Source organism: Pseudochaenichthys georgianus, chromosome 24 (assembly GCF_902827115.2).
Source record: "Pseudochaenichthys georgianus chromosome 24, fPseGeo1.2, whole genome shotgun sequence".
Taxonomy (NCBI): domain Eukaryota; kingdom Metazoa; phylum Chordata; class Actinopteri; order Perciformes; family Channichthyidae; genus Pseudochaenichthys; species Pseudochaenichthys georgianus.
This window is the reverse complement of record NC_047526.1, coordinates 21,238,356-21,382,534: the sequence shown is the minus strand read 5'-3', so window position 1 is coordinate 21,382,534 and position 144,179 is coordinate 21,238,356. Positions and strand designations below refer to the sequence as shown.

The 144,179-nt window shown below is 40.8% G+C and overlaps 2 protein-coding genes across 4 annotated transcripts in view; both read right to left on the bottom strand.

Moving 5' to 3' along the window:
• Positions 1 to 24,305: 24,305 nt before the first annotated feature.
• stxbp5a (syntaxin binding protein 5a (tomosyn)) lies at positions 24,306 to 122,138 on the bottom strand. Of its 3 annotated transcripts, XM_071201855.1 has the most exons (27): positions 121,563 to 122,138; positions 119,417 to 119,514; positions 82,953 to 83,034; positions 81,588 to 81,688; positions 71,207 to 71,341; positions 63,196 to 63,259; positions 62,562 to 62,645; positions 53,500 to 53,623; positions 51,627 to 51,705; positions 51,078 to 51,232; positions 48,570 to 48,642; positions 48,189 to 48,336; positions 46,579 to 46,646; positions 44,072 to 44,112; positions 43,538 to 43,758; positions 41,439 to 41,602; positions 40,976 to 41,101; positions 40,430 to 40,581; positions 37,647 to 37,709; positions 35,644 to 35,697; positions 33,603 to 33,652; positions 32,239 to 32,521; positions 31,113 to 31,482; positions 30,182 to 30,347; positions 29,231 to 29,342; positions 28,909 to 29,129; positions 24,306 to 27,159 (listed from the first exon to the last, which is right to left on the bottom strand). In XM_071201855.1, the coding sequence occupies exons 1-27, from the start codon at positions 121,698 to 121,700 to the stop codon at positions 27,118 to 27,120; spliced, it is 3,414 nt and encodes a 1,137-aa protein (XP_071057956.1). In that variant the 5' UTR covers positions 121,701 to 122,138; the 3' UTR covers positions 24,306 to 27,117. The 3 variants fall into 3 exon arrangements, with proteins under 3 accessions (XP_071057956.1, XP_071057957.1, XP_033931579.1); XM_071201856.1 differs by lacking the exon at positions 35,644 to 35,697; XM_034075688.1 differs by lacking the exons at positions 33,603 to 33,652; positions 35,644 to 35,697 and having other exon boundaries at positions 32,239 to 32,478.
• A 13,425-nt stretch (positions 122,139 to 135,563) lies between these two features.
• Positions 135,564 to 144,179, bottom strand: part of adgb (androglobin) — a 41,971-nt gene continuing 33,355 nt past the window's right edge. The window contains exons 28-34 of the mRNA XM_034076660.1: positions 143,216 to 143,324; positions 141,007 to 141,164; positions 139,676 to 139,831; positions 139,421 to 139,511; positions 139,202 to 139,304; positions 136,272 to 136,455; positions 135,564 to 136,112 (exon numbers count right to left, since the gene is read on the bottom strand). Of these exons, the coding sequence (XP_033932551.1) occupies positions 135,924 to 136,112; positions 136,272 to 136,455; positions 139,202 to 139,304; positions 139,421 to 139,511; positions 139,676 to 139,831; positions 141,007 to 141,164; positions 143,216 to 143,324 (990 nt within the window). The 3' untranslated portion in view covers positions 135,564 to 135,923. The remainder of the gene's footprint in view (positions 136,113 to 136,271; positions 136,456 to 139,201; positions 139,305 to 139,420; positions 139,512 to 139,675; positions 139,832 to 141,006; positions 141,165 to 143,215; positions 143,325 to 144,179) is intronic.

Sequence of the window (144,179 nt, the reverse complement as noted above, 5' to 3'; positions counted from 1 at the left end):
GATGACCTGTGTGTAGCTGATCTGTTTTAGCATTAGAACATGTTGTAGCTGCCCTACTTTCTTTTATTGCTTTATCAGCTCCTCATTAGCTAAAAATGGCTACTATGCAAACTAATTAACTTACTCATAATTAACTGGTATACTGAGGCAAAGCTGAGTATTACAATTGCGAAATCACACGCCTTTTACAAAATGGCATTACCTAAATAGCATTTTCTCCTTATTACCCTTAATTATTTAAATCCTTGCTGGTTCACACTGAGAATCCATCTGCACAAATTATAGCAGGTATAAACAAACTGCAAGAAGAAAGATCCACCACTAACTATCCATCCCACTTGCCTCCTCATAACTGACAACAGCCATTTCCCATGCCCATAAATGCTTCCTAAATGGATCATGCAAATCAGGCAATACATTAGCGTGAGGGATCGTGATGTGTTATCCATCTGTGGCATTGCAAGTCCCTGATTCCACGTCTCTAATTGACGATCACTGTCATTGTACTGCATTTAAAAAGGAGGTTCAGTGTTGGCTCCAGCCGCATAAATTAAGAAGCGTGCTGTTACCTAATTGCTCTGATTAGCATGAGCTCTGTGGCAAAAGCAAGGATTCTAATCAGAGTACCGACTACAGTCACCAAGAAGATGGTTTACTATAAGACAGTAGGGTATGGATGGACTGACATTTTTTTTTTTTTAAACAACTGCATTTGAATTAAAAGTTGACATGGTCTTCCACTAACCATGACTGGCACTTAAATGTAATGTAGTCAGGGGATTTGCCTCCTTACCGATATTAATATTGTTGTCTGACAATAGGGTTGGAAAAATCCATAAAGGAAAAACAGTGTATGTTCCTCTACGCCAGAGTGACATCTTTGAAGAAAATAAATGATTCAATTACTGTGTTGAAACCGAAAGAAAATATATCTTGTTGATAATTAATAATTATCAACACTGCTGCAGTAGATGAGCTAATCAGTTGTCCAAACACTCATTGATAAACATATTATTTGGATCATTATAGCATGTTTAAATAATGTGTTGGCCTTTGAAGGGAACGTATATTGCTTTGGCGGTTTATTAGTGGCAATTAAGACCATTCAGTACCATTTGTTGAGGGCAATATTCTTACTACTCAAACCACAGCTCACCATAATGGGTTTAGCCACTGAGCCGGTCTATTAACTTCAAAAGACAAATGTTTGCAGAACAATCCCCTTTTGCCCCAACATGGACCAGATTGATAGGAAAAAAGTATGTTAGCTGGCACATTGCTGATAGCATTGCTTGTAAGTGCACAGGTTTTAAATCCCCACAATGACCAATAGATGATTGAATACAATCTTTAACCATCATCTTAAGAGTCTTGCTGCTGCATAGTGGTCTCAAAGCTGCGTATACTGATAGCCATGAAGATGTTGAAATGAGTGATGTGTCAGGTTAAGTGAAAGCAGGCAGGAAAAGGTTGGCAATGATGTATGGTACAGTAGCAGGGCTATCGTTGAGAAGGAAAATAAGACCCAATGATGTGTTATACTAACTAAATCCTGGATTTCCCAAATGTGACTGGATACCCTCAAAGAATTATATAAATTGTCACCTCATACATATATATGATAAGGGTCTATTCAAATGTATATAAAAAAAGGAACCTGACAAAACAAGATAAATGGCATCTACTTTCCTCTAAGTTAGCACTGTAAGAAAAACCATCCCATAGTCCTCCAACCAGTGCAGACTGGAAGTTGACTTGTAGTGAATAATTGGAAAAGCAGATGCAGCAGAATTATGAGTGGCCTACATGTGTCTCGATCTGAACTATTGTTAATACATGACTTCCTTAAGGATGGTGTGAATCCATGCGTACGTTCAGTAATTTATGCAATGTCTATCCTTTGGTTCAGAATGCAGACATCAAGAAGTGCTGAAGAGACACTAAAACAAGCAACCATGTGAATCCGGGTGAGAGTTGCACACTAGGGAAGATAAATGCTTCTCCATACTTGAAGCCTCAGATTGACGGATTGCCAGTTTAACGACTTATATAGGCGGGTTGGGGGTAGAGCAGTCAGCTACTAGGCTAGTGGAGAAAGGGGATCCAATAATTGGGAAAGTGCTGATTGTGGAAACTTGAGATGCTCGATTGACAGAACCTCACTGCCAGGAAAGTAAAAATCCACAAACCAGTTCAGGCGTTAATACAGATATTAAGTAAGATGTTATTTATCATTTGTTTATTGCCTTGCAGGGAAAGCATGTGATTATTACAAAATACTGCAGCAGCAAGTAAACCAGGGGGATTTCTCATACCTAGACCCGATAGAATTACTAAATACACATTTGAATTACATGACTGATGAATGCTTATTTGGAACAGGCGAACAATTGAAGGAAAATATTAAAGTTATGGATCCAATTTTTCTGATTTGATTATAATGTGATCATTATGATACATTGCAAAATGACAATAATAAAAGCTGGTGAAACATTTTGTGCATTAACTTCACCGTAAATGATGCCATCATGCCATACAGTGTTATCAATGAGAAACATGCTCCAGCTTCCTGTATCACAGCAAAACACAACAGTGGCTTGTGTGCTTGGTTGAAGACAGACACTGATCAACACCCTAACCCATTGTGTGAGGCCGTTCCCGAGATGTGTGTTGGTGCATGTGTTCGTATCTTATTCACTCTCCATTACATTCACTCAGAGGCTGCAAACATCAGCAGCTGCCAAACAGCACATTCTGCTGACAGCAAGAAATAGTCGACAAAGGCCAACCTTCTGTTTACACACACACACGACACACCCTAAGATCCAACGTGATAAGACAACTGAAAGATAGGGAGGGAAATGGCAAAAGGCAGTGCTCTTTTGTAACACTTTACCAATAGGGAACTTGTATTTCCCCAAGTGTGTCATATTGCTCTTTTTGTCTTTATACGGTAGCAGGGTGACTTTGCGAGGCCTGGCAAAGTAGTCCAGTTATCTCCAGATGAATTTGAAAGAGCAGCAAGAATTTAATCATAACACATAATAGTCAAAACAAGGAATGAACAATGACTGAAATAAGGCGGATATGAAATGTGTAAATAATGGACAAAAGACAAGTTATTAATGTAAAAGCATTTGTATGATCTGCATACCACAGAGATGGATAAAATCCATTTAGCTGAAAATGATCGCGCTATAGGGCCAATTTGTTAATTAAAAAAAGGGGATGAAAACCTAAATTAAAATGTTAATCCTTTAATCATATTTTACACTTCCAATAGTATTTTTCAGTGCCGGATAACGGTAGAAGAAATGTTGGTTTTAATGTGCTTTGCATTTTCTAGGAATGTTTACAGATGACATTTGTCAGAGTGGAGTGCTCATTCAGACAAACAGTGTCCTTTTCCTCGGGAGAGGGATTTACTGCAGCCTGTGATGCTCCACTGCTCTCTCCCCAGAGTAGACTGACATGCAGGCTGTCAAGCATTCAGTACAAACATGACGTACATGTTTCAGGGTTTGTTCTATATTTGTATTTTCATAGAAGAATGTTCTTTTATTAGACAAAGATTATCACCAGAGACTGAGTTTTTCGGCATCAAAGGCTGATCGTTTTTGCCAGCTCCACCAAAGCACTTTATAGGGTTGGACTAACTTTCATTTTTGAAAGGTGACTTCGCTTAGCAAATTCTTGAAAGGTTGAAAAAAAACAACCTCACAAAAATAGATAGATCTGCCACAACACATTGACATTGCTTTGTTTGTACATGTATGTGTATCATCACTAGGTGCTGTCTGTACCAGACATGTCAGATGTTTTTCTTCTAAATGTGCCCTTTGTTTTCTCCAAAAAGTCATAATGAAATGTAAGACATCAGTATTGAGTCACAAATCACACATGTTTAGATTTGGAACATACACAACATTAGCTACCCATAGGTGAGTATTTTAATTTAGCATTTTTTAGTGATCAGGCATGTTTGGGATTCACAAAGTGTATAAGACTAATAACTACTCCAAGTGAGGACCTTTTTCGATTGTTAAATACTTACTGGTAAATAAAGTGATTTAATAAACATCATTCTGTCTGAAATGTTTACTGATATTTGCTATATCGGTAACACTTTATATTAAGGTACACAAATTCACCATCCACTAGTTGTTAATTAACATGCATATTAGCAGTATATTGGCTCTTCAGTCATTATACTGTAAAACACTTATTAATGCCTTATTCTACATTATTTAGACACAATTAACACAGTTTCATGTCTTGTTACATAAGAATAGATCATATTTGTTAAGTGTTATTATAGGAGAATTACTATTCTTGTGTTACTACTGCCTTATTAGGCCCATATTGAGCAGAGCATATTAAGACCAAAACTCATGTACAACAACTTCCTTACTTGCAACAAATAAGCACTAATTAGAGGGTTATTGAGGAAAAACTCAACTAATGGCTTATTACTTGTAGAATATGGTCATGTAGAATAAGGCATTAATAAGTGTTTTATAATGACTAATAAAGAGCCAATATACTGCTAATATGTATGTTAATTAATAACTAGTTGATGGTTAATTTGTGTACCTTAATATAAAGTGTTACTGCTATTTCTAATCAGCATGCATGGGATAACTGAACAAACAAAACAAACAAACAGATTTTTATTTGAAAAGCGTTGCATGCAAATGAATAGTGTTTGCTTATACAAACACAAAAAGCAGTTATTCATAGAAAAGGGAAGATGATGATTTACAATGTTTTTCATTTCTTGATTTTATGGACTAGATTCTTTGAATAAAGGCCAGAATAGGCACTTGAACACTTTTAGAGATCAATCAAAAGTGAAATCAAGGAACAACATGTCCCTGCTAAGACGGACTTTAATCAAGAATCCAATAGAAGAAGCAGAGTGTGTGAAATCACATGAACATCCTTTGCTAGACAAGGGTCTAGCAAAGGATGAGCAGGTGTAGCTCTCAAAGAAATGATATGGTCTAATGCAGACAGTTCAACTTACACAACTGAGCCAAGTATAACTTTAGTCATGAGACACTTTTCATAAAACATTTATTTATTTTTTTAAAGACACAGACCAAGCGATTACATATCGGGTCTTATTAGCATGATTGATGTCAGCTCATATTAGTGAGACACTTTGTCACCATTAAAAGACCAGATGAGAAGCTTTTAACAAATAATTGTTGCCACATCAGCCAGCCCACTGGATTCCCAGCATCCCACAGTGCTTCAACGGTCAAACAGATTAACAGTGCGGGTCTCATGTGCCAGAACACAATGCCATTTTGAGCAGAATGCAAATGTTTTCATCCCCATCTCTAAATAGAACTCACATGTTAGAAAACTCGTATTAATTTATTTTTCAATCTTTGTAAGACTGTTCCGGTATCCACACCATTCTCTGGAACAGAGAGCCATTTCTCTCAAATGGGACAAAAGTGTGGAGGAGACAATATCCTATTTGAGGCCCAAATTGAACATAGCTGCAATCACAAAGTGAGGCGTGCTCTTCCCGGTCTGAGTCTCCCTCCCTGCAGGGACCGTGTCATGTTGGTGTGCATTGAACAAGGATTTGATGGTCCTGCTCATGTTCCACAGGGGCCTATGCATCTGCATGTACAGTAGAAACTGCAACTGCGCATATACAATGAGGCGTTACAGTAGAAATGTCCACTGCACACATTCAGTCACTTGAGCAGCTGAATGCATTTAGTATTCCTAAAGGGGTCCTTAAAAAGGTGCCATTTTGGCTGCGCAGATGAAAACCCTGTGTGTTCTTTTAAACACTAAAATCCATGTTTATCTTGGAGACTCTTCCCCCCATGCTTTATTCAAAAACAGCCATTTCACATGCATAAGAAAAATGCATTTTTTTTTTAACCAGTATACCAGTGCTGTCAGAACCTTTTTCATCCAACAAGCTTTTTCAATTTTTGAAATTAAATGCATTCCCATGGTCACGAATACAGTTACCCTAAATTAATTTATGGGAATCTTCAGTAGCTGATACCAAACAATGAATGAATGTCAATCTTTTACATCATGTGATAGTTCTTAATTCAAGCCTTAGAGGGCAAGTGACATTTTGATTGCTCTCATTTGACCAACTGGTGAATAGCATTCTGACGAGGAAGAATCAATAAAACAAAAGACTACTATAATACATGTTAGAAATCTATTCCAAATGACAAGGACATGTCCTTATCGAGTTCCAAAAGTGCAAGCCTTGACAGCAACTTTCCAAATAATTGTCCTTCATATGATTTCAACCAATTACCATTTACCACACACTAACGGCAGTTCGTATAATTACAGAGTTCCCATTTTTGCATCGAGATTATTTTTAAATCATAAACCATCTCTCAAATCCTGCACAGGGAAATGTTTCATGCAAGCGGCTGTTGATTTGAAAAGCTGTTACTTGTGTGAATGCTCTGAAGTTTATAATAAGCCATGACTGCTGTTTTTAAAATTCTGTTAGTGTTTTCATTCTTTCAAGAAATTATTTAAAGCTTGTGTTTAAAAAATACCTCATACACAAAAGATTTTATATCATGAATAATAAAGTATATTTGTATTATAACCTCCTAACAGACCATGACAAGCTACTGCAGCTTTGTTCAGGTGAGTTTCAAAAGGAAATTACATTAAAGTTGTGCAGACAATTAACTAACGACAAAAAACAGCTAAATTAAAATAATCAACGTCTATCAAACACCATGTCGCAGGTTGTACCTGGTAGTATGGCTGCCTTTTGTTGGTATTTCTGCTTTTACTAGACACACAATTAGTGACTTACTTCCATCCCTAGTTGAAAGTGCTTCATGCACGATAGAGACATCATTGAGTCGCAAAAACCATATAAATAAGAAAGAGTAAAAGTTATTTGTATAGGAAACATTTAACCTTACTGAGGCCTTTTACCACTGATTTTCTTGGCGCATGTTGACACCTCTTCTTTCGATTTCACTAATGGATTCAGCTCGACTGAGCATTTGATGCCTGGGGTGAGAGATGTGTTTTGTAGTGTTTAAAAATCTGACAGTAATTTAGCGGTGTGATAGAGGTTGTGAAAACACGTGAAAGGAATTCTTGATAGGCACATTAATCTTTAAGAATCCAAACATTGATTGAAATTTGAAAAGCACCCGTGTTGACATGCATTATTGCACCTGCATTTTCTGGTTGAACAAACATCTCTGCAGTCACCAAGTCACACCGTTGAACCACTTTGGAATGGTAAATGAACAGGCTTTTGATGGTAATAGGGAGCTGAAACTCTAGTGTAGAAAAGAGTATCTTTATTACTAGAAATCTGATCCCAGCCTTTCTATGAATAGCAGCAGTGGATCCATAGCTCAGTATGTCCTTTCTGCTTTCTGTCTGGATTAGTGCTGAGGTAAGCAGACAGGCTCTTCCCTGCTCCATAACCACTGGGTTGGAAGTTTTAGTCTGTGAAGAGCTCATGCTGGGACACACACATCTCATTCATAACAACCATTTCTCTGGAGACACTTTAGAATAACAGATAGCTATTCATTACCAAATGTGTTGGTGCTTTGGGGATTTATGCGTGTTTGTGTGTCTACAGTCTGTAGAGGCCCTCCCAGGCACTCTTCCTCTGAACAACAGCGTTATCCTGTTTAGTGAAACAAATACACTTGAAGAGTGTGGTCAGCATCTCAGTAGATCAGGACATCTGCCTCTGTGTGACATCCAACAGATTGCCATGACAAACCGGTGATGTGACAACCTCAATTATTTTCTGAATGAACATGTATCATCTATACATCCATGATGTTAGAGTAGCCTCTTAGAAAATAAGCTACTAAAATGCAAGTAAAACACTTTTATATCACTAAAACATACATTTTCATGCTTTCATGCACTGCGTATCTACAAACTGTACATTAACAAACATCAGTCTTTATTGATGCATAAACAATCTAAACTTCTATTTATTTAGATCTGCTGTATTCAAAACTGACCTTAACAGCTAATTTTCAGCTATTGCTTAAAATCGAAAAAGACAAATACGCAGATAATCAGCTTTTAAATTCCAAAAAATATATACATATTTATCGTCTTTATCGGAAAATGCTTCAGCAAACTGGCTTATACAAAAAAATGGCATATAAAAAGTGATCATAATGATTTATAACCTGATATGCAGATGTTCCTCCCTGCCTAGTCTGTAATGCCCTTGCAAAGCATCCATTAGTATCTGGTCGGAAACATGTCATTAGATATGGCACATATATAAAATATTCAGAATATTACATGCACACTGCGAAAGGGTCATTATAAGTGATATTTTAAACAGATCACTGTCGTCAAGACCAATCGACCCCGCCTGCGCTCGTCTCAATCAACATTTTATTTCAGTCTTTTAAGATGTAATGTCACGTCTTTTTTTAATGTATACATGAATCAGTAGCTATAAATCCATTTCATAAACCATAACATTTAAAAACCAAGCACAAGTTGATTACGTAAAGAAAGCTAATAAACACTTTTAGTAGATTTGTAACAGAATGAGATTTATGATACATTGACATGTCATTAAAGAACAGAATTATAATGACTGTAATAGAATTATAAACCTAATTAAAAACAATAGCATTAACCTATATAATGAAAGCATGTTGGCAGCACTAGTAAATGAACAACTACATTTTAAAAATGGCAAGCTTATAAAATAATGTCCTATTAACAATCAATATACATTACATGTCATTTATTAGATGCTTATATCCAAAGCGACTTACATACATTCAGTACTGGAGCAGACTTGAACTTGAACTTGAACACACACACACACACACACACACACACACACACACACACACACACACACACACACACACACACACACAAGGTGCTGCTGAAGTCTCTTACATTTAAAAAATATTTCTAACACTAACACACTCAGTGTTTTTAAGACCATAGACAATCTAATGTACATGGTTTGATTACTGTCAAGTACTGTGGCATACTGTGATATCGATATACTGTTGAAACCCTATTTATGAGTGTTATCTAAATTATATTTGGCTATAAATTAATATGACATTAGATTTAATATAACTTAGACTAACATGCCAAAAGCCAGCCATACGGAATTGAACACTATATCAGAGTAATGGTGACTTTTAATAGCTTATTTTTGGAGGCCATGTTGCCAGCCAAGATGAACATGATCACACGAATTGTAAAGGGAGTGTCAGGGCAGGCTGAACACAATGGAGCTATAATGACCGCAGTAATCAACAACTTGGAATAAAGTATGTATGGTAAATAAGTGCCAGTAAAAGCAAAAACATTGCTGTACTTCATTACTTATTAGTGTTAATTTCATGCCCATTTCATCAAATTGTTCATTAAATGAGCTGCCTGATCAAGAAACAGTGATCAAAAGGCATACAAAGTGCAGGATGACATCTGCCTCAATTAGCCTGAAAGCACTGGAACTTCTTTTTATTTGTCACACTGCAGCTCTAGAAACCAGCGAGCAGCACTCTTAATGGAATCCCGGCGACAAGTCAAGCAAAATGCTAATTAATATGCCTCACCACCAGGGTGAAGACTTAATAGAAGCTTATGATTGGCCCACATTTAACGAAAACCCTCACAGGGTAAAATGTATCCCTGTGGCAGAGCTCAATTTTCTTCGCTGACAGCCACCATTCAAATCCCCTTTCCCAATCACACAGTTGCCTTGGAAACACCAGCAGCTGCCAGGCAGTGGTTTAAAAATTCTAAAATGAAGCGCCTAGATCTCTGGAAATTCCAGCAGGGAAATATCTTCAGCCAAAGACACATGGGTCCAAGGTGGGAGGAACAGTCATCACCCCATACTGAATAATTGGCTTTCCGGACACCCCGTGTTGTGAAACAGCGCATTAAACAATTATCAAGCGTGATCTGAAATGACACAAAGGAAAATTGAATGAGGAAGCTGGGTTAAGATGTGTATTTATTTAGTGGTTTGTGTTTTATGGAGTCCTTTTTTGCTCCAGATCATCTTCCCTGTTTGTGCAGGCACTCTGCTGAGCTGCAGTGTTTGTTCTTTTATTTATTTATTTTCATCACAGCGCCCAAACTGCTGCTGAGGGAAAACAGGGCAATTTACTGGCCAGACATGTTAATTATACCCTGTATGCCATTCAAACAGATAGGAGAAGTAAACATCCCAGTGTGTACAAACACTTCTGACTCCATATTAACGGGGAACAGTCTGTGGGTGTTTCACAGGCCGTTTCTCAATCTCGAGGATACTGGCTTCCAAGCCAATATTTCAAGGATGCTACGTCATCGAGTGCCGCCGAAGTACTGTTTCAATCTCCAGCATACTTGGAATTCCACCGAGGCCGCATCCTTGGTTTGGGGGAAATTTCGAGGCTGCACATGGGTAGACTTTGCGGCCTTAAAATCCCCACAATGCTTTGCGCACGGACCAATTTCAAAAACCCTTGCGGAGAATAATAATAATAATAATATATTTTATTTATATATCGCTTTTCTTGAACCCAAAGACGGCTGAACCGACGCAGCACACATTTAAATGTAAGTATGTAGTGGCGTAGAACATGTGTTGGTAAATATGTTACTTTGTTACATTTGTTATCACCAAAAATGTGTTCCGTGAAGGTAAAGCAAGTTCATAAATAGATAGACATCGTGAGGTATTTATTTTCAGTACAGTTTATGTTGAAACTGTTAGAGAGAGTGGCACCCTTGTTAGCCTGTTCCATTCTTCTTCGTTTTCCGAAGCCGTGACTTGGAAGCATACTTGCTTCGTTTCTGAAGGAAGTGACTTGGAAATACGCGACTACCAAGGCAGCATCCTTGAGATTGAGAAACGGCCTCAATGTCGAGGAAGGCTCCTCCAGACTCTCTGGTGTGAGGGGTAGGGTTAGGGTTAGGGTAATGTTGTGAATCGAGTGGCCCATGGTGGTGGTGGGGTTATGGTATGGGCAGGCGTATGTTATGGACGACGAACACAGGCCACTCAATTCACAACATTACCCTAACCCTATCCCTCACACCAGATACTGACTGGTTTTCGGACCCCCCCAGACCCCCCCAATAAAGCAAAAATGCACGTTTCAGAGTGGCCTTTTATTGTGGCCAGCCTAAGGCACACCTGTGCAATAATCAGCATCTTGATATGCCACACCTGTGAGGTGGGATGGATTATCTCTGCAAAGGAGAAGTGCTCACTATCACAGATTTTTTCAGATTTGTGAACAATATTTGAGAGAAATGGTTATTTTGTGTATATAGAAAATATTTTAGATCTTTGAGTTCATCTCATGAAAAATGGGAGCAAAAACAAAAGTGTTGCTTTTATATTTTTGTTCAGTGTACATACAGCCTTCTGGTTGTTTCACTTTAACCTCAGACCACACCTCTAGAGAGACAAGCCTGTCACCACAACACATTGAGGGAACAAGCCATACTGCTACAAATTATTGCTTATACTGCATTACTGGAGAAAAGCAAAGTCTGCACTAATTGCAGCTCTTCCTAACCCCAAAGACCACAGGTTGGCGAGACTGCAAGTTACTATCCAGATTTGGAACAGCCTGTCATTGAGCAGACAAAATTGGAAAATGATGCGTTCCCTCCTGGTTGGTGATTGGCTTTACAGCAGTTTCATTAAAAAAAAGGCACCTGTCAGAACAGGTCCGTGCAGATTTGACATACCTTGACCCCCTAAGTAAATGAAATAAGTCCCTCCTTTTACAGAAAGTGCTTTTTTTTAGCAGAGGTTCTGCAAATAGTCTTTGGTCTAAGAAAATGTACACTTATTGTAAGCACTTGTATCATATCAACTTTAATGGCCCATGCTGAAGTAACCACCAGAAGAAAGAAATTAACACATTCCCTAACACAAGATCTTTCATTGTTGGGGTATTTCAGATATCTCCAGTCTGGACCGAAGATTTGTACGAGAAATGATAGCTTCTTTGTCAGATAGTAGATCTGTTTGGCCTTGATAAGGATTATGGATGATTATCACTCCCTTTTGACTGCATGTTATACTGTAGGTCTCCTGGGAATATTGAAAGGGACTGTGTATTTGTTACTCCACACCATTTGGTAGCTAACACTGTCATTCTTTTTATACATTGGTGCATATTACATTTTGAAGCTGCTGTGCAGCAACAAAGAATGTCATACTAAATGTTAACCTCAGTTATATAGACTGTTTCTTGTTGCCATACAGGAAATATAAACAGATACCCTGCTGAAACTGTTAATTATTGATGGGGTGCAACCACTAGATTAGAAATGATGGTATGATCAAATATGCATTATGGCATATAGCATACAACCTTGATGAATCTGTTATGGTAACCAGGACACATGGAAGTGGTTGCCAAATGGCACAGTGCATGAGACTGGGGGTGTTTCTCAATATCGAGGAAGGCTCCTCCAGAGCCACTATTTCAAGGATGCTACATCATCGAGTCCCGCCGAAGGACTGTTTCAATGTCCAGGATCCTTGGAATTTTACCGAGGCCGGCTTTCTTCGTTACGGGAAATTTCAAGGCTGCACATGTGTACCCTCTTAAAATCCCCACAATGCTTTGCACACGGACCAATTTTCAATTTTTTTGGCGGAAAATGTAAAGCGGGGGCCTCTGATATGACGCACACCTGCACACCTGTTAGCCTGTTCCGACCGTTTTCCGAGGCTAGGAAGGATTCTTGCCTCGCTTCTGAAGGACTCGACTCGGAAGACATGTCCTAGCAAGGAAGCGTCCTCGACATTGAGAAACACCCTGAGATTGCACCTATGAGTGTGTTTCACCTGAGAGCCCATCTGGTTTTAAAAAGCCGACTGCATACACTTTGGAGAACGTGTTCCTTTTAACACTCATCCACTTTAAGTCATAACACAACATTGAAGCAATAATAATAACAACTTTTATAAAAAAAGAGTCTTTGCAAACTATCCTGATTGCAGCTGAAGGTTAATGATGGAACAAACTATCTCATGCAGTCAAACGATCTGCTAGCCACTGCAGCTCTGAGGCTGCCTTAAAACCAGCCATTAAAGTTTCATTCCATTCATGCAGAAATATGGCATGTCTTGCATATTGAAACGGCCCCTCTCCAGGAGAAGCCATGTCACTCCTGAAAACACTCCTACATAGCAATAAATATGTTGACATAAAATGTTCAAGGATTTTACTAATACAACAAATCAAATCCTTGCACAAAGGGCAAGCATGTTTTTTGTTTTCAAGTGTGTTCTCTCCAGCCAGTTAATTCTGGAGAAGAGAAGCACTTTGGTTGTATGAATCAAATGTTCAAAACTAGTTTTGCCTTTTTATGTTATACAGTTCAGCTTTGATTCCATCATCTCATTAAACCTTTTTTTTAAAGAATACTTTAGTTCTGTGAAGGGATATATAAGGGCTATATGAACTGTACTTCACTTTAATTAATATTGTATGCTGAAAGGCGTATATATATATATTATAGCACAATTTTTTGTTGAATAGATTTGAGTGGTTCAAATTTTGGATCGCGATTTATTGATAAAGGAAAAAGTGGGTCCCGAGGCCTGACCAGTTGAGAACCACTGCTATAAATGATATAAGAATATTTATAAAAATATTGTACAGCATAATCTTTAAATGCAACCTTGCAGAAATATTGTGTTTTAACAAAATATACAAAAAGTTGTTAAACCTTATTTTGTTTTACTCTATAAATAAAGCTTTAAACCATTTGATACAGCCTAAAATTCTCACACATATATTAGAAAATGGAATGATCATCATGGGACAAATTCATAAAAATCCATTCAAATGGACCAGACTAAAAGAGAGCATTACTAGTTTACTATCAACTCATCATCTCTGTCTAAAAACAGCTCTTCAATTCCTAAATCATGGCTCTCAGAACCAGACTGATTAAACTGCACTTCAGGGCCTGTTGTAATTACACACAAAACCTCAATTTGTGTTTATTAGTGCTGTGGTATTTCAAAACCACATATTACAGCAAATTGAAATTGCTTGCACAGGCTGAGGGTTTGGATGGTGGCCATTTTGTGTTACTCAGCATTCCATGACGTTGTAAATGTGTGTGCTCCCATTTCCTCTCAGTTAAACATGCATTGGTTTGCATTTTTCACAGTCAATTTACAGGCATGTGAGTAAAAGTAGACAACATAATAAAATACAGATACCATAGCCCAATGGGTGTCTTTCCTCAAGGGCAGAGAGGAGAGCTTTTGACTGAGCAATCACAGGGCAGCAGGTCACAGTTCTATCACTGACATTTCAAACTCTATTCACTCCACCAGGAAGAAAAGTACTGGGTTCAAGCCAACTTAAAATTACAAGGTCACAGTTCCAACCACACCCATGTCTGTTATACTGTAGACACCCCTTCTCTCCCAATACACACACACAAACACACGTTTCTCAGCTTGACAGATTGGAGCAAATTATCCTTTTAACACAGCTCTGTTATGTGCGGGTTGTATGTTAACTGGATACAGTTAGACCAAACAGAAACATATGTATTTAAATGAGCCTTGACTAACAGCTCAAGTTGTGCCGCTTTATTATGAAAAACATATTTTCAGCTGAAACTGGAAATGGGTTTAAACTCAGACAGATAGAAAAATATGTATCATATTTATTTGACAGACCTTGACAGAGATGAAACAAAATCCAGAGGCAACATTTAATAGTTTATTTGTATCTCCCTTGTTGAAATTCATCCTTTTGGGTGTCGTCTTTAGTCAAAGTAAGTAAAGACACTCACTAGGTCTTCAAAACAGTATTTTGGAGCTACAGGAATGAAATGCTTGTAGAGAGTGTGTGAGTGTGTGACAAAGGCCATGTCAAGTTTTCCCATAATACTTGTAGCCCATTACTGGGAAATGAATATGTGAACATTGTAGTGATCACTGTTTATCATAATTCACTCATGGAACTACAGGTTGGGGGTATTCAAACCCTGCCCTGCCCTGTGGAAGACAACATGCCTGGTTCCTGTGCCGAAGAAGATACATCCACGCACAGTGACTACAGACCGGTGGCGTTGACATCACATGCCATGAAGTCGGTGGAGAGGCTGGTCCTTAAACACCTCCGTACAGTGGTCGCACCATCACTAGACCCCCTGCAGTTTGCATATCAGCCTCGTATTGGAGTGGAGGATGCCATCATCTTCCTACTGCACAGAGTACACACACACCTTGAGAAGGCAGGCAGCACTGTGAGAGTCATGTTTTTTTACTTTTCCAGTGCTTTCAATACCATCAGACCTGCCATGCTCAGCAGTAAGCTACTGGACATGCAGGTGGATGCTCCACTGGTGAGCTGGATAACCAACTATCTCACAGCTCGGCCACAGTACGTGAAGCTGCAGAATAACACCTGACATTATATTGAGCAGCACGGGCGATCCTCAGGGCACGGTCCTCTCTCCCTTCCTGTTCACAGTCTATACATCAGACTTCAGACACTGCTCACAGTCCTGCCATCTGCAGAAATTCTCAGATGACTCTGCCATTGTGCTGTATCATCAGAGATCAGGAAGCTGAGTACAGGAGTGTGGTGGACAGTTTTGTGGAGTGGTGCGGTCAGAACCATCTGCAGCTCAACGTCTCAAAAACTAAGAAGCTAGTGGTTGACTTCAGGAAGCGGAGTACCGCCCCAAGCCCAATTACCACCGTGGGCATGGATGTGGACATTGTGGACAGCTACAAGTTCCTGGGTGTCCACATAGACAATAAACTGGACTGGAGTAAAAACACTGACGCCCTCTATAAGAAAGGCCAGAGTTGCCTGTATTTCCTCAGGAGACTCAGGTCCTTCAAGGTCTGCAGCACTATGTTGCAGATGTTTTATGACTCGGTGGTCTCCAGTGTGATCTTCTTTGCTGTAGTGTGTTGGGGCAGCGGGGTGAAGACAGCTGATGCCAACAGACTCAACAAGCTCATCAGGAGAGCAGGCTCTGTCCTGGGAGTGGATCAGGAGTCGTTGGCAGTAGTGTCGGAGGGGAGAATGCTGAGGAAACTTCTCGGCATTCTGGACAACGGGTCTCACCCCCTGCATGCCACACTGGTTTCCTACCGGAGCACTTTCAGCCACAGACTGAGATCACCGATAACCACCACACAGCGCCACAGGAGGTCTTTCCTCCCAGTGGCAATCAAACTCTTTAACTCTTCATCCTTAAGTAAAGGGCACTGAGAACTTCCACACCAACACTATGCACTATGTGCAATATACATATCAATATAATTAACATCATTGCAATACACTCGCTGCTATATATATATATATATATAACTATGTGCAGTATTATATTAATATACGTGCAATTACGTAACTGCCACTACGTTTTAATTTTTGCACTACTAAATACTGCTAATAATAATTGCATTGATTGTGTGACCATCTATATTTCTATGAAAAATGTAGTTTTGTCCACACGGACACACATGTTGACTGTACCTCCTGTGTACTACTGTGTACCCTCCTTTCTCTTCTCCCCTTCTCTTCCCGGACTGCAACCGGACAACATGTGCTTTTCTGCTACTCAATAAAGCCAACTTTGCACCTTCGATGCACCGCCTCCGACTCCCTTCTCTCGGCACTACACTGGTGACCCTGATATAAGTCTCGCAGAAGTTTCAGAGACTGAACCGAACATGGCTAGAAACGCAGTTTTTCTCAAACTGCCAGAGATTTTTGGAGACGTCCGTGGCTGCCTCGTGCACACGGACTGAGGCTCGGTGCACCCTCTGGGGAATGGCCGAGGATGTCGCTCGCCATTCCCACATCGTTTCGGCACTGGGAGGCGGCGAGCCTTCCGACCACATGGAGACGATACACGACCTGCTAGGTACGGAAGAACCTGACTTCTTGTTCATGGGACTGTTTCTTCGGGACATGCGGCTGCATGTCCAAACAGCGCTCGCTAACACGGCTAGTGTTGAGCCCCGCGCTTTAGCCGAAGGAGCTGACCGGTTCTTCCTGGCCGCCCGGTGATTTACCCCTGAGGTGCTGGCCCCGACATGCAGCGGCACCTTCCCTGGTAGGGGCACGCCGCCTAGCAGAGGCTCCGAGGCCGACGACATCGAATAACGGCTACCCGCTTGCAGTTAATGGCCGTCGACAACGGCTAACAGCTAATGGCTGACAAGGGCTAATGGCTAACAACGACGACTGGCGGCTAACAACGACAGCTAGCAGCTAACGGCTAACAATGGATAACGGCTAACAACGACGACTGACGGCAAAAAACGACAGCTAACGGCTAACAACGGCTAACAGGTAACGGCGACGACGACTAACAGCTAACAACGGCTAGCAGCTAACGATGACTGACAGCTAACGGCTAGCGGCTGACTTCATCCATCTGTTAACATCTGACTGTTAACCCTTTTTTGGTGGTGCCGGAGAGGAGGTTCGACCAAGTCTGGTTGACCTCGTGTGGATCCTCTCACAATTTCGCCCACTTGTTTTTTGATCGTGGACAGGACAACCTTTTTGAGCTTTTCATTGGTGCCTGAAAGGAGGTTCGATCATGTCTGGTCGGCCTCGTGTGGACCCTCTCACTTTTTCACCACCTCGACGGTGGTTTCGGACGTCGCCCATGCTTTCATCGGCCCATGGATGGTGCGCTTCAGGACCCTGTCTGGCCTCTTCCCTCGCCAACAGCTTCGGACATCGCCCACGCCTTCATCGGCCCGTGGGTGGCGCACTTCTGGACCCTGCCTGGCCTCTCCTCTAACCGCGGCTCACAGTTCGCCTCAACGCCGGTTTCGGACGTCGCCCACGCTGTCATCGGCCTGTGGGTGGCGCACTTCTGGATCCTGTTTGGCCTCTCCCCTGTCCACGGCTCCTTCCTCCCGGGGAGACTGCTCCTGCCTCCCGGGGATACCGCTCATTCCTCCCGAGGACGCCCGTCCCCACGTCGCACAGCGACCCAGCTTTCTATGGCTGGCGGGTGTTTTCTGCATTCGCCACGACGCCTTGCGACGGCCCGTTCCGTGGCCCGCCCCCCGCCCCCTGGTGAGGGTGCCCTCGCTGGGCCCCTGCCCTCTCCTGCGGCCTCCTTCCGACGGCCCGTTCCGTGCTCAATAAAGCCAACTTTGCACCTTCGATGCACCGCCTCCGACTCCCTTCTCTCGGCACTACAACATGTGCTATAATCATTCTGTTTAAATCCCTATAGCCAATTTACTGTATACAATATTACCCTCTACTAACTTCAGAGAGTGAGACAACGGGACACAGTCAAACAGCCAGGGGAAATATGTTGCAAAAACAATTCAGCTCATAACATTCATTACCCAAGCTACGATTGCTATTCCAAGTCAACACCTGAGCAGCATGTATTTTTGCATTCCAATTTGCCATAGCAATGACAATAAATAGACAACTACACACAGGATTATAGCAGCAGCTTAAAGGCTCAATTTAGCATCCAACACCAGCAACATCCATAGCTTGCTAATTCACTCTTACCTTGTGAAGACGCCATAGTACTTCAGTAGGCCACGGAAGGTCCAATGCTAACAGCATACTCAGTCCAACTTCAGGCTTGCTCGTGTCTTTTTTTAACCATAAATAACTAATACAATTACGAAATATGACGAAAAGGGACAGTTTAAAAAAAGGTTGTTCACAGCAGACATTTAAGTTAATTGTCACAGCCTGAAAAGCACAGGTGTAACTAATTGAGTTAATGATGGCTGGGTTCAATCTAGTGTCCCTGGAAACTGCACCACTTAGCAACCATTCCCTATAGCAGAGCACATACTTTGGCTCACGTTAATGGGATGCAGCCTTAATTATTGTGATTAATTACACCTGTGTTGTTCCTGCTAGGTCAATATTCTGCAACATCACAGACTGGCTACTGGGTTATTTTTACACAAAGCATTCTTAAATAGCAGCATGATGAGGCAGAACAGATGAGCTATATGCTAAAAAGTGCTAAGCTACATGAAATTTAAGAAGTACGCCAGAGTTTGTCAAGTGCAACAAAAAAAGAAGGAAGGGCAAGTTTGAATATACCACCCTCTTGGAAAAGGTGTGTTCGATTTACTTTGCGGCTTGCAGTGAGTTAGACATACTTTGTGTGAACCACACTTAAATTGTCTTCCAGGGATATCTAGCCTGTTATCCTTTTATTAGACATTTGAACAGATGGTAAGGGCTATAGGCTAAATTAGATATGCCCCATATTAAAAGTCTTATATTGTAGGCTACTTAGGACAATACATAGGTGGGGGTAATTTCAAAAGCATATCATAACCAGAATACATTAAAAAGTTACATCTATACAGATGGTCCTTTCATCCATCTGATCCATGGTTGGTTAACTATTGTTTGATATTTATCTTCAGGCTTCAGATTTTAATACTGAAGTAATAACTTCAGTAATAACTAATACTAAACTAATAATAATAATAGTAATTACTATTATTATTATTATTATTATTAGTATTAATAAGTATTAGTAAATACTACATATTTGTTATTGGATGCCTTATTATATTATATATTATATTCCTGTTTATAAACAGAAATATAAAATAAGGCATCCAATAACAAATATCGCAGGATATCCAAGCTTGAATTGGGATATCATTCAACTGAAAAGTGTAATTTTTCGAACAAAAAAGATTGGTGTCATCAACATGGATTGCTTTAGATATTTTGCCCAGGAAACAGTAGTATTTAACTAGCAGAATCAGCTGTCTTTAACAGTAAACATCATGTGACGTATTTACAGAGTTGGGTGTAACGCGTTACTGTAATAATATTACTTTGTCGGTAACGGAGTAGTGTAACGCGTTACTTTTATAATTCAGTAATCACACTACAGTTACTAACATTGTCCCGACACGCGTTACTTCGTTACTTTCTAAAATCAGTCATAATCAAACCTCAACAAACACCTGCAAAGAACACATGCTAAGGTGAAGCTAACGCACATAGCTGTTGTTTATTTATATCACACACGTAGTCTGTTCTTCTTCTCTGTTTTCCGGTTGTTGCCTGTTTTGAATGACGAATACACACTACCGCCGCCTGCTGGTAAGGAGAGTTATTGCCACTCACGCATGCGCAGTTCGTACGTGCTCGGCTGAAGTCTTTGCGGTGTGCTCCAGTCTGGCTCCAGTGCAACACATGGCCAACACCCAGGAGAACACGCTGACGCAACAGCGTGAGCAGAGATAGACTGCGCAAAATATACAGATAGCAGGAGACAGAGGACAGCCACGGTCAGATAGGAACACATTCAGGATCTGGATCAGTCTTATGCGACAATGGAAACTGAACTAAAGAGAACATTTGAAACTTTAGCAGTCTGCGTGATCTGCCTGCAGGGAGGGGCGGGCCGGCCCTGCGAGTAAAGTAACGAGTAAAGTAACGAGTAAAGTAACGAATTACTTTATGTAGAGAGTAACGAAGTAGTGTAATATATTACTTTTTTTAAAGTAATATGTAATATGTAATATATTACTTTTTTTTAGTAACGACCCCATCTCTGCGTATTTATAACAAACTTGCCATTGCATGTAATTACTTGGTTTATGGTTGACCTTCTTAAATATTACGCTGTGAGAATGAAAGCACATCTTGTGTTTCTGACTACAGGGATGGTTTAATCAAGCAAAGACAGTTTGTCCAGCTCCTCCTCCTCCTGTTTCTCTCAGGTGTCATGCTGGTTCCTGCTGTGCAGACATGGCTCTGGTCATTCATGTTTCCAGTCACCACGGCAACAGACACAGTGACGTGTCATTCACTGAGCAGTGTGCTCATCTTCTAACCCTATATATATGTGTGTTTGTGCATCCTCTAACAAGGTCAGAAGTTCAAACAGTATGCATCAACAAACATTTCTCCCCGGTGACCTTCTCTTCGTGGCTTCAGTCTAATTGACCGAATCAACATGAGGCTTTCTTTCATCACCTAGTCAATCTCCTTCCCTGTGTCTCTGTCTCTCTCAATCTCCCCTTAACTTACCCTTCAACCTCTCACAGGCACAGAACCTTTTTATTTTATGAAAACACATGCGTTCTTCATAATAAAATTATGACAGCACTTTGTTTGATATTTTTGTTTACATAAAAGGAAGGATGATGACATGCCACAAGGCCATAGCCCCTATGCATTGTATGTGTTAAGATGGAGTACAAGACAAGGAGGAGGGTTGCTATCCATTTCATTTCTTCATACTGTATGTGTTCCTTAATCTATTTATTCTAGTAAATTGCCGATTTTAAATAGGTATGTTGCATTTAAATAGTCTTAGCAAACTGCAAGTCATTATAACTACTGTTTAGAAAATAATGGACAACGCTGCTGCTTATGAATTTGTTAGCACAATAGTGATCTATTTTTAAATCCAATTAGAAGACCATAAAAGGAAATAGTAGTGTAGCTGTTTTTGTTAAATTGATCATTCAAATAACACATTCAATCATGGTCTGCTCTACACCTCCAGCCAGCAATCAATAGTTGTATTTGCAGTAGGGTTTGTGTGGTTGTGTGAGTTTGAGTGTGTTGGTTTATAACTTATTCATTCGTTTTGGATTGTCAACTGCGCAGGGTATAAACCTAATTCATTATCTTCATGTTATGCTGTATTGCTTTGTCTTCTTAGTAATAGTCTGTCTTTTCTTAACTATGAGTCACCAAGCTAATGTCAGGAAGCACTGAACATTTTAAGTTACGATGTGTAAATCTTTCTCCAGTAAGGAAATAGTCAGCCAAGCTGCTGCAGCAATTTATCCACAATTTGTCACTGCAATAATGCGCTAGCTGAACTCAATGACCCAAATGTGAAGCTTAACTGAGATTGTAGCTCTTGTTCAATAATCTATTCCTCATGGCAGTGGTTAATTGTAAGGCAGTTAAGTGGAAAATACAAGAGAAAGCTTCCCATAATTACTATGTTTCTTGTGAAATGCAGAACATTGACCAAAAGTCACGATCAGGGTCACTTAGAAGTACTTTTGCTATTTCCTGTGATTCAAGTATCAAAAACCTCAGAACAACCAGTCAAGAGTAAAAATAACAAAAACATATATATTTTCCGGAACTAAGGTGACCTTCTTGATCTCCACTGACCACTTCGTCATCTATGTCATGACTTCTGAGAGCACATTCGAAAGTCACGTAGTGTGATCAATACAGGATAGTGTTGCTCTAAGAAAGTGAGCAATACAGTATAAGCACACAAAAGATCATAGGGTAACAAATCGAGCAATTACAGTGACTAATGCAATATTTAGTTCTTTTAACAGAACATTTGAAAGTAATTGATTCTTGCTTTACAGTTGAATTGTATAACCAGTTTGTTTGTTTCCTACATACATTTATTCTAGTAAAATATGATCTATTTGTATAGCATAATGATAATTTATAAGATAGAAGGATTGCATTGTTTTTTGTTGAACACTATATTTTCCCTACTAGCATTTAGACAATCATGTGTGTTTGCTGCCATCTAGTGTACAGATACAAATAGGAACACATTTTCCAAATCGACAGCCTAATATTCGCAAACAGTATTTGTTCTAGTATGGGGCATACAGTGGGGCAAACAAGTATTTAGTCAGCCACCAATTGTGCAAGTTCTCCCACTTAAAAAGATGAGAGGCCTGTAATTTTCATCCTAGGTACACTTCAACCATGAGAGACAGAATGGGGGGAAAGAATCCAGGAAATCACATTGTAGGATTTTTAATGAATTAATTGGTAAATTCCTCGGTAAAATAAGTATTTGGTCACCTACAAACAAACAAGATTTCTGGCTCTCATAGACCTGTAACTTCTTCTTTAAGAGCCTCCTCTGTCCTCCACTCGTTAACTGTATTAATGGCACCTGTTTGAACTCGTTATCAGTATAAAAGACACCTGTCCACAACCTCAAACAGTCACACTCCAAACTCCACTATGGCCAAGACCAAAGAGCTGTCAAAGGATACCAGAAACAAAATTGTAGACATGCACCAGGCTGGTAAGACTGAATCTGCAATAGGTAAGCAGCTTGGTGTGAAGAAATCAACTGTGGGAGCAATTATTAGAAAATGGAAGACATACAAGACCACTGATAATCTCCCTCGATCTGGGGCTCCAGCAAGATCTCACCCCGTGGGGTCAAAATGATCACAAGAACGGTGAGCACACGGGGGGACCTAGTCAATGACCTGCAGAGAGCTGGGACCAAAGTAACAAAGGCTACCATCAGTAACACACTACGCCGCCAGGGACTCAAATCCTGCAGTGCCAGACGTGTCCCCCTGCTTAAGCCAGTACATGTCCAGGCCCGTCTGAAGTTTGCTAGAGAGCATTTAGATGATCCAGAAGAGGATTGGGAGAATGTCATATGGTCAGATGAAACCAAAATAGAACTTTTTGGTAAAAACTCAACTAGACGTGTTTGGAGGAGAAAGAATGCTGAGTTGCATCCAAAGAACACCATACCTAACATGGGGGTGGAAACATCATGCTTTGGGGCTGTTTTTCTGCAAAGGGACCAGGACGACTGATCCGTGTAAAGGAAAGAATGAATGGGGCCATGTATGGTGATATTTTGAGTGACCTCCTTCCATCAGCAAGGGCATTGAAGATGAAACGTGGCTGGGTCTTTCAGCATGACAATGATCCCAAACACACCGCCCGGGCAACGAAGGAGTGTCTTCGTAAGAAGCATTTCAAGGTCCTGGAGTGGCCTAGCCAGTCTCCAGATCTCAACCCCATAGAAAATCTTTGGAGGGAGTTGAAAGTCTGTGTTGCCCAGCGACAGCCCCAAAACATCACTGCTCTTGAGGAGATCTGCATGGAGGAATGGGCCAAAATACCAGCAACAGTGTGTGAAAACCTTGTGAAGAAAACGTTTGACCTTTGTCATTGCCAACAAAGGGTATATAACAAAGTATTGAGATGAACTTTTGTTATTGACCAAATACTTATTTTCCACCATAATTTGCAAATAAATTCTTTAAAAAATCAGACAATGTGATTTTCTGGATTTTTTTTCCTTCTCATTTTGTCTCTCATAGTTGAGGTATACATAGGATGAAAATTACAGGCCTCATCTTTTTAAGTGGGAGAACTTGCACAATTGGTGGCTGACTAAATACTTGTTTGCCCCACTGTATGTACGGACATTTTGTACACAATTGTACTTTCTATCCTTTCCATGTTTTTGTTTAATCTTTACAGTTTAAATTCTGTATAAGAAGTATTTTAAAGATGCTTTAAGACAAAACATACATTTTCCACTTTTATTTTCCATTGCACAGTAATCTCTATCTACATAATTTTAAATTTGTGTGGCAGCAGATAAAGTCATAAACATCCATGTGAAAGTTGCATAAAACTGTACAAGAAAATTGGCTACAATGAGAAAAATACTGCAACCCACTGATAACTGTTGAATCCAGGACAGAAGATGGCATATGGCAGATAGACAGGACTCCCTCTTGCTGCTTGAGTGTGTGGATTGTATCGGGTAAGAATACTGCATACTGTATGTAGGGACAAGAAACAAGTCACACGAAGATGAAAAACAGGTATGACATTGAACAAAATAAAACAAGTATAACACAAATAACAGCCGGGTTGGAGGGAAAGACATAGAACAAGTATTTGGGGATGAACTCTAGCTAAAACTACTTATTTTTCCTGAAGTAGTTTTTTCCTATTTGTTACCTTGGGGATTAAAGACGGAGCTATCTACCAACATCCACACAACAATGCTTTACTAAACACAGAGAAGGCCATATCTGTCGCTGTGGACCCAGAGAGTCAGTGGAAGACTCACTGGAGGAAGAGAGAAAAAGGCAAAGACTGCATTGGAGGAGAGTCGAAGCATGTGTGCAAAGACCAGACATGCGGCAGTTAAATAAAACCAGATTTTTAGAGGTTATTCTCTAATGCTCATTATCCTACTGTTATCTTGTTATCATCATTGGTGGCTTTAGTTAGTGTAACAGACACTCAACTGGACACGGCCTGCTGACTTGTACATCAATTATTAACAACCAATATCCTAAATAATATCACCTAATTTACATGAGTACACTCTGACACAGAGAGACATATAAACACTCATTCATGAACAAACACACGGATGAATGGTTTAGGTTTTTGTTTTGTTATCAACCGACAGTTAGGGCACTTCAAACATTAAACATTAGTCCAAAAGTTACATATATGACATATTGTGAAACCATAGTACTATAAATGGCTGAGTTCCATTGCAAATTTCTCCATTTCTTGAACCCTGAAAGATGATGAATAATATATTTCTTAATGGACCTGATCCTGTCTGTATGTACGATACCGCCCGGTGAAATGATGAGCCAAATTATAATGCAATGGAAAAGCTAAAGCAACTCTTTGGCGTCAGAAAAAATATGGCCTCTCTCCTCTTCTTCTCGAGCAACTTTGACATCTACTTTCCAGTTGGTCTTAGATTGTCAAACTATTTACTTATATACAAATAAAGGTTAAAAGACTGGTAGACAGAGAGATATACCACATTTCAGCTTTACTGCAAATATGGAAATAGAAACAAGATAATAATGGAGGTGAACGTTTCTGACACCAAACACAACTGTCTTTTGCACCTTAATAAATAAATATAAACAAATAAATCACAAAGATAACTTTCTCATACAGACAACTGTCAGCAAAACCTGAAATGTGTTTTAAACATATGCGTTTAAAGGATTACACATCTGTATTACTATTATTCTGCATATATGAATACACAAATAGTTGTTTCCCCTCATGTGAAGGTAATTGCCATATCGGTGTGGACTGCAGAACTTGGAAACTCCACAAAATCTGGCTAGACTTTTGTGTATTTAACACTGATGTCATCGGCATTTTACAGTCACACTCGCAAACTGCGGAAGCTTACGACAATAGAGGTTGAGAGAGGCAGTTAACATCACATCAGGTAAACAATAAAAGTGTGTGGTTCATACACACTTGCTTTGAGATTTCAGAGTCAGTAAATCAGATGTAGCCATGTCAGTGAGTACTAAATGATATATGCCTTTTATATCCTTGCCCTCCATTTTTAGATTCCAGCCCTTTTCATAAGGAGAAATTAATTTGAGTTGTTAGATAAAAGCCACAAAAAGTATTTTTTCAACAAATCAAATATCATCCACTTTCACAACCATAGAAAAATAAGAGATTTTCCAATAATACAGACAGAGCAATAAACCCAACGAATAACAAATAGAGGAATGGCAAGGAAATAGAAATTAACACACACACACACACACACTGTTGGTAACGATATGAAAGTCTGTAAGATACAGAGGAGAGTCTAGAGGTTGAGCGAGATGACGAAATATCCAGTGTACATCAGATTAAGTTGCTTTTATCCCTGTGACTCTCTGCATAGAGGAGGCGTCACTGTTGAGCTCTTCCTGTGTCTCTCCATCGCCGCAGTCACACGCTGCTCTTTCCTCTTTGATGAGCTTTCCTTTTCTGTTGTACTTGTCACTCGGAAGTGGATACAGCGTTGCACATTTATTAGATTTATGTATATATAATGATGTATTTAGATTATTTTTCCTTCTTTTTACATTGTTAAGAATGTTTTTTAGTCTGTTTCTTCAATAGATACTTGTCTTTTTTTCAGCTATGTTCGTCGGTTTGACATGGCCCCCCCGATGGGCTCGGAGTGGAGACAACATTAAAGGACATTTTGGCAAATGAGTATGAAGAATCTCCAGGTGCGTGGGCCAATCGGCTACCTCGGAGGAGAAGTCGAACAGAGATAAACAAAGAGACAAAAACTTTTTTTTTAAAAGACACCATTTATGTGCTCCCTCTGAGGTTGTCCTTCACCCCTGTCTACCCCTCAGTTCCACCCTAAGACTGAGGTAAGAACAGTATTCAACATTGTGCTAGGGAAGATAATCCCAAGTGTCCCAGTGAAGAAGGCTTGGAGGGATGGATGTATGGACAGACAGATGGGTGGGGGGTCACGGTGAGTCCAAATGAGCCAATGGAAGGTGACAGTCGCGTCCACATAACTCTGCTCCTCCCCCGTCACCGTTTACAACTGGTACCATTTTTTGTCTTTGCACTTCAGCATCATCTGGACACACAGAAAATATTGGAGTTAGAACATTGTTTAAAGGTCCCCTATTATACTGTTTTTATCAATATATTATAGGTCTCAGATATATACAAAACATGTCTCTGAAGTGTTTGGCTCGAAACACCAGACAGATCGTGCATCCCATAATCCCCTCTGTTTCAGCCCTGTTTAAAAAAAATGCTGATTCTCTGTCTGTTACTTTAGATGAAAATAAGGAGCCACTCCCCACGCCCCTCTGAGAGAGATTTGGTTAAAAAGAACACAATGGTGCTCTTGGAGGAGATTCAGGTGATAAGGTGGGCGGGTGTTACCTTGGTTGGTGATTGGCTAATGGTTGAACAAGCCAAAAAATCTTTATGACATCATAAAGTGGCCAAAATCTGATCAGCTCATTTTCAGACAGGTTTTTATATAAATGGATCAGGACTAAAAGTGAGCGAATCTTTTTTCCTGAAACTTTCAGAATCTCTTTACACAGAGGGGACACATGTTGATGTAGAAAATACATGAAAAAGTGGATTTTCAATAATACGTGACCTTTAAAAAATAACATAAAATTCTCCAAACTTGTGAGTTAGACAAACTATGATTCTCACAATTAATTCATGGTTTAAAATCTCTCATCAATACTAATTATTCTGATGACACTCATTTATATTTTGTTACTTTAATTTGTTTCACCTGGTCAAATAATAAGCACTGCAGGCAACAGGAGACCTAACATAGTTTGAATCCATATCTATGTCATTTATTATAAGAAAATCTTAAAGTAATACTGACTCTCTATATCTGACAATGGCTCCCTATCAACAGTACTGCATACTTTATACAGGCATATACTGCCCTCTGGTGGTTAATAAGTGTAAATGAGTAATATTTCTGAAAATAATTGTGGAAGACAGAGCTCAGTATTTAAGAATACATGCTGAAGTATATCCCTGCACTGCATCAAGTGTGTATATAACGTTCTTACAGTATGCAGTGTATTTAAGGAAGAATTGCATATCATCTAGTCATCATCTAATAGACAATCAAAATTATTTTGTATATATTGATTGTTGTGTTTTTATTTAGGTCTTAAGCGTGCACATGTAAAAACGTGTCTTTGACTGTGTATATATATACATATTTGCACACATATTTTAATATTTTATATACATTTGTTTTTGTATTCGGGATTGTGGGAAACTCTGTCTGTACACACAAACTGGAAGATTGACAATAAAGTTGACTTTGACTTGAAGCTAATACAGATGAAACCAGGTATATCCATATTATTACTTTTGTCTTCTGCCTTAAGAAGACTATTTCTCAGTTAACAATTTATTTTAAGCAGACTGCTTCATTTTGTGAGGGACTGTATACATGTAGTTTCATGCTAGCTCTAGATCAGGGGTCTCAAACTCAAGGCCCGGGGGCCAAATCCGGCCCGCGACTTCATTTTATGTGGCCCCGCAAGAGCTTGCAAAGAATATAATATGTTTATTATACAGTTACATGCCACTTTAAAGAAGCAGGTTGCCCATAAACTACATGTCCCACAATGCATCTCGTTGTGTGACATGCGCACTGAAGAGACTTGCAATTATTTGCCCTGGACTTCTGCTTTCAGACGTAGTTAATTAGTAAGTTATTATCCTATCCAATAATAATCCAATTCAGAGGCAATAATGTAATATAATACTTGATGAGATTGAGTTTGACACCCCTGCTCTAGATTTTAGACTTTTAAACATTTTCTGTTACCTCATGGGCATGTTTGGAAAAGGAATCTGCGCTGGTCATCATGGCAGCTGTCCTCTCATCCAGCTCGCCCAGTTTCTGGCCTCTTTCATCCAGCGCTATCCGGGCACGAGCCAAGTCTCCAACCACACCTGATGCTGCCCCCTTCATCCCCTCCAAGCCACCCGGGCCTGGGATGTGCTGGGCCAGACTTCGGTTTGCCTTTCCAGAAGAAATCTCACCAACTGATTTAGGATATGAAAGGAAAAGAACAAGGCAAGATGTGTTGATGAGAAGATGAATCAACAAAGGACTGCAGATCTGGGCATCAGTAGGTTTGGCTTACATAGCTCCTCTCTGTCCAGGGACTGAGCTCCTCCCCCGAAGAGGCCTTTGAAGAACCCTCTGTTGGGCGCCTCTGGTGTCTCCACCGGTGTAAAAAGTTCCCCCAGCATCTCCTGAAAGACCAACACACACATCATCCTTCTGAATAAATAAATCATCTCAATAAATAAATTATAAATTGTTGAAATAATGAAAATATGATATCACTTTCTATAAATTGCACTGTATCATTGAAAAACAAATATCTACAGATGGGGATTATCGTGTCAAAAAAAAGCTTATTGTGATCATTACTCCCACCTACGTCAGCTTTGGACCAATACAAACTTTGATATTATTGTGAAACAATTGTCAATCTCCTACTTTATTCAAGGTGCAAAAAAGGCTCCTGCTGTTTTTTATCTTGGCTTATTAGCTAGCTAGATAAACTGACTTGGTAAATCCATGTGTAGTGTTTCCTGTATGTTTAAAGTGGACCTATCATGCTATATTTGAAACATATATTGTAGGGCCATACCTATATAAAACATGTCTGTGAAGTTTTTTTTTCAAAATACCAAACAGATCATGCATTTTAGCCATGCCTCATTTCGCTCTATTTGCTCTTTTCCAGCCCTGTTTTTGCAAGGGCTGATTCTGCTTTTGTGGCAGACTACAGCGCCACTTACAGGCCTGGCATATGTACTACAGTGTCTCCAGCACTTTCGAGCGGTCTCTCATTTCCCTGATAGGTGGAGAGTTGCCCATATAGGCGGAGCACCCCTTTTCTGAAGTCAGAAAAATCAGCTCCGTTGCAGCCCCGTTTTTAGAGATTTGGGTATGGAGGAAAAGAGAGAGGGTTGTGTTTTCTGACACTTGGTGAGTTCCCTGACACACCGGGGACACATATTCATGTATAAAAGACGTACAAAAGTGCATTTTGCATGATCGGTCCCCTTTAATGTTGACTGACCTGTAGGTTTTCACAGGTGTCCTGGCTGTAGGTGATCCTCTGGACCTCAGTGGGGGAGCAGAGGTACATGGCCTGACCCAGGTTAGTGAAGCAGAACGTCCTTGCTATCCGCATGTCAGTCAAAGGCAGGTAGTTTACATCCATGAGTGGTCTCAGCCCCGGCACACTAGACAAGGAAAAACAGAAAAGATGTATGTGATTTCAGATCTAAAGAATACTATAAGCCTGCCAATAAATGATTTTGGAATTTAAGTCTAACCCAAACACAAGATCACTGTGCTTATTTTAGTAACATAGAATTGTGACTTTTCAACACTGTATTTTAGCATGAGGGCAATCTCCTGAAACACCATAGCATACTTTAATCATCAAATACCATTGAAATTATACTGAAATCTGTCTTTTGACATTAAACATTCCCTGAATATGCAATAGGTTTGTCGGCATATGTAACAAAACTGAAAGTAAAAGCTGTGGTCAGCTCGGAGTTATATTGCGTTAAATCAATCCAATAAACTTATCTATCTCTGCAGACTAGTCCGCTTTTCCATAATCCATTTGTTTGCTTTGCTCAGAATGTCGGAATTACTCATATTGAGCCCAAAACATAGCTTAATACCCAACCACCACCTCAAGCCTCATGCACGATCCCTATGAGCTAAAAAACATGTTTGTTGTTCCCGTCTCCTGCTCCTTTATTGGTCAGAACCAATCTAGCAAAACTCTCTTATTGGCTATTACACATTAAAGTTGTACTTTATATAATTAGTGCGTTTGTCCTTATCATTCTGAACAAATCTGGTTCCTTCAGCAACTTTGGTCTTAAAAACAACTTGCCTTAAATCTGATCTTCTGAACAAGATACGTATAATCTGACTTTAATTGATACATAAACCCAGGAATTTGCAGACTGATGCAGATCGTTTCTCACCTGAGTGTCATGATGTGGCCATTGGCACAGAAACAGGCCAGAGATACGCCTTGGCTCATCTGCACAACATCTGCCCGCAGGATGAAGGAGGCCTCAGTGATACTGTGTTTGTAGATGCAGGTCTGGGAGGGGAGGGAAATTACTTTGGCCTGTTTCTCTGAACACACCACAGCATACTGGCTCTCGTTGAGGTCCTGGGAGGTGGAGGGGGACACTGAGACAGGCCGGCGCTTGCGGACCTTCTCTCTTTCTTCCCCATCTGCTGTTACGTTGGGTTCAAACCAAGGCTCAAACGCAGGCGGCAGCATTGAACCTGTTGAGTCCAGGAGAGCCATCCGCATGATGCTGCCCTTCAGCCGCACCAACATGCCTATCGAACGGAAGGAAAAGGCTTGTTATAGAAAATGTGATATCATTTCAGTAGCTTTATCTTTTTATAGTGATGCTATTGTGTTCAAACCATTTAACTATGATTTATAATAGAGAGTTGGCACAAATAAATTGGTTTTCATCTACTATAGCAGGGGTGTCCAAACTTCGGCCCGGGGGCCAAATGCGGCCCGCAGGCCATATTGAATCGGCCCTCAGCAAATTCATAAGGTTATAATGCAGTATGGCCCTCAAATGAAACTTGTGCTTGTCTTGTATTGTATTGTACGTCTTAAATATAGATACAAACCGATTATACTGTAGTATTCATTTGTAATAATGAGCCCACTTTTCAAATAAATTCTGTCAATTCAAGTTGAAAACATTTTCGAACATATCTAAGTTGATAAGAAAAAAGCCCAATAACTTATTTATACAACAAGCTTGAAATAGACCCTTCATATGTCCTCTTATGATAATCAATCTAAGGCTTAAGGAATGAGCTGAAAACAAAATAATTGAAACCCTCTGAGAGCTGTGATTTAGGCTGATTAAGAATAATTTACCTACATTTGATTGATGTTGCTGATATATAACTTAACTCATGAGGCAATATACCTCTAATGAGTGGCCCAGCCCTTCGTATATTTTTCTGTATTTGGCCCTCGGTGAAAAAAGTTTGGACACCCCTGTACTATAAGATAATGCATCATTGTATTTTCCATCCCTTCTTTCTTTCTGATGTTCCATTACTCACCTGTAGGTGAAAGGATAACTGGCTGCAGTTGCCGTTGCTCCCCAGCAGGTGGCAATGTGAGAGATAGAGCCAGCACGGTGCCCAGAGTAGTGCCCACATACAGGCAGGGCGTCAACGTGCTGTCCCCCTTCCGGGCGAAGGTGTCACTGAAGTGGAAGGAGCTGATGGCCTCTCTGGCTTCCTTGTCAATACTGGTGACGCTGGAGGAGCGCGAACGGCTGAAAGAATTGTCCCGATGGTCTAATGGGTTGGCACCCCGTGGCGGGCATACAGACAAGAAGACAGTGGGAGAAAAGAGAGAGAGGTAAAGCACCCACACAGCAGTGACATCACAAGATAGTCAACACAGATGTGGTCTCTGTACTGTACATACAAAATGAAGGTCAACAGTTTTTGGCAGTGTTAGTAAAACAAACACTTGGGACGTTAAAGGCATTACATTTTAAGACAAGACACAACAGTTGGGTAAAAACCTTATTTAGTGAATGATTATCTAGTCAAGATATTGAGTCAGACAATTGAAGGAGAAACATTGGGAAATAAATCCTAGAGTATTGTTTGCATTCTTAACAGTGGTGGGTAAATACATAAAAGGCTGGTCTTATTTATCTCAGATCAGAACAAAGCAGCAACAAGTGACTTTGCATTATACTGTACATATTTTGTATTATATATTTTACAATAGAAACAAATCCAATGCAATACAGGACCACCAACATTTTCAGATTGAACCACCCCAATCAGCAGTCTATTAGTACAGACGGACCGGCTGTCAGGCACTTTGGTTACATGGGTAAAACACTGGAACTCTAAAACAACCATACAGGTAAATGTATTGGCACTTGCACATTCTAATTGGACACTGTCGCAACCAATGTTCATGTTTTTGAGAAGAATCTTGTGCACCCCTGAGGAAGAAAAAAGTCAAGTTCTTTGCCAGTAACAATACTTTTATTTGGACAATTTGTAAATCAGACAGAGAAAGGAAAGTCATGAAGAACACCGAAGAGAAAGAGAAAGCTGCAAAAGTAACAGAAAGCGTTACGGTGAGATGGAGTTGGCATAGCACCACTGACCTCTAGGAGAACTCCCACCAAGGTCAAAAAGTGGGAGTCCGAGCACAGCAGAAGATTTCACACTGAATTTATTTCTAAAACTTTGCTTTAGCTCAATTGTTTCAAGTGGTCAGATCAGTGCTACTTTTGATTCATGCAAACTTAGGAGAATGTCTGCACAGCTTGCCAATTTTGAGGCTAATAACCAGATAAAACCGGACTAATTGAATGTGGTGGAGTCCAGTTGAAGGGAGAAAGATAAACTGCATTTCATACAAATTGTTTTGAGACACGAAGTCAAAGCTTACCCAAGTCTGGCTTTAGCTCAGTAGGCAAGCTTAATTTCCGTGACATCTTTGCTGGAAAAAAGAGAACATCCCTCTTTACAAACACACGTCTACGCTAACACACGATGCCATGCAAAGCTAGATAACTAGCATTGGGCTTGAATACACCAAAAAAGGACAAAAGGCTGTGGAACAAAGTGCCGGGGGGGGTTTTGAATTGAATAAAGGAGAAAATATGCTTTAAACAGAAGAAGAAACTGCGCAAAGACTCAGAGACAACTATGTATATCACAGAGGCATGCTGTGGAAGACAAAACAAAAGAGGTGACCTCTTGTTGCACAATGCCCTGCAAGAGAGGACTGGTACAGTGAGATACAGTGAAACTGCACAGCCATTCAGGACCCTCATGCCACAGGAGCATGCACCAAGGACAGGAAGGCAACAGGAAACTGAGAATACTGAAAAGGAGATGGAAGAAGATGGGGAAAAAGATGGTAACTGAAGTACTGCTACTTAATGTAGGCTACCTTAACTGTGGTCACCTTCTTTTGAACTGTATCTCTTTTACTTTTTTATATTAATAACTGTAATAGTCACTCAAAACAGTGAACCTATAAACAGAAATGTCAATGAATGAAAGTGTTAGATGTTTTAGAGAAATACTGTGTGATGAATAGGGGACTTTCATCATTCACTTATGGTAGTCATGAATGAATTGCAAGCTAGTCATTTTTTACGGGTCCTTAAAACGGACAGAATCCCACCTTGACAAAAGAAGAAACCTATATTAGATGTTAGATGTAATATTAGAGACATCCCTAATGTTTACAAGCAAAAATGTTGTTGGGTTAACTTCTTTACTTTCCCCCCCCCCATTTAAACGAAGTTCCAAAGGCTTAAATTGAATGACGCTTCACCTATAATCCAGTTTTCAAAGCTCGCTGTTTCCAGCCCTCTCCATCATTTATGAACACATACAGTATCTATCTACAGTTAACACATGGTAAACACCTACCATCTTTCTACTTTAATGTGAGGGCCCTGCATTTCCACACAGGGGTGTTCGCCTATAATTAAACCTCTGCTCAGGTAGAAGTCTGGTGGACCTATGGGAATTACATGGGGTCACCAAACCATTAAAATATAAGAATAATAAATGGTTTCTAACCTCAAAGGGATAAGAAGAGTCGGGAAAATGTACTGAATATTTGAACACTTCGAATATTCAGGCTTAAAATGTTCAGGCTACGGAATTGAGGTCAGGCTAGTTAAATAAAGTTATTTGATGTTGGTTTGAGAAGTACTGGTTTGGGAAAGGTTACAAATCCAGTCTCAGATGTGGCAGTCATTGGAAGATACCATTACCTACCTACTCATTGTCACCTGAATCAGAAAAAGGTTAAGATACAGAACAGGCAACGCTCTGCAGACAAACTTTGAGCACTTGATATGTAATCATATAATCAACACACACTGAAGGTACACAAAGACACAGTAGGACAGATGAGTTGCCCTCCACTCTGTGGTGTCATCATACTGTTACTATCGACAGAGCCAATAACGCACACAGGGAATCTGCTACAGGAGGTCAGGACAGAGATAACACGCAGGCACGTTTACATATGACACTCGTGCTACATACATGTAGCATGCAATGTGTATCTAAGGCAGTTAAGCTGTATTTTCATGTATACAGAAAGCTTAATTACTGCCATGCTTCCAGGTTAGCCTCTGCTCCATGAGCTTTCAGCTTTCGGTGTATACTTTTCTAACCATATACTTGACTACAGATGGAGAATATGAGCACCTTTTCATTTTAACCAAGAAAAAAACAACTGCTGTTGTTTATAATTCAATACAGTGAGAACCAAAAGATAGTGGAAGAGGAGCTAACCCAGAAGTGAAGCTGAACTTAGGCACTCTATTCTCTAGTCTATTTCTTCTCACTGCGGTGACCATGACACGGAGGACAGAGACAGGGGTGGGGGCAACTAGGTGGACGACAAATGTGGACTTTGTCCTGCCTACACAGCCTCTTATAAAAGCCTTTGGCCAATCTTACCTCCTCTACCACCTCCATTGTAGAATTGCTGAAGATTGCTGTTTGACATCAACACTTTTGGTGTTGTAAGGGGGGAAAGTAAAGTAGAGTAAATGCGCAGTTAGAAATACCCTTTGGCTTGTTACTACACACAAAATCCTACCCTAATAAATCCCATGTTTAAATTCTGAGTGGAAAACTGGCCTTTGATCTGTCGAGGATGCCCTTTATTTAGGAAAGAAAACATAGAAACGGATTCCCAGATGAAAGAATGCTGTGAATTATTATACTTGCCTGCTTTTTATAACAAAGACAATTGGCCGGGTAGATCTAGTCAGGGAAAGCTCTGATCCCTTTTCATGTCACACATGTCAAGGGTCTACAAGATGTTTTTACTGAATTAAACCAATTAAATAAAAAATTGTAACTGTTTAAATCAGCACATATTCGACTGATTTTAAAGTACTTGATATGTAAAACAGAACATTTAAAACACTAGGATTAAATGTGAGGAAAGAAAAAAAAGGGTCTGTGAAGCATTGTTATCCCACTACTAATGTTTTTGTCATGCTGCTTGAATATATTTGCATAATCAAGTCCATCTGTCCTATAACTAAGTGGTTAAGCATTGAAAATAATAACCAGATACAATTTGAGTTATTTCAAATCAAACTATTCCAATGAACTTCTTGAACAATATTACACTCCCCTGCACTAATAGAGTCTAAATTCATCAAACTGAAACTGATTTCAAGGTAAAACAGGTGGAACTGCATAAAAAAAGAAATCTAAATTATTATCTTCCACTGGCAGACTTTGAGATTAGACAGAATAAAAAGCGTATCCCTAGATTACATGACTGGCAGATTTGTTCGCAGGGAGGCACCTCATCTCTTTCTCTGGCCTATGAATAATGCAGAGAAGACAGATGTATCAGACCACAGTCTGGTGGCACCAGGCGGGGGGGCAGGGACACTCTTCACACCTGTAGCAGCACTCCCGACTTTGAGATTTGTTTTCTGTCTGACCTTTTTAAAAAGCTCCTTATTTCAGTGCCAAGTTACCTCTAATGAGATGGATCTGGGCTGTTCCTACTCCAAGCACCTTTAGCTTAAATACTAATGACGTAGATTAAGATGGAGGCGAGTTAAAGAGCAAAAGAACATTTTTCCTGTTGCAACACTAAATATTGCTGTGGCAGAAAGTGAAAATGGATTTTGTTGGTTTGCATCAGCGATATGAAAACTGCTTAATATTTTAATCTGCGGAACAGATCTGCTTTAGCACCCATATACATTCAATGTTTAATTGAAATAAGATCCCAGCTCAAAATCCAAGTTAATTCACATCAGATCGCAACTGATATTAAACATTTAACTCTACACAAACTACACACATATGCAGTTACTGAATATATGGAAATACCCAAGGCCCTTCAGCTTGAATTTTTATAGTTTTAAATGATTCTATGAATAATGAAAACGAATGGGTTCCTCGACGAGAACGCAGAGTTTTGTTTCATTCAATTCCTAACTCTTAGCTGTCACACTGTATTAGGAATCGTGGAGATTAGATACATTTACCGCTTAAAGCCCAGCTTTCCAGGATATCATTAGAGATTAAAACAAATGTATTCCTGTCTATTGAACACTGCAAGGTGGTAAAGGAATGCATGCACAGATGAGAAAATATTCTTAAAAACCCATAAATGCATGTTAATAAACTCAAACAGCGCATTTGAAAAGACTGGGAGAGAATGAAATTAGCAGCAAGACAATTTTATGGTTCAACAAAAACCTGTCTGTGTGGTTCCAGTTTGATGAGCAACACTTTCAATTCAATAAAACGCTATTGAAGGCAGAGGCTCTTTTGAAACACTGATCCCCCTAACCAATTATCTTTGTGCATTCAAATACATGGTTTAATAAGTATATTTTTTAACTGGTTTACTATTTGGCTTTTACTTCTCGATAACACAAAGCCCCTGCTTCTGTTTTTTCTCTTACAAAAGAAGGACATTTTACCTGAAGTAGGGGACTTGCAGCGGTCCTCTGATGTGGCCGAGCCCTCGTTGATGTCACACAGACCTGCAGCAGAAATCACACCGTACATCATACCGCTAGAACCACTGAGAGTATAACACAGCCCTGTTTTACTTTGTAATATAACTCTGTATTGCTTTATGCTTTAAGGGGAATTATTAACTACGCATAAGTACAAACATGAGCATACACGTATCATGGGCAATGTTATATATAAGGCTGCCTACATCTCTTTAAATGGTTTTGGTCTCTTTTTGTTGTAATTTGCTGTGGTTGTTTTGTCTCTTTACGCGGTTGCTTTGTGTCCCTATGTATTTGCAATAATTGCGAGTCTTGCAGCTCTTTTGCAACTCCTCTTAGTTGTCTTGTGTCTCTTTGTGGTCATTTTGTTTTTGGGTTGATTTAGTTCACCGTTTCATTGTCAGTGTGGTTGAGGCTGTTTTCTATTCATGTCACTGTGCATTTGTTACGTTGTAGTTTTGGTGTCTTTGTAGTCTTTCTGCCTCTTTTTGGTCATTTTGAGTGTCATCCTACAAGGTAGACGTCTCTTTGAGTGACATTTAGTATGTAAGAGCCAGGATGAGGCCCACCTTGGTCACCTTGGCCTTATCCAGGTAGGCCAGTTCAGTAGTCCAAATGGAACATCTTTCACCAGCAACTCTGTGTCTGTTGGTTTTAACATATAAAACATTATGCATCCTTAATGTTGTTGCTGATGAGGGTACCAAGACGGCACAGTGCCAGCCAGCTGTTTGTTAACTTGGGGGTACCTAACTGTCAAGCCCTTTTAAGAAATGTAATGTACAAATTCCTGTGTCGCCTAGAAGAGTCAGACAATTTATCTCGATTTTAATTAACCCTGTGAAGAGTTCTACTCGGTTCTCTTCCATGATTTGGAGACATTGGTGCAACAGCCTCTACAGACAGTGAGCATGTGTGTGTGGCTAGTTGTCATTGGACTGATTTGATGTTTTTCTTTTGTTTGGATTTTTAATCTTATTTATTGTTGTGTAGTTTGTCATTTGAGTCTGAAATAAAGATTGAATTGAATGCTTCTTTCCATTTCAACGTCGGAATCATTAGTTTACCACGTGGCTTTTTGTCATGTTGTCGTGTGAGGCGGAAAGCCAAGCACACAGCTGTTGGAAGAGAAGCACAGCTGGATCCCTGATTACTGCTCACTGTCGCCAAGCTCTGACGGGTGCTAGCCCACTGCTCTCCAGTCAGTGACACCAGATGCTCCGAGTGTATACTCATGAGTCATTTGCACGTGCTTGTGTATTTGTCTTATTGTGGCTCTGTGTACATTGGTTTGCCCGCATGAAAAGCTCATCTATGCTTAAATAAACGTAAACATAGAAAATAAATCGCTCAACATCCACAGCTTACTAATTCATCCATCAAACTTTGCTTAAGTATGGTCAGTGCATCGTCATGACACTGCGGCATCCTCTACGTAGCTGCACTGCCATCATCTTACACAGGGTGGCAGTGTGTCCATAAGGTAAGCACCTTATTAGCTATCAGTGGTAGCATGAGCCTGCAGTGGCAATGTGTGTAAAAGGGATGGGCTGGATGAGTGTGAGAGAGAGAGAGAGAGAGAGAGAGAGAGAGAGAGAGAGAGAGAGAGAGAGAGGAGAAAGAGAGAGAGAGAGAGAGAGCTGAGCCAGAGAGAGGAGAGAGAGAGAGAGTATGAGCGAAGAGAGAGAGAGAGAGAAGCGATGACGAAGGAGGATAGCGTATAGTCGAAGAGAGCAGCATGAGAGAGAGAGAGAGAGAGAGAGAGAAGAAGAATGAGAGGATGGACAGAGTAAGAGTTGTTTTTGTGTAGTTTTGTTTTTGTGCGTTCGCCTTTTTCATGTGTGTCTTTGCTCTATATGACTCCATTCATTTCCATATTTGTTTCAGTTTACAGATCAGTTCAGGGATGTTTGGCCCTGTGGGGTTACTTATAATTATAATTACTAAAAGAATGATTATAATTCTAACCCAGAGCTTTGCTGAAAGTCAACCTTGAATACAAGTTATTGTTTTTTTCAATGCATTCCAGGAGTTATTTCCCAAATATCCCTAAGCCTGCCGGGAGTGTGTTGCTTCATGCGGTTGTTGCTGAGCTTATTGTGGTTGTTGGTCCCCCAATATTTGCCATCAAGACATACGCAGGATCTGCAGATCATGATTCAGCTCAGCATAGACAGATGCTGAGACACAATTTCAACTTAATGGCAGAACAAATATTGAATAAAGAACTGGAGGTGGGAGGGTAAACAATCACGTAAAGTATTTCTGAAGGATAAGCAATTTGAGCTAGTTGGGCTGGACAAATAGGTATGCAGTCGGTGTGTGTGTGTGTGTGTGTGTGTGTGTGTGTGTGTGTGTGTGTGTGTGTGTGTGTGTGTGTGTGTGTGTGTGTGTGTGTGTGTGTGTGTGTGTGTGTGTGTGTGTGTGTGTGTGTGTGTGTGTGTGTGTGTGTGTGTGTGTGTGTGTGTGTGTGTGGGTATATATAGATGTGGGTTTTAAAACTCTGGTTGTTTAGTGTAAAAAAAACCAAGCCGGGTCTTTGAGACGAGTACTTCTCCGAGAGGTATTTGAAAGATAATGTTCAGCCATCTAGCTTTTGAGTGTGGGTAAAAATATCTTAAATGTTTGCTTTGTAAGCTGAGGAAATAAAACAACAGCATGTCATGTGGCTGCAATGGTAAGAAAGCTAAAACAAGTGAATCCCTCTTCTAACTATTTTCCTTCTTTTCCCTTTTCCCAATTACCTCCAGAGGGCTGTCGTGTCTTTCTTGGCGAGCGGGGCTGTCTCTGGTAAGGGTCGTTGGAGCCATAAAGCTCCACCGTCCCCAAGTTGAGCACTACCGTCTTCTGGACGTAGTCCACCACTGCCAGACCGTTACTGTTGCCAAACACCACACTGGGGAGGGGGGACAGAGCCGGACAGGAAGTGGGAGAAGCAGGTGAAGGAAAGGTAGAGAAAAAAGATGAAAGGTCAGAGGAAAATGTAGAAGTGGATTTTAGATATGGTCATGAGATGTGATTTAGAGCTAAAAACACTAGTCAGGTCATAAAACAGCTGGAAACAACATTTTCTTGGAATTCATCATTTGTGTTGACAGGCCTGGTTGTCTCTGAAGCCTCGAGCAGTTGCTGCTTGAACTGCTAAATTACTTTTCCACTTTGCATATTTTCACTTTATTAGATTGCCTTTATAGATTTAAGCCATCCTATTAGAATAACTAGGATAAAGAGTGAGCACTTTCATAAAAAAGCCCTGTTTCTAGTCTTGACTAAGATGCATGCATACTTACAGACCGTAGGAGGAATTGAGCGCCAGACTTGTGATCTGCTGCGGGGGCTCTCCACTCACCCACACTAACTGGACCACCAAATCTACCTGGTAGCCTGCAGACTGCTTTAAAGGAGTACTGCGCACTCTGGAGAGGTGACAGAGTGGAGAGAGGGGAGTAGAGACAGTGAGAGATACAGAAAGGAGGAGAAAACGAGAGGGAGAGACACATTAAAAAACATGTTTTACAAACAGAATACCAAAGGGGTGCAGCTGCAGTTGTGAAGCCGTTGTGTGTTGAGTCTGGCATGAGAGGCGGCAAGGGGGGTGACGGGGGGGCCGTAGCTGAGAATGCTTCAGGCGTTGACTAAGTCTGTGAAAGAGTGCTTGAAGCAAAAGCCAAGTATCTTGTGTGTATGAGAATGTGCTGCTGGCGCTTCTGAGAGTTTATGTAATGAGTGTGTGTGTGTGTGTGTGTTTCATACTTGAGGCAGGGCATGTTGCCGCCGTCAGAGTTGTTGCTGCTGGTGGAGGGGTGTGACGGTGGGCCGCTTGTCTGAGGGGAGGCACCGGGGGTGGGAAGCGCCGGTTCTCCCCCGTCCGGAGACTCTATGTCGTTCAGCTCGTACTGCATTCGCACCTCTAGTAACTGTATGAGAACACGCACACACACACACACACACACCAAAACACAGGTGTAAGAGAAAGATGTTAGCAGATTTGTATAAGAAAACATTGAAATCATGATAAAAGCACACAGAGCCGTAAACAACATGTCTTTGTGAATTCCTCTGAGCATGATAATAGTCATGTGACAGGGAGTGACATCCACATAGTCACTTTGATAATAGAGATGTGTTTGTGTGTGTAGGCAGATTGAGAGTCAAAGAGGTCCTCCGATGCTGAAAAATGAAGTTCCTTCCGAGTCCTCCTTCAGGCTACTTCTCTGCAACCCCTGCCTACACACACACACACACACACACACACACACACACACACACACACACACACACACACACACACACACACACACACACACACACACACACACACACACACACACACACACACACACACACACACACACACACACACACACACACACACACACACACACACACACACACACACACACACACACACACACACACACACACACACACACACACACACACACACACACACACACACACACACACACACACACACACACACACACACACACACACACACACACACACACACACACACACACACACACACACACACACTAAACTCACACAATGATGATAAGCTTCTCTCTTTTGCATTCTGTCAGTCTCATTAGCCCCACTGACATGTGGGAGTGAAAGTGATCTTCAGATTCTCTCTCCCGCCTGCCTCCGTCCTCCTCTACCTTCATTTCTGCGAGGTTGTGGAGGTGTTTGACCTTGTGGGGAAGAAGGCTGCTCTCCTAATTACAGCTGCCAGCAAGTGCATATCGAGTGCTAATCCACATCCCAGTCACACTTGAAGCGTAGGATAAAACGCCTGAAATCTTCTCTGACACATGCATCAGCGCTCACTGGCAGTCATCCATCGAAAACACTTCCAACAGGAAGGTGGCTGATTTGAATCAGTCTACTGTTGCAAGACACTTGAACTCTACAGATTCGTGACAAATCTTTGCTGTGAGAAAAAAGTATTTGGAAGAGCAAAATAATTATGCTAACACATTCAAAAGGCACCAACAGCTAAAACATTCAGATTCATTTGCAAACCTGCAAGGAAAAAGCAAATCACATCACTCCCACGCACTTGGATTGACAAGTGATCTCTGTCTCCAGATTGTTGTGAGCAATAACACCACGGTCGTGATCGCTTGGGAGAAAAATACTGCCAAAACGTAAGTATTTTGCCAATTTAACACTCCACTGCTCCATTGAAAAGTATACACTCAGCGTATACAGAATGCACGCACCGTCTCGCTGTGAGCATTTTCCCACGGATTAAACAGCATTTCTCTTTTACAGTGTGTCATTTAACAACATCACGCCCCCATGAGCATTTACGGCGCAATTAAGGCAGATTATAATGTAGCTTTGCTTGTTCACTGCTTCGTCTGTTGGCATGGCAACCATACTGCCTTTGACGAGGCAGATCTGACTTGGTGTTTGTGCATATGTCTCAACACCTTTAAACTTAAGAGAAAGGGAGGGTTTACAGCCAAACATTACAAAAAAAGCTAATAATGCAATGCCGCTAATAACTGTGCAGTATATACCTGGCTGCTGTATCTTCAGAACTGTGACAGGATGTGCATTTTGTAAATTGTGTAATTTTGTATCTTTAATTTTTTTTAATTAAATGTTTGATTTGTATGCATGCTTCTAAGTCAACATTAAGCTGTCTTTGGCTCTTTTCTGCTGTAACAAATGTAAATGTCCCCTCTGTGGGACGAACAAAGGTATCCTGATAAATGTATTCTTGAAGGAAACGTACAATTATGTCTCTTTTTCGTATCCATGCTTGGATGGTGCAAGGTTCTTACAAAACAAATGAGGCGAGATGAGATGTGTTCACCCAGATTATAACAGTCACCCACCTGCACCACCTCGGTAGTTACTTCCAGTTTGCTGAAGCGGTAGATGATAATGTTCGCTGACACCCCGGCCACACATAGCATCCTGCTCTCAGGGCACCAGGCCATGATCTGAATGGCGAAGGGGTCTTCATCTGACGTCTCGGTGCTGCCCTTGTCCTCCTTGGACCTGTTTCTGTCAAAAACCTTGGCTGTTTTGAGTTTATAGAGCACCTGGAGCATCACTAGGAACAAAAGAGAAAAGAGGAAGGCATCAGTGGCAATGCAGGAAAACTCAGACCTTTCAAATATGACTATAAATAATATGATTTCAGAGTACACAATTGAGATAATTATTCATTCTGACTTCATCCAAGCAATACTTGTTTTGTTTATATTGACTGTGCGAAAGCCGGTGCTCCAGTTCAGTCAAGTTTAATGAAAAATATATTTCAATATTAGTTTTTAAAGTGGTTTCCTTTCCCAGAGCTGAACGATATATTACAATATCTATAATTGTGGAAGCATAAACAGCGCTAAGCCAATGAGAGAACTCACTTGCAGAGGCATCCCAGAACTTCACAGTCCCATCAGCATGCCTGGGAATTAAAGAGAGGAAAACAAAGATAAGTATACAAGGCGGGTGAATTTTCAGTCTGCGTCCTTTTGTCTGTTTCCTCACTTTTTATAAGATTTGCAGCAACAAAATAACTCAGTAATATGAATTGAATAATAACTGAATATTGTGTCCACAATTCATATTTAACACAAATCTCCTCTTTGGGAGGATTTAACTAAAAATACTTTCATCATTTTAGTTGGATTTTTTAGACAAGAGGTAACCAGTAAGAATACTATATGTCCAAAAGTATATTGACCTCCCTATCCACCCTTTTGTTTTTGTCCTACTGCTTTTTCCATGTTTTTGTCTAGACCCAATAAGTTCAACTCCTTTGACAATGTAGTGGCAAACGTTTGGAGTACATCCTTTCTCAAAAATGACAATGCCTACATGCACAATGAATGAGGAAATGTGTTCTCTCTTTGACTTGCCAGAGAAAAGCCCTGGGGCCTCATGTATAAAGCCTTGGCGCAGGATGCACGTGGGAAGGTGGCTTACGTAGGACAAAGCAAATAAATACGCACAAAAATATTCCAATTTATAAAACACTGCGCACGCACGTCCTACAGTACGTCGGTTTCCCTTTATGAATCAACTCGAAATGCGGCGCAGCTTTTGCGGGCTTCACGTAACGCCCATATTTGCCTATAAATAGTCAAAGAAACGCCCCGTATTAATATTCATTTTGACTGGCTGCATGAAGAAGATCGCAGGAAATGACGACAGAACAGCTAAAAAAGACATTTCACACCGTGTCAGATGTTGGTTCTTTTGGGGAGGTGGAGACAAATCGTATTGTTTGGTGGATGCAGTTTGAACCAGAGTAGCAGCATGGAGGTCGGATCGTCACCAAAACAAATAAATAAGTGTTCCGAAAAAAGTGAATGACAAAATACACATAACCTTCCTCAGGCAGTGCGTCTGTGTTTGTGCCGGGGACAGGAGACCCCCCAATGATGAGAAGAAAGATCGGGGGATCCCTGCGGAGTCAATTCATTTGATTTATTTTTATTTGGTGGTTTGTGTTCCAAGTGTCTCAACCCCCCCGCGGCAACTCTTAACCACTTAAAATAAATAAAACAAATGTGTTGTGTTATATCAGCTTCCAAATCTACCAAATATATGGTGTTCTTAGTTTCCATACCTCCTGTGTTTTAAGATTGACTTATCAAGTCTTAGCAAACGACATAAAACATGATTAAACATGATAGTATATAAAACCATGCTTGTATCTATACAACCTATAGAAATGCAAATCGGCCTCAGTTTAGACGTAATTATGTCCTTTTGTTTACCGCATCATTTATGAGAATACATGTCATAACATTAACACAACATATTCAAAGTGGTTTTCAATATTATTAAAAACTTATTTCTCCAAGTTACGTTTTTGTGTGCACTGAGGAGTCTCAAACGGGCGTTTGTTAAATCATTTTATGATTGGCTTCAATCAATTTTTGCGAATTAATTCTTCATATATGATACATGAGGTAACATTTTATTTATGGTATTATTTCCACATATTTCTCTCCATTCTTCCTTAGAAACTAGCGTACGCCATCTTTTGAGCGTACGCAATGTTTATAAATGAGGCCCCTGCCCTGACCTGAGTTGGATTACCAACTACAGTAAAAGCCTCTACGCTGTATCCCCAAACATCAGTGGCAGACTTCCCTTAAGCTTTAGTGGCTGAATGGAAGCAAACCCCTGCAGTCAGGTTCCAAAAACATATTGGTGTAATGCTAAGATGTCATTTTTGGCTACTTAGAGTTAATTGTCGTACTAACAGAACATCCACTTTGCCTATTTTCCTAAAAATAATAAAATCTACACAGGATTTCTTAATAGCAGTGTTGAGCAGAGCAGCTTCTCCACTGGTGCCACAGAGTCATAAACAAAGTGTATTTTGGTTGCCATTTTTTCCCTCACCCCTTATCATTTTGTTGCCAATTCAGCTGAGTGGAATGAAAGAGGAATATTTGTTGTGTGCAGTGGCACTCTTAAAAATAGAGAGAAGCCTGTACAGAATAATAATAGGGGCATGTAGGGGTGAGAGAGAGAGAGAGAGAGAGAGAGAGAGAGAGAGAGAGAGAGAGAGAGAGAGAGAGAGAGAGAGAGAGAGAGAGAGAGAGAGAGAGAGAGAGAGAGAGAGAGAGAGAGAGAGAAATGAAAGCCCCCTCCTGCCAAACCCATACCTCAATATCACTTCTTCGGTGCGTGTGTTCTGTTAAAAACGCCCCTACTCCCCTTGTCGACAGCTTAGAGCGGAATAATAAACATTAAAATGGAGCGAAGTGCACATGATTGGAATATATAAAGACCTACAGTAAATATTGTAAGACAAACGCTTTGTTGTGGAGCCCTGACTGTGCAGGAAAGGTGAAAGTAATTGAGTTGCAGCAGGACCATAACGATAATGCTAATGAAATCAGAATTGTCTTACCCAGTGATGATGATCTCTGGGTAGCTCTGTGTGCCTTGACCCCAGTTTCCACCACTAATAGGCCATTCCTGGATAGACAGCAGACACACACGCAGTACATTAGAGCAGATGAGAAACCACAGGTAGAGAGCACAGCTATGTCAATAAACAACGCGTCAACAGAGACATTGATTTTGGAAAGAGATGACGTGATAAAACTGCACGTGTGAGTGTGCATGAAGAAAAGAAAGGAAGGATCCTTTGTGCCGCAGTGTGTCTTGCAATTATACATTATACACGTCAATGAGTGTGTGTCTTCGTCTGAGAGGGCCGTGTGTGTTGGCGGGGGGTTTGGCTTTGAACACGTTGACACATACAAAGGGCATCAGGATGACTCATGGTGACCTTTATGTGAGAATGCCCTCCCGCAGCTCAGCCAGGCTTTTGCTTAAAGGGAGGGAGGAAATCGCAGCAGCTAGGCAGGCAGTTTGGGTCAGTACATGCTGACATTTCCGACAAGCTAGAACAAGGCGACAGGGAAAAGAACATAGGCATACATAATGGCTTAAAGAGCAGGGGGTCTGTCTTAGATAATACAGGAGTTGAAGAATAGGATGAGACCAGAGAGGAGGTGTACAAAGAGAAGGGGTGATGTTAGGTAGTATGACACTATTATATTATAGTTTGTTTGGCTTTAGAGAAACATTAAGAAATACATTTTACCACTAAAATGATTTATGCTGTATGCACTTTGTAGAAAAAGTATGCATGTATGTGTCCTTTTCATGAAACCTTGTTGTTCTTGGAGTACGCTAAGATGGTTAGAGGGTGTTGTATGGGACATTTACAATTCAAATGTAGACATTTAGCTCTTATAAAACACTGCTATCCAGAACAACATTAAGAAACATTTCACCCTTGGAGTACTTTACTCTGTTATACATCATAATTATACCATGGAAGGTATGCTGAAAGAGTTATTAGATCGAGGGGTGAATATTTCATTTTACTTAAAAACTAAAGATTTGTATTTTCTGCTTAGAAATAGTTTCAAACAATGATTCACATTCATCCACAGAAATAATAGTGTAATTTGGTACTAACTATTGGAAAAAGATTAAAAGTCTACAGCCATGTTAGCGGCCGAACCTACAAATGGCACAACAGAACTTTGAGCTAAATGCATCAGCATGCTAACATGTTTATCAAGTACTACCTTAACCTTAGCATGCTAACATTCACTAAAAAGCTCTAATCACAGCGGAGGCTAAAGAGGATATCTTTAGTTCTTCAAATGTTACTGAAACTAGCAATATTGTTCAAATTAGTACACTTAGTTTAAACAAATTCCATTTCATTGCCGGTGTAAATGAAAGGATGGTATATTCTGAATACAACAGGTTGAACATGTGTCAAATTTGGCTACCGAAAATCATAAAATAAAATTATTAATACATTAAAAAAAATTGGGTTTGAATTATAATTTTCTTTAAAATTGGTAATTTGTTATTACAGTAAACTTTCCATCTGATATTTACCACTAATATAATTAATAGGTGAAATATTGTTCCATTAAGATTCCCAAGATAGTGAGAAACTCAAAAATAGAGCTTCCCTATACTGTAAATTACCTTTTTGCTGTAGCCCTGTCGTTTCTGCCGCGAGCCGACGGAGTAAAGTGCAGGTATGAGGTCCACAGGGCAGTCGGCAAAGTACTCGCAGCAGGTCACAGGAGACTCATGGATAGTCAGAGGATACGGGTTCTCGAATATGGGGTAACTGTTAGCGAGAGGGCACAGACAAAGTCACTCTTAATTCAATTAGTCTGTCTGCCTAGTATCAGTGCATTAATCTCATTCAGTGCTGCCTGCATACTAATGAATAAGATTCATGAAGGTAAGCTATATAAAAGCAATATATAAAAAGACAATGAGCATTAATAGGCCAACTGTGACATTTTAGTCCATATTTAAGAAACAAAGGAAGAGTTGTTTAATAAGAGCAAGACTCACCCATTTTGTGCAAGGTCGATCACCACTAAATCTTTTTCTAGAAGGACCACCACAGCGTAAGGTTCCTGAAAATCTGCGAAACAGCGAGACAAGTCATTCATCTCACCACACTTCTACTGTAGCAATGTCATAACTCATGAGAGAGAAATCCCCTGAAATCTCCAAAACCTCAGACTTTATATGGCAAATGTTATTACCATATCTGTGCCCTGAAGGTGTGAGGGCAGGAACGCTTACTGCTTCAGATTCATTAATCTATGTGATTTATGTCTGTGGGGAATAAAGCTCTGGTTAAATATTTGTCTGATTTGGGTAGAATTAGATTAGAATTCATTTTGTATTCAACCTCGGGATGATTATTTCCTGAAGTGGTTTTTAAACCTTTGTCTTGAATGAAATGCTAAAACGAATGCACCAAAATGTCAACGTTTAACATTAAGATATTGATTTTTTTGAAGGTACAATCTGAAATACTGACTTGTAAACCAGCATTGTGGAATGAAACATTCTAAAAGTAATAATAAAAGGGGACACACACATCCTCCAATACATACAAAACAATGTATAAATCGAGGTCAGGTGTAACAGGAAGGATGCAGCATAATTCCTTACATCAGTTTTGCCCAGCTGTGTCTATTATGTTTGGCAAGGGTTAAATGCTTTGCTGCGCATCACCTTGACAAAATCTAAGCTGAAATCGCCTGCAGCCTTTAAGCTTCATCTCGGTTCATTGGGGAAAAACAGCACAGGTCTTCATGGCAGACATTTAGACAGTAGCTACAATTCTGAAATATAAATTATAGATGCACTCCTTCCGTTTAGAGCAGCATACCTGGGGCTGTCAAGAGTACACACATGTTTAAACACTTTGACAACTGTTTTCACTACAACTCTCGTTGTCCTTCCCATGTATCTTCCCCAGCGCTGGTCTGCAAGTGGTTCACATTCTCTTTAGATCACTGTACAGTTTGTCCGTTTAGGAATTGGCAGTTGACAATAGCACAGTTTCATCAGTCATGCACCTGGCTTTGAAACTTTATTCTTTACAAAAAGTATTTTGCTTTAAATAAATGTGCCCCAGTGTACTTAGCACCAAATCATTGAAAACTCTCCTTATAAATGATAACACTTTTATTACGAGGCATTTGAAGCACCTCTTCCTTCATTGTAATAATGGCCAATCTCATGCCTGATTTACCTAAAGATACCAACTAATTACAAACAAGGCAATCAGAAAAACAAAAAAAGCTTTTCTATGATGAAGATATGTTTTGGGTAAGTTGCAAAAAGGGATGTGAAAGTAATATGTCTCATATATATTTATCATCCCTTCATAATTTGGGGACAGAGCCTTCTCAGTGGCAGCTCCTAGGCTCTGGAATTCCCTCCCCCAAGATCTCCGTGACTCCGAGTCCCTCACCGTCTTTCAGTCCCGCCTCAAAACACATCTTTTCAACTCTGTCTACCCATAAGCCCCCCCCACTCTCAATCAACTTCCTCTTGACTGCCTTTTTATTTTTTACTTACACTTGTTTGCCTGTCCTTGTTTGTCTCCCCTCCCTCATACTGTAAAGCGTCTTTGAGTTGTGAAAAGCGCTATATAAATAAAATGCAATATTATTATTATTATTATTATAATGAATTAGCCTTTCTTAGTTTTCTATGGGAAACCTCAACCTACTGAGGAAGACTGAGACTTTCTGCTATAACTGATGCTAAGTACCAATCTTCAAGTTTGAGATCTAATCTTGTTTTCTGAGAATGACTTAAACAGTGTTTCTTTAAATGAGTTGTACTCCGAGTCTTTGTGTCTGTCTGCATTCTATACCTGTCTGCTGCTTTCTCTGCCTGCCCTGCACTACTATGTGTTAAGATACTTGTTCTACAAATTACTTTGCATCCAGATCATCATGGATGTTGCACCTCCTCTACACTAACGCTGCTCACATACACGTTGTCAGCCAGATATGCATTGCGTAATCCAAAGACCCAGTAATGTCCATTACCAGATGAAATCAGTGGGTGTTAACATCAGGTTGCTAGTGAGAAGTCGCTATTATTACGTAACTAACTGATCCTCTCTTTAACTGCACTTAAATATATGTTTACGTGCCGCATACAGAATACTGGATCTCATACGTACTAAACTAGTCTAAAACAAGTAGAAGTTGAGCTGAATGGTATGGGAGCCTGTCCCGTCAACTTCTACTTGTTTTAGTTGTTGACTCCACAATACAGTAAATAAGATAATAATTGTATTTAGATGAGGCGATTGCGTACAAGGAGATGAAATGAAAATATAATAGTGCGTGTGTCAGATAATGAAACTCGAACAGGATTCATCCCCTTGGGAAATTTCATATTTATTACAGAAACACTAACACAGGGGCAAGCAATTCAACATAATTAAAAAGATAGAATGGTGTGTTTGTGTGTGTGTGATTACATGACATCAGATATAATGCTCAGACATGCACAATAAAACATGTTACACAATTAGAAACTCACCATTGGCGTATGGTGTCTCACACAGTGTGAGGAAGTCTACGATAGGATAGTCCATCTCCAGCACGGCGGTGCTCTTCCCATGCATTACTGTCAAACATGGCCGCCGGCCCACCGTGTCATAGGAGAGACCACCAGACAGGATCATGAAGGGCTCACTGGAACACACACACACACTCAGTAAGTAAAACCTTTTACAGGCTTTTAATATATGTGCAATTCACAAAAGACAACACAAGTTTTTGATTGGTCTTCCACGTCTATATTGTAAATCTTCTATACCTACAATATACTGTTGATGAGGCCAATAGGGACTCTAACTTAAGTAAGAATATAACACAGACTTGACAACAAATTACAATTTAATAGATATTTTCACTGCAGTAAGTGGACTTAACACTGCCAAAATAGTGTGTGCCAAATGAGTGGTGTTTTCTATATTAGAAGATTGTGATACATATACACAGAGAGAGAGAGAGAGACAGAGAGAGAGACAGACAGACAGACAGACAGACAGACAGACAGACAGACAGAGCACAAGAGAGAGCTTACCCAATTCTAGTGGTTTTGTACTCTACTTTGAGAATGGGTTTACAAGGCTCTGGCTTCTTCCCGTCCTTGGGCTGTTTTCCTAAAATAGAACAAACAGAAGTTACTTTGGTTTATCTCTCTTCACCTCCTCTCTTCTTGTTTCTCCTGTCATCTCCTTTTTTCCCCTCTGTAGAAGCTGTTCAGAGCTGCACTTAAATAGCAGCAGTGAACAGTAGCCAGACAATAACAAAAGGCAATTAATCATAGAGAATAAAGATAAATGCAGGCGCAAGGACATGCAAAGAGGGCGTGGCCATCATGGATTTTCGACCTTAAGGGAGGTCTGAGTGAAGGCAAATGTGCCCATTCATCATACAGGTGCCTATCTATGAATATCAGAAAGCTAAATAAGGGGCTGAATATGAGAAAAAGATAAAGAGCCAACAAGGCATGTCTGTAAAAGAAATAACTTTTGTAATAACTGCATCTAAATAACAGAGATCTAAAAGATAATTAAAGAAAGACTTATAAGCCTTACTTAAACCTGTCAAAGGAATTTGCACAATTGCCCATTAAATACCGAGCTAATTAAGTATGCAGCAGTGGGAGAAACAACTAATTAAAAAGCCTGTGTGGTGAAATCCTTTCTGCAATCCCCTACATACAAAACCAGCTTGAGCAACTGGTTAGAAGTTTCCCCTTTCATTTAATTCCCTTCATTGTTCGTCTTTCTGACTCTAACGCTCTCTCTGTCCATTTGTGGCACTCTGTCTAGTTCTTCCAGGCCCTTCATCTGGGTGAGTTGTCAAAGTGCTCTGTGGAGTGAGTAGGTGTGTGGGGAGACAGCGGAGTATGGATTAAATGCATCTTCAAAAAAGCAGACTTGTATTCTGCAGGAAATAAACAGAGCACCGGCACTAATGTACAGTATGCACGTGCAGAAACAAAGTGCAGCAAACAGAGGCAGGCCATAATTGAACTGAGAATAATCCTCTAAATGAAATGGGGAAACGATGAGGGAGCCATGTGGGGGCGGGTTTATATGAGTAAAGAGCGGGTCATGTGACTGACAGAGGAAGCTGAAGGCAATGCGGTCATGTATTGTGTAACTTGTACTAACACCTCAAAGTAATCAGACAACACAGAATTAAGAGCATTTGTATGTTATAAGCTAAGTGGTGAATGGTTAGTCTGAGATAAAGTTTGACACCAAGAAGTATTCGTATCAGGTACAAAGAAACAACTTGAGCAATGTTGCCCACATTATTATCATTACATAACTTTAATTATACAGCACCTGCTTTACAAAAGATATAGGAAAACTGCAAACAGCAAAAACATATTTTTAATAAGAAAAAAGGAAATCATTAAATAAGAAGGAAATGAATAGCAGTACTGTAAGTACTGATGGTGGGGTTATGAATTAAAGTTAAGATAAATCAATCTACTTCATATATGTTTGAGTATTGTGCTCCAAGACCATCATGCATCTGGGGGTGTCAGAATCACTCCCTGTATATTGCACTATGGCTACGCTCTGAGAATTATATAAGGAGTAGTAAATGTGAGTATGTTAGGGAGTGAGTTCAGACACAGCCCGTGTGTGTGTGTGTGTGTGTGTGTGTGTGTGTGTGTGTGTGTGTGTGTGTGTGTGTGTGTGTGTGTGTGTGTGTGTGTGTGTGTGTGTGTGTGTGTGTGTGTGTGTGTGTGTGTGTGTGTGTGTGTGTGTGTGTGTGTGTGTGTGTGTGTGTGTGTGTGTGTGTGTGTGTGTGTGTGTGTGTGTGTGTGTGTGTGTGTGTGTGTGTGTGTGTGTGTGTGTGTGTGTGTGTGTGTGTGTGTGTGTGTGTGTGTGTGTGTGTGTGTGTGTGTGTGTGTGTGTGTTTTCACTCCTTACCGTGCGGGGTGATTGTCTGTATGGGCTTGCCCTGGCCTCTGATGTTCCATATGGTCAGAGTTCCATCTGAGTGACTGCAAATGAACTGCTTGCCCTCGTGATGCCAGGCAACTGAGTGGATAGCCTAGGAAACGACATGCAACAAGTGGAGAGGGGGGGGGGGTCAGTGTGTCAGCAAAATTCAGCATCATGTGCCAACCATCTCATATCTCACTAACGCTACAAGTTTGTTACATTACCACAGCTAGAGAGCAGAGTACACTATTCATATGTGGGTTAAAAGCTGCTGACCGGATTAAATAGTCTTCAACAGATGGTGAAAGTGAGATAAAAGAGTCTGACCCAGGATTTCAGATCATTTCCTGTGGCTTAAATGCATATATTAGAAGAAGCTTGTATATGAAGATTTGCTGAATGGGAAGAAAAGCCAGAAATGGATTGGTCATTTTATTCAGAGATGCCAGGAGCAAGGTTTTATAACCATGGATATATCTTTTAAGAAGTCAATTTAACAAAGACGCAAAGTGCAGTAATGAAAAATCTTCAATATAATTGAAACATTCTGGTGCGTTCAGCTTCATCTGGTCTCAGTTGAAGCCATGGATTTAAGATAAAAGCATTGAGTGAGTCTTTCTTGTTAGAACAAAAATCAAAGAGAGGGTAAACCAGAATATCAATATATGTACATAAGAAGTAAGCAAGGAAATTACAAAATCAACAAAGAGAAAACTAAATGATTAAAATGTCTTATATACACGAGTGAAAGATAAAATAAAACAAAGAATCAAATGGATTCATTGAAAAGCTTAAATACAAATACTAGCAAGACAGGAAAGAGTTATAAAGATAGTGCCCTTGTAAGCCTGGCTCACCACGATGTATCTTCTGACAAGCAATCATTGAAAACACAAACGCATCATACCCAAAGTGTGCCAGAAAGGGCACCATCTTAGTGATGCCCTTTTCATAGCTCATGATTAAACCCTGCGTACGTTTTGACATTACATAAATGTGCGAGAAGCTCGCAACAGCTTCCAAAGCAGTTTCATGAGACTTGTCACATGAGTTTTCACCATGTAGATCATCTCTGACGTGATTGTTAGTAATAGGTATAACCTTTTCTTTAAAAAGTGCTTGCTGGTAATGCTTACGTACATACTTAGCACATTGCACTGTTTAATATTCAAGCTGAAGCTCCTCTTATTGTTTCAGTGTGACCTTGCCACTGGATTTCCTCATCTCCTTGTCTCACATCGCTCATCTCACGTGAATTATTTCCTCTCTGTCAATGCCGATATGAGCACACCGTCAGGTTAAGTTAATCTCTTCAAAAGAAAGCTGCTTTTTTTAAGGTGTATATCCATTTTGCCCTGGGTGTGTCATTAATCATAAACAGTGCTGTGAGTAGTTTTTCAGGAAAAGCTAAATGAGGCGGTGTGGGGAACCAATATCAGCGGGTGGTCATGTGACACCGGTAATATGCTAACCACAAAAAATGTAATTGTATCAGTCCCAGATCATATTTATATATCGTAAGGGTTATTGGAACCCATCAATTGATTGTTGGTCAAGTATTCAATCAATCACATACATGTAGGCTTGAGTGAGCTTGATGAGACAGAGCCATTGTTCTGTGACATCATGCTGTATCGACGCACAACTCACATTATCTCATTACACAGTTAATGACTCATTCCCTGCCACTCACAAACGACACTTTAATAAGTTATCTTTTTATATTCTTTAGTTATGGATTTTACTGATTTCCTGCGCATGAGTATTATTCTCTCAGAAATAATTAGAGCCTTTTTCCAAAATGAGTAATGTCTTATCTAAGCTGTTGGCGGATGTGAGTTCTGGTCGGCAGAGCGACGGGGACAGGTGGGATGCAGTTTGTCAAAGATTTGTTGCCAGAAGTGATTCACTGTGTGCGGTGCCGGGTGGCGTGGAGGATGTAGTTACAGCAGGTGTGCCGAACGCAGTGTGAACACATTTAAGATTCTGTAAATTGTTGAACATCCCACACTCTGAAACTAAGGTACATCTTATGTTGACTGGAGCCCAGTTTAAGGATATGATCTGCAGTTATTTAAGAAAATGCTAACTGCTTAAACGTATCACTTTCCTATGAGAAAAAGCCATCATACTGTACATCCATTCAGAGATGATTTGACACTGAATTTGGAAAATCTATCAGTCCATGTGCCAGTACCAATAGGGAACAATGCACTTTGCTTAATTGGAAAATGAGTAGGGTAATTGGAACACATGGCACCCATCATATCATACAGTACCAATTAAAAAGACTAATTTCATGATGTATTTCATTAGGTCAGTTTTCACAGATCGGTATTTGGGGGATTAGAGACTTACGTCAACACTTAGAGTCACACACATGAGCAAGTGTGTTGCCACACATTGAAACACACACTGCCACACAAACTAACTCAAGGCAACCAACACACAAATCAAGATTGGTGAAGGAAAATAGATATGCACATAAATATGCACATCACGGTCCCAATTAGAACTGCTTGTGCCAGCGCCATGTCACACTGGGATACAAAGTCAATTTAGCCTTAAAGCGTCACACACAGAAAACTGAGAACATGAGAATCTACCAATAGATATGTAACAAGTTTATATTTATTCAGCTTTATAATATATACCAGCAGTCTATGAATTTTCAACATAGTGTTAACTTCTTATAAGTGAAGTAGTAAGAGGACATTCAAGGGACTGACGTGGTAAAAAACATAATCTCACAACAACCTCTTCAACATCTTTATTGCTGATAGGAATTTTGTTTAGGAATTAGGGAAATATATCTAAACTAGTGTGAAGGATTCACCTTTTCAGGAACATTAGTAATGTTAAAACTTGACAGTTAGAGCACCACAGAGACTGACCATCCTATTAAGGGGAATGGTATACTGTCCTTCAATGGATCGTGCACCAGACAAACGACCCTTCAACATGAGAAGTAAAGTTATCCATATTATTAACATGTAGAGGCGGGTCTTTAGGCGAAATAAAAGTGTCCTTAATTAAGCCAGACTTGTGTCAGACAGAGTTTGCCAATAATTAAGCATTTGCTTTTAATCTTGTCAGACAACCAGATGGAAAGGATTTCCATATGCGGACAAATCATATAGAATTAACTGAGCTGTCAATCAAAAGAATAGTTCAGGATATTCATTCTGACAATCTATTGTCCTATATCGGCAACCTCAACAGTTTTAAAACGTGCACAGGCCTTGTGTTGAGAGCTTCATAGTATGTTGAATACTCAAAACGAAAGTTAGTTATAATCAAATATAATCAATTATATTCTTGTATAACCCACAATGAAAATGCTTCATATTTTAGGTTTTTCTATATTTACAGCATAAACAAAACAAAGTGGTTTGTTTAGTTGAGTGTAAGGCCTATAATGATTTATGTCCTACTCTCTTATCAGAGAGTAGGCAGGTTCTTTCCTCTCCTCTCACAGCAGGGAGGGGGGCTCCGGACTTAAGGAGAAACACATTGAGGCCTCAAAAAGGTGGTTATGTCAGAGCCATAGAATATGTCTAGTCATGTTTTGTTTTACACAAACTTGGGAAGGTGTGTCTTATGCCAGAGCCAATAGAATATGTTGGTTGGGTATTGAGGAGGTGTTTGTGGGTTTTCTATCCGGTATTTTTGAGATAAAAAGACTGGCTTTTTTTGGATTTCGAGGGGGAGAGAGGGGGAAACCCCTGGTATACTCTCTCCTGGTAAGCTCTGTCCTTGAGAGCTGGGTTAATAGCTCTCGGTAAGGTTCTCTCAAACTTGGTAAATATCTCTTGATTTTCTTCATTGAAAGCTGAGTGAATTTCTTGGTTGGAATGCTGAGTGAATTTCTTTGAATGAGTGAATTTCTTTGAATGCTGAATGGAATGATTTGATGGGAGCGTTTGTGAGTATTAGTACCCGCCACCGTGAGGACCTTCCTCCGAATTCATGCGGATAGGAATGGGTTTTTGAATGTTAGTACCCGCCATCTGTGTCGGAAAAAAGGTATGGAATCGATGTGAATTGATTTGGTGAATGAAAAGTTGAATGTGCTTTTTATTATCACCGGTCTTTTTATGAGGAAATGCCTCTAAATTCTATCGGGAGATTTTAAATGTCACAACTGAATTGGGCAGTTGAAGTGAAACATTTTGGTAATAAATGTAAGACTGTGAATTAAAGTTTCATATTTGAACATGATCACAGCATCATTTTTTTTTTAGTATGATTATAATGTTGTAAAGAGAGAAGGTAAAAACCCTGTATTAGTTTGGACCTATTTTTCTTCAAATAAACTGATCCCACCTTTTGGACTGGGACAACTTAAAGGACATCTGTACTCTCCTCTCCTGCTTCAAAGGTAAGACTGCACCCTGCCACACTCACTTAGGTAGGAACACACCTCATTTACTGATACCAAAATCCTTCGGGATCGCTTAAACAGATTAAAAAGAGTTGTCTGAGTAGAAACAGCAGTTAATTGAACCTGGTTCTTCGGGGAGTTAATAGAGGTGAGATCTTGCTGACGTTGGTGGATCTGAGCCAAGCAGTAAACTTACATAGACTCAATAACTTCGGTCAGGTCAATTAGTAGGTCAGAGTAATTTACCGGAATAAATTATCAGGACCTCACCTATACTCTAAACACTTGTTTACAACTTGTTTTGAAAATCAGTGAACCAGCATTCAAGGTTGCTTATCAAATGAATGTTGGTGTTTAAATATGTTAATAACGCAAATGCCTCCAGAGACAAAAGCTGTTATTTTTTGGATGTTGCTTTGAAAGCAAGTACTAATGCTTAGTGATTATGTAAATACATGTGTACTTTTTAAATGTTTTATTGTTGGCCTTCAAAAATAGCTCAGACAATGTTTTACTCCAAAGCTGTTTGTATTTGGGCTCAGATTTAGACACACCAAGCTGCATTTGTGCACGTTAACCCTGCAAGAAAGTTACTGCGCTTTTGGGCAAAAACAGCTGGTCCCTTTTCCGTGATTTAAGAGAGAAATAGATAAAAAGAAACGTATAGCAAGAGAGAAAGAAAGACAAACAATAAACAGTCAAAGTACAAGAAAAACTGAAAAGATTATTTGAAAAGAAAAGAAATACTTACATTATTAGGAAGGAAAACATTAAAGAAAGGAATTTAGAAAAACAGAAATGTACAGGACTTACAAAAAAAGTGGGAAGTTGTGCTCCATAAGAGGACTGTAGGATAAATAAGTGAGTTTGAATAATAGGCCTTTAAAGCGTTATGATACAAAAATAAAATGCATTTAATAAGGCGAGAAAAAGCAACCAGGAGCCAGACAGGAGGGGAAGGGAGGAAGACCAAAGGGATCTGGCTGTGATGTCAGCCATTCATCAGGCCGGACTGGGACCGAGGAGTTGAGTCAGACGGAGCAGAGTGGAGCGGGTCAGAGTGACGGATGCTCTCTGGCCAGCACTGGAAACCCTTACTGCTGATACACAGCTAATAATAGACAATCCACTGAAAGACACCGAGTGGAAGTTGTGCTCTCTCAGCTCTTTGAACGCTTGTACAAAAGTTTTATCACCTCTGCCGTTTGCCCAGAACTCTGCCAGAAACTTTGTTGCTGTCTTGGAGCAAGGTTTAAGTTCCTGTTTCCTGACAATTCTGAAGGTTGACGAAAGTAGAACTAACAAAAGCTGCCTTTATCCGGTCATCACCATTTCATTATTTCCCTTATGAGCGCTTGCTGACGTTGTGTGAGAAAGTTCTCAAGAGTTGTGCCAAGATTTTAGAAGACAACATTACTCAGAATTTCTTTTTGTATCTCTATCCTTTGAAATTCAAGAGTCTGCCTATCATTTGTTTAAATACCCAATTTTCAATAGAAGAATTAAATATTCTTCAAGACATGCACAATCCGCAGTCTGAAAACATCACTGCATCGTCTGCTGTTGAACAGGAGAAGTGGAAAAGCTTCCTTTTTCATTTCAGTTGAAAACTTTGATACTTGGCATCAAGCTTCTAGGCAAATAGTGTTTGAATGAAATCACAGTAGAGCAGAAAAATATATGTTGTAATAGCTGTGAAAAGGTATTCACCCTAAAGGACTGTTAGCAGCAGCTATACAGAGTTCTTACACATTCAAGTTGACTGCGAACATTTCCAACTGTAGCAACAGATCCTTGCAACATCAACGTCTCATGGTTGATGTTAAATACATATTTAATGGCAGAAATGGGCTAATCAATGCAAAAAGTCTAATATCTTCAAATTAGACCAATGTTTCCATGCCAAACCATTAAGACACCACATAACTCTTGAAGTGAGATTTACCGCCATTCCATCAAAAGCACTCCTGCACACCATAAAGTTGTTGAGTTATAGGAACACAACACTACAAACAAGAGGGAATCTGAAATACTGCACACTGTCAGTCGTGCTCCGTTTGATAAATTGACAATGTTTGTGCATAAAGAGAGGAGTACACCAATCAACAAGGTAAGACATATCTCATCACATCCATTTGAGCCCCTTCAGTTGTAAACAGGAGTTCTTATCTTTACAAAGAACATTGGATAAAAAAAACATCATAATCTTTACCGACTAAATATTGTAAATTCTTACAAAAAGTTATTGTAATACACCTTATATATCAAATATGTATAATAACTTGTGTAAAAGGTGTAATTATCAGGTACTATAACATACTGATAAAGAGATATTCATTAATTACCTATTTTTCTCCATACCACCCACCCTTACCCTGACAAAGCCTTGGTGTGTTTATCTCCCCCAGCTTTTAAACTATTTCATTATTGTTGATTACAACCGTGTCCACCGCAGTAGCAACAACAAAAAGTAATAACCACAATTCACTTGTGATGCTGCTCTGGAGAACACAAGGGTTGTCTCCAAAGCCCCTAAAGGCTGGTCTGGGGCAACATTAAACTTTAAATATATCTCACTCCAATAATCATTTGGATGTTTTAGCCGGGGGAATAACCCCAAGACATTCCAAAAGAGAGGAAAAGAACAAATGTGTGTTGCAGGCTATTTCTCTTCGTCAGTGTGAATCACAGCGAGTCAAATGAGGAGCAGTCACCGCCCACTCAACCCCCGGTCTCTAGAGAGGAGTAACCGTAGGGGTTTGGAGAGTGGAGATGAGCTCTTCTGGGAGATTCAATACTAGAGACTCTAATGCCCTCGGAGCAGCGGGGGAATATTAGCTTATCTGGGAGAGGGGGATAGAGCAAAGGCAGTGAGAGAGGAGAGAGAGAACCGTGCAGATTGAACATAGAAAATGCACTCTCTTCTGTGTCTATGTAGTCCTGAGTGACTCTTATCTCAGCGTGCTTACAGCAGCACAGCACTGCCAATGAGGTGAACAATAACATGAGTATTATAGTAATCTCATTATCTTAAACCGCCAGTCTGCTAAGCACTATGGACACCACTGTATGACCATGAACATGTTGCGTGTGTGCGTCTGCTTAAACCTCAATGACAAGTCTATGAATGCCATGTCATTGTCACATGTAGTCATATAAGCAGACACTATTTGATTAAATGGAATTGGTAACATTTTCCAAAATTGGCATTACATTATTACATTACATGTCATTTGTTAGACGCTTTCATCCAAAGCGACTTACATACATTCAGTACTGTGGGCAATCCCCACAGGAGCAATTTGGGGTGAAGTGTCTTGCCCAGGGATACAACGACATGCTGACTGCAGAGGCACTCGAACTTGCTTTTAAAGAAACAAAGGCTGCCACACATTTTGACACAGCTCCATGATAGGAGATACAAACAATCCACAGCGATACAAAAGTGGAAATAAGTTTTCAAATAAAAAGTAATCTGATAACAGACAACAGGTTTGACACACGGTCCAGCTGGATCTAAGCAGCTCTGACACTGTGTCTCTTTTTTATTATTGTGTCGTCTTTTATTTATAGACACTCACTATTGCCTCTGGGGAAGCCAATAAAGCCACATGACTCAGTGCTTTATAAAAGGTGGACCTTTTACAAAATGTTGCTTTTTATATGCAAGCGCAATCACCGTGCATCACTCCATGAGAAATGAGCACTCCACTGTAGGAATCATGACGTTGTTAAAACATGCATTTCACGACACAAACCTCTTTGTAAACGGCACTGCTAATGTGAAAACAAACCATGTTCAGTTGTGAGTGAACACCAACCAGAGTTGTTTTTATTTGTGAAGTGACTTAGATATCTTATGGATTCATACTTTCTAAAAAAACGGCTAACATTGATGCAACATTGTATGGAAATCGGCTTTTTTATGATTGATAGCACTCTGTATGCTAAATTTGAATCATTGCCAAGCATAAAAACTGCGATCAGCTCTGGTAACAAAATCCATCTACAAGCGAGGAATTACTTTGGTAAGCCTTTTCTTCTTCTCTCTCGCACTGTATCTTTATTTAACCGCACGGAAGAGCTGCTATTTCCTGTGCAGACTGGCCAGCCCCCTTCTTTATCTACACTGAGATGGAACAGGAAGTAGTTATAGTCAAAATGTTCCAAGTCAGCAATCTCTTTTTGTACCATCATCACCAGATCACAGACATTGTGTGTGTATGTCATGTTCACACACACACACACACACACACACACACACACACACACACACACACACACACACACACACACACACACACACACACACACACACACACACACACACACACACACACACACACACACACACACACACACACACACACACACACACACACACACACACACACACACACACACACACACACACACACACACACACACACACACACACACACACACACACACACACACACACACACACACACACACACACACACACACACACACACACACACACACACACACACACACACACACACACACACAGAGAGAGAGTTTTGTTCATGAATATGTGATGTAATTCCCAGTTTTTGTATTAAAAGATACTCTGTAGATCCGTAGTAAGAGGAACGACTGAAAGCTGAGAAGAAAGGAAATCATCGGTACATTTGCCTACCTCATCGTAAGTGTAGCGAGAGTCGGCCTTCTTTGATTTCAGATCCCACATGACCACGATCCCAGACTCAAATCCAATTATAAGCTGGAGAGGAAGAGCGACAGGCAGTCAGTGAGATAGGTAGGAGAGATGACAGAGAGGAGATAGAATAGACCCCATGATAGGCGGAAAGAGGAGTAATACATTTGACATTCTCCCGCAGCATGAAAGGAAGTCAGGTGTAAGCCGACTGTGGTGGCTCAGGAAGGAACCTGCCCACCCTGGTTCACATGAAATGAAGACATTTTTTTAGAGCATACAGTCTATGTTTTTAGGACTTGCTTAGCATTTCAAATGTGTGTCACTAAAGCAGATTAACAGAACACAAAAGGCTCTATTTTAAATGTGTCATGGGAATTATCCTACAAAGCTCTACTTTGTGTCTTTTTACATGAGTCTGTATTCAAGCACACTTTTATTAAGTCCAAGGTGATGTCTTGTTTTTTGTTTGAATTTACCTTAATATAAAACGTAAAAAAGCAGGAAAATCTCCATGTTTGAAAGGCGGAAAATAGCATTTTTTACAGTCATTATTTAAAAAAAAAATGTCATTTATACTTTTGCATGTGTGTTGACAAAAAGGGATGTCCTTTACCTTTCCCTCATCCATGGGGTTGTCGCTTATATGCACAACTGGTCCAGGGTGAGCCTTGGTTGACCTTATGAGAGACAGAGACACATTTGTTTATGCATAAACATATAGTTCACATGAATAGAGTAGAATTTGGTGGATATGGTACATTGGTAGGGACATGTCCAGCACCAACTGAATCCTCCATAACAACATTTTGATCGAAAAATGTTATTGTAACAACTATTGTCTGTACATTTCTAATCAATGTTGGAACACAAACTGTTAACCGCTCTTGAAATTTGAATTTATACTCATTACAAACACTTTTTTCGTGCATTATCACTTTTTTCCTCACATAATTCTAGCTTCTCACAGAACATTGATACACTACTGTATGTGGAAGTCATGTCCATATCTGTATTAACTCAGCTGAGATGGCCAATACATCCTGATGGAGGACTACGAGGACCCCCATACTTAATATTTTTCCCCATCATCACTGGAATAAAACCTACGACCTTAGTGCACCTACATCACATAGTAAAGTATTGAGAGGGTTAAGGTTGGAAGAGTCAAAAGTGTCTTTGAACCTTGGAGGAAGTCCGCCGGGGAGGAGAGAGCTGCCAGTGCCAATCACTCCGAGGCTCTAAAAGGCTGTTCAAAGACATAAGCTTGCTTAAGGTTGTGATGGATGTCTCCGTCAGGCCAGACCGTCCCTAATGGCTGTGTATGTGTGTGTGGGTGCATCGCTGTGTGTGTGACCATTTGCATGTCAACAGAGGCAGCACAAAATGCTCGGCGGCCCCCTCCTCTCCTCCTCCTGTCTGTGCTTTACCCTCCAGACAGCCTTATATCAAAATCTCCTCTCTCTGTGCGCCACGTGGCTGCAGAATGTACCTAACCTTCCCTGCCTCAAAGAGATGATGTGGACTGCAGAGCGCCAGAGAAGGTCACAGCTGAAAAAGAGAGACTGTTAGCGCCTGAAACATAACTACAGTTACACAAGGCAAGGGCAGGGATGCCTGAAAAGGAGAGGGAAAGGATGAGCTGCAACCAAATGTAAGTGATACACAAAGGGCCCAGAGTTTTTTATTCATCTCTAAGTCTGACAGTGAAGGGCAAGACATGCTGCTGATAAGATAAAGTATTAAAACTGTATATATTCCAATTGAAATACATACGCAGAAGATTAATGTCAACCCAGTCAGTCAAAAGGATTCCTCTTAAAAAACAATGTACAGACGCATACAAAAGAAAATCCCTTAGAAACATGACTTATGACCCGCTGGAAGTGTTTGCCGAAATGCCAAGCTGCAACGCTCGCTCAAAAACAAGAGGGAATATGGGGATATATTTCACCTCCTGGCAAGCACCCTTAACTGAAGTAATGGTGCATACACTTGTGGTGTTGTTGAGCGGGTAGGTAGGGCCCATTTAAAATGTTGTGATTACAAAACTGAACTAACAAATCCTACTCTGTCTGCCTCAGGTTCATCCCTGCATCTCAGCATGACGATACGAGTGCAAGCACAGGGTGAAAGAAGGGAAGCATCGACAGCGGTGTGTGTGTGTGTGTGTGTGTGTGTGTGTGTGTGTGTGTGTGTGTGTGTGTGTGTGTGTGTGTGTGTGTGTGTGTGTGTGTGTGTGTGTGTGTGTGTGTGTGTGTGTGTGTGTGTGTGTGTGGTGTGTGTGTGTGTGTGTGTGTGTGTGTGTGTGTGTGTGTGTGTGTGTGTGTGTGTGTGTGTGTGTGTGTGTGTGTGTGTGTGTGTGTGTGTGTGTGTGTGTGTGTGTGTGTGTGTGTGTGTGATAGAAGGTAGCAGTTAGTGGGCAGGCAGGCAGTCAGTCAGTTGTCTCTATATTTAGCCTGTTTGTGCCGGAGCCTTATTACCTAAGCTCTGCTGCAGCTGGAGCTGTTGATTTATCTAATCCCCCTTCACTGCCTGTCTCTCAGCTAACAGCCGTCGTTCACAGCAGCTCGCACAAGTACTCTCACACACACACACACATTTTCAGGTTTCATGTCGACACAATTAAGACACATCTTAACATCCACCCCATTAGCAAAACCTACATCCATAACAAACAATTACCCTCTCGCTGAATTACAAAATGCAACTTGTATAAAAGCTTCGCCCGCCTGTCCCACGCGGTTCATCTCCTCTCGTTTCAGGATTGCATGCGCCTCGTTCTCCATCTTCCCCTGTGAGACTCCGCCGTAACAAATCTGTTTTGTTAAAACCTGTTGTCATACAGTAAACAAATGTGACACCGACACATTCACAAAGTCCACAAATGCATGTTCAGGTTTGGAGATGAAGGAATCACCATGGCAACAGAGGCAGGATGGGCAGAGCGCAGACATGCTCCTAAAATCATCCGTACCCTGCCACAAACCCGCCCACACAAACACAGACAGACAGACAGACACAGACACACACACACAGCCTGGCGACTACTTCAACACGCTCCTGTAAGCACACATCTCTGCCTGCATACGGCTAATGACTCAGCATTTTGCATACAGAGATAAAAAAGGGAACATTTGAGAATGTGTGTATGTGGGTCTCTGATAGTTAGTGCACTTTCATACAGATAGATTCTTTAGTGTGCCTGCATACCACAGTATGTGTTTCTATGCCTTATTGTTAGACTGTGAGCATCCATAAAGCATCATTCACATCATAGTCTCTTTCAGCTACAGACTTTCAACACACACACACACACACACACACACACACACTTAAATGCCTCATGGCAAATATGACGCTTGTTCGGTACGTCAGGAAATCTTTGAAAATGTTTGCCCCCTTGGCTCCTTCCCTTCTGAAAAGTCATCTGTTATAAACCTTTATTGCACCGAATCCTTCTTTGAATATCAAATATTCATCCCACCCAGTGATGCCTTCAGTAGTACATTAAAGAAAATGGTCCATTACGTTGCAAGCACACGCACAAAACTGAATGTCCACACATGCACAGTAAAGCAAATATCTGTGGGTGTGTGAATGACGCAGGGGGGAATTGTTAGCAATAGGAAGGTTAACCCCTGAATTCGACAACATCTCTTCAGTGCAGGCAGACCAAAAACACACTCGCACACAATAAAAAACTACATTTCAAAAACGATTTCTGAATGCATGTATGATTAAAAACACCAATATTTCTTCAGCATACCTTTTCAAAGGCTTAACTACATAAACAAACACACGCTGAGTGAAATCCTGAACATCTGGTGTCACTGCGGGTGACACTGAGGCAGCAGAGCGCAGTCACCGTGACGTGTCTCCGCCACGACATGACTTGAACAGCCAGTGTGCAGCATGCCCCTACCGCATGTGGCCTCAAGTCACCTTGGAACTGTGGACTGTGAACCTGTGCGTGTCTGTGTTTTAATGCATGCAGTTCAGTTGTGGGGTATTTGGTGGTTCCTTTGTCTGTTTGAAGCTCGGTGGAAGGCTACAGTAGACCAATGAAGAACCCATTACATTTTGGAATGGATTCAAATCAGGGGTGGGATACACACATTATTTGTTTTTTATTATGGAAACGGCCTTGGTGAAGTGCCGCCTTCTTTTAGATTCCTAGTAGTCATAAATAGGTTCTATGTATGGCCCTTCTGGAATAAAAAAACATGTTCAAGATAAAAGTGCTGCCCCAGCTCGACTGATCCTCCCAGCCTCAGTGAGAAGAACATGCACAGCTCTTCCGTACATAAATTATAAATACTAAATCTGAAACTGACAAAGACAAGCATCCTTTGTCAGCTCATGCGTGACACAAACATGTTAGGTCTTGGTTAAAAGCGTACTAACAGACAGCGAGAGCAACATAAACTACCCTTAAGTCCGGTGTTGCTGTATAAATAATTGTTAAATAATTTATGAAGTAGGCTTATTCACTTATCTGTCAGTTAAATATGAAACTACAGCTACAGTGCAGTAGCAGCTGATGCATTTAGCATTAAGGGGGGGGGGGGACACCTAGCCTTCCCCTATCATACAGTATATCACCCAAAATCCCAAAGTTGAATGCATAGCCCTCTTTAAAAATACGCAAAATGTTGTTTCTTTGTGTGGATTAAAAACGAAAAAGTAATAACATACTAAATAGTGGGATTCAAAAGGTGCTGGTAGGCAGATGTTTTCACTATTGGACAGAGACAGGCTGGCTGTTTCCTGCTGCTTCCTCACTATATGCTAATCCACAATAAGCTTAATGTATCCTGGCTGTACCTATCTTCATATGTAGGGGAAATATAGAAGATTGGTATTGATCCTAAAACCTATTTCTGGGCAAGAAAAGAAAATAATACTTATGTCCTAAAATGTAGAAATGTTTGATTTATTTACCTAAAAAAACACCCATGAACTTGATATATAAAGCAAGCTTATATAGGCTTAGTTTTGTATTAAACTATATTAAAAATAAAAGACATTTCAAAAGACACCTTCCAAATGAAGATTGCTTAGTTGTAACCCCTTAGTGCATGGGAGTTGGAAGGGTGTCCCCCCCAGAAAAGGTACACCAGGACGACACCGGCAGCCGGGGGTCCTGCAGACCCTGTAGCTTTGGGGATAGAAGTGGCTGTTGTGCTTCCTCGTAGTGCAGTTCGGTAACAGCTGAGGACCTCACATACTGTATGAAAACACAGAACGCAGGAACATGCGTAGAAGAAGCATGAAAAATTCAAACAAGTAATTACTGTAGCTCGGGGGTCGAGAGTGGGAAGAAATAAAAGAGGACAGAAGAGGCCTGAGGCCAACACGTTCACGTGAACTATGCGTCATATAATCTGTTAACATTTTGCCACTCCTGTCCTGCTTCTCCCCGGCTCTCTGTACCCAGCAAACATCTAGTTGAATCAAATCAAACACACACAGACAGACGCTGCCAGGTGCAAATATACAAATATAACATTCTTGCGTACACAGAACGTACATTAAATTATGCAGCATTTGAAAAAAACACATGCACACGTGGCTTTTTGGCAATGTCGTGAATGCCTGTGGCTCTGAATGAACTGCAGTGACATGCAGTTGGTTTTGAACCAATACAGAAATGTGTGTTTTATAATCTGTACAGTAGCTTGGGCACAGAGGTGTGAGTCATACAAACACACAGAGCACTGGGCCAGGCCTGGGGCCACAACTACTGCTGCTCGTCTCCAAATGGCAAGGCCCAAGGGAGGATGACCTGGTACACACTTATGTATTTATGTATTTAACGGGAACAGTTTTCATTAATCATCATTTCAGTTGCAGCTCAATGTAAGTGTGCCAGAGGTAAAACCCTGATAAATATCCTAGACTCATGACAGCAATCGTAGTTGAACAGAGATGTACAGTAGCATCAGGGCTTAACATTAGGTATTTAATAAATGCTTCAATAGTTCTATATGTGATACTTAAAAGTATTACTGATGAACACAGTAGTGCTCAGCTAACGAGACTAAATGATGATTCAATATCAAGTCTGCAATTTTTGTATTCATTTTATATCTTCCAATTTAACGTAAAAGCACCAACTACAGTTCATTTAGATTAGGTGCTTCCTTCTTCGGGTGGCAACGTCAGAAGAAAATTATAGGAGAGCACAATAGCTTTTGTATCTGGACTACAACCCTACCAACCCCACAGCTGGCAGAGAGACCCGACGCAAGAGAACAAGAGAATCCCCTCACAACGCTCTGATCTGTATCAAAGCAAACCACAGACACACACGTGTGCGCTCAAACAGATATGCAAACCGAGAGCGCCGGTAACAAATCCCAGAATCGATTCCTGGCATCTTCAAGACATGGAACCCAACAGAAAGGCTGTGAGAGAGATTGAGATGTGAACCAACAGATGTGGAAAGAGCTATCGTTTGGATGGAAACACACCTTTGATTGTTGTGGTTTATCAAAGCTGCTGCACGGCAGAAATGTAAGTGGGATGATTTGATGTGTCACAGCTACATATTTTTTATTTATCAAGGATTTATTTCACAAAGGAATGCACAAACATGGGCTTTCCCTTGTTGTCATTTACTTTTTATTTAGCGGTCAATAAACTGTTAGAATCAGAATCAGAATACCTTTATTCTAGCAGCTTGAATGTATAAGGATATTTCAATACACTATTATATTGTTATTATGGACTACCAATATAGGCATTACAGACGTGACTGTCATATACATTGCTTGTGCAGTCTGTGATGTGGAGGAAGGAGCATTGAGAACATTTAAAGTTCTACTCACAAGCTGTGTGACCTTTTGTTTTATGTAAGAGTGGCATAAGGTTATATTAATAATTCTAATACAAACTCAAGCCATTTGGAAAGGACTAATATCAACCTCCTGCCAGAGGCTATGTTTGATGTGGTCAGAAAGGATTTGTTATGAAAATTGCAACGTCATTTTTAAATAATAACTGAAAGGTCACTTGATTAACTCTAAATGTAAGTAACTTGATTTATTTATTTGTCCATTTTTGATTTGATTTTGAATCATGTGCTGTACATGGCAGCACATACACATATCCACGTATTTACTATTTCATTCCAGAGATACATTAACTTTCTGATGACCAACAAGGCAACAGAAGTCACATGTTGAGGATGTATGTGTTAATAGCCAAGGGAATATCTGACGTCCAGGTGAAGCAAGATGAACTGCAGTAAAGGGTATAAAAGTGAAGCAAAGAAAAGTTAGTTTAGGAAGAACTCCTTTATCTACCTCTTTATCTTATCATCCACATCTAACCTCTATCGTATCACTATCTCTCCCATACCTTCCTCTTCCGCCCTTTTTCTGTAATTGGAAACCTTTTTCCTTCTGCCTCTCCATCCTCACTTATCTGCATGACTCCTGATCTGCCCTCTGTTACCTGCATGTATCCCTCTGTCTCCACTCCATTCCTGTTCTCCATCACTCTTCCCCTTCTGCATGTCCTTCGCCTCAGGCGAAAGCCCTGTCTCATCCATTCGGCTCCAGCCTCCTCTCTGTCATACTTTTCCCTCCCCCCCCTCCCTCTCCTCTCTCCCACCACTCACTCTCGCATTTTCTTCCCTGCAGCCCTGTCGACGAGACGAGACGTCTGTGTGTACCATACACTGATCTCGGCAGACACCTGTTCCACCCCCTCCCTCCTTCCTTCCTCTTGAGGAAGGGGGTGAGGGGGAAAAGCGTGAAGCAAAACGCTCCAGTGAATAATTTAAGTCTCTACAGCAGGGAAGCAAAATGGAGCCTGTCAAACTGACACATCCATTGAAACAGTAAAGAGACATGTCGCTCACTACCTGGAGTCTGATACTGTGCCTCAGTAGATTACTAGTGATTGTTTCTAATCTCATTACATTTAAGAACAATAACCTTTTGAAGGGTAACATGCTCTTAAGACAGCATTGCTCGAGTGCTGCAAGGTGAGTCAATAAACCCTGGAATCAATGTTGCAGTGCTTGCAATATCAGTTTGACTCCCACAGAGATCAAACATTGATCTGCAGATCAGCCATTCACCCTGGATGGAAACCCCATCCATATGGCCAAAAAGCTGTACTGGAGCTTGTTAAATTGTGCAGTGCTTGAGGAGGAGGAGGAGGAGGAGGAGGAGGAGGAGGAGGAGGAGGAGGAAGAAGAAGAGAGTAAAGGCAAGGAAGTTTGAGGGCATGACGCAGCATCCACACGGCGGCGTGCGTTGAAGCTTTGCCGGTGAGCTCGTCTGAAACTCGACCAACAACCAATCACATGAATCTCCCGCCCCGGACACACAAGCACGCCGTTTCATTGGCTAGAGCTTGTACTGGCATATGATTTGATTGGCTGGCGCTTCCGCCGAAGCTTCAAAAGTTGAACATTGCTCAACTTTTGAAGAGAGCAACGCGAGCAAAGTGAAGCAACGCAGTTCCCACAATGCAGTTCGGCAAAGCGTGGCGTCACCCCATTTAAAGTGAATGGGCAGAAGCGTTGAAGCTTCATCGCACGCCGCCGTGTGGACGGGCCGTGAGGAGTGGGAGGCAGCATTACAGGGTGACTCGTGGGCAGTAACACTCACAGTTCAATGGCTTTGTTCCACATGATGACGTAGCCTGAGAGCATAAAGGACTCCACGTTGACGAGGTGGATGTTCCCCCGTTCTGTGCCGATGTACAGCCATTTACTCTGGAAGGGCAGGTGGCAGAAAGTTATTCTGAAAAAAGAAGAAGAATAAGAAGACGTGAGTAAACAGGAAGGAAAAACAGTAACGGGCACAAAGCAGAAACTTCACCGGAACACTGGACGTCCTATTATACCTGGAGACAAATTATGCAAAACTGTGGGAGGATTATTTACCAGTCTTTCAGGACAAAGCAGTTGAGATGAGAGTGACTAATCAAAGGGATTGTTGAGACATTCAATCAGCCACCCTCTCCAGACGTACAGGAAACACGAGACAGACACCCATAGTTCTCAATTTTTCATCATCGCTCCCACATTCTTTTCTTTTCATCATCCATCAGAGTTAAGTTTAATGAAAGGTTAGAAAACCCTTCCCTTCTCATCCCTTTTTCATAATTTTGTTCTTTCATCCATCCTTAAATTCAACCTCCAACCCGTCTGAGGAATAATAACGTAACACCTCGGAAATCTGGCTTGCTAATAATTCAAGGTCATCCCGCTCCTCCAGTGATCCTTTTATATTCTTCACGGTGGTTTGAGCAACACCTGTGGACTTCAGCGGGCGGGATATAAAAGACAACGCCTTCGGCTCATCAGCTGGGACACACCACCCAAGTTGTATCCATCTCTTTTGACAGCATTTTCTTTTTTATCGCTATTTCTAGCAGGAAGGACACACTGGTTTATTTCCACTGTGTTTGTGAAAGATAAGCTCATATTTAGTTAAATCACAACAACAAGTTTCATATCTGATATTATATATGATGTCAGAGACACTTTGCTAAGATATACCTGTCATTTTAAAATAGTAAATATGTTCTGGCCTTACAGAGGCCTCATTCCAAACTACAAAAGAACCACCCAAAAAAGTGTTTTCCAAACAATATGAGATCATGGCAGTTGGAGCATGATTAACATCGTTATAGTTACATTTTAATGGCAAGACAAAGCTCCTCGTTTGGGTAAGGGGAAAAACTATTCTTCCCATGAGCATTATCATCTGTTTTAGTAACATAAAACATACAAAATATGGGTTGCAGGACTCAAACTCTGGTCTCGTGTAAATACATGAGGAAAATACGTGATTTCTACGTGTAAAGTGTTAGAATGTGACTCTTCCTGCACAGAATTAAATGATGCAATTGAACAAGTCAGCGATTACTATTCCCCCTCAAAGGATGTGAGCTGGTTAAAAGGAAACATAGTCCAGATAGATTATAGATATAATGACACTTAAAAACACAGCAAAACAAGGATATGTGTAAGCATGTCCTTGCAGTGACTTTGAGTGTTTTTCCTTTGTGTTATAATGCTCAGAAAAGCCTCCGTCTCCCCGACCTCGCTCTCTGTTATATCACACACACACACACACACACACACACACACACACACACACACACACACACACACACACACACACACACACACACACACACACACACACACACACACACACACACACACACACACACACACACACACACACACACACACACACACACACACACACACCACACACACACACACACACACACACACACACACACACACACACACACACACACACACACACACACACACACACACACACACACACACACACACACACACACACACACACACACACACACACACACACACACACACACACACACACACACACACACACACACTATCTGCATTAAAACATGAATATATTCATGTGTGGGGGGGAAAGAGGCATTGAGCTACTTAACATACATCTCATTCAGTTCAAAATGTGCACAGGGATTCAGAAAACAACCCGTAAACACAGTGACATCATTTAAATAAATAAATACAGGAATATTGTCTGGGTAAATCAAACATGAGTGATAACAGCTGCGCATGCTTATTTAAGTCTCATCTGACTAACATCACTTTCTGGCAATACTTTCTCCTAAAACTATTTGTATTAATACTCACAATTATTTTAATATATTTTGACGGAAATATAATTGCTGTCTGCATGGCACTCACTAAGATTTTGGAAAACCAGGATGCTAGATTTAAAAAGCACTGAGATATTGAAAAAAGTCAATGCATTCTGTATTATGCGTTAAGGCAGTGAATGTTGGTCTAAAGACAAATAAGATATGTTGACAGATATGTTTAATAAAAATGTTTGTTGATAACAAACCTAATCCAGGCGACATTGTGATTCAAACATGTAGTTGCCATTGCAGACGATATGGTTAAGAAAGAGCTCGAGCATAATAATGTTGACAGTTGATCTTTGGGATGCGCACACTCGTACAGTCGCATTACCAATGAATACGATTGACATGACAACTTGTGGCATCTTCCTATCCAGTAAGCAGACTATCAGCTGGATTAAATCTCCTTTTCCATCTGCACTAACAGATGTGCCTCACATATGAATACGAGGGCTGGCGTGTGTGCATGTGTCACGGTTATGATTTTGTAAACAACAAATTCTGCATAAACGTCAAGTTGTCACTGTATGAATGTGCCTGTACAAGTTTTTGTGTACATCTGCACAGGAACATGCTTCAGCCACTGACATGAATTAATGTCATTAAATATGCACTGTATGTAAATGTATGTGGCGTATACATGTTTAATCTGTGTCTGTGCGCACATAGGAGCCGATGGATTACGTGTTCTGAGAGCCAGAATGAGAGGAGCCAACCGAGAGGCAGCGTCAGGAAGCATAATTACTGTATACAAATTTGCTCGCACTTAGAAGTGTGTGTGTGCATTTTTGGTGTGTGTTTGCCCCCCGCCCAATTGTGTGTGTACTTATGTGGGTGTCATTGTGTTCACGTGTCTCCTGGTGAAATCTCAAGCTTCAAGTGGTCACGACACACGAAGGCAGCTGCCAGCTTCAGGCTCAGGGCCAGATATATCGCCTCAGACATGAGAGACGCCTGCCACACACAGCTCTGAGGCTGCACTGTGGGCTGGACGTATAACGGCAGGGTTCGCTGCAGATCAATTGAAAAGGGGGGGGACACTTTAGGAAATCATCATTTGTATTGCATGGGTTTATGCGATGTCCCTTTCACAGGAGATGATCGCTACAAATGGGCTGATATGTGCCGGCCTGTCATTAGGAAGTCACCGGCTGCAACACTTTAATCTGAACTGCCTTGATTTAGTGATCCTTTCCCCTCCTTATTAAACTGCCCTTGAGCAAAGCACTGACCACTAGCTGCTAAAGGGCTGACTAGACAATAATGTGTCAAGAAAATGATATTATTAGGTTGCAGTAATGAGTATGTCATTGCTGCAGCAGAGCAGTAATAGGATTGACGATAGAACACTGAGTTTTAATATCAGACTTGTAATGTCTCCAAACATATGTATTAAAGAATTACGCTGTTATGCGCAACAAGGGCAGAAGAAAGAAGCTGACATGACAAGAATGGGGGCTGGTTATGTTTAAAAAAGTTATTCCTTTACTTTTTTTAATGCAGCATAGTAAACGATTATATATCTGTCTTTTGTGTTGTCTTATATTCTCAGAAAACAAAGGTATTTTAAAAATAATCGGGAATACAGATAACAATTTAGACATTGTGTGGAATTGTTGATTAGGTGAATGATAAAGCAGATTACAAAAAAAAAGGTGATCAAGTGTTGAACAGCCTTAAGATGTTGGAGAGACTTCCAATTAGTTTAAATAAATAAAAAATGGAAACAAGATATGCACTTATACAATATCCATTTGGCAGAGCTACAGGCCGGATGGCTGTTCTAATCTGAGAGGGCAGAGACCCCAATCTACCCCACAGGGTTTCAATTTCAGTACCTGTACATGTGGTTAAATATGTAAATTGTAATCCCTGTACATTTTCCTTTTGTTGTTCTGTTGTTTATGTTTTTATGTCTTCTTGTGGAACCTACTGCTGCAGGTCTCCCTTGAAAAAGAGATCATTGATCTCAATGGGATTTTACCTGGATAAATAAAGGTTTTGAATTGAATTACAAAGACTATGATCTGATAACAGACTGTTCACACGCGCATCATCTCGAAAACACATTCACACACTAAACACACACACACACACACACACACACACACACACACACACACACACACACACACACACACACAAAGCACCTGTGAAAATCAATCAAAGCCAGTGCCACATAATTAAAACAATGCTGAATTAATTCCCCTTCACAGCTTCTTAATATACCTTTGCACAGTGAGAAGATAGTGTTGGCAACAAAATGAGAGGAACTTTTGTTGCCCCTTAGCAACATAAATCAGCTCTAATTGGCTCCATTAATTACATTATTTAAAGGTTCCCTCTATTATACTCTTTTTCATTATTATAGGTCTCAGATATATAAAAAACATGTCTCATGTTACGGCGCGCTATGCATGGGGCCCCCTTGAGGGGGTTTCCCGACATGTCGTTTCAGTAAATTAAAAGGGTGTTTCATGTTGTCGTTGCTGTATTAATATGTTTAACTTAAATGCGTGTCACGCTCACGCACACAAATAAATATATGCACGTTCATTCTCACAACGCGTCAGACACAAGGAAATATACATTAAAGGGGACCAATCATGCAAAATGCACTTTGTGATGTCTTTTATACATAAACATGTGTCCCCGGTGCGTCGGGGAACTCACGCAGTGTCAGAAAATAAAACCCTCTCTCTTTTCCTCCGTACCCAAATCTTTTAAAAACAGGGGTACAACGAGCGGATACAGATTTGCTGTACAAATCTGCGTTTCTCTAACAAGGCTGCGAAAGACGGGTTTGAGCAGTACTATGAGACATGGCTACAATGGGTGATCTGTTTGGTATTTTAAGCAAAAAACGTGTTTTATATAGGTATGTCCCTACAATATATGTTTTCCAATATAGCATAATACAGTAGGTCCACTTTAATTTACATCAGAATCAGAATTTATTTATTTGTAATAATGGGACACAGGGTTCGGTCCGGATACGGACCTTGGTCCTACACGATCATTTCCTGATAACGATGAAGCCATAGCCCCATCTCTCCCCACCTCTGCTGCTCACTGCTGTAGCATGGTCAGTAGCTACTGCTAGTGCTACTGACCATGCTACAGATGTTAGTGAAAAATCTACAGCTCGACCATGCTACAGATGTTAGAGCAACATCTACAGCCCCTCTACCACAACCATCAGCAACAAGTGGACATGGAGAATTACATGAGCTACATGTTGCTAAATCTACCGCGGGGCATAAACAGAAGGGCAACCATGCCCGGGCTCTTCTCCACTGCTTTTGGTGGCAGAAGTACAGCACCACTTTCAGGCCCGGCATGTACTACAGCGTTTCCAGTGGTTTTGTGTGAACGGACACGTTAAATGAGCCAAATGCGTGTGAATGGAAGACTTTTTTGATAACGAATTCGGTCCATGATTTGGTCCGTTTGCGCTCCGTTTGCGCTCCCATGTAAATGGGGTCTATAAAGCCAAACAGCTCGCTGCACCCTCGCTGCGAGGGGGACCCAAATTCCCATCAGCAAAAACACGTGGGTTTGCTATCCTGGCTCCAAAATGGTGGAATGAGCTCCCCATTGACATCAGGACAGCAGAAAGCTTACACACCTTCCGGCGCAGACTGAAAACTCATCTCTTTCGACTCCACTTCGAGCGATAGAATTACTAACAAAGCAATTATATACTAATAAAGGGCTGGCTTATCTAAAGCCTGTTGAGTAGCACTTGAAATGTTTTAGCTCTATGAAACCTGATGTACTTATAGGCTATGATTCTGTTTTCTTCAAGTTTGTATTTTGTTAGTCGAACACACTTATTGTAAGTCGCTTTGGATAAAAGTGTCAGCTAAATGCAATGTAATGTAATGTAATGTAAAGAACACAATGGTGCTCTAGGAGGAGATTCAGGTGATAAGGGCGGGTGTTACCTTGGTTGGTGATTGGCTAATGGTTAAACGAGCCCAAAAAATCGTTATGACATCATAAAGTGGCCAACATCTGATCAGCTCATTTTCAGACAGTTTTTATATAAATGGATCAGGACAAAAAGAGAGCAAATCTTTTTTCCAGAAACTTGCAGAATCTCTTTACACAGAGGGGACACATGTTGATGTATAAAATACATGAAAAAGTGGATTTTGCACAATAGGTGACCTTCAAAAGGAATTCAAAGTCGCTACATTCACCACCAAAGCACTATGAATGTCGACAAATCAGCTTTCATTTATCTGTGTGTGGTGACCAAGGCTCCCCTATCGTATCATCCTGCATTAGAATAGCTTCCACATCTGCAGTGCATTCCTGCAAGGCCACGAGGTGACGAGAGCATCCAACGCCAGAATGACTCGGCAGGATTTCGTTTGCGCTCCCTCCATCCCCACACTCCAGCCCACAGACTGACTCACTGCTCTTTGGCTGAGGCCCAGTCTGTCTCAACTCCTCCTCTCCTCCCTTCTCTCATCTCTTCTAGTGCCTGTGATATGATGTGAATAGATGCTGACGCTGGAGGGCTTTCTGCAACACTGCTTTCCTCATCAACACAAATTCTGATCAGGGAAAGGAAGGGGGAAAAGAAGGAAGGAAGGTGGAAGAAAAAGGATCTGATTGGAGGTTTGGATTTGGTTCCTCAGGTGATGGGAAGCTTAGAGATTTTAAAGGGTGATATGGTATAAACGTATGAAAAAAGGATTTAGTGGGAAGAAAACCCACTGCCTTTAGATATTTAGATCAGCAGTGAACCACATATAATCATTTTATCCTTGTTAGCCTTAATTGACTTGAGCCATACTGTTCTCACAGTTAAACTGTTTATGCTAGCAGGCATGAAAAACAATGTTGTTGCTAAAGTGAACGCCTCCCAACAACATGTATCCATACACTGACTACTACAACATTTTTCAAATAAATTCCTTCCTGCTGAGAGTAGAGTGTTCACATTGATATTACTCTCATGCTAAAGGAGACTATTAGCCCATCTCTCTCGGCAAAATAACAAGTTATACTTTTCTTTCTTGTTTCGCACCTTGGTAGGAGGCTGTCATGGCATTTCTGGTTGGATGACTGTCCTTTTGTTGACCAGAAAATGGCTGCCCTGTCCTCTACACCCTGACAAGCTAAAGTCAAGCTTTGAACAAACAGTCAACAAGGGTAAAAAAACAAAGGAGCAAAGGTAAAAAGTGGGAGATGGGATAGAGTGGCAGTGGGTGACAATTCAATCTGAAACAAGTCTGTAAACCAATTACAGTTTCTGGACTTCACCTCGACACAATTTCTACCATTTCAAACAGTCATATTCTTATAACCATTTGGAAATCCAACCGGATGCTATTTCTTTTGACACCTACAATAAAAAGCCTTGATCCAAATGACAACAGTGGGCAGACCTTAAAAATTTTTTAAAAAAGCCTTTAGAGCCAGATACCTTCTTAATAGCTTCTCAGATTGCAATAGCACATTTTATATTATCCAGCATAACTGTGCGATTACATCCATGCAGCAGTGTTATCAGATTCACATCCTGGATCAGCAAATCCCTGCTGCTGTACTTTGACTGCTTCTTCTGTCTATATGACACACCCGGTGTGCAGCTATACACTGTAGGTGTCAAATGACGCAACAATTTGAAATATAACTGGTGTGTTGCACTGAAAAAATAAAACTGATAGAAGAAAGTAAACTAAGTCAAAGGTGCAGAGAAGCGGCCTGATGTGTAATGCACTCATCAGTCTTGCTCATAAGGCTAAAGGAATGTATTTGCATGTTGTGCTCTTATCCATATCACTCACATTATGTATGGATGCAGATTGAAAGCCAGCATTTGTCTTCTTGAAATGTTAATGGCATGAGGACAAGGAGTGGGATGTGGGAGGTCCTGCGTGTGTTACTTCCATTACTCTACTTCTACTTCTTTAGTTGAACTTTCTATTTTTCCTCTTCCAAATGTCTCATTTGACTTTGCAGCTTCTCAGGCCCGGTTCCAGAACAAAATGACTCATGGTGCGTCTGAGATTAGAGAGGGTGCAGTGGTAAAGTGCTATTTCTATAAGTGGGGAGTGGACCTAACACCCTCTAGGGGGTCCTAATCTCCTCTAGGAGGGTCCTCACCTCCTCTATGCTCTATGCATGCTCCCCCGGGAAGATTTTTTTTTAAATATTGAAGTTAAAAGCATCAATCTGGTGCACTTTGAGAGCAAAATGAAGAGATCTATGTGCTCTTTGCTTGATCCATGCCTTCCCAGTCCCTTATCACGTAGCCTATAAGAGCATGGCGCCAGTTGTTGTAGCCAGTTGTGGTGAAGGCATCTGACTTACTTGAACCGAAATGTCTACATGCATAGCAGAAGATGGCATATTTTTTACATGAATATTCCAGCCAATCTCTGTTTTGAAACCATGAGCTGCAAAATGAGTAGCCTACAGGTGAGTTGGGCACTTTTTTAAATATACCTGGGCAGGCTCGTTACCCACGACAGTGGCCGCGTGTAACGTAATGGCCCCATGATCTGAACTGTTATTACCTGCAGTAGATGCAGTGTTACTGCTGGTGATAAGGGCTGGTTGTTTTAACAATTTTCTGATGTCCCTCACTGACTGCTTTGTAAGAACCTTGCAGATGATGAACGTGCAGCGGCACAGGTCACGCGCACCTGACATAATAATAACAACGTTACTTACCGTTTAAATTGACCAAATAAATGCAGCAGACAATGTTATTTAACCACAATTACAATTTATTTTATTTCAACTAAATTCTTCTTCTTCTTATTATTATTATTATTATTATTATTATATATGTAATATTTTTTTTTTTTTCACTTTTCATTTTTCAAATGAGGGTGCATAACGACTCAACTGAGGGTGCAATGCACCCTTATGCACCTACGTAGAACCGGGCCTGCAGCTTCTCCTCCCCATCCTGACGTCTCTTGCGATGCAGTGTCTTTGCTCCTTTCCGACGCCGTGGCTCGAGGTCGTTGCGTTGGACGACGGTGCTTACTAAATGTCAGAGGCGGTCAAGCGCCTACGCAAGAACACAACCCGCCCTTAAAGCTGCTGCCGGCCGCCTGTCCATCAGATCAGCGCCGTCACAGATCATCGGCTTTGACGTTTAACCATTTCACCACTTTTCACTGCGACACTTCACTAGCCAATTATATGATTGGCTCTGATGGGTAAATGCTGCATCTGTGAGTGGAGGGGACAGGGGACAGCAACTTCCTTGAGGTGAGGTGATTCTGCACTTTACTCGTCTCGTATCTCAGAACTTATTTGCAAGTGGAAACTTAATTGTTCGTCAGCCAAATAACAGTTCTTGGATATTAAATGTCCTGGATGTCGAACCAAGGAGAATTTTGAAAATGGTGCCAACTGTGTGACCACGTTAAACCTTTTTGATAGTTGAGATGGTAACATGACATTATAAACATGAAGGAGTGGTGTGAGATGTATCCAAAGTTTTGTACTCAAATTAGGTAACTTGCTTTTATGTCATATATGCAATATTTTTCTGATGAATGTAAGCTGTATCTGTCATAAGGCTTATCAAACCATCGCAGAGTGCGTGTGTAAATGAATTGCTTTTTTTTGCCCCTATTGTGTGTGTGTGTGTGTGTGTGTGTGTGTGTGTGTGTGTGTGTGTGTGTGTGTGTGTGTGTGTGTGTGTGTGTGTGTGTGTGTGTGTGTGTGTGTGTGTGTGTGTGTGTGTGTGTGTGTGTGTGTGTGTGTGTGTGTGTGTGTGTGTGTGTGTGTGTGTGTGTGTGTGTGTGTGTGTGTGTGTGTGTGTGTGTGTGTGTGTGTGTGTGTGTGTGTGTGTGTGTGTGTGTGTGTGTGTGTGTGTGTGTGTGTGTGTGTGTGTGTGTGTGTGTGTGTGTGACAACCTGCTGGTGTAAACCTTCTGGTGTTCACACCTGTGCGCCAGTGATGGGTAAGCCTCAGAGGAGAGTAAGTGACCCAACTAAAGCGTGTTAAGTAAGAGACCAACAGAGAGAGAGTGAGAGAGGGGGAGAGCTTTTCCTTCACCTCCTTTGCCCTGCGCACATTTTTTCAGGCGAACAGACACAGTTGCCAAACAAAATGCCGTCTGTTTGCATACAGCATGACAGTCGGCGAAAAATTAACAGTTCACACAGTCAGCAAACTGTGACACTGGCCCCTGCTCAGAAATACACAGTAAATGTTGCACCACAGCGAGTGTGAGGGCCTAATTGAGTAGAAAAAGAGAGTTGTGGCAAGACACATCGACTTAGCAGAAGGTCTTTTTTTTTTTTTTTTTTCGTCATTTGCCGTTTCGTGTGCCCCTCTTACCTCTCTTTGCTGAACTTGAGTGAGTGGAGGATGGCAGGTCTCTTCTGCCTCAGGTTCCACAGGTGAACACTGTCGTCAGCCAGAGCACTCACCAGCGCTCCCTGTCAGAAAAGAACAGGGGATTTCATTTTGAATTTTAGGATAGGTAACATTGTTGAAACACATGTAGGTAATAACTGTGGGAGACTACAATACGCATACCACATGCTCTCTTTGAGCATTACATGCATGAGTCGGACTGCATTCCCTGGAAACAGAATTGAAATCAGGCGGCTGTCGAACAGGTCACCACGATGATTCATCAGATGTATATAAGTCTATGTGCGCATGAAGGAAGCACTTAAAATGGTCTCCATCTCTGTTTTACACTGCTGAGTCACACAGTCACACACACACACAGTCACACAGTCACACACACACACAGTCTCACACACACACACAGTCTCACACACACACACACACACACACACACACACACACACACACACACACACACACACACACACACTTCTCATTAATATGAAGTAAATCAAACTTGCCATATGAATCAGAAAGTGCTGCAGGTATTAAATACTGATAGCATGTTTCCAGCCTGTCAATTTGCACTTTACAAAATGCTTATGAAGTTTCCCTGTGGCCTCTAGGTTTGATGCTTGACATAAGATATTGACTTGACTGCATATTGCAATACTTAGAGTTGGGTGAATGTGGGTTGAGTCACATCTGTGATTATAAAAGAAGACAAACACAAACATCTGAAGTCATAAATTCAATGCAAGATCTTTCAAAAGAGAACGTTTCTCTGGTGAGAATTAACTGAAATGTCTGATATTGCTGTGGAAGGGAATGTTATTTGGCAGGTATTTCGTAACAGAAAATATTATTGAACAATGCATTCAATTAAAAACAGCAGACGAATCAAAAGAACCCACACACTGTAAATACGTATGATTATATAAGATGGATTTGTTATAGTTTTACCTGGTGAGAGTCAAGTTATTTTATTTGGTATCTATTTTCATTTTGTTTATCAAAGGTAAATAGACGTGTTGTTTTTTAAAAAAAAAAAAATCACCTTTAAACACTGTTTTAAACTGAGCAAACATTCCTGTTCACATCAAAAGAAACGTTAACAAGACTAAAGAAGAGGGTTGACTAGCCATTTGGTGCCAACTTTTAATAATTAATAATACTCAAAACTTTAACCACTAAAGTACTCCTGATTGAGGATCATTAGCCATCAATGCTAATATCACCTGTCATTGGCTTTGAGAGAGAGGGCAGGGCTTACAAGTGACTTTAGATGCCCCAGTCAAGTAATTCACTTTTTATTTAATCCAACATTTTCCCCTCATATTTTTGTACCTCATTGATGAGAAACTGTAGCTGGATGACGGCTGCTCCACTCTCGTGTTGACAGTAGCACTCCACCCCTGGACGACCAAACCTGAAAGCATCTCTGTCAAGGAACACACAGTACCAGCAGAGCTTTGTTTCACTTTAACACCGTTTGTTTTTGGGTGTGTGTAGGCAGCCAAGTGGGCGCTGAATATATATGAGGTGTTTCTCGAATGTGCAGCAGCTCAAAACAAGTGCCTCAGCATTTGAAGGTCATTTGTTCCTCGCTACACCTGACACAAAGGTTGTGACTTCTGTTACTTACTAACCTGCTTGGAAGGAAAATAGGAAATACACAGTGACATTACTACAGTCAACAAACAGAGCTTGGACCTCATTCATTACGGAAAGATGGCTGGACCCTTTCTCGCATCCCACATACGTCTGACTCACATTCCTTTCTTAAAAATATTCAACACCTTTAAACGATACGCCACATGACTTTGTTGTAGCAAGAAGCTTTTTATTTTACGGAGGTATATTCCTCAAATAAAAGCACCATGAGCGAGTTACCCAAGACTACAGTTAATAATCCAGGTAGATCATTTCACTTAGTAGTATTGTAGACAAAAGAAAGTGCTTGCGAGGAAGAAATTGTCAAAAAACATTGAAATTGCTGCAGCGAAGGAAGAAAGCTTTCACAGGATTGTGGGGGAGAATTCAGATGTTTAAATATCAGCTGAGAAGAGGCGGATATTATGTGAGCAGATGAGAAAATAATAGCAGGGAGAGAGAACATACAGTTAAAGAGAAATCTCTGATAAAAGATGCAGTGAAGAGAGAAAAACATCCAGTTTGGGGTAGGGGGATAGAGGCTAGGTAAAAAGAGAGAGATGAGGGGAGAAGGGACTGACAGAGAATAACTGGATATTTTCCTGAGGAGAGTGAATGGGTGAGTGTCCTGATTATATCCATTCATTCAGAGCTAAGGGTGGTGGGAGGTGATTTTTCATACAGGGGTCACATCGAGGTGTAACACCCTGGGGCGCCGGCGCTATTGCTCATCATTAGTTAGTGTGTGGTCGAGTGTGTGTGTGTGTGTATGTGTGTGTAAGGGTTAGGGGGGTGGTAGGCTGTGTGTTTCTGCATAATAACCAGCTATTGCCTGCAGAGGTTTCCAACTCAAATACAGTTTGAACTGCACGCCAACTTATGAATACAGAATACCGTGATATAAGACAGCTTCAACAATACAACCAAGATCTATAAAAGTGTATCATAACCTGGATAAAACATCAAATCCTGACACATTATGGCAGACATAGCAACACTAACGCATGTGCAAAGGGGAATCAGCATTATTACAATGGAGATAATGAAGCTGGACGTTAATTTAAAAAAGAAATGTACCTTGAAGAAAACTAGGGATTGCTCTGGGTTTGAAAACTGTTGGGTTAAAACAACTAGTACACAACTCGACATAATATAAAAGCAGTTCTACTCATTTTTATGAGGAAATGCTAAATATTATTTCTATATTTAAATCAAACAGAATCCTACAAATTCACAAAGAAAAGTTAGAAACCAGTGGGACAGAGAAGCAGAGAAAGTGATGGAAAAAAAGAGACATTCCTTAAGTAGCAAAAACCGCCTGACATACTGGTACTGACAGTAGAAACAACAGAACAGACTGTTTTACTCTGCATGTCAGACCAATTGTAGAGTTAGGAGCCCTGTCTGCTCAGGAACATTAGTTAGATTATAGGTTAATGTCATACGGAAGTGACATATTTTTTTGGAGTCCTGCTGCTCGTTCTCGTTTTAGGAACAAGCTTAGGAAAGGGAATGTGTGTTTAGCTCTCCTTTTTGAGAGCATTTCTTTTTTTGGGGAGAATTTGGGTGTTAGGTCCTACTATATGTTTATTTTATTTGTTTGTATTTTTGTTGTTCGTTTCTCCTGCTTTCCATTAAATAGGCTGCATACTACCTCTTCGTGTACTTCAGGCTCATATTTTGATGATGGTTAATTTAACAGGAAATGGTGAAGCATGTCTAAGACTTGTCTCCTGGAATGTTAAGGGCATGAATGCCCCGGTTAAAAGAGGCAGAATTTTTTCCCACTTAAAACACCTTAAAACGGAAATTGCCTTTCTACAGGAAACTCATCTGACCACTAAGGACCACCATAGGTTAAAGGCATCATGGGTTGGCCAAACCTTTCATTCCAATTTCAGTAGTAGAGCAAGAGGCGCAGCTATTGTGATGCATAAAAAAATACAGTTCAGCCCGACTGAGGTTATAGCGGATCCTCAAGGCCGCTTTGTGATAGTTTCTGGTTCCCTCAATAATGTCAATGTTCTCGCCAATCTATATGCGCCCAACTGGGATGATGAAGCATTCATGGGAAAAGTGATATCATTATTACCAGACCTAAGCTCCCGCCATTTGATTTTGGGCGGTGATCTCAACTGTACAATGGACCCGCTTTTAGACAAATCTAGCCCAAAACGGGACTCCCCCTCTAAAATGGCTAAAGCCATCTCACTATTTATGAGTCAAACAGGTTGTGTGGACCCATGGCGTTCTCTCCACCCCAAAGCGAAACAGTTTTCTTTCTACTCCTTGGTTCACAAAACATTCTCGAGAATCGATTATTTTTTTATCGATAACTATTTTCTTCCCGCTGTAAAAAACATAGAATACTCACCCATAGTGATATCCGACCACGCCCCATTGTTACTTGACCTCTCATTCACACTGTTACAAAAGACACGTCCCCCCTGGCGACTGAATTGTACACTATTAAACGATGATCGATTCCGTGAAACAATCTCTAAAGCTATTGATGATTTCCTTATAACCAATATGTCTGATGGGATATCACCATCTCTTTTGTGAGAGACGTTAAAAGCTGTGATCCGAGGAGAGATTATATCTTACTCTGCAAGGCAAAACAAAAGGAAAAAGCAAAAACAGTTAGAACTTTTAGGCAGTATAGCTAAACTAGATAGCCAACTCTCAACATGTCCATCCCCTGAACTAGATAAAGAAAGGCAAAATCTTCAGATGGACTACAATTTACTTTCAACGCAAGAGACTGAGAAATTGCTCTTAAGATCGCGTGGATTTCAGTATGAACATGGGGAGAAGGCAGGTCGCCTCCTAGCACACCAAATTAAAAGCCAGTCGGTTTCTCAACAAATTAAACAAATACGGACCCCTACTCGTGAACTCACAACAATCCCATCTGTTATCAACGACACCTTTAAAACCTTTTACTCCGGACTATACGCCTCACAAGCCCCTGTCGAAAATGCGGACAGAACTAAATTCTTGGATGATCTGGAATTTCCGTCCATAACACCAGCTCAGGAGGGTGAGTTGGATCAACCTCTAAAGCCTAGTGAAATAGCTGATTCGATCAGGTTGATCCAGAGTGGCAAGTCCCCGGGCCCAGACGGTTATCCAATTGAGTTTTATAAACAATTTATTGATAAATTGACCCCCCTTCTTTTGAGAATGTTTGAAGACTCTCTGGACCGTGGAAAGTTGCCACAAACTCTGACTGAGGCGGTAGTAATTGTATTATTAAAACCAGGCAAGGATAATTCTGAATGTAGCTCCTATCGCCCCATCTCCCTTCTGAATGTGGACTATAAGATCCTGGCTAAAATACTAGCCATACGCCTTGAATCAGTCACGCCAAACATCATATCATTAGACCAAACTGGGTTTATGAAAGGCCGATACTCCTTCTCCAACATCCGTCGCCTTCTCAACATCCTCCTCTCTCCTGCATCCAAGGAGACACCAGAGGTGGTGGTCTCATTGGATGCAGAGAAAGCGTTCGACAGGGTGGAGTGGGGCTTTCTATTTGAGGTCCTTAAGAGGTTCTGCCTTGGATCCAAATTTGTCTCATGGATAGCATTGTTATACTCTTCACCCAAGGCTTCAGTGAGTACTAACGGGATAAGTTCTCAATATTTTACACTAGGTAGAGGTACTCGCCAGGGTTGCCCTCTAAGCCCGTTACTATTCGCTGTGGCAATCTAACCACTATCAATTGCGCTTAAATCGTCCAGCTTTACACAAGGAATGACCAGATATGGCTCTGAACACATACTCTCGTTATACGCTGACGATTTACTACTGTTCATTTCTAACCCTATATCTACCATTCCTCAGATAATAGATCTGTTAACCCGATTCGGAACCTTCTCAGGGTACAAGCTAAACTTTTCCAAGAGTGAGTGTTTCCCCGTAAATGACCTGGCCCTTCAGATCCCCGATAGACTCTTCACCTTCAAGATGTCTAGGAGTAATTTTAAGTATTTAGGCGTGAATATAAGTGGAAAACTCTCAGACCTTTACAAAGATAACTTCCCACCACTAATTGACAAGCTCAAATATGATTTGGAAAGGTGGAATAATTTGCATTTAACTATTGCTGGGAGGGTAAACTGTATCAAAATGAACGTCCTCCCTCACTTTCTGTACCTCTTTCAATGTCTGCCAGTCTTCCTACCAAAATCACTTTTTCGTAAAATAGACAAACTAATCTCCTCTTTTTTATGGCAAGGGAAGACACCTAGAATTAGGAAAGAGCTTTTACAAAGGCATAGATCTACAGGAGGATTAGCGCTTCCAAATATAAGACACTACTATTGGGCAGCCAATATCCACAAAATAATTCTATGGACTAAGGAACCAACATTGAGTTGGTGTGAGCTTGAAGCCAAATCCTGTCCTAATACCTCACTCTTGGCTTTGCTTACATCTAAATTACCCAGCCGGCCAACTCAATATTCGAATAACCCGATTGTTGTTTCCACCCTAAGAATTTGGTCCCAATTCAGAAAGGCTCATGGACTCTGTGGATCCTCTATACATAGTCCCATTCGCAACAACCATCTCTTTCTCCCCCTTACACTGATGGGGCCTTCTCTATGTGGCAGAGAGTAGGTCTTATAAGAGTAAGGGACCTTTACATTAACAATTTCGGTAGCTTTAGCCAACTCTCTGACAAATGTTGCCTTCCAAGCACTCATCTATTTCGCTACTTCCAGGTCCGAAACTGGGTTAAACTAAACAACCCTTCATTCCCCAATATCCCTCCGGATTCAATAATTGACTCAATTCTGGACACTTTAACAATCGAAAAAGGTCTGATTTCAAGAATTTACAATTCCGTCTCCCACCTCACAGAAACATCGCTTGGTAAAATCAAACAACATTGGGAAGAGGAACTAGTCCAAGCCATAGATGATGAGGTCTGGGATGGCGCATTAGCGAGAGTGAACAATAGTACGTCCTGTGCCAGGCTCAATCTTATACAACTAAAAGTTGTCCACCGTATCTATTACACCAACTCTAAACTCTCCAAAATATATCCAAATGTTACGGACACCTGTAACAGATGCCATATGGCACCAGCAAACATGACTCATATGTTTTGGTCTTGTCCTCGCCTACAAGGATACTGGACAAGCATTTTCAATCACCTTACTGAGGCCTTGGACGTGGTATTGACACCATGTGCAGAAACTGCCATTGTTGGAGTAATACCTGGCCACCGAATGTTGAAGAGGAAAACTAAGGACAGTATAGCCTTTGCATCTCTTTTAGCACGAAGAAGAAAACTCCTAGAATGGAAATCTTCTATACCACCTAAAGCATCTCAATGGCTTAAAGATCTAATGTTGTACCTGAACTTGGAGAAGATTAAATATAACCTGAGGGGCTCCTCAAAACTATTTGAATCTGTCTGGGGCTCTATGATAGCCTACATAGCTGAACTTAAGACACTACATTAAGGAGAAAGAGGGGGAACTACGAATGTATGTTGTTGTTTTTTTCCTTTTTTTTTTCTTTTCTTGTGTCTCTTTTTATATTAATTTTGTATTTATTAATTTTTATGTATTTGTTCTGTCTTTGTATACATGTATGTATGTAGGTAGGTACGTGTATGTATGTGCATGTGTACATGTGGGTATACATATGAGTATATGGGTACAAATATTACTGTTACTATTCTTTATTCCCTTATCTATACATTTTCTTTTAATATTATCTTCTATATTACTTTACTTTTACCTATACAGGTATCTATCTTATTTATTTAGTTAGTTATTTATTTTACCAGCTAGGACCGGGAGGGAGGGAAAGGGGAAAAATAAATAAAAATATTGACTGTATAAATGTAAACTCATTGTGCCCGACTCAATAAAAGAAAAGTAAAAAAAAAAAAAGAAACAACAGAACAAGCTGATCCCTACAAATCTTATTCCAACACCAATAATCAAGTCCTTCTCCCACAGTGCAAAGTGCGTCTTCAGCACCTACTACACCGGCACCACTGTCATTTATTAAGCTCTAATTCATGTGATCATTACCGAGGTGTGCTGTGACCATCTCAATGAATAAAGCCACAGCAATGCAGCATTACAAAACACCTCATTTCTCCTCAGCTAAAAGCCCCTTACTCTTTCTGTGCCTCTTTTCTCTTATGAATAGAGAATATAAAGGGTTTATAAATGAACAAACATACTTCAAGCCTTACAAGCCTTCCGTGCAATACGAGGGGAATCGTGCAATTTAATTTATTTATTATTTATTTATGTACATATTCCCTATGATGTCTTTTTTAAGTCCCATGTATTGTTTTTATTGTTTTTATATTGTCTTGTTGTTTTTATATTGTCTTCTTGTTGCGTGTTGGCACCTTGAGTTTATTGTAATTTCGTTGTACCTGTACAATGACAAAATAAAGATCTATCTATCTATATATTTTATTACTTCTCTTCTTCTTTTGCATCATTTTTTCCACATGATCTATCTTCACTCTTTGGATATTATTCAATGTATAGCTATATCTGACCGTAGGGTATCAGAGTGACACAGTGGCCTTTGTGCGGCATGAAAAGCGGCCCCTCAGCTCTTCAAGTGGATTAAGCTTTACCCTCGCCCTCCTGAACAGGCAATTAAAGGACTTCAGCTCTGAGCCAGTGATGTCCTGACTAGGAGAAATCTACAGGCTCCACTGGATTTCAGACACTAATCCTTCAGTGAGATGGAGCAAACCTGAACTATGACACCTGGAGGGATGCACTACTAAGTCAATGATGATCTGAGTCGTCCCTACATGACATCTAGCTTAGCCCCAAAACTCTTAAAACTTCTTCGCCAGTCACTTTTCTGTAAGAAGCGCTCTCTCCCTCTGCTTGGCTTTTATTCAAAGATCTCTCCATGTATGGTTTAATCCAAATTGAGTTGAATTATGGAAGCCAATAACAGGAGGATGTAGATTCTCCTCAAAAGTAAGGATGATCCATTTTCAGATGTGTGAATAAAGAGGTAGACTGCAACTGTGGAGAGAATAGGCTTTCTTCATTTAGCTTGCAGCTTCCTATTTTTGTTCAAGAAACACCTACAGTTAACTCCAAGGGGATCACTTGGAAATAACATTGTGAATAGTTAGTCATTAACAACAGGATCAGAAAATAGAAAAATAAAAGACGAAATTTTAATGGAAAATTCCTAGAAAGCTAACTCAATATGACATGCATCCTGCTTAAAAGAGAGAGGAGCAGCAAGAAACGCTGTTGTTTCTTGTCATACCACAAACAGGACACCGGTTTCTCATATTTAACCCCAGCACAAAACTAGTTTTTTTAACACTGCATTCAAAAACATTGCAACTCTGTCAATTTGTCAACCCTTGACCTGTCATTTCAGAAGTTCAGACTGTGACAGGTGCACTCAGCATTCAGCGTTAACAGTTTAATACACAGCAAGAAATCAAAAAATGAAAAGTACTCTGACTATAAGAGATGAGCTAAAAAGCTCACTTGACCTAAATGGCTGCAATTCTGCAGGGTACTGCTGCCGGCTAAACTGTCACTGGGACACTGGTTAAAAAAGTGCAAGTAAGAGAGTACAAGCTAGCTTAGATCAGCTCATTTAATGAGGATCGTGATGTATGATGAGCCAAAAAGCTGTAATTATGTTTCCTAATTATAATAATACATTTTGGATAATTGTTTGCGTGCTCAGAAGGAGAAAAGTGATCAGAGAAAATAGCGGCTGTGTCATTACTATTCACCAAAACATAAGAGATAGTGTACCACCTACACGAATGTCAATTGCATTACTGATTGTACATTAAAGTGTTACCTAAATGAAAGAAAGATTTAAATAAACTTGGACGACATAAATGTTAGTTTTTGTTAACCCAGCTGATGGTTTTTTGCTTGTAACATTCATACATGCGACAGAGCCTATAATAATAATAATAATAATAATAATAATAATATACACTGACACTTATATAGCGCTTTTCTAAAAACGCCATGCAGTTCAAGTGAGGATGGTGAGGGCTCGGCGACAGTACATTCCAACTGGCCGAGAATTTCTTAATTCTAATTACCAAGCTAGTACCACTACATGTTTTTAAAGCTCGGTTGGATGCTACAAAATCAGATGCTGTTGGTACCTGTACATGTGGTTAGATATGTAAATTTTAATCCCTGTACATTTTGCTGTATGATGTCCTTTTGTTGTTCTGTTGTTTATGTTTTTATGTCGTCTTGTGGAACCTACTGCTGCAGGTCTCCCTTGAAAAAGAGATCATTGATCTCAATGGGATTTTACCTGGATAAATAAAGGTTTTGAATTTAATTGAAAACTCCTTCCTAATGTTGCCCGGCAACCAAACCGTTCAGTGCCACAGACAGAGACAGGGGAGGATTTAAGGATGTGCTTTTTAAACTGCTCACATTGCCTTCTTTCTGAGGAGAGGAAGCCATCCCACGGTACATTATCAACATCAACATGAAGCATACACGTTGGCACAGCTGTAATCAGAAGAAAATACTAAGTAAAAACTGCATTTTGTTCGTTTTTCTGGTGGATGTTGGCTCAAAGATTAGCATAAAAATGCAGCAGGCCACTACGAGAATCCAATTGGAAAGAAGAAGAAGAATTTCACCAAAGGTACTTAGTAGTAGTAGTACTGTAGACTCAATGTCTGCATTCCTCTGTTTACATGTACTGAATGAAGATACTTGTCTACCGTGTCTAAATGTTGTAAAATATTGTTATTTGGTTATAAAGTGTGTTTACAAACAATTGTTTTTTTTAAATATGTGCATAAAATAAACTCAGTACATTTTGGGTCTGCAATTCAAACAAATATTTATCAAACATTCAATGCTTAGGTTTTTCAGAACCTATTTTAAATTTGTGTTTAATTCTATATATCTAACCTTTACCAAAATGTTTCTCTGTTGTCAATCAGAGTGTCTATAAGTTAATATATAGAAAAGATTTACAATAAATTGTCAATGTTTACAAATGGTTTGGTTATTAAAATATTTAAACATTTAGGATTTTAAATAGTTTTTACATTGACTTAAAAATGATAAATTAATTATAGGCTCATCATTGAATACAGGCTTGAGAATAAAACCTGTATAACATGCAGTGAAAATCTACCATTTTGTCTTAAAAGTAGCACTCCCATTGTTATTTATTGGAATGTCCTTTCTGTTGCTCTCAATAAATCGTGGCAATTCAATCTTTACCCAGCGCATGAAAGCTTTTACATTTGTTTTTGTAAACCTCCAACACTGAGAAGCTATTTACCACTGTTGACTGTGTCCAAATGGGTTTCCTATAAAATACATGTTTCCTCTGGCAGTGTGTCTTTGCCTCGATTTCACACCGGGGCGCGAAAATAATTTCAATTTCTGTAGGTTGTTTTCACGTCATTGGCTTTTGACATGCTATAATAACATTTGCAAAAATCTTTCAGGGGATTAAAGAAAGACAAACAGGGAGAGACTCAAAGTGTTTATAATGAACATGATCCCACTCTTTAAAGCAAATGGAAGGTGCATTAGCGTGTGTGTTATTAATTTAATGCGTTTTCCCAACACTATTTCCTCAGAGACAACATGTTGATACACTAGGAAAAATCCTCCTACGCAGTTATTAATTTCTTTCAGAGGCAACAGTTTTTTTGTCAGGAGAAAAGTAACACGAAGATGGAAATGAGAATAGAAAGATTTCACATTTCTGGTAAAAAATCTGTACACGACCTTTCCTGAATCTTAAAATGACACGCATCACTTCACAGGGAAAGTTCCTCGACATCTCAGTTGCCAAAGTCACATTGTTTCCAGTATTTTAACAAACATGACCCAAAGTCACGCTGCAGTGCCTCGACTCCATCCACATGGGACCGGCTCAGTCGAAGATGTGTCACAATCGCTGACAAGAGCATTTCTCATTCCATTTTAACCAAGCGAGGCCTGTTTCTCGCTCTGCGGCCGCTCACCACTCTGCACCAACTCTAAAAGTGGACAGACTGACCACAGGCAGCGATGAGAGCGAGACAAGACAGGCAGAGAGAGGAAGACAGGGAGCCAAAGCAGAAAGTGGGTCAGCTTCACGTCTTGTCAAGACGGATGAAATTTCCCCGAGATGTTCTGGAAGTCTGACTGATAATTCACTTTTATATTGCTACTTGCATATTTATTTTTGTCAAAGCCACAGGCAACTTTCCTGACAAATAAAAAGGTGAGTCACTGGGCATCTGGCAAAGCAAAGTTGTCATAGAGAGAATTGTCCGGGTACAGTGCTGGGGAACAGACTGCAGGTTTTATGAAACCACGTTATCCAGGAATAGAGTTGATCCTGATAAGTGTAATTTAATAGGGATGAGCCTGTATTTCACTTGAGAGAAGGGTTGGCTCGCTGCTCGTCTGCTCACTTCAAACATGTCGTGCCTCTGTATATTTGGATGTCTGTGAGAGGAATACATTGAAAAATAGAGGAGAGGGTGCAGCGTTAGATGAGAATAGAAAGCCTCAGAAGGATGGGAAAGAGAAGAAGGGTGGACAAAGAACAGAGGCATATTTTAAAATGAGCAAGAGCGATGAAAACTGATGGCCAAGATAAGGAAATGGATGAGGAGAAGAGGAAACAGTAAATGAGAGAAGAGAAAAATAAGAGAAAAGTGGTTAATGGAGGATGAAGAGGAGAAGGAGTAAGGGAGAGGCACTGAGAGAAAGAGCCAGAAAAAGCAAGCCTTGGAGCACTGAGTTGCTATGACGTTGGCCTGGAGTGACGTCAAAGCTAGCCACTCATACATCACCCTCCCGGGGAGGGGGCGGGGCCTCGGGCCAGGCTGCTCTGGACCCAGAGACAGTGAGGCGATGCAACTGGGCGGCATGAAACAGAATGACGCAATGCAAAAAAAGTATTCGTAGGGAAAATAGAGAAAGAAAAATACAGGAGGATAAGAGAGGAAAATAAAAAGGCTTTCATATTTAAAAGAAAAGGATGAAACAATACAGTAGTAAGCCTTGATAAACAACAACAATGTAAAGACCCCCACCGCAACCACTAATGACTCTGCTCAGCTGCTATTCCACACATAATGCAGATCCCAATTAGTCCTGATATCCTACAAATCCACCTTCTACCGCCCCCCCCCCCCTGCCTGCGGCTGTTTATATCACATTTAAAGGCTGCTGAGGGAGCTGCACCTCCGTCGCCTCAGGCCATGATGCATCCCTGCACTCTGCTATTACCAAGCACTCACTCTACCTTCATGATGGAGCCTTTTTGTTGCTCTACCATGATTTAGCATATTCTCATCTCTTTTTTTATATAATAATAGCTTTTTGAGTGCATGATGTAAAAGAGATTATTATTTTTGTACATGCCTTTTAATAGATCAGTTATGTTTTGTCAAAACACACAGGCTTGGAAAGGCATCAGATGAAATGCTCTTTATTTTTTCTCTCTCCACAGCACTGGAGAAACTAAAGCTTGTGTGCACCACTCCTTACAATGCTGACATGGTTTCTTGATTCATATGGAATAGTAGACATGCTCTGGACAGAGAGGGCATGGCATTTTTTGAGTAACATTTGAAAAACGTCTCAACTTGAGCAAAAAATACCCACTAAACACGTTTTCAGCTGTCGCTTAGCAACAGCAGGAACAATAACTAGCATCCTACCGAGGGGCTGGTGCACATTGCAAGATTAAAAAGCTGGTTGATTGAAAGCGGGTCTTCAACCTCTGACTTTTGGTGATTTACACAATGTAGCTCAAAGGACCCCTAAGACTTATTTGTGTTAATTCCCCCCCCCCCCTCTGGCAGAGCATTCAGGTAGCACCGCATCCATCAATGACAGAGAAGAGCGCGAGGGAGCCATGAGATTTACACTCACTCTCTTGAAAAAATACACATGGGTATTGTCATGCAATCATACTGAACTCAGGCAAACACACCGATACACACCAAGGAAAAACCTAAAGTCGAGCAAACTGGTGATTCATTTGTTTAACACAGTCCTTGTATAAATAATCTCCCTTGACAAGTTTGATTTATTACGCAGACAAACAATTAAACTGCGATGGGGCCGCTGAGTATTTGTCGCTGCCTCGGCTTCCACACACACCTTGGTAAGCACTGCAACACACACACATCTATTATTGTTCCTGTCTTCATCTAGATGACATTCTTGACAAAGGCAATTTGCTGAGGTGCACAGTTCAATGTTGCAGTAATCCAAATCCATCCCAAAAAAATGTGCAGGTTTTGGGCTGGTTCGGAGCAAAAAAGAAGATGCTGTATAAAGAAAAGTATTGCGCTGGCAGCTTCTGTGTTTCTACAACATGTGAGATTATCAACAGGCACACATGTGATCCTAATGACGCTGCACAGTGCAGGATAAGAAGATTAAACAGATGGCTCTTAACAAAGTGATTAGGAAATATTACACAAGCTAGCCACCATCCTCTAGGGCAGTTTTAGTCTTCCTCACTGACCTGAGTCACAATCATGACACAACAAGAGCTATACTGCACACCACAATCACAACTCTATTAAGAAATATGGTCTATGAATTAGCGTGAGGCAGCACAGGCGAGGCAGGCACACTGGTGATGCACAATTGTAACCCCCCCATGCTGCAGGGATAATGGGAATTGTTGGTGTCTGGAGCCTGGCCAGCACTGCCCAATAGCAGGGTGTTAATAATCCAGTGCATCATCTATTTTTAGCAGGGCAATTTAGCAATGAGCTACTGTACGACCACTGCGAGGCGAATATTTGAAAACAGATGAGACAGAGGAAGGGAGGAGGAACATAATCAAGGGAAATGGGTTTGGAAATGCACTGGCTGTACAGATCGAAGGCGGGAAAGAGGAAGGGGAGGGTGGGAGCAGAGGACGAGCGGGGATGAGATAGAAGAAGGATGGAGTAAAGAGGCAAAAAACCATGAGGGAAAAGAAAATGTTGAGTCAGCAGAACAGCTTGTGGCAAACCCTCCAGCAAAAGCATGCATAGCAAAAGAGAGAAACATGAGGAATGTAGTGGGGATGAAATAAAACGGGACAGGAGGATGGAAGAGAAAGAGAGTGCGACAGAAGGATGAGATGGAAAACACATTAACTCCCCAAAGAGAGAGAGATACAGAGTGAATAGAGAAGAGAATTACAGGAATACTCCGGTTGTTTGACAAACCCAAATATCTTGGACGGACATGTTGTTGAAAGGGTTGTTGACTAGTCTCATTTCCAGTGTGTGACAGACAGAGGCTTAATAGAAATCATAAGTTCTGCCGTTGTGATAGCGATGCAAAGCCAGTTCAAGGATTATGTTCCAGCAGGCGCGAGAGCTAAACAATGTCTGCAAGTGACAAGTGGCTGCAATTACTGCTCAAAAGGTGGCTGTAGTGCTGGGGTGGTCTGTTCTGATCCGCAGAATAATCACCATGTTATGCATTTAATAGCAATGTATGTTTGTTTTTTGCCGAAAACTATTCTAGTGAAGCCAAATTGAAGTAAATGACCTGTTCGGATTGAGGTGAATACGATTCACACAGATTGTGCATGTTTCATTCATTGATACATCCATATCTTAAAAAGTGCAACTAAAAATAAGCTGGGTACAAGGTGTGTATTAAACATGAGTTCTGGCCTGTGGACGAGTGCAAAGACACCGATTCCATCTGCTGCTAACACGCTAGCGCTCTGAGCCCCGCTTGGCCAATTACAGCCTGACCTGTGGTCGAAGTGGAGGCTCTCAACTCCCTCTGCAGTCTGCATCAAATCTGCCCTCTGTGATTTACAACTTTACTTAAGCCTCAGCTACACAGCCCAGTGACTTTAACAGCTCTGAACCACAACTTGTCCTATTTTGGTATTTTTGCTCACATTTGTCAGTAAGAATATGTACTAATTTATCACAAGGTGGATACTTAGCCGAGACAAATCAGTACATTATGTAAATAATAATAGAATTATTATTTTTGTCCCAAGATACAGCAAAGGGGAGGAGACCAGCTACCTCTTGAATTTTAAATGGTCACTCTTTAAAAAATGATATATACACACAGCTACTCTTTTTACCATGGTGTACTGAAATATTTATTTTCAAAATATTGTTATTAATTTTCTTGTTCAACACAGAATTCCCACAGATGGAACTCACAATGCAGTGAGTTGTGCAAACATGTAGCATTACATTAAAAAAGTAAAGACATTACACCACTAGCAGCAAAGTCTTGTGAACAAATAATTATTTCCATGGTGTACTTATTTGATATTTATTTTTGTTTACTTATTATGTTTTTTATTATTCATAGCCTATATGTTTTAATATGCAAGTCTATTCTGTTCACTGCACTATACTTCTGCTGTTGTAATAATGTACATTTCCCTGTTGCGGAACAAATACAGGAATTCTGACTGAGACCGTCAGGGCTGTTGTTTTTGTCTTTCTCTGCTTTCCAATGTTCGTCATCCATTATCTGACAAGAATAAGAATTGAGAAGTCCAAGTAAGGGAGAGTCATGAGTCATGACTAAATATCCCTTTTGTCTTCACTGATGTTGAAACTTAACTTGGATATTAAACAAAGCTTTATTACTATCACAATACAGACAGATTATCAATATTGGTTTACTGCATTAGGGTTTCAAATACCTCTTTAGCTGCAACAATTACTCCATGTATCACTTTGACAAAACAAGTAACAGCTGTAAGATAAACGCTTAAAATAAAAGGCTTTTAAGTTCATTTTTAGATCGGCAATGCGTTTCATCGCTGTATAAACGTCGACTGTGTTATCCAACAAGAGACACGTCTATGATATAAATGAAACATGAACAGCCAAATCTCTAAAGGGATGCTTGTTCCTTGCACCAATATCTCTTTCCTCTTTCTCACCTCACACATTTAGTCCACTGTTATCATTGGATTACACATATTGAACATGCTCACGATAAAAACACAGCACTCCAATCTATAAACAGACTATCAGATGGTCCAAACAATAGGGTATGTAATGCCAGTGGAGCCCAGGAGAGGAGCTGGTGCACAAATCATCCCTGACATCTGATAAATGTCCCCATGTAAACACAAGGTGTTACACTGATAACGGCTCGTTATTGGATATTGTGGATGGGGAGAGGGAAGAAGCAGTTTAAAGGACAGATAAGGATGAAAAGCTTGTACTTAATATATAAAGTATGAACATCATCTTCCACCCCAATTACGATCAATGTCTACCTTACACGACAGAGATGTATGGACTGAGACAAGACACCATAAGGCTCATGGAGTGAAAACAGGTATAATCATTTGAAAGACAAAACCCAAGTGAGTATTTTAAATGAAAAGGGGGTGAAAGATTGAATGAGAAACATAGTTTGGCATACAGAGTGAGAAGAGTGAGAAAAACAGGCACATGAAGATGAGAGAGGAAGACACCAACGACTGCAGGACTAAAAGTCTGTGACTGGACTTGCTCCTGTCTATGAATAATGGATGTGTGGAATTGGAGCCAGCATATGCATTAAGATGGCTTTATGTATTACTTTCTCAAAGTGGTAGGAAGGAAAATGTTTTATTAGAATGTAACTTAATGCCAAATTAACCTTTAACACATTGAGAGATCATGGGTCTTTGTTTTAATACAAGCACTGAAAGGCAATTAAATGCATCTGGACTGAGGAGCTCTCCCATTAAACACTAATCTAATCTTAATTAAAAGAGTACTGTACTGTACTGTGCTGTTCCATAGATAAGCAGTGGTTGTAAGTAGTCAGAAACAGCAGCATTAAAAATTAATGTTACCATATCAATAACACTAAACATGTTTTACAAACCAACAAAGCCATTAGGCAGTTCCTGAAGCTAGCCTCATTCCTAACACTATCTCAAAGCAAGCAAAGTGTGTATGTGTGTATATGTGTGTGTGCTCTCTTGTTTCTACATCCTTCCTCTACCCAGACCCAAGCATGCATCCACACGCAGCCTCTGGCACTGATATCAAACAAATCTTTTCTAAAGGTAGGACCACGGGAGATTAGCCACCGTTGGCCTCTAATGCGTTTCATGTGCCAGCCAATGCAGAGCCAGGCCCTACTTTCAAGGACAGGTACTTGTAAGCTGCCAGCGCAGCAAGAGTCAGTATACTGCAACCGTGCAGTAACACTCCATCGACACACACCCCAAAAAGAAGTGTGTGTTTGGAAGAGACTTTTAATCTAAAAATCGGTGCATAGAAATCGTGTACAAGGGAGCAAGCAGGATAAACTTGGTCTTTCAAGGATCTTTCACGGAAGGATTAGTTCGATGTTTGCCATTTAGTATCATTAAGAAGGTCAATTGAACCTTGACTCAACTAGAAGAGGAAACAGTTCAGTCAGGGGGGAAACGTACCAGATCTCTGATTTATGTACAAAATGTTCTTAACAAAATAAGGAAGAAATTACAAAATATATTGCAGAAATACAGCAACAGTGTCTATGAATTTCTTTCTGATGGATTGAGCTATCTATACAGCACTCCCTGCTGGCATGAATTCTGTTGTGTCTGCTTTAAGACTAATTAGGCACACCGATGGTACATTGTATGGTTGTCACTTTGCCAATAGCACGCCGGAAGGGCGTCTTGCCAAAAGTGTCATGCAGCATATCAAATATTAATCGGACTGCTGTCCTCTGCTCTTTGATAAATGCAAGACAGATAAGGGCCATAAATAGATAGGCCAAATAAACCCATAGCAACGGACTGGAGGCTGTGAACTACAATATACACACAAGCAATGCTGTGAGGCATCTGCATTTTCTCTCTGCCCTGATCACACACACACACACACACACACACACACACACACACACACACACACACACACACACACACACACACACACACACACACACACACACACACACACACACACACACACACACACACACACACACACACACACACACACACACACACACACACACACACACACACACACACACACACACACACACACACACACACACACACACACACACACACACACACACACACACACACACACACACACACACACACACACACACACACACACACACACACACACACACACACACACACACACACACACACACACACACACACACACACACACACTCCCTCCACTGGCTTCCGATAACTGCTAGAATCCACTTCAAGACACTGGTACTTGCGTAGCATGCTACGAATGGATCTGGCCCTTCCTACATCCAGGACATGGTTAAACTGTACACCCCAGCACGTGCACTCCGCTCTGCATCAACCAAACGGCTCGCTGCACCCTCGCTGCGAAGGGGACCCAAGTTCCCATCAGCAAAAACACGTGGGTTTGCTATCCTGGCTCCAAAATGGTGGAATGAGCTCCCCATTGACATCAGGACAGCAGAAAGCTTACACACCTTCCGGCGCAGACTGAAAACTCATCTCTTTCGACTCCACTTCGAGCGATAGAATTATTAACAAAGCACTTATATACTAATAAAGGACTGGCTTACCTAAAGCCAGTTGAGTAGCACTTGAAATGTTTTTGCTCTATGAAACCTGATGTACTTATATGATTCTGTTTTCTTCAAGTTTGTATTTTGTTGGTCGAACGTACTTATTGTAAGTCGCTTTGGATAAAAGTGTCAGCTAAATGCAATGTAATGTAATGTAATAGATCTAAATGGCACGTTCAGAATTCAGTAGACCAACATGTGAAGCTAATTTAACCGTCAACATCATGTCATGTGATTTCATTTAGGTGAAATGATCTAATCATTCACGCAGAGATGCAATAAATGACAGGAGTTGTCACTACAGTAGCTAGTAGGTGGGTTCGAAACCCGAGCCCGCCCAAGTTTTCAGGCAATGTCTTCCCCTCTATCTCTCAATTTAACACCCTCTCTGGAATAAAGGCACTCTGGCCCAAAAGAAAAAAATCTTGAAAAAAATTAAATCAAAATGTGATTACTTTTTAACATTATACTCAGGGCCAGTAAATATCACCCCGGGGCCGGATTTGGCCCACGGGCCGCCAATTGAATAGCCCTGTTAGAAAATGTTTCTGATATCACTGGAAATTAAATGTACAGTATATATATAAAAAATAACCAGTTTTAAAGTCACTTGTCATTTATGTCCCCCCTTTTTGTAGATAACAATGACAAATAGACTACATATACTTGCAGAAAGTATTAGTTTTCTAATAAAACATGTCAGGGGAATTACTCTAAGTAGCTGTTTGTTGCAGCCATTAGCTGTATTGGCAAAGTATATTTATTATTTGCCACCTAATGTGAAATGTAGTTAAGGATATCTTCTCTGTAGTCACCTCCAATATAGTTTTAATTTAATCACTCCGATTTTCTGTTCCCCCTCTCTCAGTGCAGTATTAAGCTATTTTTACAAACGTCCTGCTTTTACATTTAGTCCTTGCCAGGTCAAAAGCTGCCTTTCCACTCAAGAGGCCGAAAGCATTTCATTCATTTCATACAAGAGGAACACAGGATAAACACAAAAGAAATCAGCTGTGCAGACACAGGCGAGGCTCTTCTGTCAAACTCTCTTCATTAGTCTATACCGGTCCTTATTTACAGAGCTGTGTTATTGACGGAAATATTTTTCAAGTTTGGTTCCCACTTAGAGTTGCTGTGACGTCTCGAGAGAACACAACCTTAATTGACCTTCAGCTGATCTCTCTCCCCACCATCTGACCCATTTAATCAGTTTTAATTAGTAAGATGGTAGAATATATTAACTTCATATTGAAATATTCATTGCAGACACAGTCTTGGGCGTATCATGGTGAGGTTAGACCAGTTGAGGACCTTTTGAGGAGGAGAGAATTGTTACGTGGGTTACATATTCATGTCCATTATAAACAGATGACGCAAGATGGCCAATGTGTGTATTCTAATGACTAGTTATGATGTGTAGAAATACAACCACACACTGTAAAATATTCTGAGTGCATAAAGCTTTTCCGTCCGTCATCTGGCTGTGAAAGTCTTCTTTATTTAATTGTTATATTATATATTGCAATCTTCTATTTTAGGGTATCACAGTTGTTGAGAATCCAATGACCTTTGAACTGATCTCTCCAAATGATCATCTGATTTGCAGTGAGGTTTGTTTTCAATTGTTATTTCTTCTTTTCTATAAAGCATTGCACTGACTTTTCAGTCACCAGTATTGACCAGCACTTGAATAGTGTACTTCAGATGTCAGACAGGGTGACGTTTGAATGACAGAGTGAATTACACTTGGGTAATGCAATGCCCTATTGATTTTGTGAATGATATTGAAAGAGATTTCAAGGTTGATAGTCGGTTAACTCATGATAATGTTTCTCTTCCTTCTCTACTCTAAGCTGATGAGGTGGATCATCAGTGAGATATATATTGTTTGGATGCTGCATAACAATTCAGATACAACACAAGATATTTGGAGACCTTGGGATCACATCTACTCACTGTGTAAGGTGGGCAGAGGTCATGTGCCACTCTACAACATCTATGGAAAATACCTGGTCAGACTCTACTGGATGGTGAGCCTGACACACACACACACACACACACACACACACACACACACACACACACACACACACACACACACACACACACACACACACACACACACACACACACACACACACACACACACACACACACACACACACACACACACACACACACACACACACACACACACACACACACACACACACACACACACACACACACACACACACACACACACACACACACACACACACACACACACACACACACACACACACACACACACACACACACACACACACACACACACACACACACACACGAAGATGTCCTTCAACCAGAGGACAGAGGTTGTGTTGGTGAACGTCTGCCCTGCTGAACCGTCCTCTAGCAAGATGCTGATTCCCTGACAGTCACACAGTCAGTGAAAGAAAAAAAATGACAGAAATAAATATATTTGTAAAGTGTGAAGAACAATTTAAAAAAAGATTGATCAAAGGAAACGTACTGTGATTTTCATCGCACTGCACAAAGTGTTAAGGATTCATTAAGGTGCTATATTTTCGTTTAAACATGACGTTCAAATTAAACCCGCCTAAATAGCGGCGAGGGTTCTCATAACGTATATAACATTGCAGACATGGGACATTTTGTAAATGTGTCCACCCCCAGCACAACATTTAAGACTCTGCAGACTGAACTTTTGAACATGTCCCCCAACCCAAACCCTCAACGTAGTACAGACAGAACTGTGAGCAACGTGGATCTGTTGACCAAACTTCTGTATGTTTTCATTTGGCATATATCCTGGCCCTAATAAAGTCCTGCAAATGTGATGGCAATCTGGCCTCATCTTTAGTTTTTTATATATTAAATCATGTACAAGAAGAAATGTTGGTCCAACGGTACCACTAGAAGTGAAATGATTAAGGAAAACATAAAACAATCACCTATATTTCATGGAAGTCAGGCCTCTTGTTTATTAAGTAGCTCAATATGAACTGAAGTATTGGTCATGGCGATATCTACATTTTCATAAGTGTTAAGGATCTTCTACGGGGAGTGATATTCTTTGATTCTCTACATTATTATCAGAGACAGGTCATCTGCCTTAGATACAGCACATACACATCTTTAAATATGAACTAGCATGTTTTAATGGTGGAAATTATTGTATTGGTTTCTTATGGTCGCATATAGAAACAAAGGAGTACGACAGGGAGAGAGGCCAGGGGAGGATATCAGGGAGACTGATGGATTAATGCAGGAGGTGATGAATAAGATTGGATTTAGTAATTTGGGGCTGCAGAAAGAAAGGCATTCTGTCTGAATGACAGGATGAATAAAAAGAACACACATTCACACAGACAAACACACCGTGCACTTCGTTAAACCACAGCACTTTGATGACTCACTGGTCCATCTGTGCAATGTAAAAATGTGCGACACGCATACGCAGCACGGTGTATATTATGTGTGTGTTATTTCTGTAGTGTCGCGGATTATAGCAGACAGATTGACATAGGAGAGAGAGTATGGGGAAGAAGCAGACATCATCTCATCACACACCATATACAGGCCTTCAGTGGGAGGGGTCTACAGTGAGTGCATAGTGCAACAAAGGCAGTTACATAAGAGGAGAGGATTGTCCCTGCTTATGAGTGTGTGTGTGTTGTGTGTGTGTTTATAGACATGTGTCATGCAGCATGGAGGGCACACAGGACAGGATGTCTTTTGTTTTATCACTGTATGTCAGGCAAAGTGCCTATAGTGTGCAGAGGGGAGAAATAAAGAGAGGGCAAGAAAAAGAAAGCGCGTCTGCCTGGCTCTGCTACTAATCCCCTCTGTCGCCCCTCCGCCTCTCTCGCTCTTACAATCTCTGTCATGTTTATCTCCATCTCCTCTCTTTCAGATCTCTCTCTCTTCTTATTTCCACCTCCCGCTCTTTCCATCGCTCTCCCAGAATGCCTGCAAAGGTAGTCCGACCGTGACGGCTGATATTCAGCAAACACAAATATTTAACTCCACCCCATCATGTGAGCTGTGGGCACACATGACAAGTAACTGCGTGACTCCTATGTGTTGGCACCTCACAGGTTCTGTCCTCTGAAAAGATGATGGATGTGTGCACCCGAGTGTGTAGTCTGAGTGTGTGTATATGCATCCGCCACATCTGTCAGTCTCCCCCTCTCTTCTCATACATTATCAATACTAATGTCTACAAAAAGGGGACTTCATAAAAATGTATAAGGTAGCAGTTTGTCGTATTCGAAATAAGAATACTGGGGTTACCTAATATTTGCTCCTACATAGATGCACTATACATTGATGAACATACTGTACAGTAAATACTGATGCCAATAAATGTAATGCAACATGACATATTCCACACAAAAACCACTGAACAGAGCGTCTGTTGGGCTTACAATGGACGATTATAAAACATGATGAAAGAGAATCAGATATATTGTCTTTGCTTAATCCACACAATTTTCTTCCTATTCAATACATGGTGCCTTTATTACCCACAATGCAACATGCCGACCCCCTTGAGCGGGCCTCTAACAGAGATGAGAAGGATTCCGAGGTCTGGTCAGCTCACTTCTCTCTAACTGAACACCCCCAGTTTTGTATCATTATTTAAAACTTGAAGTCAAAGTTCAATTGAAATAATTTGGGCCAATTTATCATGTTTCACAAAATCCCTCTGGTGCCATGAAAAGAAGAATTGACCTATGCAGTAGCTTTCCGGGAACAGAACAACAATATTTAGATGTTTCTATTTCATTTTAAAAGACTATTAGTTATTCAAATGGATTGTGGCATGCAACTGAAATATACATGGAGTTAAAGCAACTACATTATCTCCAAAACAGGATACAGAAGCGATTGTATGGAGCTTACTAACAAATGTCATTTTATGTACATTTTTCAGCATTCTTTGCAGAGTTGCATGACAGAGATAATACGCTTATATTCAGGACATTCTGCTCTTAGTATTTAACTATTCACCTTTGAAGTAAAACATGTAATATCTCTAAGTAGTGGTGCTGTTTGGGCACATCATATGTGGGGGGAAAACAATCATGTGACCTGACATCTTAATCCGGATTCCACTTCTCTAGTCAAACTGTATTTCAAAAGGAGACCACGCAGTTAAGAAATACTACTGCCTTCAAGTTTAACTAATCTATTTGCCCCCTGCAGTCATATCACTAAAATAGATGAGGATTAAGAGATCACACTATGAACTGGCTAACACTTTATAATCTGGATTAATTAAAGATGCAATGCATATTTTTTTTTGCCATGCTATTTAAGGTTGAGATGATGGAGCACATGAGTTCTTTTAACCTGAAATAGTCCTATGACTTTTAGAATACTACGTATAACAAGGCAACGGTAGAGGATATTTTTCACAACAAAAAACACAAATGTGAACTGACACTGGGTTTATAATCTTGTTTTGTTTTTATTCTATTTTGGACAATCTTTTTAAAGCATCATATTCATTTTTGCGGAGATGCACAGGAGTCATGGAAGCATTAATGGAGAGACCTCTGGGAATGTGAGCCCCACAGGTCTTATTCAAAATGATCCAGGGGTGAGTCTGAGAAAAGCTGTTGCATCATATTAGTGTCCATATCGCTGTTAGCAAACAAGACAATGTAGGAACACAAATTGGAACAGACGTACACACACACACAAAATCAGTCAGCTGCAAACAACTGCTTCTTACCTGGCTCCGGTCCACAAACTGGAGCTCAAGATATGTTATGTACAAACCCCATGAACAGATATACTGTACACACACACACACACACACACACACACACACACACACACACACACACACACACACACACACACACACACACACACACACACACACACACACACACACACACACACACACACACACACACACACACACACACACACACACACACACACACACACACACACACACACACACACACACACACACACACACACACACACACACACACACACACACACACACACACACACACACACACACACACACACACACACACACACACACACAGCTTGTTACAATGGCCTCAGCCATTAAAAATTCATGGCAATGCAGCAACAGTTTCTAAAAATGAGCATCAGAGCCAGCTGCTGATTGGTACACAGAGGACTGCCTACCAGCAACCAAGGTGAAATGTCTCCTAAAACCTGTCATCAGAGTATTAGACAATAAAAAACACACAACCAAAGAAGTATAACCAATTACACTAAAACCATTCCTCGTGGTAATGTCTGTAAATTGCTTGTCAGTGAAAGGGTTACCAGCAGTTATCGCTATTGATGGTAATATTGACAGGACTGCGACAGTGCCAGCGAGGGTTAATGCGCTCACCGTTGTCCTCCCTCATCGTGTTATCAGCAATCATCTGCACCCGCGTCTAATGTGAAAGCAAAAATTTTGCCAAGCACCAGACAGGAAGAGAAATCACACCAATAGACCCCAATCGAGGCTTAATGGGGGCGTTGTTGCGCGGCTAGCTGAGACCTCTCACACTGCCTGTTCATCACCCACCCCCCCACTGATGTTTGGGATATGGCAAGGGCTTCTGGCTTATCAAAGAAATTAGCTTTATCACGGGAATGAAAGTGGTGATGCAAAAGCTGCAAGGTTGTCCTTTCATACACAGAATGTCCTTGTAATGAATCAAAGAAGTAAAAAGCATAAAGTGAAGATGCGCTGTATGTGGTTTATTGCAAACGGGGGGGGGGGGGGGGTCTGCCTCCTACGCTTTGTTGTTTTCACACAGCTGGCAACAACCAACATGTGGTGGCTTCTTCCTGGACAGCGGTCTGATTACAAGTGGGTCAGGAGTCAATCGTTGCCCTTCCAATCTCAGCAATTCCTAGCCACACAACACCAGGGCACCTCTGAATCACGGAGCTGAATGGTTGGGCCACTTTGGCTCCACTCCATGTGCAGAGACTCCTACAGCACACTCCATCTCCTTATCCCTTCCTCCTCTTCACTTTTCTAAACTTAGAAGCAACTTCGTCAGTCTGCGGTGATTTCATCCCCCCCACTCTTCCTGTTGCTTTTCTTCCTGTCGCCTATAGCTTCAGGTATTCAGACCTACTGGTGCTGCACTGAATGACAAACCAAGGACAAATATGCAGCGCTTTTAGTTTTTTTGCAGATTTGCACAGTGTTGATTCAATTCTAAAAGTCTTTGGTGTGTTGTAAAAAAATCAATCCCGCTGAGTCTGCCAACTCCGTCTCTGGATGCTGCTCGAGCAAACAGACACAATAAACCATAGAGATGTGTCTGGACAAACATACCGAGTACTCCCTCCTCCCCAATTGTCCCCTCAAGTCCTGATATGTCCGTTTCAACCCTGCCCCTCCCCTGCTGTTACTACATCTCACAATATAATCGACATTCTGCTTCAATCTGACAGAACAGCCCCTCGGCGAGTCACGTTCCACATATGATGGACATGAACACTCATAGGTGCTTTGATTTGCCTTAGCCTCTATCATATACACCAACCGGCTGAGAGCAGAGGAGCAGGGAGGGCTCGGTGCAAAACAGCCATGTGGCATTAAAGCCTGAGTCATCACGCCATGCAACACATGTGTGCCTTCCCTGAAGGCACTCAGTGTGTCGGCATACGAAAGGGCAGCCTGCAGAGGAGCAACAGGAGGATACATATCACCGTATACCAGCAGGGCGGAGGATGGCAAGCGTCAACATTCACGTAGCTCTTATTGATAGCCAAATGTACTGCCAAATTCTGGGCAGAATCACAGCTCCAACCTGCAACCTTCAGACCGTGACATTGGTTTTACTCAAGCATCGTCCAAAACAAAATGTCAGACCTGATTATTTATTTTGTATCCAATCATTTGTTTGTGATGCCACTGTCAGCAAGTGTTAGAAGTTTAGAAACACCGCAGGCCCATGATTGGCTGTCAGTTAAGAAGACAAGTGAATGGCAGATCTCAGAGTGATGATGTGACCAAAGTTGTACTAAACAAAATGTGTTCATGTGTTTGGTCAGCCCATCAGACACACGCCTTATAGTTGAAGCGGATTCAAGCATCACTGCGTATGAGTTTGTTAATACATCAAAAACTTCTCAAAGAATTATCATTGTATAACAACCTATATTCATCGACTAGTAGCAAACTTTATCTGTTTGCAGTTTAGTGCAAGAAAGTTGGTTTATAATAGCTTTCTTTCGCAGACAAGAACTGCCTGGTTCAGTTGAGAAGGTAATAAGAAAGGTGAGCTCGAACCAAAAGAACAATGCTGGGAGCCAGAAATCTAGAAACACATACTAAGCTCCTCAGAGCTCAAGGGAATGGCAGAGTTGGTTGATCCTCAGTGGTTTTAGCACTGCGACCAACACATTGAACATGCAAGTAGCCATGTGATCTAATGTTTATATAATAGTTTAGACTATACTGTATTAACTTTCAAGAGTAGTTGATCTCAAGTGGGTTTGGAGCCGTTTTTATACAAAGCATAGATAAAGAATGTTAGTCATTTCAGAAATGTTGGTGAAAACTCTAAATGCCATCGTCTGGTTTGGTAATGTAACAGATTTTAAACAAAAGACGACTTGACTCAGTTCAATAACATCGTATTAAAGGTCTGTAAGAAAAGATTGGTCTGGACTTCGGCAGGGTCAGGCTGAAGGGCAGTGTTTGATTACTTTTAAAATGCTATCTCAGAGCTTTTTCCACCTGGGTGACAAATATTTCTGTGACTGTGCCAAATATTATCTTAAGGTAAATATCAAAAGCACCTTTTCCGACTGGTGCACACACGTAAACAGTAGCTGACATTTATTGTGCAACAAGGACCACAGTATGTGCTGCAAAGAGGCAGCCCTTGTCTCTTCGTGAGATAATGAATTGCAGTTAAAAAAGTAGCATGTCAAATATGCAGTTATACTGTGTATACCATAACATGCTCAGAAGTAACACTCTCCGACATGGCCATACTGGCAGTGTAAGCTTGTTAGCTACAGCTGACCGAGACACTAACACTCTCCAGCTGGAGTTGGTTTAGTTGAGTATGTAGAAATTAGCCTTTAGCGAAGAAGGTAAAAAGCATGAAATAGAACAGTCAGATTCCAATTGTGTAATTCTACAGTACGTCTGGGACTTACACTTTTACACAATTAAACCATAGAAAAATGTGCTTTCTGTCAAAACAGATGGTTTGCTTTGGTGGAACCTTTCTGAGTGCAAATAAATCTAGAACCACTGTATGTATGCAGGAGAAATCACATACAGCTCTGTCTCTGTCTGTAAGGGCGTGTGTGTGTGTGTGTGTGTGTGTGTGTGTGTGTGTGTGTGTGTGTGTGTGTGTGTGTGTGTGTGTGTGTGTGTGTGTGTGTGTGTGTGTGTGTGTGTGTGTGTGTGTGTGTGTGTGTGTGTGTGTGTGTGTGTGTGTGTGTGTGTGGAGAAGCTAGCAGGCAGAGACAGAGTGCCTAGATTTGAGTAAGGTCATAACCAACCATTTACACAGCCCATGGCCATTAGGTGCTCATGGTTTGTCATCTGTACGCCTTCAAACCAGAACAGTCTCTGTTTTACACCAGTTTGAATATGATTTAAATTATGGTATTATTTGTTATTGAGTTTTTAGGTTGAAACAGACCTAAATTAAGTTTATTTTTTTCATTTATTTTGGCAATAGTGACCTCTTCATTGTTGCATTTACAGGAAAGGTTAGGTGTGGTTTTTTTTAATATGTCGACTAAGAAATGTTACTATTTTAACAGAAATATTCTTTCAAGATTAAAACACTAAGTAAAATTGCCCTAAAATGTCTCCAGACAGGATCTTAGGAATAAGAAGAATATCCTTTGTAGAGAAGGCAGTATTCAAACCGAGGTAAGAGAACAAAACATGATTAAATTACATGGCAAAAAGCTAGCCAATGGGAGGAGTCAGCTTCAAAAGCCAATGTGGGTTTGCTGTTATCTCTTCATACTGCAGGTAAGCAGTATGCTCATGGATATGCAGCCTCTGCTCAATTCATTATGCTCACCGTATCTACTGAGAGCATCATGATTCACATCCTAACAGCTGCACTAGAAGTACCCCTACATATAGCCTAGATGATCTGATTAGACATTAGCACACCTCACTGCATACATTTGTGCATTTAGAACAAAAAATAAACCCTCTGTGATGCTTTATCATCCAAAGATGAGGGTCATATTAATACCCCTGCTTTATGTGTTGTATAACAGATCCTGTTAAAACACACATAGCCTAATGTAACATATGCCTTTGCATTAGGATGAGGCACCTGGGAGAGGGGAAGGTTACAAAAACAATTGATAGAAAAACGTATAAAACATTCAAATGAGGAGAGAGCAGAGCCTCCTGAGATAGAGTGGAAGATTACCTACAGCAGCGCCACAAAAGTAATGAGCTGCAGAGAATCAGCAGGGGGACCAGGAGCACAGACAATAAGGAAATCCCATTAGAAAAATCCTACAATCGTAAAACAACTAAACAATTATATCCCTGGGAATGTGAATTTAAAAAATGATTTTTCGTTTATATCAGCATGGGGTACAACGGTAGATTAGTAAGAGAAAGAATAGAGGAGGGAGGAAAGCTTCACAGTCGTTTCACGGTTTGGCCCTGCAGAGACTTGGAGGTCGCATGAAGGGTAGTGAGAAAAAGCGAGATGACAAAATCTTTGTGCTTCACTGCATTCGAAAAGACAGTCCCTGTACAAGCTCCTTAGAGACTCCGCCAAACGGATAGACCCGACCCCGTCACACTTCCGCACCTCAAGCAAAAACCCCAAGTGTCAGCCATCAACTAATGTTAATAGTTTAACTAACAACAACGGAAAAACACCACTTGAAAAGATTTTTCTTTTTTAACTAATCAAATGTAGTATTTTCCTGCAGTCAAGCAAAAAAGCCTTTAAGTTAGGTAAGTCACCTTGAGAATAAACGGACACAGTTATTCAGTTTTCATACATAAATCAACCTTCTTACTTTGTATATCAATTCATTTTCGAGACAGCATAAAACACAGAAAGCTTCAGTCCCGGATCTGGAGACGAACGCATACTTATGGCCCAGATACTGAAGGTGATTCAAAGACATCCCACTCTCATTCAACCCCCAACCGCATTTAAATTAATCTCATGCGGCGAGTTCTCTGTCGCTGTCATTTATGATTTGATCAATGACAGCGACATTTCACTGAGACGCTGAGATTTACAGCGTGCATGATGAAGCGATATTTACATAACTGGACAGGAGAGAGCCATCAGAACATGCGGTAATCTGCTCAGGGCAAGACAACAACTACACCGTCTTATTTATAGACAAAGGGCAACCTGGATCATTTGTTTCAGCTGGAAATAAATAGCTGTTAATATAATTTTAGCGAGCTTTTAATCCTTGGAGATTTCCCCAAAGTGTATCATGATAATGAAAGCCTCAGACTTACGAATGAACCACAATTTGAAATCAATAGGAAGTATAGTGTTACCATGTGCTGATGTACAGTGCACATACCATAGATCCTGAGGCAGACGCTGTGCTCACTGACACCAAACCAATCCAATACAGTGCACATGCTCATTTACTTTGGAAACGTGAGTCTTGATGATGACAGACCTCTGTGGTATGGAGACTGTGCAGTGGTCAAAGCCTTTGCTGGTCCGATAGAGAATCCTATCGACCAGGACTAATATGAGTGCAAATCAATACAGCAGGTACATGGTGCACACAAGTGACCCCAGCTGTGCTGAAAAAGCAGTTGAGTGAAGTAAATCCTCTCGTAAATCACAGCCGGCTGACAGCACTGTGTGTTCCTGGTTGTCACCGTCTGCAAGGTCGAGGGGTGCAACACTTTTGATTTCAAGAACACTGCACAAAAAATTATGACATGAGGATAAACTCACGGATTAGTTGTAGAATCCTCCCCATCAGAAAGAAAGAAACAGTCATATTATCACACAGGTTATAACCATGGCATCAATAAAGCCATATTGTCAGATAGCGTTAAGCTCAGTCCTACAACTGTTAAAGAAACAAAAAGCCAAGTCAAAGCTTTTCAGTCAAAATGTGTCGATGCAATCTTCTTACATAGCTAGCCAAGCCATGTATGTGTTGCCTGAAAATAATGTCAACAATTCTGTCCGTCAACAATAAGCAACTTTTGGCATACTTCTGCTTTTTTCACTTTCTCATAGACTGCTCTGGTTCCTTACCTTGTCAGACTTCTTTTTAGCAATGTCACCAAGTGCTAAAAATGCATCAAATAACATTGAGTTATTATAACAAATACGTTTGATGGCCGAATCTATGAAAATAAGATCCAATTAGTTAAAATCTGTAAAAATATATAAATATATTCTGGAGCCATTTTCATGGAAACTCATTTAAATGTGGCTGCCAATCACAGCTGGAGATGGTTGTGTCGCCATCCTCCGTCACAAACAGATTGGACTAATTTCCTAATCTGCGCTGCCAAGTTGAACACTGCCTTTCAAAGTACTTGTATCTGCAAGACAAACGATGCCTCCAGAACTGCAGCACCCATCATCGGGTTTGATGTCAAGTTTGAAAGTGATTCTTAGATATGTTGTGTTTACTTTCACATAATGCCATCTAATTAGCGCTTCAAAACATTATGACAAGCAATCCCAGAGCAGCGCACGCGATATAATTAGCCTGGTGAAAACATTGTAGCGAGGCTTGTCCATAAGCAATCAGCTGACCATCAGCCAGTACAGTAGCTACGCCCCTCCTCTGAGTGCATGTGTACAGATCTGAACGCATGTATTCTCTCCAGCCCACATGACCCACTGTGTGTTTACGATGAGCCGTTCAAGCGGTGCCTGCCGTCTGTTAGGAATAATTAGTGCGCAGGTTGGTAACCTCTCAGGCAGCAACACGCATGTCCACACACACACAAACATTACTCTAAAGCTTGCTTTCTATTATTTTTGTATGCAGAACCATGAACTTATTGAGGAACCCTCTGAGCTGATGATCATAATTTACAAATAAAACATAACGGGAACAAAATCACACAATGTTCCAGACTTTAGTATTCATCCCCAACAGCCCAAGCTTTCTCCAGGTCATCAACATTTGTTGTCCTCTACTAACATTGAAAAATATCACATGGCTTCCTGATTTGTGATGACTCACTGGAGAATGAAAATGCTCCGTGTATGTGCGCATGGATGGGTTTTGTGGGTATGTGCATGTTTTCATTAGTGAAGTGTTAACTGTTAACATAACTAACCTTCAAAGTCTTCTGTCTCTCTTGAACATGCAGACATTCTCACGCATGACTGAAACTTCTGTCAAGACAGGAACAGATAAATGACAAGGAGCAAGAGGAGTAAAAGCCGAAGTTAAATGTACACTAAATTATTGAAGTGAAGCAGCAAAACTTTAATCATCCTAAACCTGCATCCTATTCTGGGCTTGTCAGGGATAAAGGGCTTAAGCAGGACACACCGTCAGGATATTGGACAGAGAGAGACAGGAGCTATATTGTTGTGGCTCTGATGCAGCAAAATTTGTTTTTCCATTTCTAAGAACCGATAGAACAGAGGAAGCTGAGTGCTTTTTGGAGGGCATGAAAGATGAAACCCGGTACACAAGGGGTCTTTGATTAAGAGTACTTCAATACAGGGAACAGGCCCGCACGCACATACTGTGTTCCAGTTATGGTGTAAAGTTGATGTGCACTGAACTGACATGAAAGCCACATCTCGCAGCTCCCTGGTGACCTCACACCACAGACTCTACTTTTAACCATTTTTTTAAATGCCATCTGGCAGACACAAGTCGACTCTTCCAACAACCCCACTAGAAGCTCTTCAGTCGCACGCGCCATTAAACGTTTTCATCAGACGCCATTAGATGACTTTCATTTCCATTATCTCGTCTTTTTCTTTCCCAACTGTGTGAAAACTAAAATGAGGTCAACTAGGATAAGATTCTAATCCGAGTGGATTTTGTTCGAGACCTCTCTTCTTTCCCACTCTTCATCCTCCATATGCTGCTGCTAGCTAAACTGCCAACCACTGACTCAGGGAAGACAGTAATGAGTTCCTAGAAATCACCACAGGCAGAGATGCAACATTGCTACTTGTAAATGGTAAGCGTGTTGATCACAGGTGTAACACATACAACATGCGGTATGTAACACAGTGGCTGAAGAAGCAGTTAAACTCCTCTGATGAGACTGTTGCCGTTCCAGTCAGCCTCATCTTTGCCGCGTCAAGCTCCAGCACATTGCATAACAGAACACAGACACAAACACACAACCTCAGGCCTAGTCTGCACTATGGAGAGCCATCTAGAAGAGTTAGCTCGAAACTGTCAACCCCAATGAGGACAGAGCAAAAATGAGAAGGAAAATAAAGATGCAACAAAACAGATAGAAGAATAAATGAATACACAAATGATCTGTGACCTGAAAAGAAGCTCCCACACACTTTAAGCAATAATCTGGAAAGGGAACAAACGCTTTTTTACCATTTGCTATCCCTCTGTCTCTGTCGATGCAGGAATACATGCAGATAAAAAGCCTCTTTGTAATCGCTGATTCCAATCGAAAACTATTACCATAATCACACAGACATGAAATGCAGTCAGTGTTCTGTAAGAGGCATATGTGAACTACCGTGTGAAACAAGAGCTTATATCACATTGTAATCCTTAAGGGATTTCTAACATACATTGAAATGCCCATCAAAGTTTGTTAACAAAGGGAAATATGCATGCACACACACACACACACACACACACACACACACACACACAGTGAAGCTCTGTGCAGAGATTGCAAGATACAATCTCGCACTTTCATTTGTACATACTGTACCGATGAATTTCTAACATCTAGTGCTGAGCTACAATTTCTATTTCAACCCTTTAAAATGATTCCCATTCAGAAGAGCAGTCAGAGAACTGATTCTCAGTGAGCTTCTCCTCTGACTAGAGACAAAGCTGGGAGGGCAGCAGACTCTGAGTGAATCAGAGGGAAGATTAATGATGGAGATATGTCATCTGTGCTACAACCAAATGCTGCACAGAGCCACTGCCCGTCCCAGCAGTTACTGCAAAGCCTGTGTGTGCGTGTGCGTGTGTGTGTGTGTACATTTTCTCTACAAACATATGTGAACCACTGTCCGCCTGCATGTGCAAACGTTTGCCCCCTGTGTACGTCAGTATTTGCTTGTGCACATCCACTAACATTGGTATAAATCATCTCACATCACATGCTGTGTGTGTGCATGTTTATGAGAGCAGAAATGTGTGTGTTACCTCTGCCACCTCCAAATGTCTGATAAGTGTGTGACTGTGTGTTTGTGCCCCCATTTGTATTTGCGAGTCCTATGATGTCCGGCGCCTGCCGATGAGATAATCTGCCAGAGCATGGAGTGACAATTTGATCAATTGCCGGCTCACAGGGAGTCTCTGAGTTATAGTGCTGCCATCTCTGCTGGCCACCACCAGTAAAGAGCCGCCTCTCCGCAGAGATGAGCCGCCACATTGTTACACACACAGCTGCAGACCACCCAGCAACACACACAAACACAAATCTGTAGAGATACAAATGTCTCTCGGTTGATGGCGGTAAGCTGAACAAACATCCAATAAGGCCCCTGCCCCTTGTTTTCTGTCAGAATCTCTCATTTCACGGTGCTCTGGAAAAGTTTGCAATTTCCACCCACATTAGGCTTGCCTTTAACAAACAAACTGGATCAGCAGAATATAACTTTCAATTATCGAGGGTGGTGAGTTTTTTCTATTGAAAAAAAGGTCTTGTTTATGTCCTTGATTTATTCTGTCCAAAGACTGAAAAAGATAAATTGGAAATATCTGGGTATTGTTGGAAAATTCTAAAAACATTGCCATAAGATAAGTTCAACCCAGCGGGTTAATAACTCCGTTTATAATTCCCCCTATTTTATTTAGATTTTATTGTGGGAGAGACTTTTCTTTAATTTTACAATTATACAATCATTTCCCCTCAGAAAGATGACATTAACCCAAGCATACTGCCTAATCTGTCCAGAGGCTGATCAATATTAACAACATTATCTATAGCTGATGAGAGTTCATTATATCCTCACTTTGTTGATAAGCGGATGTGGGTCATTATGTTCAATTAGCCCCACCTTTTTTGTGAGCCGTCACTGGATTTATGATGTCAATGCTGTGTGTCAACAACCCTCTACTGGTGTTGTGTAACAGAAATGCTATTTAAGTACTGGCCAAATGTGTTGGTTTGAGCCATACTAGATACAGTGATATGTGGCTTCAGTGCAACAAATGTAGTTCAGTGTAGTCAAGAAATAAAGGACATAAAGAAGGTTCCCTTTTTTGCAGTTCTGCTCCTCAAAAACACCTCGTCTAAACACTCTAAACCAAAAGAGGCTTTTATAATTCAGCATTTTCGAACACAGCGATTCTGCTTATTTTTTAAACGACACTGCTAATCCGATGAATAGCTAATATCCCTGCACTGCTTGCACAGCGAAACATGTTTTCCAAATGCTCACAACTTATTTTCTCTGCTAAGAAATTGTACAGAAAACAATTGACAGCACTGTGTGCATTTGGGCATATCTGTCTCAGTGCATTACCACACACAGATCAATAAGGATTCTATTCTCGGGCATTAGATCTTGAAACAGGGGGATAGCCTGCCTCTCTCACTCTTTCAAATCTATTCCCCCTCCTCTATCGTCTTTCTCAACCACCAGCATCTTCGTCTACTACCCTATTCCCCTCCACCAGAAAATACCAAAGGGACAACATTGTCATCCTCCCAGCTGGACAGTGGAAGCAGCAGCAGTGTCAGCGGCCAGCATCAAACACCGCACAGTTTTGGGGGATCACAGAAGTGATTGGCTTTATGGCTAGAGGGATCATCCGTCCCCTCGGAGGATTCAGACATGTATGCACACATTCACTTCCATGCAGGCACGCATCCACACACACACCTCCTGCTCCTGCTGTAATTCTCAGTCCTCTGCCACGCTGCCAGGCTGAGGCCCTTGATCTGCCACTTCCTGTAATCCCCCATGGGAGAGGGGTGCAGCCAAATGTCCTGGCCAGCCAGGCACTCAAACACACATACACACAAACACGCATGGACACTGATAGCCGCGAGTTGCCAACATAATGACCTCCAGGACATAGATGTGTATCAGCGCAGGAGTCCAAGGATGTCTCTCACAAAACATGCAACCTGTTCTACTAAAATACATCAGAAAACCCCACATGCAGCAGCATAGCAATGTAAGAAAAATGTGTTGTGAAATCTCAACTACGCCCCCTTCATCTACAGTATGCCATGCTGGTATCATCGTCATCAGATAAAGAGGCTGACTAAACAGCAAACGAGAGGAAGAAAGAGAACAGAAGAATAGATGGATGACTCCCAATTCACCTTCACGTGACTCTGATAAGACTATCTGATCCACATCACTCAAACACAAGAGATTCATCTGTTTATTCAATTTCAAAGTGACCCGTTTCAGCCAGAAGGAACAATCTGACAAGATAATTTCAGCCATACTCCGGATAGTGTTCTGATGTCCAAGCTAATTGGTCAGAGGCTTCTTCTACATCACAAGTAAAGCTTCCTTCGTATACAGAGTTTACCCAGGCTGGAGCTCAGAGGAGTAATGTACCAGCCAGCAAGACATACCGTACTGTAAGCCCCATTAAGCTTTTTCACCAATTCCTCTATCAGCTCTAAGATAATACTTCTACCAGAGGAGGGATTTCATCTCTAATCTTCTAATACATATGTACCACTAACAGAATGTGTTTATCCAAAGCAGAGCGGCAGCAAATCTTTAGGAACATCATCTCCACAAAAAAAGTGATCCATCGTTATCCCTTCAGTCTCCCTCACTCAGAAAACATGCTAAAAGAGGTGCATGGACTGAACACTGGTGGCTCTGTGGACTCAATTCTCACTCTCCTCTACCTGTGAGTGTCTCTGTTTTTATCCTCACATCTCCAGTGCAGGTACTGAGTCACAGCAATAGCTGCCAGCAGGTGGGAACAAGGGACAGCCAGGTGGACAGCTCTTCATCACACCGTAATGAGCTGGCAAAGGCTGCCGGACAGGCATGAGAACACATGGAGGACCTGTAAAAGCAGCCTGACACATGCAAGCTTGCAGGCGCTCTCTGAAGCTATACGTCTCTCCGGGGGGCCTTTTCACCACAAGCTGTTGTCCCCGTTTGTGTAAATGTCCTCATATTGCAAGGAAGATGACACAAACTACCTCAAGCCCTTGCTTCTTCAGATTAATTGCAGCACATACTTGACTATGTGTTTAAATGTGGATTACTCAAAGACATTTCTTCAGTAAAAGAAGCTAAAATATGGGATTCAAGGGATGACGATTCAAGCTACTACTTGGTGGTTTAAGCGTTATCTTACCAAACCAATATACATCAGCATCTGACAGATCAAACATCAGTTCACTTACCGGCTGCCTTCCATGGATGCAGGGAACCAAACGGGAGAGCCACAGGCCACCGTAGGTTATACCATTGACAATGATAAGTGAAAGGATACAATCTGAGAGCCCCACTCTGGGTGCCGATGGCCAGTATCTTCTGCACGGGGTCGAAAGCCATGGACGACGGCTGGTAGGGGAAGCCATGACGGACAGTCTGAGAGAAGTGCAAAAAGATGAGAAAAGAGAACGTGTTATCAATTTGCATTTCACAGTAGGGGTGTTGTTTTGTCAAAGGATATCACGCAAATGATTTTGGTAAACAAATGTCCCAGATGGATGTAATAAGTGCTATGAAGCAGAAATATAAAGCTTGAAATTGGAATGGGAAGGCATATTAAATAGGAACAAATGCTCTTTCTATGAACTGTTCCTCTGTTTTTCATGATGGCTGGTATTTTGCTTCGCTATTTAGGATCCTTTTATAATCATGGGCCTATTTTGAGATTTCTTCTCTTCTATTTCACCCTTTTTATCTAGTTTTGCTTCTCTCACTGCCTCCCGGAGGAAGTCGTGATGACTCTGAAGTCTGGAAATAAAGACAGGAAACATGCCAATAAGGAGCGCTTGGTTTTGATATTTATATATATATTATGCAGGGCCTTTCATTGAAGTGAATCGTATCATACGGTGTTTCTGTTTTTTTGTCCACCTTGTATATGTTTGTGTGTGTGACTGAAGCTTTATGGCATCAGTCAGCTGGTGGTGGGCTGTTGGATTTGTTTGCTTAGCGGCAGAAGGCTAAAGGATGTTACATAAGAAGCACTCGTGCAGCAGAGACACCTGCCTACTCCACAGAGAAACATTACAGAGTGTTTCTGTCCAGACAGACATCCAAGGTGCAGGAGGGATGATGGAGTGTTGTTTAAAAGAGACTTCCATCAGAAGCCAAGCTGTGGATCAGTGTCTATCAAACCTCCAATCTCTGAGCTAGTCTTTTCCAAACACAATATCCCCTAAACCTGGGGTGTGTTGACTTGACTCTAGATTATGTGTCCTAGTTATTACTTTGGGCACTCTAATGTTATACTTTTCACAAATGTTGAGATGATTGCAGTTGTAAAAAGTGTAACCTCCCTTGACTGAGCTTATGTTGGTGTTTGGATGGTTGTGTCTTTAAAAAATACAAGGTCAAAGATCACATTATTCTTCCATGACGCTGAGTTCTGGATGTACACAAAGACTCTGCCATGTAAAATAGGATAAAGCCTAGCAAGGCCAATGGACTATGGTAGTTTACAGAACAGGTGTTTTAAATGGCATCTCCCATAAGAAAAACAACAGCATAAGAAAGCCATTGAGACCTACAATTCCCTAATATAACAAAAAAACTATAAAAACATATCCACACACAGGCCAGGTACGATTGTGCATGTGGGGGAAATCAATAACACATGGGGAAATATAGCGTGTGTAAATGGTATTCTTCAAACACAGGCCCCCACTAACATCAGGCGCCATCAGTGCCCAATGGATCAATGAGCTGGGGGTATAGAAGTGAGTGTGTGTATGGGGGGGGGGGGGGGTGCATGGGAGAGAGGGGTGTGAGAAGAGAGAGGTGGGGGTAACTGCGAATAAAAGAAAACGAGGGGATGACACACAGTAACATGCATACACATTAACCAGAAAACCACCGTTTTGCTAATCCAAACCCAGCAGATTATGCAAGAGGGAATCAGTTTGGCCCAACCCCTCGATATGACAGTTCATGTCAAGCACACATACAGCACACGATGGTATTTTCACAGAATGATGGGCTGTATTTACATAATGAGAATATATGCTTGAGAATCATCCGCGTGCATTACAGGACCAATATATGAATCCATTCAGGAACTTAGGTTTATTGTCCTATCGTCAGAGCGCATTCGCCATACAGTATGCGCATTGTTGGTACATTGCAGGCTACGTACCATGGCTTGGACAAGCACATAGCGATTGCATGATTATATTTCTAAACGGGATTAATGGCAAAATGCTAGTTAACATGCAATCAGTAGATGCTCTTTGTAGTTTAGACTAAAGAGCAATAATTGAAGCTGATTGATTAATTAATTGTGTGGATCCCACTTGCACCTGCTGTATCCTATGATGGGATACGCGCAGCAGGCTACAAACTGAATATTATTGTTCTCAGAATATGCATGCCAAACGGGCTAACTGGTATAAAACCATCATTATAATAAAACCATCAGGTTCGCCCACCTTGCAGAGCTGGAAGTGGTCGGACTGGAGGGTCTCCTGGATCAGATGGTTCTCCTGTGGCCCCACTTGGACAGACGGGGTGGATGAGGAAACCTCTTTCAAGCCGTCCAGCACCTTCCTGATGTTGAACTTCTTCATTTTCAGACTGCAGCGCACAGAATTGAGATCACCCGCAAAAGATAAAGGGGATAGCCACTTTCGCTCTCTCTCTCTCTCTCTCTCTCTCTCTCGCTCGCTCTCTCTCTCTCTCGCACACACACTGGCTGGCTCGCTCTCTCTCTCTCTCTCTCTCTCTCTTCTGATTTCCTCTGTAAATCTCACATTGTAGTGCTCTTTTTTAACGCAGTCTCCATGCTGGAAGGCTTCGGCGCGCAGCGCACAGGTCGCTTATTGACGTTCAAATTCGGCTGCTGGGATGTCGGTGCGTCGGTGTGATTTGCTCACAGTCCGTGCTGTGCCCCACTGCGTCTCGGTGGCTCTTCTTCTCGGCTTCCCTCCCCTCCCCTCTCGGCTGTGTGCGCCGCTCAGCCAAGGCGGAAACGCAGCGCAGCGGTGGTGTTGGTGCTGCTGCTGCTGCTGACGCTCTTGCGCATGTCTGACAGAGCACAAGCTTCAACACAAATCCCGCCACCTTGCCAGCCCCCTCCCTCTTTCTCCTTCTCTCTCTCTCCTCCTTTCATCTGCGCCCAGCGATAACGCCCCCTCCCCTCTCTCTCGCACGCACACTATGTAGGCTTTGCTCCACTGCACCTGGTGATGTTGGGATGCTGCGGCGCTGTGAGTGTCTGTGGAGACAGACGAGCAGACAGACGGGTACTCAGTCCCATTCTTTCCACACGGTCACCAGTCTGCCTCTGTTTATGTGTTTGAGTGGAATGTTCGACATATTAAAAGGCCATCACAAACCATAGTGAATAGAGGAAGTGGATAATAAAAGCTTTTTGTTCCATACTGGGCCTTTGGAGAAGCATGCATCTGCTGCATTTCCATGCACTATATTTGTCATAATGGGCTCAGAGAAAAATCTAAGAAAATGTGATGATACAAAAAAAAGGGAAATATAAGCACCATGTTGTCCCTGAATTCATTTTACATTTGACTCGACTTTTACTTGTGTCAAAATGTGATGTAGGGTATAGCACTCTGAGCTGGTTTTATTGTTTAGGGACTTAAGCAGGAAACAGTGCATAAAACAAACCAACAGCTGAGCAAGCAATGCATCTATCAGTATCCATGGTGATGTCTGTTTCCTTCCATGAGGAGTCCCACAGCTTACCTGTTATTCATGCCTTCCTCTTAATATGGAGAATAACCCTCTGCAGCTGCAACTGCAAGTGTGACTTCATGCGGGAGAAACACTTCAGTGAAGAGCTACTCAGGCAGGATGCATTTGGGAAAGGCCTCCCGTGTTTCCCCTGACAGGACCTGAACACATCACACATCCAAGGAAACGACAATAATCTTTTGCATCAAAACCCTGTCACCTAACAATGAGCTGTACATAACGGTCAAAACAGATGGTTCTGGTCAACAGTCACTGACTTGGTTTGTCCTTTTAACTGGCTGTAAGAGTGGGTACAGGAATATACATTTATACTATAGGCTCCATATATGACGTGTTTTGCATTCGTCCATTTTAGACACGTCAAGCTAATTCTCTAAAACACTTTAATCAAAACAGAATAAAATAAGGAGTAATCTATCTTGCAGATGTGCTGAGTCATGTCTCTTCTCTAAAATCACTTTTATATTACTTGGCATTAAGTGGACATTTTTGAAAAGATGGCATGGTGGTGCAGTTTTAGGGCACTGTTTTTTTGCAGCAATAAGGCCCTGGGTACAAATGCAAAACTGTTAGAAGTTTGTATGCTGCAGTCCTTATATCTGTATTGATTGCTTCTGTGGGCTCCAGTTTCCACCCACAATTCAAACGCTAACTTGCTGACACTACTACCATATGGTGTAGTTGGCAGTCGTCGTTGTCTGTCAAGCACTGGCACCTTGTCTAAGGTTCACATAGCCTCTTGCTGAGCTGAGCTCCAGACCACCGCAGTTTGGCAAAGTCTAGTGGGGTGGACGTCTGAGGATTAATAGCTTTGTGTTTACAGTGTGTCAATAATGCATACACCCTACTATCATTTCTGTACTTCCTGTCTTACTGCAGACCCTTACATTCATTGTTACCCTGCCAGCCACAGCACTGAACTCAGGTCATAAGTTCACAGTAAAGCCCCCAAAGGGCAAAACAATCCCAAGTGAGCTTAAGTGAGTAGATTTCAGATCCTCAGGGCAGCGGTGTATGTTTGTAAGGTCACAGATGAAAGTACCAACCTTGACAAGCTCAGCTGAGGCCGCTCACACTTGAGTGGCACTGACGTTGCCACCTGTTTGGGCTGTTTGCTAACATGCTCGTCTTCGACAGGTTTCTACTGGCAGCAGGGACAGGGGGTGCAGCGGCGGAAGTAATGGCGCCCTTGCTAACAACACCTGATGCCAACCCCGTCCCAACCTGGGGAAAGTCCAAAAAAGGGCATTTCTATGTCCAACATGTAAGTGCAATTTGTAATAATCATCGCTGATTATTCGAGCTTGCTCATATGTGTTTCCACCTAAGCAGTCCTTTGTTGACACACAGCTGATGTTACTTGCATCAAGAAAATGAACATGCTATTGAATAAAAGGGCACAAAAAGAAATGAAGAGGACCAGGGAGCTGATTATTAATTCAGTAATCGTACCATGGATGCTTAAGAACAATTGTTGCAATATTGATTTGCATAATGAACTGAAATTTACAATACGCACCCTTCAACCCCAACTGATATTGCCAGTTTCAGAATACATTACGCAGGCAAACAAAGAGGTTCTTATTAGTCAATCCTTGCATGTGTGTGAGTGAGTGATGTTGGAAGGGAGGGCTTTCGGCGACTCTGACATCAGTGATTTAATTTAGCACCATTGTGTTGTGGCCAAGCCATTCATCCTGCTGCATTGTGTGTATGTGTGTGCGTGTTGTATTCTGAGTCTGACTGCTGTGTTTGTACTCTTTGATAAGGTTTTCCACTGAGGCTGCCCTGTTTTAGTGTTTTCTTTCTATTTTTGGTAAATAGCCAAATTGTAAAGAGAATATACGACAGAAAGGGGGTTGGTCTAGCAGAGGTGCAAATCTATTAAAAGTCATGATGTGGTTATATGTGTTTCCTTGACCAATATTTGGTCTTACGGTATGATGATTTCAGAGGTCATTATTTATTCTTGAAGCTTGAACATTTTAGCAACAGGAGTACAACAATGTAAACATATGATTAAAATGTCTATTACAGTAAGTTACTATCAAACAAACATCAGAGGAAAAAGAAGAGGGGTAATTTACACTAAAACACCATCACAAATGGCTGTATAGTGAGATACTGAAATGATCCGACACATTCAAAGAATAGGAAAAGACTAGGTTGTTTTTGTCCAAAATATGAACCGGCCTGACCACGGTGTAAACCACATCAGGTCGTGCTTCCGGATGCTTTTTGAAGATTACAAACGTCTTGCAAGTGAAACTATATTCTACAAAATTCAAAAACATTGTTCCTAACAACAACAACAATAACAACAACAACTGTAATTAGATCAATTACAACACTGTGCCACTGCAGCCCATCCATTAGCTGTGTTTTATTATTCAACACAAAAACCCTGGGAAATATGTACACTGAACCCATTGAGAAAGTCTATTCGCTGTCATGCATGTGAGCAGAGCACTAATCTGGTACTAATCCCAAATCAGAGGTGAGGGTTGATGCGCCAGCTACAACTAACTATGACAACTGACTATGACTGTATCAAGCAGCTGCTGCACCAGCATTATGCACACTGGCTTTACTCAAATTAGTATTTATATATATAAGCAATGGCAAAAGCCTGTTACAAGCAGTCAATCAGTTAAACCAAATACACTCTACATCCACACTGAATGTATGTAAGGTAGAATGATATTTTATAATTTGACATCTTTGTTTTAAAGACACAACGTGTATTAATGATAAGAAGATTGGAAAGTGTAGTGAAAACGCCTACCCACCCATGTACATGTGCATACATTACACAGATGTTTGCATATCGAAAGTGAATATGCATCTACATACTTCATATACAAACACGCATCTCATCACTGATTATGTAAGAATGCAGTAGAATTGCATTATATTCCCATTTGAATCTTTACTGATTTTCCTCAACTGTTTGAAAATCACTAAACACGACTACACAACATGAATGAGGTTAGGTAATTCTCACAACAATGCACATCTACGCAACAGCCACACACAGTATTTCCCTCTTGGGGATTTCGGCCACTTAAAATCTTCCAGATGACCTAACAGGGATAGACCGTGTCTCTCACACACTCAAGACAGAGCCTCTCATAGCGCCACACTGTGCATCGGCATCACACTAAGCCCTTTGTGACCCTACAGCAGCAAGTCTCTGTGCTGTCTGAAGAAAGTAAAAAAAAACAAAGGACACAGGCGACAACGGGGTCGCAGAGAGTCAGGGCGTCTGCCTGTCATGCAGAAGGACTGAAGGGACAAGGACCTTCCGCCTAACTGACAGCTGCAGTTACTCAAGCGAATCATAGCACACCTGAGTTTAAAGCGTATGGCCGTGCAGCTCCCCGCAGCGTCCAACCACTGTGTCCTTATGCAGCGACTTAACGCAGCATAGCACTAGCTGACAAGTGAGAGGACATCAAGTACTGTATCATCACACATATAACTCACGCACACTTGTGCTTGGGGCTTGTGATTAAAAGAAACAAGCAGAAGATGCTCACGCAAGATGTTTGTCACAAGAATTCAAACACAAAACAGGCTTGATAGGGAGCATAGAAGCATCACACAAAGCTTACACAATGTGCACGATACAAACACATACAGACATAAACACACACGTCCCAGAGGGATTGCAAGTTAATGAGTCAATACCCTTGAGGAAACACTTGATTGTCTCTGCCTGGTTAAATAGCAGGATGTTTTCAATGTCAAACAATCCCCCTGCAAACACGTGCAGATGTGTTGCATGTGGACGGTTACAAAGCTTACATGCAGGTATCTTAAATGTCCCTCAGCATAGCCCCCCTCCTTCTCACCAGTGCTTATGGTTACAGAGGAGCTTATAAATATTGATGGGAAGATAAAAGACATGAGGAGAAGTAGGGTGAAGAAATTGAAAATTACAATATTTAAAAAAAAACTGGAGTCCAATACAAGCAGTGTTTATGGTCCTGGCATCAAGCCTCATTTTTGACAAATGTGTGAGAGGAGCTTATCAATATCTATGTTTACCATCAAAACAGCTAGATGGTAAATGTTGAATGTTAGATCAAGCTTTCAAGGTCAAACGTCCCTTTCAAGCCAGAAATAACTAAAACTGCATTTATTTTGTGGTGTGTGTGTGTGTGTGCGTGTGCGTGTGTATTTGCAGACATGTTTGCTCGAGGGATGGACGTGACCCAATGTCAGCTTGTCTCTACCCAGGGCAGCACAGCTGGTATCAATTCCAATAACCAACCAAAGCGATAAGCTGACCATCAACACACACACACACACACACACACACACACACACACACACACACACACACACACACACACACACACACACACACACACACACACACACACACACACACACACACACACACACACACACACACACACACACACACACACACACACACACACACACACACACACACACACACACACACACACACACACACAGGACCTCTGGGAGGACAGATTCTTAGAAAGAAGCAGAACTCGGCGAGCTGCCAAAATTAAGTTTACTTAAACCAGTCATCCGGAAGTCGAAGAGAGAGACATGGAGGGTAATACTGTTGTGTCCTCAGTTCAATGTCACTGACTCAAAGGGTCAAGTCGGCAACTACCCAGTTGTCTGAGGGAGCAGAGGGGAAATCCAATACAGTCAATGAAATGATACCATCATTTTACTAGGGAACAGGGAAGTATCACAAATCCCTTCCCAAGCATTATTTGGTTTTAAAAAACAAATAAAACTAGGCTCAAAGGGATGTGTGTGTGCGTGTGTGAGTTCGAGAAAGAGACTAGTGTGCTGTCCTGTTTTCTAGGATAGCAATAATCAATGGCAGGCACAGCATGGGTTATCGATGACTCCCTTGTACAGCCACCCCCTGTTGGTTAAAGCTCTAATCAATTCACACTTTATAAAATCAGCACTTCATCATGACCAGGCACCTCACCAATGTCTGTCAGGTAAGAATCATTACCTGAAAGGAAACTGAAGCCGTACACAATGGTTCACAGAAATTAGCACTGAAAAGTGGATTCTGAGGAAAGTTAAATGCCTTCCAAGACGACAGCTGTGCGACGGTGAGCCGTCTTTCTGCTGACTCCTCCCGTTCTGAAGCCTCTGTTGGTAAATTAAGCCAAACAATTATCCCCTGTGATTGGCAGGGGCTATTGCACAATCCAATACAGTGGGATGAAACTTAGACTCCTGTTTTATTGGCAAACCTGACACCTCCCAGCTCTGCTGTGTAAACTGAGTCTGCACCGCTGAATTAATGCAATCATTTCCAACATGAGGCAATTAGGTTGTGATTTAAGCAGTCGCTGTGATGCTATTTAAGGAAATGGTGTGTATCCTCCCATCTATCTATTACCCTTGATCCCTGTATTGCTTTGAAGCGGTGACATCAAATGATTCATGATTAGTGCTGTGCTAAACAAAAGTGTTCCTCATATACAGGTACAAACAAACACTGAACCGCACCTGGGGCGGTCTAAATCACCATTCAAAGATCTTTTGAAATAAACACTTTGGACAGGCTGTGGAAGAACAGGACGTTACATCAGCTCCATCCTGACAGCCACGACGGCTTTTCTATAATAACTATGGACATGTGCAACTTCCAAACACACAGCGGCCACCAAAAGCAGTTCCCCGATATCAGTAGTTGTTAGTGTAACTGTCAGGGGATGACGTTGGGACTAAAATATCCCAGAAGCTCGGATGCAAAAACAAGCTTTGACTAGTACTGTATGTATTCACACACACGTAGCAATGTGCCCACACAGCACACACAATCTCATGATCCCTTCACTGTAAAAGTTGTGTAGTGATATGCTGAGTTGTCAACCCAGGCCCCTGCTTTGAATCGCAAAGCAGCCTATTTCTGCTGTCACTGTCAAATCTTTAAATGTAAGCTGGACCAAAGACTTTTATCTATACATGGGAATCAGTCTCAGCCCTGCTTAAATATTGATTGGGTTTGACCTTCAAATAGGCATTGCCTTATCTTTACAAAGTATTAACTGGTAGTCCAGGGAGGACCTAGACGTTGATAAGTGAAAACCATAAGGAAATGAGGAAGATACAATTAGAAGGCCTATCTGTATAAGTTACAATAGGACACATTCTTACACAGGATTTCTCACGCTATAGGTCTCTTGTCACCTAAATCTGATGGTACTGTTTTTCTATGGTGATGATGACATTGTGTTCAGTGATTTATTCGCTCTGCACCTTTAAAAGTGAAGTGTTGCAGTTCGTGAAGTTCTCCAGACTCATTATTTGATCTTCACATCACCCCCGGTGTCTGCAGAGCTGCCGTGTTGGCTGAAGAGAGTGGTGGTGCTCTGGAGGCTGGGCCAAAAAAAGGGTAAAGAGCAAGAGCAAGCCAGAGTAGCCAGAGCAAGGTGAGGCAGGGGAGCAAATTAGTTAGGTTACAAGAGTGAGGCAGCAACCAGGTCAGCATTTCTGTGTCTGCAAGCCTGGGGTTCCGTGTGCATTAGGGGTTTTGTATTACTGCAGTAGAGCCTGGACGTCAATCTGTGAGTCCTCACCTTTTCCCCTTCACTGCTAGACTTGGCCTTTGCTCCATTGTCTGAGCTACAGAAGCACAGGCTTTTTTCTCTCAAAGTCTTTCTCTCCTGTCTTTTATCAGCGTAGCAGGTACTGAGGACAAACCTCTAAAGACATTCAGTCCCAGAGGGAGAGAGAAAAGGCAACGTGACAATGCTGCAGCATGTTGAGCCAATAAGCCAACCCCGTGCCAGCTGTTTATGTCTGGGTGTGTGTATGTGTGTATTATTGATGCGTGAGGAATGCATGAGCCTGGGCAAGCCAGAGAGAGGTGAACGAAAAGCCAAAAAGAGCTCACTGAGCATAAGGTTCTTGAATAGTTGAAGGGCGCTGCATATTCTTTGCAGACATTACAGATTGCAGATTTGTTTTACTTTTATTTTTTTTATTATATTTTTTATTATAGCATAACTTAGTACTTTTTTTAACATATGTAACATTAAGCTGTCTGTGGCTCTTTCCTGCTGTAACGATGCAAATGTCCCCTCTGTGGGACTAATAACTTATTCTGATTCTGATTTACACATTGCCTTTTTTATGGAATAAAAAATCACTGGGTTGTGCATAATGCAGAAATAGTTCTACATTTGGAATAATATGCCTACTTGCTAAAAATAATTAGATGAGGGGATCAATGCCACTCTCATACCAATATGAAGCAACAGCCAGAACGTGATTAGCCTAGCTTAGCATAAAAAGCAGTGGGGGGACGCTAGCCTGGCTCATGGTTAAAAAAAAACTATTAACACCTCCAACACTTACTTATTAAGATTTTAATATATTTTGTTACCCACACACTCAAACTATGATGTAAAAATGTCAAGTTGTGCCTTAGAGCGTGCTTTAATTCCCATGGCCAGGCCAGTGAACTCCTGGAGTATGTCACTGTCTTCATGATGCAGCAACACACTAACAGGTCCTGTCGCTAACTGATCTACTGCATTGATGCAGTTCAGGCTTAATTGTCTAGTGGTAAACAACGTAATGATAACGTACAGGTAACTAAAAGTAGGAGACGTAATGAACTCGATGACAACTGTGACCCCCTGATACTGAACCGCATGCTCAAAGCTCAATGAAAGAGATCATAGAGTTGTTGCCATAGAGACGGAGAGAGAAACCATTAATACACTGCAACCCAGTCTCACGGCATTTCGTGTTCACCAACACGATTTTTAATCTATTGATTCGTGTTCACCAACACAATTTGCCCCTTTTTTTCGTGTTGCACAGCACGATTAAAAGCAATGTATTTCTACTGCCTGCAGCACGTCTTTTTCTCCGGTCGGGTCGTGGGAGACCGGAAGTGGTTCATAAAAACATGTTCTTACTCAATATCAAGCCACAATTATTGCTTTTATTTTAAATCGTATAATTTCTGACTTTTGTTGCCGTCTGTGATGAAAATAAATGGGGCTCAGAGCCTCAGAATATGGAAATCCGTATTATTAAATAAATGTTTCCTTCTAATTCGTTATTCTTTTCAAAATAACACACTGTTATATACTCACGAATAACACACAATTATCCTTGCTTTTATTTATTGGTTTAATTCCATAATCTCGGGCTTTTTTGGCGTCCTTCAGGAACTGAATTTCAAAATAAAAATAACCGGAAACAGCCTATAAGGGACATTTCGAGCATCATTGCGATTGTCAACATTTCTGAGTTTAGGATGGCCGAAGACACTACACTACCCATAATCCCCAGCTATCGTTTAGGACTACAGTCCCCGCAAGGTTACGCAGAGCGTCAAACAGCTGTGTGAAATGGAACGAAACCACGCCAGACTATCCAAAACTGGAATCGAACGCCCCCTCAGAACTACACATGCATTGTGTTTCGCAAAATGTTCTATGGGACGTCTCTACTGAACATTTTCGTTTTTCCCACAATTAGAAGTTGCCAGTATTAAACACATTGGTGTTATCAAATGTAAAACATATAATTAATAAATGGGTGAAAATCGCTTGTGTCCATAATGTGCAGCATTAATATATACCCACATGACAGCTCATTGTTACTTTGTAATTCTACTCCACGACAATTCAGAGGTTAACCTGGTATTTTTACTCCACTGCATTTATTTGAGTTACTTTGCAGATTCTGATTAATTATGTGAAATATAAACAACCCTTAAATCAGACTTTAGTTACACCTGAGTAAAATTCAGGGAAGGTGATTGTCATGTGCCAACAATCAGGAGAGATATTTGATAGTTGGTGCTTGAGAAGACTAAACATGTATCTGCAATTGACATGAATGGAAACAAGTAATAAAGTATATTCATTACTCGTTATTCTCTACTAATAGTTAATTAAAGACTGTATATTATGGCTATTTTGCACATCCCTTTCAAGATTTTCAAAGGTTTATTGACATATCATATACACAACTACGGTGTAGTTATGCAATGAATGAAACACTTGGGTCACAGGTTCCTCAACAGTGCATTACAAGACATCTATCAATATGTGTGTACCTCCACCATTAAACTGTCATATTCTGCACATTTCTTATTCTATCTACAATATAATCCATATGTATAATATCAGTTAAAATAAGTGCTTCAACATAGTTAACATTGCAGGAAAGCAATATATTAGACGTTAAGTACTTTGTCAGGCTTAATATTTATCTGTAGATAGATACCGCCAACGTCTTTTTCTTATTTAAAAGAAGACCTTAATCTGTTATTTAATGTTTAAATAAAGGTTAATTGGTTTTTCTGTTTTGCACATCCTCCTATTAATATCTTTGTACATCCTGCACTAAACTGTTTTATTGTAGAGATCACTTATAGTATCTTCTTGATTTTTTATATTCTATATTTCTATTACAGACCTTCTACTTTCCCCCTATGAAAGTATGTACTCTTCATATTTTTATTCAAATAATATTTGATGAAAAAAATATTTTAATTGGCAGCTGTTGGCTGGTAGTTTGATGCAAATGTGAGCAACGGGGAACTAGCGTAACCTTGAAAACAAGGCGACAATCAGCCTGTGTGTGTGTGTGTGTGTGTGTGTGTGTGTACATTATTGTTTTTATGTGTTATATTATAACACATAAAAACAATAATTCAATAACGTGCTTTAACCACTAAGCGGTGCACACAAGGTACACACAGCCATAATAACTTTGTATTATTAGTGTAGGACACGTTTTATTCATGCTTTCACATCATTTTACAGCATATTGCTATACTATTTCAGACTCAGTATTTACATTCTTACATTCAAAGAAAATCAGTAATATCTTTAAAAACTACAGTCCTTTTATATCAGCTGTGCACCGTTATGGTGTAAATATAACCTATCTGTGAATTAGATCAAATGTAAAAGTCAGCCGAATTAGTGTTGATACTGCAAGGAGACGTATTGTGTGAAGAGAAATTGAAGATGTTGTTTAATTGTTGAATATATTTATGATCCACGTCAAGTATTCAGTTTCGGCGGCATTTATTCCAGTTTTTCCAAAGGTCTTCTCAGCAGGGCTCTATAAATAAAGAACTACGGCAGATCTATAATATACAATGCAGCCGAACCGTGTATTACAATGCCGTTATGTGATGACTTTCAAAGAGAAAAGCAAGAACACTCGGAATTAAGTATTATTTTATTCTTTTAAAATGTTTTCCGGATTTCATATCATATAAACACAAAATCCCAGCATGCATTGCGGCTAAAACATCCAATAAGCGAGCTTAAAACCATAGCTGAGGATCTTGGGTTATCGCTCGAAATGCCTACGTCTGTTTCCGGTTATTTTTATTTTGAAATTCAGTTCCTGGCGGACGCCAAAAAAGCCCGAGATTATGGAATTAAACCAATAAATAAAAGCAAGGATAATTGAGTGTTATTGGTGAGTAAATAACAGTGTGTTATTTTGAAAAGAATAACAAATTAGAAGGAAAAAAATATTTTAAAAATACAGATTTCAGTATCCTGAGGCTCTGAGCCCCATTTATTTTCCTGACAGACGGCAACAAAAGTCCGAAATTATACGATTTCAAATAAAAGCAACAACTGTGGCTTGATTTGAGTAAGAACATGTTTTATGAACCCCACAGCTTCCGGTCTTCCACGACCCGACCGGAGAAAAAGACGTGCTGCAGGCAGTAGAAATACATTGCTTTTAAAATCGTGCTGTGCAACACGAAAAAAAGGGGCAAATCGTGTTGGTGAACACGAATCAATAGATTAAAAATCGTGTTGGTGAACACGAAATGCCGTGAGACACAGTCAGTTCCTGCAAGTTGAAATGCCCTTTTTGTGATTCACAAAAGTAACAGCAAATAAATTGATTAAGGCATTCTTGAATTATTACCTCACTAAATGGAAAGTAAATTAAAGAGCCACCGCAGTCTCCACATCGCTCGGGAAATGTGTATCTACTTAATTTCATCATCCCTCAGTGTGGGTCCATTTAAGAATCAAATATTTTCTTATTACTTGTGGGAAGTCAAATGCACACACAATCACACACACAAACACACACACACAAACACACACACGCTGATTGTCGCCTTGTTTTCAAGGTTACGCTAGTTCCCCGTTGCTCACATTTGCATCAAACTACCAGCCAACAGCAGCCAATTAACATACAGCCTCTCCGTTAATACACACACGTCAGTGCCAATTACAGTGTAGGTTGAGATCTCTCTCTCTCTCTCTCTCTCTCTCTCTCTCTAATGGTGCGACACATTATACACCCAAACACTATACCTCGCATAGAGGAAGGCGGGTTTAGGGGTAAGGAAAACAGCATCCCCATCTAAAACATCAGAGCTGATGTTTTAGATGGGGAGGACTGGGTGAGAGAACAGTACAGAGTCAAGAGGGAAGGCTTTCAGGAGTAGCTCTGTCATGCAGGTACAAGCGTTGAAATAGTGATCTGCTGGATGAGGCCTTACAATGATAAGGTGTTATTTATTACACACATCTTGCATGAGCAGAAGCAATAAAGACATTGTGTTCAAAGTATAAATGTATGTGCAGGTATTCCCACAAATAATCAAAACACTGTACATTTGTCCTTGTGTCTACAGCATCTTTTTACAAGTCCAAATAGGATGTAATTCATATGTTGTATAATCATAATTTAAGTTCAATAACATAGCAAGGGGGAATCCTTTTCTACAAGAAAAGGATTTCAATGAACAAATTGTCAGCAGCACGGTACAAAAGTTTTATAACAGAGTGGATTACTGCAGGATGACTTTGCATATGCACACACATACAAGCAGGCACAACTAATACCTCTCAAACCTTTATCTTGCACACACACACACACACACACACACACACACACACACACACACACACACACACACACACACACACACACACACACACACACACACACACACACACACACACACACACACACACACACACACACACACACACACACACACACACACACACACACACACACACACACACACACTCTTACACAAGAACAAACCGCGCAGTATAATAATTCCCTTCATGCAGCAGCACGAAATTGAACTATTCATTATTGTCAAGCATGAAAACAGCATAGCGTTGTAATGAAAATCTATTAATGTCGACAGCCACTAGATGGCACCCTCTTCCCTTTCATTTCCAATTTAACTTCCCATTCCTCAGCTGGGCAGCTGACTGTGGGATGGAGACCAACTAGATACTTTTTCAAATACTAAGCTAAGATAAAGGGCACTTACTTCACTATACGACAAAGAAACACTTGATTGATCAACAGTTATGCATTACATCAGAAGACTCTCCATCTGAAATATATTCACTTCAACCTTGGGGATTATGGAAATCAATGCTCACCTTCCTATGTTGTATTTTCCATATAAAACCCTTTGCCTTGGAATAGACTCTTGTGGGCTTCTATCAGCAGGAACATATCAATTAACCAATCAATCAGTACCACTCAGCTAGGCTGTATCCATCATGTCTCAACTCAAACAATCAATACAGTGACCTTCAAGAAAACAAAAGATTTGCAGAATACAATCCGGCACACCGGGCAGCAAAAAGTCAATGCAGTGAATTGTAAGTGAGATTTCTTGACATTCTCAGTGCTATAAAAAAAAGAAGCAGAAAGCCAAATGCATTTTTTGTCTTTATTTAGAATGTAAAGCATTACTCATATTATGATAAAAAAATGAACGAAAACTACAAAAAACACTTTTGTAGGTGTACAGTGTTAATACAAGTTCTAAATGAAAGATAAAAGGTATCAATATGTGCTATGAGAATATGTTTAGCTGTCATACAGAATAAATGTTCTCAAAGTTCTTAGTTTCATATTTCAAAAGAGTGAGTTAATTGCAGCTCTGAATCAGGTGCTGGATCAATCTTTGAGTGAGGTATTATATCATCAGGTGCAGGATACGATGTTGTGATTGGATTCTTCAGTATCGTTGAGAAGTGTCTGTTGAGGAGAGCTGAGAGTGATGCCAATGACCATCATTTCTTTTTGCCAGCACTCTTGGCACGTTTGTTGGGCTGCTGGGTGGCAGCAGAGTCGGGGGTTGTTTTTTCTAAAGCTGCCTGCTGGGCCTCCTCCATAGGTTGTTTCGCTTCATGTTCCATTTTAATGTTTGCCTTCTGACGGTTACGTAATGCCTCGCAAGCATCGAGGAATATCTTACAGTGCTGCCACAAGAGAGGTAAAGAGAAATATGTTACAGGATGATGTGAGGGAGAGGAAGCTGATAACATATCTCCCTCACTCTCTCTTACATTGATATTCACAAATGATGATTTTTGTACTGTCTGCACCGTCACTCAGTGCCCTCACTGTTCTTCACTGACCTGCATGTTCTCATTTATCTCTGGGTGGTGTGTCCTCATCTGCTTCCGGTTGAGCCGTTGCTGTTTCTGGTGTTCCAGCACATTGTCTCGGATCAACCGGTAAGTCTGGATCTTTTCTAAGCGCTCCCTCTGCTGGATCTCCTCCATTTGGGAGTCCATCAGAGCAGGGAAATCCATTTGGCGTCTAAAGAATGTACACAAGGAGTTTATACAATGTGTATATGTATCCACTTTACTATTATATCACCAGCGTGTTATTATTTGATGGTTTATTTTTTGCTTTGTGAGTGCTTAAAGGATTTCTCTGACAAATATAATGTTGTTCTGAAAAATATGTTCTACTAAATTGTGATTTAAGGAATAGATATTAAACAAATATCTCCAGCTCAAACTATACCAAACGTGGTAACACTTAACATTAAGTTACTACAATTAACATTAATTAATACATTAATAAGCATTGACACAGTTAATGACCACTTAATTGATTTGCCAAAATAATCATTTCAAATGTGTTAATGTCAAATATTCAACTATGGTATTCCTGTACACCTTATTTAATCGTCATCATTCTTTTGTAACCCAAATTAAATGTCAATCTAATGAAGTTCTTAGATATGATCAGTAGAGGGCGCACCATACTGCTCTGAAGGACATGTTATTGCATTAAGCTTATTATTTGTGGTAGTTTTACTTCTTCATTATTAAACATAGCATATCTATGAATGAGGGACTGCTCCACATGGCTCTTAACATGTTCTCCCAATATTTGGAATGAATTATGTTGATAACAGATGATGGTCATGACGAAGTGGTTTACTGTTAGAAATGTTTGTGACTTACAATTTTAAAGAGCATTAATGTACAATAAGACCATCTACAGTACATTAAAGGAACAAACAAATCTGAATACTATGGAGTCTATCTACAGATCTCGACTATCGTATTTGAGTATTTCTCATATGATTATATAACTTGAATTTGTGTTTGTGGATAGAGGACAGTTATACAAGAAATGAGTGAAGCGGTCAACATGTGAAAGACAAATGGCTGGGAATCATCTGAGGCACACAGAGGGATGAATTCAAATAAAGGTGCTAAATGCGGCTGTCTACTTCCTATAGATGACCTTAATGAAGAGGGGAGGCCAGTGGAGGTGATGATGGAGTGCATTTAATTTAATGCCTGGTTCAACCTCTTTCACAGCGTGTCTTTAAATGGAATGCGTGCGCGTGTGTGTGCGTGCGTGTGCGTGTGCGTGTGCGTGTGTGTGTGTGTGTGTGTGTGTGTGTGTGTGTGTGTGTGTGTGTGTGTGTGTGTGCATGAGGGTGAATTAAAAATGTGCCCTGCGCTGCACCTTTGTGTGAAAGAGGTGTATTGCAGACTAATCAGACTCTGCTAATAGACTACTCCTCTGGATCTCTCTCGGCTCAGATTGCAGGCCACGCTGTCAGCAGTCGTTAGCAGCTGGACACAGAAACACACGTGCAGGCACACACCCGCACACCCACAGCAGGAGAGGGTGGAGAGGTGATGAGCGAGGGGAACATCTCATTGGGGTCCTGAAATAGCTATCTAATTAACAGACCCAAATATCATCTCATTTATCATGGAGAGGGACGGACAGAGGGAGGAGAGGTGGTGTGAGGGAGAGCAACGCGAGACAGACGGGAACCGTAGAGGGAGACTCTTCGCTTCAGAATACTGACAAAAGTCAAAGGTTGACATTTCAGCCATAGACGAACGGGAAACTCTCAACGTACGTGCTTAGGAAACTGTATTGATTTGAGACTTTCTTAATAATTATATTTCCATTGTTGAGTGCTACAACAAACAATGTTGCTGCAATTAAAGCTTTGTGTGACCTTACTGACTGTGGAGCTGGTGTACTGCATGCTAAATGATGTACTGTAGATAAACTAAACCATGAAGCAGGCGGATCCAAGAAAGGAAAGAGAATCTCAGAATCAATAAGCTTCAAAGCAACACTCTGTTCACTTCATTTCTGCGGCTACAAGTAGGATGTGTTGTATACAGTACGAAACTATTTATGGACCAATCATGCCATTATAACATTCACCTCAGCCATCAAGTAAATAAACAACTATATTCCTTGAGACATCAGTTACAGTATATTCAATTAAGAAATGCCGTTTTTTTGTTTTAAATGTGTGACTTTGTGGTTTGACATATCATAAAACTGGTGTAATTTCTAAGATTGTTTTTCATGAAGAACCCCTCCATTTAGCCTATCCTTAATATCTATAAATGCCACAGTAGATAGTCTATAGATTGCCCTTTCAGGCCAGCCAGAGCGCACAGTCTTGTAACACTGATGTTCACTGCACCAATAGGAGCAAAGGTCACAGGAAATCCCTAGCAATGTCCTGCAGACACTGCATGAACCAAGCTGGTATGGATGCTGAAGTTTGTATGTCCACGAACATAACATGCACACTGAAAATACACAGATATGAACACGCCCTCGTTCACTCCTCTTCAAGGCCTCGCCGCTAATGCAGGCCTACAGACTAGAAAACAGAGTAAACTACATGAGGCAGCTGGAGTGCATACAAACAACGCTGCAACAGCAAAACAATAAATAGCCTTTTGGAATAATGCAGTGAGATGAAGAGTCCGTCTTAGTTGTTTATGTATTATTATCCATGGCTGACCTCGAAGCACACTAAATGTGTTGGTACAGGCTGGAATGCTAAATATTGAGGTGTCAAAACAAGCCGCAGGGATAATTCTGAAATGTATAGTTGTGTGGCTATAAACCATGTTAACACAACATGACATCTACAATCTGCTCTAATCAGCATTCTATCTTTTATACTTATGCTGTTGGATAATATTATTAAGATTAATAATGATATTTCAAACAAATGGAAAATATTGTGTGTGGTGGTGGGTGGGGGGGGGGGTACCTGATGAAAGGAGTGTAGTCCATGGACAGACAGGAGCATGAGGCGCTGGTCAGATTTTTGTTAGATGGATTCAGAGAGATGTCAGGACCAAATTCGTGCACAGCTGTTAAAAGAACCAAGAATTAGAAATGATCTCATCATTAACTTACTGTATATGACAAGTAGAGGAAACAGAAAGTGCCTAAATATATGCACGGTTGTGTGTATAACATATGGTACCTGGCTCTCCGTTTTCTGTGTCATCTGTAGAAGTTTCATCACCTGCTTGGTGTTGGAGTTGGTTACAAAACTTGAGACGAGACTGTAATGCCTAAAATAAAACAAAACATTCCGTAGTTGGAGTAGTATTATAGTAATTTACACCATTTTCTAAATCACACCTTAAATATTTCTTGAGCAGATAACATTAGAAACACAAATATTGGAATGAATTAAACTGATGAGTAACTACATTGAATCACAACTGCTTGTTACCCTGGCACAGCGGCCTGCCCCAGCCATCTCCCAGGCTGTTTTAGTGGCTTTGATCCAGTCCCTCCTCTCTGTGTCCTTGGTCACCTTGATGCTCTCCGATTGGCCTGTATCACTGACCACACGCAGAGTCCAGTTGGCCTTAGACAGGTCAAGGCTCTGCACAAATATGTACACACACGGACAAAAGCATGACACACACACTCCAGCACACAAACATCCTAGTTGAAGGTCACGGTACCACAGCACATCATGTCTCTTTCCATGAGCCACTCAGACAGTCTGGTACACAGCCGGCGACCATTACATGCACTGTTCAGCTGTTTTGTCTTCATTGTTAATAATAGATCCATTTTTGTTCATTTATGCAGGGATCATTATGTTCTCTACCTCCACCAATGTTGTGCTCCCGATGCCAAGCAAACATTCACAATGGAGATGTATCTGTCACTATTATGAACATGTCAGTCTTTAGGGTTTGACATGTAGCGCAGGAGAGAATAAAAGGCACTTGCTATGCAGCTCAGAGATTTATCAAGCCGCTGTGTTTCTATCTCCTCAACCAAGACAATTCTACTGATTACACACCAGGAGATTGCATTGTGATAAGCATCTCATATTCAGTGTAAAGACACGCAGGTCAGTCTTGCAGTTGTGGGATTGGATGCATGTCAAAGTTGGCTGATAAGAAAATATGTAAATACTGAACTGCCTATTTAAATAGACATGTCCGGAGTGAGCTCATTATATGTGGATGGGAATATTTGAAGAGGAGTGAAGTGCGTACTCAACAGAAGTGCCTCTACAAACCCTCTTATTAAAAAGGTTAATATTACTAGTTTTGCTAATCCGGACCAAGTTGTACATTACCACCGCAGTTTGTCTAAACATAGGATACTTTGGAAAATACACTGTGGAAACAAATATGCAAGGATAACAAAAGCCGTGCAGGGCCTTCAGTTCGAGGGCATAACATCTACTCTATTTGAGTTGGCAAGAACGTTAGTAAATGAATGGTTTTCATAGATAGCATTGTATTATAAATTCCACTTGCAATCCAAAAAGAATATTTAATCCAATAAAAGCTAATGAAACGCAACAGTCATTTGGAAATGCAATTTGGCAGATATGATGAAGAGCTTTTCAGACTTCTCCGTAGCTACACAGTCCGTTAAAGGATTAAACTCCGTCAACTCACCTCTGCGTTTACATTAAATATATAATCATATTTAGTTACTCTTTATATTATTTGTTATGTATTTGTAACTGTACATATTAGTCAATCGCCGTTGACAGTGTTGTTCGTTGCTTTATGTGCAGTGGTGAAGTATTACCGTTTCTTGTCTGGAGACAGATTTAGGGCTAGTCACTGGCTTCCCCTTCTCCTTCTCCTTCCCCTTCTCTTTCTCCTTGTCACCTTTTCCTTTGCGCTGGGCTTTGGGTGTTTCAGATGTGGTGGTGGATGACTGGTTCAGGTCCTCAGGCTGGTATTCTAAATTAAGCAAACAGAGAATAGGTAAATTCACTTTTCCTATAACTATCTCCAACGTCAAGAGTGTGAATACTCAGGTGATCTATACTGGCCACATGGTGTTTATAACTTGATGACGTCAATGTATTACGGTTTAATAAATACATATTCTGCAGTTAAAAGGGATTTTGTTAGGAATCACTTGTTTGAGTATTCTGAAACATTTGACAAGCATACAGTAGTCGTATATACCTAAGAGCATTCAAGAGTTTTCCTTTCATACCATTATTTATGCAGAATTAACGTTTTTGTGCTTACCATCTTTACAGGTTTATACCAATCTAATTAAAGTGTGAACCGCTGACAACACATAGCATTCGTGTACATTCATCTTCACACTGTACCTTATATGCACATTCTTCTCAACAAAAATCTCTCTGCAGTGGGAGTGAGCAAACAGGACATGTGTTGTGCTGCCTCGTGTGTGCTAGATGGCACTGTTGCACTTTAAAGCTAAAGAGAACACAATCCCCAGTTGAGATGAGGCATTAGCTATGAGTCTCACTCCGCTGAAATAGAGAGGCGTAATCCATCCATCATTTAGCTGACACCCTGCCACTCTGCCTCGACCGCTTTGGTGTATGCTTTTGAGTTACTAAGGGTCATGTAGAAATGCGATGTTCAGATTGGATCTTCATTTCTGTCTGTGTGTAATTTTAGGCTCACAATTTTAGGTGTACAATGATGTTTCAAAGAAGATAGCACCGTTGTTTAGATACAGGAAAACGTTGTAGAGGAAAACCACTGCCACAGCTGCACACACAGCTACTGCTGACGGCTCTAACGGTATATACTAGGGTATAAAGCAGAGATGGAGTTAGAAGTAAATGTGCATACATTAAACATGCGCAGTACAGTATTTCGACTGCAGCTTGTTAAAGCGGTTTCAAAGCTTGGCGTGGCATGTCGTGCGTGTGTACCCATGTAGCATGTAGGGGGGCATGATCAAGGGCACAGCCTCACCACTGAGACAGAGTTAAACTGGGTGAAATTAATTCACTCTCCTGCTGAGATATTTCCCAGGGCACCAGGGGGCAAGAGCCAACTTCATTTGACTTCCCATTGACCCACTTCCACAAGCTTATTGGAGAACCACAGGAGGTTTGTGTGGACATTGGACTACACGTCGTACACACATGGACAAACCCATGTGAATGTTGGAAAAAACTAACATGCTCTATGAACAGAAGGCACATGTAAATGGAACACACGGAATATCTCAGTAACAAATCATTACTGTTCATCTCGCACATGACCATTACTGTAATGAGTATCCAAACAGAGGTTTGATATTTGGCTTATTAGTTTAGGAATGCCTTCAACACGCACATATGAGCACATATGCATGCGCACTGACAGACACACACTATCCTCAGATTTCCAAAAAATGCAAATCGAATGGGTAAATAAATACGGGAACTATCACAGAAGCAACGGAGAGAAGAGAATGAAAATGTAACGACAGCATGCTCGCCTTTCTTTTCAGGCGATCATGCAAATTGTCACCCATGCAGCACCTCTGTCATATCAACATCCATCCATGTGGCAATTAATTCATCCCCTCAGAATTTTTAGGAAGCTTCTGCAGATTTCAAAGCCCTGATCCACTTTGTGCCGCATGATTAAAGGCAGAGAAGCAGAGTTGGTGGCAAAGGACAGGGTTATTGCCTCAGCCAACGAGCAGTGGGCACGAGAAATCTCACTCTGATCTGCACAAGCAGCTGTATTCATTTGGCTTTCATTAGGCCTGTGATTAACAGACCCCCGGCTAGCAGAAGCCAAAAACAAACAGCGTCTGCTTTGGCCCCTGACACTGCCTAATGAGTATCTACCACGTTTCACACTCAACACAAAAATAAGCTGTGCAAAAACAAGCATGAATGCCGATTTGTTATTGGGATATCTGAACTCTGCATAATGTGTATTTCGACTCTTATTTGGATGTTCTGTTTAATTTCCTAGGGCGCCTCAGTGTAGCTGACTGTTTGATGTTAATTGTCTTAAGTGTCTACCTCTCGTTGTATTCTTCTCCAAGTCTCTGAGTTTATGGACAAAAGCCAGCTGAGATTCGTCCAAATCCCAGCTATGAAGCACCTCTGCCTGCACCACATAATTATGACTCTGTGAAATACATACAAGCACATCAGTGTAAAACCCTCACATCACAGATTAAACACAGCATTACAAAAATAACCACATACAGCATCATAAACAAGATGGAAGCCATTTTGTTTTTTGTGAACATACATCTGAAATCTGCACTACTGCTGAGCATCATAGGGAACTCAAATATTTTAACAAGCACTTGCATTATTATATTGTCTGGTGCTGTTGTTTCGGTTGTATTGAACCTAATGCATAAAGAGATTTGAATGTTATGAATTCCTATAAACACCATTTCTATGGATACATGAAGGCCACAGCACTTTTTTCCCCATCTGTTTACAAACAAATCTCACTACAGGAGCCTTCAGCATTAATTTACTGAGCATCAATATGTCTGGTGTGAAATCCTGCGGTGCTTTAATTACTGACCCTTTGCGCTAAGTCTTGATCAATGGTCTTAGTTGTGATCAATAGCTGCTGCGGAACTAATCTATGGTATCTGACATGATCCGTCTCATTACTATTGATGCCACTCCACTGTTGGGTTCATTTGAAAGCGGCAGCGCTATATAAATCACAAGTATTTGTAACGTGCAAGATGTGAAAAAATGTACTTCATAATAGGTTTATTGAAAAGAGAGAATATTTTTTGTAGTTTAGTGTCTGAAAATCTATTGTTTTTCTTAATGAGGTTAAACAGAAGTCATGTTAAAATGATTGGTTCTGCTGATAGAAATGACAGTCACTACATCAAAACAAATACACCTCAGTTCATGTTTATGGACATAGTGTGTGTTTTGCCTGCCAGTGCACACATAAAGTACTCACTGTATACTTTGGCAATCATTAATCTAGCACAAGAGGTCTGTA

Coding starts and splice junctions, on each gene's coding strand:
- stxbp5a (XM_071201855.1), bottom strand. CDS start 121,700: ATGAAGAAGTTCAACATCAGGAAGGTGCTGGACGGCTTGAAAGAGGTT. Junction 53,624..62,561: donor CTCGCTACACTTACGATGAG/GTAGGCAAATGT, acceptor GTCGTTTCCTAG/GCTATCCACTCAGTTGCCTG. Junction 27,160..28,908: donor TTTCCAAACATGCCCATGAG/GTAACAGAAAAT, acceptor CTGTGTGTCCAG/ATGATGCTGAAGTGCAAAGA.